This window comes from Triturus cristatus, chromosome 7, assembly GCF_964204655.1.
Source record: "Triturus cristatus chromosome 7, aTriCri1.1, whole genome shotgun sequence".
Lineage (NCBI taxonomy): Eukaryota > Metazoa > Chordata > Amphibia > Caudata > Salamandridae > Triturus > Triturus cristatus.
In genome coordinates, this window is record NC_140590.1 from 1,579,589,993 (window position 1) to 1,579,734,171 (window position 144,179).

Here is a 144,179-nt window from a genome sequence, read left to right on the forward strand (position 1 = left end):
CAGTCTTGTCGTCATAGACCTCGATGTTTCCCCTACATAGGTTTTGTTACAGGGACACATTACTGCATAGATAATGTTGGTTGTCTTGCAATTAGTCAAGCTTTGTAGGTCACCATTGACCCCATTGATGGAGTATTGTTTCACTTCCAAGGCATATTTACAGGCAATGCATGACATGCATTTGTAATTGCCCTTTAAAACAGGCAATCCATGTAGGGTGGTTTGTGTCAAATTAGGTGGAGTTTGCAGCATACGCGAGTGTGTTATTAAATCCTTCAGATTCTTATTTTTGCGGTATGCAAACATCGGTTTTGATAGATGATTTGATACATCTCTTGTTGCATTTAAGATATGCCAATTGGAATTGACAATCTGACGTATGGTCTCGTTCATTGTCGAGTGACGCGTGATAAATACTAGGCGATCCTGTTGTTTGGCATTTTTCTCCCCAAGTAGATATTGACGGTCATAGTACCGTGCTCTCTTGTAAGAGTCACGGACCAGTCTTCTAGGGTAACCCCTAGCAATGAATTTAGCTTTCATGACACAGGATTGCCTGTCATAATCAGTCAGATTGGTACAGTTCCTACGGAGACGTAGGAACTGTCCAAATGGGATCGTAGTTTTTTGTGCCTTTGGGTGATAACTGGAAAAATGTAACAATGTGTTACGGGCAGTGGGCTTGGTGAATAAGTCAACTAAGAGTTTTTGTTTGTTGGCTTTGATGGTGACATCAAGTAATTCAACACTATGTTTGTCACGCATTGCTACAAACCGGATATTAGTATCACATAGGTTGAGCCAAGAGACAAAATCCGCAAGTTCGTCCTCCGTGCCATTCCAGATGTAAAAGACATCATCAATGAATCTGGACCAGTAGGTGACAGATTCACTGAATGGTGCGATGTCATTGTAGATGTATTTATGCTCATAGTGTGCCATAAAGATATTCGCCACTGTGGGGGCACATGAAGCCCCCATACTGACTCCCTTGGTCTGTTGGAATAGTGACCCATTGAATTCAAAGGTGTTTTCCTGCAACACAATGTTTAAGCAATCCAAAATGAATTGACAGGGACAATCTATATTGAAAGTTTCGATAAACCACCCCACAGCTTCTATCGCAGCTGCCTGGGGGATGTTGCTATACAAAGCCTCTATGTCCATAGTGACCAAGATTTGCGTTGCCTCATAAAAGTGTAGCTGTTCCACTTTATTTATGATGTCTGTGGTGTCCCTTATATAAGATTTTATTTTAGGGACATGTGGTCGTAACATGGAGTCCACGTATTTAGAAAGTGTTTCCGTAACTGACCCGATGGTTGTTACAATTGGCCTGTATGGTGGATTAGTAGTACTTTTGTGGATTTTCGGGATCCCATATATAGATGCCATTCTAGGTTTTACGACATTCAGATATTGCCATTCCTTCACACAGATGAAACCTTCATCCAAGGCTGAGTTGGTCATTTCCATTATCCTCTTAGATATCCTTTTCGTGGGATCTATAGATGTGGGGGTGTAGTGATCTGTATTTGAAGTTGATGGTAATTTGTGATTCCTTAATGCAAAGTCGCATTCTGTGAATGCTTCTTGCATTGCATTTAGGGAATTGCAAATTGTGATTCCTTAACTGCTTTCGCAAAATAGGTAATCGCAAATTTAGCGATTACCTATTTTGTGAATGGCTTTGGGCTTGATGCATCCCAATAGGCTATTTACCGGTCGCAAAGGGGCCGATTCTGTGAATCGGACCCTTTGCGACCGGTAATTAGCTTGATGCATGTGCCCCATAATCGCTTCCCTTTATGTGACCCATGACTAATTACCAACTTTTTTCAATGACATCCTTTCTATAATTCTTATGTTACCTTTTTTGCACTTGAAGATTAATTACAATCTAAAAAAAGAGTTTCCGAAGGATAACGCAAACACAAAACACCAATGACACTCTTTATCATACTTCTAACAAGGTGCACTTTAATGTACCACCTCCTACAAGTTTGTTGCATTTATTTCAGCACAATCGTTTTCCAAAAATGTAATCTTCCAGGCCTGCCTATCAGAAGCAGACAACTTGGCTAAATAATTCTTTTGGGTCTATTATAATGGCAACCATCCCATAACCCGATCCAAGGCAGCTCCAGCTCAATGATAATTCAATGTCCTAATGGTCTTTTTACAAGAAAAGCCCTATCTGTGCTAGGATCTTCATTATCACCAATGCAACCTTTCCTAGGTTCATTCATGTGAGGCCTTCTGCCCCATTTCTTTTCTCGACTACCTAATGATGCAAAGTCTACCTTATCTAAATACATTACCCCATTAAACCTCATTGCTTCACTGAGTGAAATCTGCAATGGCCCATATATTAAGTTCTGCCCACAAATCATCACTCACTTCATCCCACGTTTTATTAATTATTAATGTCTTTAAGAATAGTACTATTATGGTCTCACCTGTCAAAAGATGATAGTCGTTGTGATGCATAAATGAGTGAATGGATGATGATGATTTGTATAGTGAGACTGCTACCCATCTGCAGATTGTCCTGGTGCTTGTTTTGGCACAATGACCTATAGGGCCTAACTGTGTTGTAAGAAGATGTGAAATGACTTCAGAAAGACATGTTAGATAACAGTAAAGTAAAAGCCTGAAGAGTGATGAAGACTGCTCAGACTTGAGGAAATGTAAGGTTTAGCTGCGAGGTCCTCCACACCAAGTGAGCACGCTTGATATGAGCAACAGCGAGCAGGCTGCTTAAAGCAGATTGGATCTCCCAGCTTACCAGGTACCAGAAACGGCAGGGGCAAATAAAGACTGAAATGGAGTGATTGATGGCCCTAAGAAAAGTAGAAGCACTTCAAAAGAGATAATCTGCCAATAAGCAAACCTTGGAAAGATACCATATGATGTGACGTGACAGTTCCTAAATAGACCATGAAAAATGCCACTCTGCCTTATTCCATGATGTCTGGAGCTGAGTAAGCAGGTTTTAAAGTAATCCCAAATCGAAATCTTTACAATCATCAAAGTAGATAGAAGCCGTTGTCTGGATGACGGATTTGGGAGAAAATGATTTGAGAAGATGGAGTATTTTGTGAATGTGGAGAGGATAAAAAAGCAGGAGGAACTAGCCTTATTGATTGGATTGTATTGTATTATATTGGTATTTGTATAGCGCAAACTGTCACCCTACGGGTATCCTGGCGCTCTGACAAGACGGGTATCACCAGTGCTGAGGGAGAAGGCAGGTCGGGGGCCGTCACGCTGCTGGGAAGAGCCAAGTCTTAAGGCTCTTCCTGAATTCCATTAAGGAGTCCATCTGTCTAATCTGCAATGGGAGCTCGTTCCACATCCGAGCACCCACCACACTAATAGCCCTCCCACCCATCCTTGTCCGTTTGAATCTGGGTTGTGCCACCAAGTTAGCGTTGGAGGAACGCAGCTGTCTCGGGGGAAAATACTGTACAAATCTTTCCTGAAGAGGGACCGGGCCCATCCCGTGTATTGCTTTATAGACTAAACAGAGGGATTTAAAGAGAACCCTTTCTCTGACTGGCAGCCAGTGAAGCTCTCGCAGCACCTGAGTAGAAGAAGAGTTGCGCTTACGATTTGGCGCCAGCTTCGCTGCAGCTGACTGAACTCTCTGTAGCCCCTGCAGAATGTATTGGGGGCTCCTAAATACAAGGAGTTACAGTAATCCACTCTGCTTAGTACCGTGCTCCTTACGATCATACTACGTGTGTCTTCGGGCAAAAGCGGAAGGATTCGGCGTAAAGGCCGTAGTAGCCCAAAATATACGCTGGCTGTCTTATTTGCCTGCGAGTCCAGCTGGAGATTACTATCAAACAGAAAACCGAGGTTACGTATTGTATTAGCTGGGGCCAGTGGAACCTCATCCGGAGCAAGCCTGAGATTCACCGGCGGATGTTGCATCCGCCTGATCAGCGAGTAATACAATAGTTCAGTTTTTTTCTCCATTGAACTGCAGGCAGTTTCTCCGTAGCCAGTCTATAGTCAGACTCATGCAGTTTTGAAATTGTTCTAGGGGAACCGCCTGTTTTCCTTCTAGTGAGAACGCCAATTGCGTATCATCTGCGTAATGGACTAGCTCAACCCCAAACGCCTTGATGATCGAAAAAAGTGGCTGTAGGTATATGTTAAATAGAATGGGGCTGATGCTAGAGCCCTGCGGTACTCCAAAAGCTATGGGGTTTTTTTTCAGAGGAGAATGACCCCAGGGTCACCACTTGATATCTTCCCTCCAAATAGGAGCGGAGCCACTGCAGTGCCCGACCCTTCACCCCATTTTCCTCCAGACGTTCCAGCAAGATTGAATGATTAACTGTGTTGAATGCGGCTGACATATCCAGGAGCACCAAAATGACGGTGCTCCCGTTGTCAGCCCGCATTCGCATGTTGTCCATCATGGTAACCAGGGCTGATTCCGTCCTGTGACCGGGACGGAAGCCAAACTGGTCCCAGTCCAGCAGGTGATGTTCCTCTAAATAATCTGAAAGGGATCTACTCACGGCCTTTTCCAGGATTTTAATAGGAAAAGGAAGGAGAGAAATAGGCCGGAAACTAACCGGGTTAGTTGGATCCAGGGTGAGTCTTTTAATAAGGGGAGAGACCACCGCCTGTTTCCATCCCTCTGGGACTAAACCCTCTTCCAGAGATTGGTTGCAGATCTGACGCAGCCAAGGAAAGGTCAAGTGGCCGTAAGACTTCCACACCTTCTGAGGCAAGGGGTCAAGGGGTGAGCCAGAGGAGATACTATAAGCCATTGTATCAAAAGTCAGATCCGTGAAAATGGGAAAGGTATCTAGGGAACAATGCCGGCCCGACGACTCCCTGGTCGCCTCTTTATCAGAATACAGAGCAGCCACTTCGTTGCCCTTGAAAAGGTCCACGATCTTTGCCACTTTATCTATGAAATGAGCGGCAATCTCGTTACACAGCTTTTGTGAGGCTACTACTTCATTCTCCAGGCAATTCGGAGCCGAGATGGTTCTTACGATTTTAAAAAGTTCCTTAACCCCGTTTGATGCTTGCATAATGGATTTGGCATAAAAGTTAGCCTTACTTTCCAAGATAAGCAGCTTGTACCTGCTCTGTGCTGATTTTAGTGCAAGCTTGTCCCTGTCCAGATATCCCTTCCTCCATTTCCTTTCGGCCCTTCTACAATGTAGTCTTAGCTGTCTCAGGTCTTCATTGTACCAGGGCGCTGAGGTTTTATTCGTAATTTTTATCTTTGTAATCGGGATTAAGTAATCTAAAGCAACAGTGATAAACTCCTGATAGGCGTTGTAATTTGCCTCCACCATGCTAGAGGCCTGAAATAGGCTCACTGTGGGTGGAGTTAAAAGGGCGCCTGTCCTTGCTAGTTTAATCCAGTTTCTACCTTTCCGACACCGTACTGCCGTTTTAGCTTGGACATGAATATCGGCTAATTGTATTTTAAAATGGATAAGGTAGTGGTCTGTCCAGGTTTGGGGTAAAATATTTAAGAGTTCTACCTCAGACTCATTTGCAAAAAGGAGATCAAGTATGTGACCTCCCTGATGAGTCGAGGAGGTGACTAATTGTTGGAGACCGAAGTTTATACATGTATACTTCAGATCCCTTTAGATGATTCTTCGTACTGGCGTTCTCCCACCAGTTAAAATCACCCAGAATGACCATTTTAGAGTGTGATAAAGATAGGTTAGCAATAGTGTTCAGGAGAGGCTGCTGTGGAGTATTACTCCCTGGGGGGCGATAGCAAAGCAGTCCAGTAAAGAGATTACCTCTAGCTTCGTGGAGTGAAAATCCCATCAGTTCAATTCCCTCTAACTCATCCACCTGTAACATGGTGAACTTGAGTTCCTCCCTAAAGATCAGTCCTACCCCTCCTCCTATGCCCCCCTTCCTGGGTTTATGTATAATTTTAAATCCGTCGGGACAGGCAAGGCCAATCTCCACTGCTGATTCTGCTCTGATCCAGGTTTCTGTGAGAAACAGAGCATCGAGCTGCATATCTTCAATCAGTAGCGCAATTTCCGTGTGATGCTTTACTAATGATCTGCTATTTAACAACCCACAGTTAAGATAATTCAGCGTCTTTGTACACCTTTTACCTATGCCCAATCCAGGGTTGATAACATTATCAACCATCTCAGTACAAGCAGTGACAGCAGTATCTGTCCTACTACCAAACTCCAACAGCTGTTTTCTAGAATAAGAGTAACGTACCTTAGTGATATTAAAAGCGCCATGCATCATCCTGGACTCGTCCGGGACGCGGACGGGCGCAGGCGGGCTTGCCTCTGGCACGCCTCTGGCGCGCCAGCGGCGCGCGCGCTGTGCGCTTGCATTTAGCCTGTTTAAATAGTCTGTCGCCTTGTAGTGCTGGCGCCCACACCAATATGGCGCCTGACTATAATCCCAAGACTGTCCCAAAATGGCGCTAGTAAAGCGCGATTGAGGAGGGGATCCCGCTCTAGACAGCAGGTGAGCAAGACTGTTTTTAGAGTGCGAGTATTGATGGGATTTTTGAATAATATATATGAGTTAATTAGGACTTTCAGATTATGCACTGTTTCAGCCGGGTAAGGGTGTTACCCATATCTCTTGCCCACCAGTCTTCAGGCCAAACAGTGGCAGGCCCTCCAGAAATGATAACTGTTGCTTTATCAGAGGTTAGCCTTAGAGGGTTTGGGAAAATTCGGGTTGCCAATGACTGTAAACCATTTTTCTAAACTCCTCTTAGAGCTGTGTGTGTCCCAAACTCATGCAAATTAGGAGCTGAGTATAATGCACCTAAGAAATGAAAATGAGGCCAAAATAGTATATAAGTGAAGCCATAGATGTTGCATGTATACTCATTGAAGATCTGGAATTATTGCAGAGCCCTGACAGACTCCACACAATAAGGACTTAAAGGGATATCTGCAAGGGACAAGGAGTTTACATAAGCGCAAAAAGGTAGACATTATCTTATCCAGTCTATGGCCCAGTGGCTCACTCCAATCCCATACAGTGACAGTTAGGATGAAGTGGCTGACCATGTCAAAGACTACTGAAATGTAAGAAATTATCACAGAAGTCATATCCTTCTTTCCCAGAGAGAGATAGCCAGTACAGAGACCTCCTCCGCCTCGGTGCAGTCATCATCTCAAATGCTGAGTTGGCTTTTGTCCAAGGAGTGAGCATTTCTGATCAAATTAGAGAGTTAGTCATTGGAAAGATATTCTGTTACCTCAGTCAGAAAAGAAAGGGCAGCTATATGATGGAAATTCATGTGAATCATAGACTATACAATAGGTGTTTTCAGAAAGGGGACAACTAAGGTCTTGTAATAATTGGAGAAGTCCCTACATTCAGCAAGAGATTAATCACAGAGTTTTGTGAGCACAGGAGTTAGAGGGTGAAGTCTGTGTATCTATTTGGCCTCAGCACTCCAGACAGGTTAATGGCACAGTACGAATACAATAGCTAGTAGGTCGTGCAGCCTTAGTGGAACAAAGTGGTAAGGGCAATTGAGAGCCAACAAAATCAGGTGCCAAGGAGGAATGATCACAAATTTTTGTTACTTACATTTTATTTAGTAAAATATATAAAAGAAGTAAGATCATACATTAACTTTAAGACCTCTAAGCAGCCCACACAATATATATTGGTAATCCCTAGAAAGGAATTGATATATTGCATCTAATAAATCATCAAGAATAATTAAAAAGTATATTTGATCCCTAAATGTCTTGTAATAGGTAGCCTACCATATAAATTATCAGGGCCCATTCTGGCCACCATCAACCTTTCTCTCCATTCATTATTCCTCTCTCTAAGACTTAGACACCATGTCCAGGTAGTTCTTCAGGAGCCCTGGATCAAACTGTAAAAACCCTTATGAGAGGAAGGAAGAAAGGGAGAACAGGGAGATAAGAGAACAGCAAAGTCATAAAGGGAGTAGGTGATAAGAGGGTGGGAGCATGAGGAGACAAATGCCCCGATTCTGAACACTGTCACGCAATGCAGCACAGCCTCCTAAGAGGCAGCCCTGCATTGTGTGACAGGGAGAAAGCAGGAGAGTTCCATATTCACAGAGAATTGGCAATCTCCTCCCCTCTCCCTAGCACCGGTGCTGATTTCAGCAGCCATGCGCCAGGCACATTCCATAGCGCCATTGGTTTTGTACAGGAAGGATACCCTTCCTGTACAAAATACTATGCCTAGACATGTTCAAAAGCATTTCCTACTTTTTATGTGTGCTGCACAGTGTAGCAAGCATGCAAAGTCTGGAAAGCACTGATAAATGTAAATATTTATCAGTTTAACACCTGTTTTTAACTGAGTTAATTTATGGCTCTAAACACTTTCCACTAATGTTAGTAAATGGGTTTTAAAATCAAAAAGCATGGGTGGTTGGATGGGAACGCCATGTAGCACCCATGTAACACTCTCCTAACACAAAGTAATGCAAAGCAGTGTTTTGCGCTGCTTTGAGTTACTTTACCATACAAGCTGATTCAAATATTTATTTGTGTTCGTTTGTGAATCCCAAAACTAGTTTAGCTTTGTGCTAGCATAAAAATGTAACACTAACCCGATGCTAAACCTTCGAGAATCTGGGCCAAAGAATTCTAAAAAGGGATCTTGCTTAGGTACCAGGGTGGAGGAGGTGCTGGATAGACCAGGTTCTGGTGAGCCAATTTTTATAAAGAATGACACCATGCTTGACCAGTGCTTTCACAGTCCCTGCAAAGCATCAAATGCCACTTTTAAGTGGTGTTTTTTTTTAATTCTTCACAGCACTTCCATTATACCACACTGAGGTGGTCAAATGTTCAAGTGTCTCTAAATTTGATCAATCCCCATCATCATCTATTTCTTTCTATTGACGAGTGATACTGTTAGGGGCAAAGAAAACTGCCTTCCCAAATTGTTTCTGCCAAGCCCTGACTCAGATAAGCATCATTTATCGACCCCACCATATGTCTTTGTCGGGCTAGGCCCTTTTTCTAGGGTCACCCCCAAACTTTCTGCCTTCACACTCCTGTTTTCTAAGCCCATTTGTGTTGGCGGTTAGGATTTTGCCCACTTTACCATTTCTAACAAGTATTAAAGTCTTTGTACTCTCTCTTTTAAACATGGTGAAATTGGCTTATACACAATTGCACATTTAATTTACTTGTAAGTCCCTATTAAAGTGGTACTACATGTACCCAAGGCTTGTAAATTAAATGCTACTAGTGGGCCTGCAGCACTGGTTGTGCAACCCTTCTAAGTAGCCCTTTTCAAAATGTCCCAGGCCTGCCTCTGCTCTACTTAACCCCCCACTGTATCCATGCCATGTTTCCAACTGGTATTCCCTCGGTGCCTGGCTACTGATTTTTTTTACCACATAGTTTGGTCTTGCTCACTTTTGCTCCCTTGCTGGACTATGGACAATTGGAGGGGGCCACAGACAGAGACCGACTTGTGAGCTGCACAATGTGCTTGCAGGGCCTTCATGAACATTTAGCAGCCAGGAAGGTTACAGAAAGGTTTCTGGATTTAACCTTAATTCTTGACTACCGGCAATTGACCGTGAGTTGGAAGTCTCCTTGGAGTCCTGATGCTTATCTTTGGGGGCTTGAGCTGATGAGATGGGCAGATTGTGAGAGGGAGGCATTCCGCATAGAGGAAGCTAGGGGGGTTATAAGGCTGCCAATACTGCCTGCTTGGGATGCGATTTTGTTGGCCTGCCTGCATGCGGACTGTGGGGCAAGATGGTCTGGACTGTGACTGCTTCTGACGTTTTCTTCTCGGACTCAAAGGGTGTCACATCCACTATCACACCAGCTGGATCTGGGTAGTAACTCTCTGCTTTACCTGATCCCCCGGGTCCACCCCCTGTGAGGGATGATTGTTGAGTTGTGGGACTGATGTGTGCCTGATGGGTCTTGACAGTCCCGACTGCGATCGTTGTATGTAGGTGCTTCTATTCCGGGCTATCTTGCCTCCTCTGTCGAGGGTGTAACTTCTTACTGCTAGGAAAGTAACCATTCATGTACCTACTCACTGTGTCATTACTATCATCTAATATGTATTCTGTAACTAACAGAGCTGACCTTCCACTTAGCCTGCCAGTGATAGTTGCTGTATGTTTTAGAGTTGCTGTGTTTTGCTTTAAAACTTAAAATAAAAACTTTTTTTTTAGCTTCTGATTGGGAACAAGTCAGCATTTCATGTTTGGTGTCTGAGAAATTGTATTAAAAATCCTCTTTACTGGTAAAGTGGGTTTTTAATTTACAATTTTGAAAATTACTTTTAGAAAGTTGGTATGTTCCTCCACTATTTGGTGCCTGCACCCTTTTCCTGGTTAACATGACTGGGTGCAGTTGGTCTTTGTGTATTCCTCCCAGACAGACACACAATAGAGGGATTAGGTGTGCCTGGATGAGCCATCAACTGGCAGGATGGGGCGGAGCTGAGCACAGCCCCACATGCAGCTAAATAGGCTGCATCCTGTCTTCACACAAAGGACTTGTCATCACTGCATTTTTCATGCAGCCAGCTTGGGGCCAGGGAAGGGGAGGCAGGGAACTTCAATGATCTCAAAGGGAATTCTCTAAAAATGTCCCCTACTTTAAAGTGGGCACCAGGTATAAATATTGGACCCTTAGACCCTACTCTTCAGTGCACTCCTGGACCTGTGGATACATACTACAGAAGAAGGACTGCTGTGCTGCTCTGTAGCCAGAAGGCTGACTAAACTGCTGCCATGCTATTCTGCTACCCAGCTGCCTGCTGCCCTGCTTGCTGAGAAGGAAGGCTGATCTGCTGCCTGGACCTGCAACTGGACCTGCCTGAGCCATGTTGGCCTCTGCTGGTGTGGGTTACTGACTCCTCCAAGAGGTGCCTCTCAAACCCTGGATGCTTGGTGTGACATCAGTTGAGCTCTATTCCAAAGAAAGGAAGAAATCCTGACATTTTGGGCTCTTCTCGACAATGAATGGATCCATTTGCACCAAGATCTTAACACCCGTGCCACCCACCAATGTGGAGCTCTGAAGAACCCGACTCGTCATGCCACAGTGACCACCAGCGATGCCCAGCAATGTGAGATCTGCTCTTGGTTCTATAGAATAGACAGCTTGTGGAGACCGCCAATGCGAAGCTCCACCAACAGCAGTTTGCGATACCCGAGAGGATCTTTGCGCTACAGCAGCGACCATCGGTCTTGCCCAGCCTTCTCTTTGAGCTGTATCGACAGCCATTAGTGATGCTTTCTCTGCTCTTTGTGGCCCCTTCCACCACAAACAGAACTCTTTGTGCTGGACTTCGAAGGTATCTCTTTCAGCGGGACTAAACTGGTCCCTGTATTGAAGAACCAAGACCTTAGGGGCCTGGCGGCGCAGGGTACCCCTTAATCTCCTGAGTTCACCTGCTTTGTCGAACAGACACGGGACACTCCGTTAGGCGTAGAAGGTAAGGTTTATTAGCTGCAGCTAAGTACAGTTGTCCCAGAAGTACACTCGGTATGTTCTTAGGAGACTGCCACTTTACTTCGTGGCGCACAATCTTTTATAACATACATATTCACAAAGAACACTCCCAATGCATACAGGGTCAACCAATGAGAAGAATGTGAAAACAAGATATTAAGTAACTCAAATAAGCCCCTCTCCCAACAGTGTTTGTCACCCTTCCCCACAAGTTAATCAGTGGTAGTGTTTATATCGACTTGCAGGTGGCAGGACACATTTGCATGGCCTAGAGGTCAGTTGTGAAATGAGAGAATATGAGTAAAGAATAGCGAAGGTAAGAGGATAAGATAAAGTCAGGAAAGAATGGTGCGAACCAACAGATAGTTGAAACAGGGTTCAGTCAGACCAGACGAGGATTAGTGGAGTCGGCCGGACCCTAACACCAGCTATAAACAAAGGCAGGAGGTTATTTGACATGTTGCAGTAGGATGAGGAAAAACAACTCTTCGTTCACCGTGCCGCCTGAGTGAGGGCAACACAAAATGGCAGAAAGACACAAAATGGTGGCTAAATACGAACGAGATCGGAAACTGAATTACCTCAGTATGCGGCCCATGCTCCATTGTGGTCGGCCTCAACTTGTGACTTTCACCTGGTCTTGCACAATCAGATAACAGCGAGTGGCACTATGTGCTTTTAAGCGCTTTACTTACCTGACATCTTTCAAATTGCATATCTCCGATTTTACTGATTGGATTTTTTTTGTTTTTGTGTGAAGTAATTACTTACATTTTACTCTATATTTCTAAATTGGTGTGAGATTTTTCTTGTGTTGTGTTTTCACTTTATTACTGTTTGAACTTCTAAAACACTTTACACATTGCCTCTAAGTTAAGCCTGACTGCTTTGTGCTAAGCTACCAGAGAGTTGAGCACATTTTAAATTTGGTGTTTGCTTGTGACTTCACCCTGACAGAAATTGTGGCTGCTGCTTTAGTAGGTTCACCCCCCTCAACCAGTGACTCAATTTCCACTAACCTTCATACCCATTCAACAACCCATTAAAGAATTCAGATGTGGTGCATGATGCCTATGCCTCTCATCATTAAGGCCCAAGCAGATTACACCCATCCAGCAAATGCCCTTCAGATTTGACCTCTCTCAGGGGCTACAGCCATAAGTGTTGGTCCTGGTGTCCTCTCCAGTCTGTGCTTGATCCTGAAACCCCTGTATCTGCAGAGGTCACACCTCGCCAGTCCTAGGACACAAGTCATAGTCACTCCTCCACTCAGAGCAGCAGATGCTGAGGTCTCAAGGGCACACTCTGTCCACCCCATGCCACCAGTGACCTGTCAGCTGTACTCTCAGCTGTCACTCAATTCACTCCACACTAACTCGCCCAGGGACTGGAGTGAAATGCAGCAAGACAGTAGATAAAAGGGGCCATGCATTGATAGTCCAAAGACTTGAAGTTGGTGAGTCCTCATCTTGACTATAATCCCAGAATCATCATATATGAGCCACGCTGCAGAGGGCAGCACAGCATGCATTAACTATCACATGCACGTGGAAGTTGTACTCATTCAGTCCATATCTTCAACACAAGTCTGTCCAGAATTCTACTTGGCTCTTCTCTTCTTCTCGCCAGGTTGGGGATGTTATGCAGAGTGAAGATTCTCTCATAACACCATGAAGAGTTTGGGAGAGCTAGAATCTCCAAATGTGGCAATCTTGGGTTGGACTGTGCAATGGAAACAGATCTCAATCATGGCAGACGTTTGCATTTCACTGTTTTTTATTGTGGCACAGAGAGGAGCTGAGCCTGGAATTGTGTTCTCAGATAAGGTAGGCTCTCTCCACTCCGGGTCATCCTCCTTCTGGTAACAGCAGCATCAGCTATTTTCCTCAGTTCCGGTATATAGTCTCTACTTCTTCAGCAGACACAGCCCAGTGTCCCACCCTTTATTTGAGCTGATGTGTAGAACATTTTCAAATAGAGAGTAGAACTGACTCAAAGACCTAACATATACATAAACAGTGGCAGTCAGTTGGGCATTCAAAGTTATTCTCGATTATTTATGGTAACCAATCATTACAAGGTGCTTAGCTCTAGGGAAACCAATTGCCAAAAGGCCCATGTCACCTTGGCTTCCTTGAGGATGGTGGGCATCCTTTCTTGTCCACTTGGAAGTGTATTGTATTCAAATAGCTTCAAACCAATCAGGTGTTTTTGGCAGCTTCTGCTTCATCAGCCGACTAGGACAGATTATGTACGGAATGGGCAGACATTTTATCTTATTTGTGAAGTTGTGTTGCAGTGGTTATGCCCCCCCCAACAGATTGTTTTCAGCTGTCCCATCTATCAAGTCACAGGCTGTCCTTCTGTGTCGGACTTGATCCAAGGATGATGGACACAAAGAAACCTTCCTGTTCCATTAGCCATGATAGGGGTTTAGAAAAAGAAGAGCCCAGACTACAACTAAACATAGTAGTCCCCTACAACCACAGTGCAACAGAGATACACTGGGAGGGGTCCTAGAACTAGATAACTGAGTGGACCCACTTATTAAACTTTAAACAGATTTAAAGAGGGGCAACAGGTCGCCATTTGCTTCACTCTATGGGACCCTATGACTATAGATCTGTTGCCACCAACCATTAGCTGTGCCATTTGCTGGTCTTGGGACCGTAGACAATCTAGAACACAGTTGGTGAGCAACATTTAGTCCACTTCTCATGGTACATGAAAGACACGTCCTCTCCAGAGGAAGCAGACAGGTTGACAATAATGATTAAATGAAGAGCAGGTTGGCACACGGGTATCGCAACTGGAACTATATACCCTGCAGGGTGCATTGCAAAATACAGGAACAATATATAGATTTTGGGCTTGGGGCCTTCTTTTAGCTGTAGAGTGAACACAGAAAGTGGCCCCATCTCTCTAAAATAGGAAAACTCCTGCCTTGCTGTGTAATTCAACGCTATTTAATAATTTGTTTCACAAACAAACTAAGGGGGTTGTTTACTAAGGTTGTTCGTGCTTGGTCATTTGACACAACGCATGGCATCAGTTTAGTTACCACTATAACAGCCTGCTTGTGCAGTGTAAAATTCCTCAGTGATGCAGAAGCATTCCTTGCAAGTTTCAGTAAATCGAGACCTTAGTCACAAAGAAGAAAACATAAATAACTGCAGCTCTCAATTGGTAAAGCTGTTATTATCAGGCAAGTGTGAATGCTCATGCAGATTGAAACAATGTTTCCAGCTGAATTTGAAATGATGAGTAATGCGGGGATACCGCATCCTCACAGCTCTCCCAATCCTGACATTTCACCAGTTTAAAGCTGCTGACATCTCTATGTGAGAAGGAGTGGGGAAAATGGGGAATTATCACAGGATCCTGGTGTGATAGCCCCAATCTGCACTGTAGCTCTCCATACCCCCAAGGGATGCAACTTGCAATCCTGCACCGTTGCCATATCCTGATATCCCCAATACTAAAAGTATTGGTAATTTCAAGAGTGGAAATAAATGTTGTGGTATTTCCGCATAACTATTGAGGAAGAGATAAGTATGCTAACTAACACTGGGCGTAATTCGCGAAGTAGCGCTACGCGTAGCTACGCAAAATGCACTTCGCACTATGCGAGCTACGCGTAGCACTTCGCAAACTGCGTAGTACCCTGTTCGAACTGTGCAAGATGCCATTTTCAATGATTGCACAGTGCGGACAAGCATCCGGCACTGTGGAATCATTGAAAACGGCATCTTGCACAGTGCGAGCTGTAGTTTTCAGCCGCTCGAGTAGATTTTTACTCGAGCGGCAGCTTTCTCAACGCAGACTGGTAGTTTCTCATCGCGAGCGGTCACGAGCATACGCGACCACTTGCAATGAGAAACCTGACCTCCCCACGTTGAGAATCTCGCCGGGAGGTTTATTTTCCACGCTCGCGATCGGCAACTTGATGTTGCTGATCGCGAACGAGGAAAAACTCTCGCCGGGATGTCATTTTGCTTGCTCGCGTTCGCCAACTTGACGTTGAGGACCGCGAGCAAGCAAAAAATGACCGCTGCACTACACTACGCTACGCTACGCGTGTTTGCACTGTGCTACGTGCAATTCACGTAGTGCGAAGTAGAGCAAACTACGCGAGCGTAGCGTAGTGCTTTGCCCATGGTTAATGCTAACCCTTCACATGAAATTGTGATAGCATAAAATAGGCCTTTTTTAAAACCCAAATATAAAGAAGCTTACCAAACAAAAACTGCATGGTCCATTAGAGGACCTTACTCAGGATTTAAATTAGTCTTTTTCAATAAGTGAAAGAGACATGCAAGGATACTAGTATACAACTTTCCTTTATTTTGAACAAAGGTTCTATTTGTTTGGCTAGTTCTTACTTGAAAGTTTATACCTCAATCAATAGAGGCACGCATTTTGACCTCAAGGAACACAAGACCAATACCTTTGAAATACAGAACACGGTAATTAGAAAATCAAAAATTGAATTTTGCATCCTGTCTTAGGCAAGGGGGGGGGCAGTGAGTGACACTGATTGACAATTGCGTTGGTTGTGTTTTTCACAGGAAAAAAGGATCACGATAGATAGATAACACATTTGTATTTTCCTTGTATGTGCCATGTCTCCTGGGAGACATATACTCCATAATGATGCCCTCTCATGAAAGTGATGTCAGGTAAGAGTGTGCAGTGGGAGATACAGTTATTGAGTGTTTACCTTCAAATAATTGTGCCTTTTTCTTGTCATCGGCCTGTGGACTCGTGTTGACTAGTTAACCAAATCACCTAGGTATTTTTGGTTTGCACTGAAATCTTTTTCATCCAAGGTTTTACTGCTTTTTCCTGTTTTGTTGTATACATGCAATCATTTGTGCATTAGCATGCAAAGTAGCCTATGTGTGTGAGTGTTTGCACGAGGGGTGATGGAAAAATCTATTAAACCAATTAAATAGCACAACGTGCTGCAAAATAGAGAGTTCGAAGGCTCAATCCTGTGAGAAAATGTAATCTATTTTAAGCAGGGTTAATTATTGAGAGATCACGTCACACAGAAGTGATTCGATCCCTTTATTCACGTTTGACAGTACATTTATTTATTTTTTCACATGTTGCCCGAGGGTGGATCTCTGTCAAACTGTAATATTAAAAAAGGTAAAGAAAATTAAAGAATGAGGAAATCAAAAGCATTGCTCACTCCTCTTCGTTCAATTTGTAAAGGAGTTTTTCACCTCTTACCCTCTTTTTCCTCTTTGACCGTGTACTCTGTCTCCCTAAATGTTACTTCACAATTATTTAATGTGCTATTCCACATGCCATACATTAGCCTCCCTTTTTATTTAGACACAGCTTATAGCGATAGCATCTGAACCCTTTATCATCTTAACAATGTTCTGTATTGCAATTATTTTTCAGTTTTTTTGCACTATTATTTCCTATAAAAATTGTAATTTAGGATATGATTCTAAATATCTCAATTTCTTCGTTTTTCTTCCTTTAATTTTATTGTCTTTTTTTTTATTAAATCCCAGTCCCACAGGGGTTGCAGAATTCGCACCCTCTTCTTCATGAAGCATGTTTTATTAAAAATTCCCATCAAGCATTAAAATGCACTATGGCATCTATTGGACTGATCTATGGAATCATACGCGGAGACCAATGCTACCAGGTTTCAGAAAATGACTATCAAAAACACTAATCAAAAATCGCTTTTCTCATCTTGGATTTAATGTCCAGATCTTACCTTAAGCGTATGTTTCCAGTTCAAGACTGCGACACAAAATCTTTCCAAACGTAATTTTGTTCACAAACAAAAGCCATAATCACATTTTAGAGCGCTTTCTAACAACATTTCAATACTGATTTTTAAATAGCAATGTAACCAGCAATATTGTTTTCATAAACAGGGCTGATCGACATAGACAAGCAGACTATTAACACACATTGTTTTAACAGGATAGTACTTTATTTGTGTCGTGAAATGCAGGGTTACAAGCACTCCTTTAATAAATATTGTTTAGTTACTATTTCCAACTTCAGCCAGTGAGCTTTACCTTTTACTTTCTGATCACTTTTCACACATACATTACATTGTAGATAGTGTTATGCTTCTGTCTAAGGGATGAGGGGATGAATCAATCAACTAGCAGTGAGTAGTCATTATTACTATTAGTCTGCCAATGACAAGCAAAAGTCACTTTATTGCTGGTACCCCAAAAATAAAGGTCTGTGCCTCCAATAGTAATATTATGATGTTTTGATGCCACCCTGGACCAACTTCATTGGTTACTACTTCCAGTGCAGTCTCTTTGGAATATAGGTATTTGTCCCACAGTCATTTTTCCCGCATGGAATCACAACGCGGTGGTTACAACAACAGCGTTGTGATTCCGCATACCATTACTCTACAAGTCGGAACAACGACTTGCGGAGGGGGATGGGGTGCTGGATATTGGAATAGTATAATTTTCTATTTCAACTCCAGTCTGTGCGGACACTAGGGAAGGTGTTGGATTTTAAATCCAACACCTCCCCCCTCCTCCGCAAGTCGTTGTTCCGACTTGCGGAGTAATGGTATGCGGAATCACAACACGGTCATTGTAACGACCGCGTTGTGATTCCATGCGGGAAAAAAGTTTTGTCATAAACGTTGTTTACCGTTTCTTTGCCATACCCTTGATAATGTTCTAGGAAGACAATGGTGTATAAGGTAAAAAATAATACTAACTTATGCTACCTTTTTTAAACAAACATTATGCGAGGAAAGGTATAACTGGCATACTTCCAATTACTGATGAACCCAAAATCAAATGAAAATGTTTTAATGTAAGTAAGGTGGGTGCTTCTGGGCAGAACTACTGCAAATTATTTTAAAAGCAGAAACATGATGCAACCAGAGATGGTGCAAAATTATGAACTAACATCATCAGTATATAAAAGTGCACAAAGCAAGACTCCACACATTGGCCAACAGCAATGAAGATTATTATCCTGCAACACACAGTCTGCAACTACATCAACATGCTGAAAGAAGACAGTGACTGAACCAGATCTTCAGGCAGAAGTCGCACTTCTTTATCAGAGAGATGAAGACATTATACAGACCTAACAGAGGCATGATCAAGGCTCTTTTGTACGAAATTGGACCCACTTTTGGAGCCCAACACTGCTCATTCACTTGCCATACCACCTCATGGGAAACTCTTGATTATACTACGTCTACATGGCTCTGGGCCATTTCAGACAGGAAACAGCTTCTACAGTGCAGGCATTGCCATGCAATGTGTTACCACACATATTTCCCATGCATTGACTTTACAACACAATGCCTGTACCACTCAAGCCTTTACCATGCATATACCTTTACCATGCATGCCTTTACAATGCAATATAAGTGTATTAAAGGCAAGTGTGTGTGTGTGTGTGTGTGTGTGTGTGTATATATATATATTTTTTTTTTCCACTGAAAAACCAAAGGTTACAGGGATGTTATAATGAGGCTCAGATTTCACTCGTTCAAAACCAGTGAAATTCGGCAGTTATAGTTACCTGAGCTAACTATAACTTACACCCCGGCAATGCACTGCTTATGACCTCACATAATACATCGCTCATGACATGGTCAGTGACATCACAGATGACATCTCAAATTACATCACTGATGACACCATCCAGTGAGTAGGGGTGGGTGGAGTTTGCAGAGTTGCACTACATGGAATTCTGCGGAGCTGCATAAAAACTCAGCAGAATTCTGCAGAGTTCTGCATCACAGTAGGCCGGATGACTGAGGTGAACTGGCCTCTCTCTCAGCACTATATAGCGCTGGGACGTCATCTGTCTCCTCGCCCTCCTTTCTACCCCAGGGCTTCCCTTTAGCAGCTGCCTGGTAATACACTCCCAAGGCCTCTTTTAAATTTAAATTGCCTGCCCCCTATTGACACAGAGCTCCTGTAACAAGAGGCCTGACTGACACCTCAGGTGCAAGGAGACACACTGTCCAGTCAGCAGGTGGCCTACATTCAGCCGTCCTTTGTTCATGAGCTCAAGACAGTGGAAGCGTGTGGCCCTTCTGTTATTAAAGACAACTCACAAGGCCCCAAGCACCTCTGTGTTCATGCCTTTGCCTCCCAGGGCTCTAAGCGTCCCCGGTGGCCCCAGCTCCCTTGCGACCCCCATGGCTTCAGGGCCCCAGGCACCCCTAGCCTAATCGACCCCTGCTCTCCCCAGGGCTCCAGGCACCCCTAGTGTCTCTGTGCCCCAACCCAATGGACCTTACTCTCACCAGTCCCACTAAAGCCCCAGCGCCCCCTCACCCACATCATGCTGCCAGGGCTCAGCACTGGTCACTTACCTGCTTGTGTGGCCCTGTGGCCAGAAGAAGGACCATCGCCCAGAGAGCAGCTTCCATGGTGCAGGTAGCAGGTTCAGGAGCCCCCTCCAGCAATGGCACCTCAGGGGCTTGGTGCAGGGTTGTAGGGGAGATAGTGAGGGAGGGGAGGTCTGAATGTGAGTAGAGGAGGTATGAGGGTGTGTAGAAGGTGTCTGAGTGTGAAAGAGGAGGTATGAGTGAGGGCAGAGGATCTCCGAGTGAAGGCAGAGAAGATCCGAGTGAAGGCAGAGGAGGTCTGTGTCAGGGCAGAGGAGGGCCGGGTGAGGGCAGCGGAGCTCCGAGTGAGGGAGAGGTTTCAGCAGCAGAGGGCTGGGTGAGGGCAGAGGAGCTTTGACTGAGGACTGAAGCACTCAGAGTGAGGGCAGGGGTGGGCCGGGTGGGGGAGAGGTCTCAGCAACAGAAGATCTCAGAGGGTGGCCCCGCCCAGCTCCGGTTCTCTGGCGCAGCAGCTGTATGTCTTGCCGAGTCGGTGGTGTTGACAGCACTGAGCTCCTCAGGCAGAGCCCCAGCAGCACTTACCTCCTCATGCACAACCCCAGAGGCGAAGAATGCAGGAAGTGACTGAGGAGCTAGTTTGTAAACCAATAAAGTTTCCTTCTGTGCTGCACAGTAAGTGCTGCACTTGCTTTGCCTGTAGTGAAACTCAAGGGTTCCCAAAGCCTGGCTTATGAAGTTAGCCTAGCAGGTTTGTCAGCAAGCAGGTCCCAGGCATGTGGGCCTGATTTAAGGTTACAGGGAAAAAACGCACTCCAAAAAACATTAAGTGGGGAGAAAAGGCCCTGGGCTACAAAAGGCCTCTGAAGGCACCACCCTCGGCTGAATGTCACCTCGGGGCTACTGTAGATGGGTTCTTCTCTCTTTAATGACAGGAACAAGAAAGAGGTGAGCGCCATTTCCAGGCACGTGTTTCTCTTCTTCTGACTTAGCAGGCTGTCCTCCTCCCCCACCCAGGATCCATTGAAAGATACAATAAGTGTGTAAACTGAAGGCCAGCTGTGCTGTTTGCAGCAGCTATTTCTGTACAAGGGCGTCGGAACTCTGCTCCCTATATTTTCACTGTAAAAAGGAAAGCAATGTGCAATGCTAAATCGGCTTTTTTCGTTTTTTTTAAAGGCATGTATATGCACACATACAAACATGCATGAATGGGCCTTATCTACAGCACTGTCTACCAGACTGCCAATTCTGTCACAGTGCTTTCTCTTAATTTACGTTGTTCACCTGTACGTGTAGAGAGTATTTGCCAGGCTGACAATCTCTCAGCTCTGAGGCATGTGAGGTCATCAGCTCGCCAAAGACCTAGCATCAAGGGCCTGTGTCCACCCCCTGATGACGTTGAGGTAAAGTTAGCCCTGGGCGTTAGAGACACAAGCCCAGTAGTGCTAAGCTTCCACTTCAATCAGGTAGAGGAAAGAGCATTCTCACTCCACCTTTCCCAACTCATCACACAACCCACCCTGTGATGAGTTGGGAAATGGTGTGGTAAAGGCTGTAGGTGGGACTTTAAGATACTGCACATATCCGACTTGAGGAGTCTGCTTCCGGCCGCCTGAGTTAATCCTGGATGTCATTTTCACTCCGGGCCCAGCATGTGTCTGTTCAGAGACACTCATGAATTACTGCCAGGGCCAGGTCACTGAGGCCAGCTAGACTCGTGCTGGTGGTGACGGTCAGTGGGGGAGCAAAGGACGAGGTGTTGCTTGTGCACTGCATGCCAGGTTTGTGTCGTGTGCATGAAGGAAACCTTGCAGATGTGCTGTTCGTAGTATGAGGTAAGGTGCTAGCACTTGCCGATCTAAGAAGCCTGTTCAGGGAAGTGCTCGATGGTGCAACTTGGGATCCTGTCAGAGTTTTATTGCTGTTCGATAAAAAAGAGCTTGTGTTTGTAGTAGACCCCGTGGGTGTTTGTCATGGGCGGAGGGACAAAAGGAACAGAGGACTTGGGTGAGGTGTTCAATTACCCTGGTTCCTTTGGTGTTTTATTCCCTGTTGTTAACACTGATCTGGTCTTTTCACAACACAACACCACACAGGATCTCAGAGCTGAATAAAGAAAAATTGACAAGGCCACCCTTAATTTTTAGTGTTGTCATGTACGTTTATGAGCAGAAACCTAACTTCGATTTACAGAGAGGGTTGTACAAAGAGAGAGGTCCGTGCCACAAACAATGCCGTAGTATGAAAGGGCGAAGTTTAGATAAAGCAAAGACATTTCAATGCATAGACCATATCTGGGATCTGGGCCTGTGAATGATGGTTTATTTACTTAAAAAAACAGAGGCTTCGGAGTCACCTCACCTGGCTTGAAGGCAACTTCCCTCCAGTTCAGCAGCCAGATGAGGTAAAAAAAAATGCCAGCTGTGCCTTGCCCATTTAATTAGTTCATTGCAGTTTGTGCCGTTAGGAATCCCAACCATTAATCTTGTTTCATTGCTTTGTTTGATTGTAATGGTTTGGAAAAGGGAAGTCCAATAAATATTTTCTATAGCGTGTACCTTTGGTCTCCTGACAGGACAAGAATTCTGATCTCTGTCATTGCATTTCTACTTGTAAACTCAAGGGATACAGACAGAGTGAATAAATCAGACTGGGCCTGAAAAGACCACATCAGAGGGAAGCAGTTTACCAGAGAGCGTGCTGTATTGTTCCTCGCCTGCGTTGCAACTTCTATACAAAACTGCTGCTTTCGTGCCAAACAGGAATGATTCTTAGATAGATCAAAACGAAGAAAGAAATTGATCTGTTTTTGCAGTCCTGGTTTCCATTCTAACTACAAAGCCTCTGAGTTTGGCATTGGAAAAATAATTAATTTCCATACAAAGCTACCAAATAAAATACATCCTACTTAACTGACAGAAGCAGTGCAGAGACAAATGTGGTGTTCAATATTCAATTGTCTGTCACAAAATTGATTCCTGAGTGGAAACAGGCACTACAGCAAAAGACAGAAAAGTCATTTCTAACTTTTGCGTTTTCCTGACTCTCCGAGAGGGCGTTATTAATTCCCCTGGGGGAGGGAGGCACTCTGTACATCTTGAAAAGACAGGTCACTGAGTGCGCTGTGGTCTACCAAATCTGAGGACTGGGTGAGCCTGCTTCATCAAGTGGTTGAGGTGAGCCATTCTCATCAAGCGGGATTATGGAGCATTGGAGCCAACTGCCCTGAGAGGGCTCCCCTTGTGTGGAAATGCAACTTTAAAATACTGTGTTTCTAGGGCTGCACACTGACTGCTCCTATGGCCTGCAGCTAGTGTCTGACTGTTTCGATCATACTATACCTGACAGCAAGTTAAACACTTGCTGCTGACATTTGTGTGTACCCTGATGCTAGTCACTAAGGCTCGAAAGCAGTCAGGACTATCCATGTATGACACAAGAACTTTCAGCGTGACTCATTAAAAAGCATTTTGCTTTCTGGAGGGGCTCTCATATGCTGGAAAATATACACCTTCCAGGCCTTTCGTACTAGTTTGGTACCACCACTAAGTGGCATCATGAGATTTTACCTTGCCATAAGGAAACGTTAGGTTGTGGGACCAACATAACGTGCCTCCTGCTCCACCCCTGAACAAACCAAGCCTCACCACTCACAAACACTACCAGCCGCCACAGGCTGTCTGAACCCGTAACAACTGTGTAAGAACAAACTCGTTGTACTATGGGTCTATTCCGGTGGATAGCTCTTCTGCCTGAACCTTCATTAACTGCAAATGAGGAGGAGTAGCTTTTCTTTATTGATCCTATAAAACGCTTGTACTCTGACAAATATCTGGACCTTGTTAGCACAGGGTTAGCTCTGCTCTCTGAGGGTTTACACTGCGGGATAGCTCTGGTGTGCCCTATAAGAGCCGCGTAAGCTGAGGGATTGATACGCTGCGTGAGCAGTGCACTGCAGACAGGGGAATAGCCCTGCTGTGTGTGCATGTAAGAGCACAGAATAGTTATAAACTGATTGTAACTCTGCAGCGTTCGCATGTAAGCACTGTGCAGGCTTCAGGCTAGACTGGCTATTATGCCATGCTTCCCTTTCCCCCATTCTCTCTTCTGCTCAGATAACACTATTTTCCCAGCACTTCCTCATGACCTGTGCACCGTTCAGTGCAGGTAAACACGATTAGGGGTGGGCGGTGGGGGGCATACTCCGCCATGCATCAGAATCAGAGTTTTATACTGAACTCTGTGCTACCAGCGGAGCACGGAGTTGGCAAAACTTCGCAAACTTCACTGGTGGAGTAGAGTTCACTTCCCACCTCTACCACTGAGTGTAAGTATTGTGTAATAGTTTATGATTGTTAAACATATATACTAAGGTACTACAAAAGTTAAAGTAGTACACTAGGTGTACTGCTAATGAGTGATACTACTTTAATATATATCATGTGAGTGGCTATGTGACTGTATGTGTCCATGTGTGTATGGGTGTATGAGTGGCTGTATGGGTGTATAAGTGGGTTTGTAAGTAGCTGTGTGGGTGAGAGACCATATTGGTGAGTGAGTGTGTGTGTCAGTGGGTGTATGGTTGGGTGAGTGGCAGTAGGAGTTGATCTATGGGTGGGTAAGTGGGTATTTAGTGACTCCATGGGTCAGTGAGTTGGTGTCTGAATGGCTGTATGGGTTGGTGACTGGGTGAGTAAGTGGCTGTATGAGTGAGTGAGTGGCTGTTTGAGTGGGTGTTTCATTAAGTGAGTTGGTGTGTGAGTGGCTATATTGGAGAGTGAGTATCTTGGCAAAAGGTTTTATGGTTGAGTACGGTGATGTATGAGTGCTTGTATGGATCTGTGAATGGGTGTATATAAGTGGTTGTGTGAGTGAGTGTGTGAGGGCTTGCATGTGTGAGTGAGTGACTGTGTGAGTAGCTGTATGGGTGAGTGTGTGGGTATCTGACTCTATGTATGGGTCAGTAACTATTTGTATGAGTGGCTGTATGGGTGAGGGAATGGTTATGTGAGTGGCTGTAAGAGTGAATACGGGTATAGCTCTCTGAATGTGTATGTCAGTTGTGTGGGTGAGTGAGTAGACACACTAGAGGTTGTGAGTAGGTTTGTGAGTGGTTCTGTGGATGATATCATCAGTGATATAATCAGTGATGCCACTGACCATGTCATGAGTGATCTAATAAGTGAGGTCATAAGTAGTGCATTGCAGGCATAAGTTAGAGTTAACTCAGGTAACTATAACTGCTGAATTTCACTGATTTTGTGTTAGTGAAATCTGAGACCAACTATAATGTCCCTGTAACCTTTGTTTTTTTCTGTGAATTTGTAAGGTATATTAATGTTCTATTTCCTAACTATAACGCCCCTTTGATTTTCTTTTTTCTGTGAATCTCTAAGGTTTTTTTTACTTCTATTTCCCAACTATACGGTCTCTGTAACCTTTATTTTTTCAGTGAATTTCTAAGGTTTTTTTAAAATTCTATTTCCTAACTATACGGTCTCTAACCTTTATTTTTTCAGTGAATTTCTAAGGTTTTTTTAAAATTCTATTTCCTAATCGTAACCTGTAACCTTTGAGTCTGGGTGTGTGAGTGGCAATATAGATCTGTGAGTGGGTGTGTGAGTGGTTTTGTGGGTGTGAGTGGCTGTACAGATCTGTGAGTGTGTGTGTGAGTGACTGTATGGGTCTGTGAATGGATGTATGAGTGGCTGAATGGGTTAGTGATTGGCTGTGTAAGTGCTGTATGCATGTGTGAGTTGGCTTGTGAGTGGTGTTGTGGTTGTGTGAGTGGGTATGTGAGTAGCTGTATGGGTGTATGACTTACAGATTATTAAGGTGGATGGGGCAGGGCCAAATGGCTGATACCTCCAGGTAATTCTGCACTTTTGCATATTTGTAGTAATTTGAAGGGAGAACAATATACTCTGATCTCACCAGGAGAGGCCAAGAAAACGAATTCGACAAAGTCATTACAGATTACACTCTGATAGATCAACGATGCATTTGCCTTTGCCAAGGATTTGAGATTGTTTTTCAATGTGGAATTGCTGAGAAAACACATTGCTTTGCCTTCGCCAAGCACAGAAAGTTAGGATCTTTGTCCTTGACAGAAGTGGAGTTTCAACTGACACACCTGCTATATTTATATTTGTAAGAGCTTCCCGTTGATGTATAATTTCTATGAAAGGAGTATCAGGGCTAGAAAGATATGTCAGCTGCCCGTTTATCCAACAAGAGTCCACAGTTTTGCACAAAATATCTACCCAGCAGGAGTAGTTTATACAGGCTAATTTGTAAGTGCTGTCTTATTTAGTAACTGACAGGAGTGCATTCTATACTATAACTGCAAAATAGATCACAAGGAAATGTCTCCAGCGTCCTTCTGTGTATTTTCTCAATGTGATTTTTTTCACTTGTGTCTTTACCCAGAAATCTGTGATAACATGAATCTCCTATAGAGGAGACAACAACACTACAAAGAGGTAAATCTAGACCAAACCAGGGTACTTCCTCTTAACTATATAAAGCAATGGTTTCTTTGTTTGGTGGAGATGTCCTTATTTTCTTGGGTATCAAGGACGCAGCATCTTTTTCTTCTGCATCAAGAAACAGATGTATCCAGAATTTTCTTTTTTTTATATTCGCAAATTAGTTGCAAGAGTGGCTGTCTGAGTTAGTACTGATATAGGTCTCTGAATGGGTCTGTCAGTTGTTGTGTGGGTGTGTGAGTAGGCACACTAGAGGTTGTGAGTAGGTTTGTGAGTGGTTCTGTGGATGATATCATCAGTGATATAATCAGTGATGCCACTGACCATGTCATGAGTGATCTAATAAGTGAGGTCATAAGCAGTGCATTGCAGGCATAAGTTAGAGTTAACTCAGGTAACTATAACTGCTGAATTTCACTGATTTTGTGTTAGTGAAATCTGAGACCAACTATAATGTCCCTGTAACCTTTGTTTTTTTCTGTGAATTTGTAAGGTATTTTAATGTTCTATTTCCTAACTATAACGTCCCTTTGATTTTCTTTTTTCTGTGAATCTCTAAGGTTTTTTTACTTCTATTTCCCAACTATACGGTCTCTGTAACCTTTGTTTTTTCAGTGAATTTCTAAGGTTTTTTTAAAATTCTATTTCCTAACTATACGGTCTCTGTAACCTTTATTTTTTCAGTGAATTTCTAAGGTTTTTAAAAAATTCTATTTCCTAATCGTAACCTGTAACCTTTGAGTCTGGGTGTGTGAGTGGCTATATAGATCTGTGAGTGGGCGTGTGAGTGGTTTTGTGGGTGTGAGCGGTTATACAGGTCTGTGAGTGTGTGTGTGAGTGACTGTATGGGTCTGTGAATGGATGTATGAGTGGCTGCATGGGTTGGTGATTGGCTGTGTAAGTGCTGTATGCATGTGTGAGTTGGCTTGTGAGTGGTGTTGTGGTTGTGTGAGTGGGTATGTGAGTAGCTGTATGGGTGTATGACTTGCAGACTATTAAGGTGGATGGGGCAGGGCCAAATGGGTGATACCTCCAGGTAATCCTGCACTTTTGCATATTTGTAGTAATTTAAAGGGAGAACAATAGACTCTGATCACACCAGGAGAGGCCAAGAAAACCAATTCGACAAAGTCACTACAGATTACACTCTGATAGATCAACGATGCATTTGCCTTTGCCAAGGATTTGAGATTGTTTTTCAATGTGGAATTGCTGAGAAAACACATTGCTTTGCCTTCGCCAAGCACAGAAAGTTAGGATCATTTGTCCTTGACAGAAGTGGAGTTTCAACTGGCACACCTGCTATATTTATATTTGTAAGAGCTTCCCGTTGAGGTATAATTTCTATGAAATGAGTATCAGGGCTAGAAAGATATGTCAGCTGCCCGTTTATCCAACAAGAGTCCCCATTTGGCAGAAAATGTCTACCCAGCAGGAGTAGTTTATACTGGCTAATTAGTGAGTGCTGTCTTCTTTAGTAATTGACAGGAGCACATTCTATACTATAACTGCAAAATAGATCACAACGAAATGTCTCCAGCGTCCTTCTGTGTATTTATCGCATTGTGATTTTTTTCTCTTGTGTCTTCACCCAGAAATCTGTGATAACATGAATCTCCTATAGAGAAGACAACAACTCTACAAAGAGGTAAATCTAGACCAAACCAGGGTACTTCCTCTTAACTATATAAAGCAATGGTTTATTTGTTTGGTGGAGATGTCCTTATTTTCTTGGGTATCAAGAACGCAGCATCATTTTCTTCTGCATCCAAAATTTTCATTTTTTATATTCGCAAATTAGTTACGAGAGCGGCTGTAAGAGTGACTACTGGTATAGGTCTCTGAATGGGTATGTCAGTTGTTGTGCGGGTGTGTGAGTAGTTGTACAAGAGGTTCTGAGTAGGTTTGTGAGTGGTTCTCTGGATGATATCATCAGTGATATAATCAGTGATGCCACTGACCATGTCATGAGTGATCTAATAAGTGAGGTCATAAGCAGTGCTTTTTTCGGGAATAAGTTATAGTTAGCTCACATAACTATAACTGCTGAATTTCACTGATTTTGTACGAGTGAAATCTGAGACTAACTATAATGTCCATGTAACCTTTGTTTTTTTCAGTATATTTGTAAGGTATATTAATGTTCTATTTCCTAACAATAACGTCCCCGTGATCTTTTTTTGAGTGAATTTCTAAGGTTTTTTTTAATTCTATTTCCTAATTGTAACCTGTATCCTTTGAGACTGGGTGTGTGAGTGGCTATATAGATCTGTGAGTGGGTGTGTGAGTGGTTTTGTGGGTGTGAGTGGCTGTACAGGTCTGTGAGTGTGTGTGAGTGACCGTATTGGTCTGTGAATGGGTGTATGAGTGGCTGAATGGGTTGGTGATTGGCTGTGTAAGTGCTGTATGAATGTTTGAGTGGGCGTGTGAGTGGTGTTGTGGTTGTGTGAGTGAGTATGTGAGTAGCTGTATGGGTGTATGACTTGCAGACTATTAAGGTGAATGGGGCAGGGCCAAAGGGTAATACCTTCAGGTAATTCTGCACTTTTGTGCCACTAGCTGTATTGGTGACTGGATGGCTGGGTAAGTAGCTATATTGGTGACTAACTGGGTGTATGAGTGACTGTTTGGGTGAGTGACTGGATGTGTCAGTGATTGCATCGGAGACTTGGTGTGTTAGTGATTATATGGATGATGGATGACTGAGTGGGTATATGAGTGGTTGTATGGGGGAGTGAATTCATGTGTTAGTAGCTGTATGAGCAAGTGAGTGGGTGTGTGAGTATCTGTATGGGTGAGTCAGTAAAAGTGGTAGAACCTGTATTGGTAAGTGAATCAGTGTGTCACTGACTGTGGGTGAGTTAGTGGGTATGTGAGTGGCTGTGTGGGTGAGTGACTAGGTATATGAGTGGCTGTATGACAGTCTCTCTTGGTGTATAGTTTCACTCCAATAGATGGTGTGGTTCATCTGTTTCAAAACAAGAAGAAGATAGATATAAGTATTTCTTCCTACAAAAATCTACAATAATCTTTAAGTTTCTGCAATTTCAAAACTTCATAGTATAAACAAGCAAGTCAACTTATTTTGTGCTGTAGTAGTATTTCACACAATATAAAACAATTTCCCTTTTTTACAATTCTCAGCTTTCGTACTTGTACACCCTAATCAATGTTCTGTATAAAGATTTATCCTTGAACAGTGGGTAAAAAGCAATCATAAAGGTTGTAAAAAAAATCCTTCTTGTCAATTCAGCACCTGCTCCTTTGTTGTTCTAAATTCAATTTTGGTGCTTTTTTACTTCATTTCCAAATAAAATGGCATCTAGTGGCAGAGAGGATCAGTTGCCACACCCTATTGAACAACGTTATTTAGAGGAGGAAAGCGGCAATCAATTGATGGGAGTATTTTACCATCCCCTCCAGGAAAAAGAAAGTGGTTGCAAAGCATGTCAAGTGCTCTCTATGTGTCAAGACCATCTCCAGGGGTGCATCAAAGGAATATTCATGTGACACTACAAGTAATTTGACACATCTAAAGACATATAACTCTAACCACTGTTGAAAAACAAAAAGAACATACATATAATTTAGAATTATATTCACAAAATATCAGAAACAAAAACTGTACACATTTCTTATGCTGTAACAGTATATCACATTATAATGAAACATTTCATTTACCTTTTTTTTTTACTGTTTTCAGCTTTCATACTTGTACATCATAATGTACTATATAAAGATTAATCCTTGAACAGTGGGGAAAAAAACATTACATGGATTGTAGAGAAAACCTCAAACTGCACAGTATATCACTACTAATTAGTGACACCATGCATTGCACTCACTACAATTATTTCATTAATTGGTTTACCTACAGTTACTGAACTAATCTAAACAAAACATATGTGAAAAATAACTATTTTATTATTATAACTGGCACAATACTACTAATAGTTATAAAAATAAAGTGGAATTTTGGAGATTCTTTTGAAAACATCACCACTGGTAGGCCGAAACACTGATGATCCACATAGCAGAAATACCGTACATCACTTTTTAAAATCGCTAGTCATTCTTAGAACTTTGGTTGAAGAAACAAGATGTAAGAAGTTGCAAGTTTGAAAGGCAGTTTTTGTTTGAATTTAAGAATGCTGTCATTACATTTTGTCCACCCAGTTTCACTCTTTAAAATACGGTATAGTGTACAGATGTTACATTAAGTCCTTCATGAAAGATGACAGCCATAGTAGAATAAGTTCTTCCAGAAATTAATATTTGTGCTGCTTTGAAGTTAGTAATTTCAGTTTCCAATTTAGCTCCATCTGCTCTGCATCGTTGTAGCAATAATATAAGGTATTTCCCACTTCTCTCTATATGCAATGTAGACATAACATCTGATCTACAATTTCGGCAGGTCATATTTGGTTAGCTGTTTTGATCAGTCTGTCAAAAGACTGAGGGGCATATTTACAAGCCCCTATTGCCACCATAACGTCACTTTTTTTGATGTTGTGGTGGTGATACAGGCTATGTCTTATTTACAAGGCACCTTTAAGCTACTTAACGTGGCTTAACGCTGCCTTGTAAATAAGGCACCCTTTCAGGCTTTACTTAGCGTGAAAGGGGTGGGCAATGGCTGTTGCGGTGGGCCTTCTGCCACAACACCCATTGATTTTGATGCTGCCCCATATTTACAAGCGTGGCAAAAATATAGGGCAGCGCCAAAATTAAGAATAGAGAAAACCTGCACTTAACAGGGCGCAATGAGTAGAAATGCTTTATTTCTCCTTGTTTTTGCTTTTGTTATGCGTTTTGGGCAGCAGTTAATTGCAACTACTTTGAGAAAATCAATAGCCCTCACATTGACACTATGATTCGCCCGAGCTTTGGGTATCTTCTTGTGCAAAGCTCTATGAGGGTCCTGCCATGGTGCCTTCAGACCTTTCTATTAGCGATCTAGCTGGGCCACCCATAGGCTCCCCTGCACATTCTCTGTCTCTGGTGCCACCCTCAGCTTCCCCTGAGAGAGAACTGAGTGAGGTTCTCCTGGAAATAGCTAGTTGCCCAGCCAGACATGCACCATGCCCAGATCAGATAACTTTCAGACATGTTTGAAGCTAACACCTTTGACCAATGTCCTTAATGTAGCCTTAGTGGCTGGCCCGCCCAAAGGAGGTCCCATGCTATCATTGTTCCAATATTTAAAAAGGGCTTAGAAGGTGACTCGCAATACTATCACCCCATATCTTTTTTAAAATAGATATGTTTATTGAGCAGTTTGTAGGAGCAGTAAACATACATACTCCACCAACAAGGTGGACAGAACAATTCTACTGAGCCAATATATCGTATACAAGCCATTTATTTTCCCATGTAAAAAAACAAACCATCCTTTATAAACAACCCCTCATCCCCCCAACCTCCCCCCCACCTCGGCACTAGTAGATACAGTTGTGGCTTCTGTCATTAGTATAGTATGGCGTCTCATAGTCCCATGGAACAGTCCCACTCTTCCCGACCCTTATACAGCGTTCACACTTACAGGAGACTATATCAAATCTGAATTTGCAAGGAGATACACAAAGAGGGGAGCCCAAAAGTCCTTCGGACGGGATGCTTCAGGCATCTCTTCTGCGTATATTTCCAATTGGACCCGACAATAAAGTAAATCATGGATCCATCTCTTGACCGTTGGTACAGCCTTTGCCCCCCAGCATTGTGCCCCCACTCTCCTAGCAAACAGGGTGGCTTTTACTACTAGGCGCCTATTACAGGGTTTAATCTTCTGCACCCAGCCCAACAGACATACTTCAGGTACACATCCCATAGGTTCCGCAGTGATCTCAGTTAATACTCGCGTACCACGTACCCAGAATTTAGAGATGCCAGCACAAGACCAAGCTAAATGCACAAAATCCACATCCGCCTGGCCACAACGCACACAGCACGTACTTTCACGCAAGCCAAACTTAAATAGTTGAGTCGGTGTGTAGTAGAGCTGGTGTAAATATTTGAAATGGACGATGCAGAGGTTGCAGTTTGCTGTCAGGCGACCCATTAATGCACAGCAAGACCTCCATGCTTCCAATGTCAGCTCAGAGGACAGGAGGCCATTCCATTTATTATATTATTATTATTATTATTAGATTTGTAATGTGCATGGCTGCCACAGCAACGAGGCGTCCTAGCGCAGCAGCAAAGAACCCGAAACGAGAGCCAGGACAAGTCATCGTGGTTAAATGGTAGAAAGGGGGAAAAGCCACGTCTTCAGGGCTTTGCGAAAAGCCAGATGGCTAGGAATAGTTCTAACTGAAGTCGGGAGAGAATTCCACAATTTTGCTGGCAGGTGACGAAATGAGCGCCCCCCCCCTGCTTTGGCCCTCCACACTCGAGGGACACAGACCAGGGCCTATTCAGCGGATCGCAGAGAGCGCTCTGGTACATATGCCTCCAATAGATCCAGGAGGCCCGGCGGGGCCTGCTTTGCTAGAATTTTGTGTGAGATACACAATACTTTAAATTGGATCCGCTTACAGACTGGCAACCAGTGAAGTTTAGGAAGCACCTGGGCGACCGAGCAATACTTAGGTAGTGACACCAGGACTCGTGCTGCTGCATTCTGGACCCTCTGGAGGCGGTTTACACTGGCCCTTGTAGCTCCCAAATAGAGGCAATTCCCATAGTCTAATCTAGCAAGAACAGACGCTTGGATAATGGTCTGCCGCACCGAGGGGGGGAAAAACCCAAGCAGTGGCTTAAGACTCCGCAGGAGACCAAAACAGACCCCAGCAAAGGCCTTGGTCTGTATTTCAAAGGTCAGACCTCGGTCAAACCAAATACCAAGGTTTTTTACAGAGTCCGTGGGGACTAGGGCAGGCTTCAGACGTTCCGGCCAATGAAGATCCGTCCATAGCTCCCTATCTTTTCCAAATAGCAGAATTTCGGATTTCCCGGAGTTCAGCTGAAGACAGTTTGCTGCCTTCCAGTCGGAGATAGCCAACAAATCAGCCCTGAAGTTGTTTAGGTCTGTGGTGCTTTTCTTAGAGAAGCTAATCATTAATTGAGTGTCATCGGCGTATGATACCAATGACAACCCCCTTCTCTTGGCCAGCACCGCCAACGGGCTGACATAAAGATTAAATAGTAATGGGCTTAGTATAGAGCCCTGTGGTACTCCCTGGTGTAGTGCACACTTTTGTGAGGAGAAGGGAGGTGCCCGGACCTGGAAGGATCTCTCGGAAAAAAATTATGTAATCCAGGCCAAGGCCATGTCCCTAACCCCAATGTCCTGCAGGCGTCTCAAAAGTATTTTGTGAGATACTGTGTCAAATGCGGCACTTAGATCCAATAGGATCAAGGCCGCAGAGTCGCCCGCGTCTAGATGACTTTTAATAGTTTCTGACACCACCAGAAGCGCAGATTCTGTGCTGTGTCGAGGTCGAAAACCGTGTTGAGTGGGGTCGCATAGAGTGTGTTGCTCAACAAAGCCTGCCAGGATGGAGTTCACATGCGCCTCCGTCACTTTGGCCAGAAAAGGCAATTGCGAAATAGGACGGAAATTACCTGGATCAGACGCGGCTAGGAAGGGTTTTTTTCAACAGGGGGACGACTTTGGCATGTTTCCAGGCTTGAGGGACTGATGCCGTAAACAGTGACCGATTAACCACGTCAAGGCATAGTTCAGAGATAGAGGAATACAGTTGACGGAAACGAGTGGGGGTCACTGGGTCCGCTGGAGAGCCCGATTTAATTTTTGAGCATAGAGACACGACCTCCAGGGACGTGATGAGAGGAAATACCCCCAGACTACAGTCATTCATGGTCTCGCCCTCAGGTGGGTCCACCTCTACAGACAGGGGGGATGCTTGTGGGAGTCCCTGATAAATCAGTTCCACTTTATTGACAAAATATGTGGCTAGCGCACTACAAAGGTTTTTAGAGGTGATAGGAGAGACCCCATTTCCACCGGAATTCTTCATATTACCCAATAAGGAGAAAATAGTCTTAGTTGGGTTGGAGCTCCCCAAAATTCTGCGAGCCACAAAGTTGGCCCGTGCTCTACAGATCTCTTTATGGTATGACTTAAGGGCTAATTGATATTCCAATTTGGCAGTCACATCATATGTGCGCCTCCAAGCACGCTCCAATCTTTTACAACCCTTTTTGGCTAAGGGAAGGGCATCGTTAAACCATGGGTTGGATGGCCTGCGTCCTTTCCTTCCCCATTTCGCAGGGATATAGGTGTCCAGGCCCGCCGTCAGCCGGTCCTGGTAGCACTGATTCGCTGCATCAGCGCATGCAGGTAGCTGTGGTTGATCTTGCTAGCAAGACGGCCCACTTTATTTAGTAGGTCATTCTTAAAGCTAGTTGCTTGTCCGGGGGGCCTATAGATCAGGAGACCAGCCAGTGAAAGGTTGGGTGTTAGCCCGATTTTAAACGAAGCGCATTCCCAACCCGCTATGGGTTCACTCTCCAAATTGACTCTATACGCTTCTTTGACTATCATTGCCACCCCACCCCCTCTTCCCACCTCCCTGTTCACAGATTTCAGTATATAGCCTGGCGGGAGGGCCAGCCAGGGTATTGCTACGGCATCCTGATTGAGCCAAGTTCCTGTAAGAAAGAGAGCATCTGGGGACTCATCAGTTAAAAGGTCAAAGATCTCAACGTGATGTTTTGTCAAAGAGCGGCAGTTCAGGCTTAGGAATTTGAATTGCTTAAACCTGGAAGGGCACGGAGGCCACTGTACCGGAGACAGTTCAAACGGGCATAGTAACACCCACAGAACCTGCGCCCTGCAACGGCCCGGCGCGGACTGGCGCAGACGGGCTTGCCTTTGGCTGCGCGGTCGCAGCAATGCGTTCATTTATATGCGAGTGGGAGTGTCCAGCCGGGCAACTGTACCGCCAACTTCCCCCCTATCCAAGATGGCAGAGCCAGTCCGACCGTCTCGGGGAAGTCAGCACAGGAGCCCGGTCTCTCCCATCGCCCAAGGAACAACCAAGCTGATGCAGGTAGGTTAAAAACTAAAGGGGTTTACTAAAAACCCTGCGCCTCAGTTAAAAAAATATGAGGGAGATGCAGTTATTTCTTGTTCCCGGAGAGACGCATTATACAATTTGGTGATCAGACCACTTCGGTTCCCCCCCCCACAGCACCGCCCGTGAGGCTTGTAGTGTTTGCAGTTCATTAGGGAACTCAGGGTAAATGTCCCGAATCACCTGCCGCCCACGCACATAGGTAAACCCTTGCATGAATCCAGTGTCTTGACCCGCCTGCAGGTCAGACAAAGTCCGGAGTCGACCCTGTTTATATAAGTCGCCAATATAAGAAATCCCCACCGCACTCAGTGTCTGCAGGGCCATCGGTTCCCTAGCAGCCGATATACCAGGGTGAGCAGCAAGCGGTCATTTTGGGGCATACAAATAATCCAGCTGTGCTCTGCTCGCAAGGGTTTTCCTCACCCAGGCCGTACAGTGAACTGGGCTAATTTCAGAACGCGGGCCTCCTCCCCCACCCATCAACGCAGCAGCTTTCAGGGGCATCGGCAGTAAAAAGCGCTTTGTTCAGGCGGATAGGAATGTTAACAAATAAATAAAGGAGTTTAGGCAAAAAAGATATTTTAATGACTGCAATGCGGTCCGCAAGTGAAAGAGGAAGTTTAGCCCAACGCGCAGCTTGATCTGTAATCTTATCACCACCTCAGGGTCCCTGTGTAACCAAATACCAAGATATTTCACTGGGTCAATCGACCACGTCAAGGGATATTCTAAATCAATCTTCGTAGTGCCTGCCGTTAACGGTAACACGGTGGACTTAGCCCAGTTAATGATCAATCCCAAGGATCTTTCAAATTTGACATATTCACGTAGGATCGCAGATAAGTATGTGGCGGATTCTCGGAGATATAGCAGCATGTCGTCTGCATATAACGACACCGCCAAGAGTCTCTGTCGAAAACCACAGCGCCGCCTGAGCATGCAGTTGACGCAGCTTGCATGCCAGAGGCTCTAGTGCCAGTGCAAAGAACATGGGTGACAGGGGACAACCCTGCCGCGTGCCCCGTTTGATAGAAAAGGGTTTAGAGACCCACCCGTTCACTCGAATCCGAGCAACTGGTGCAGGGTACAGGAGGTGTATCCATTTTAAGAAGAATGGTGGCAGGCCCATCCGCAGTAGGATGGTAAACATGAACTCTCACTGAAGAGAATCAAAGGCTTTAGCCGCATCCAGGAGCATGGCCACCGCTTGGAAGTCCTGCTCAAAATAATGGGTGGGTAGATAAAAGTGTGCGGAGATTGTGCATTGTAGATCTTGAGGGCACAAATACAGACTGGTCCGGTAGGAGCAGTTTGGGGACTAGTGGCTGGCGTATGGTCGCAATCATCTTGGCTAATATCTTGGCATCAATGTTTATAATAGAGAGGGGTTGGTAGGAGTCGCAGACATTTGCCACCTTATCCGGTTTCAGAAGCATTACCAGTATAGCCTCCTTAAGCGAGGGAGGTAGATCTCCCGAGTCATACGCCTTAACACCTCTAGCAGGTGTGGCGTGAGAACATCGGCGTAAGCCTTATAAAATTCACTAGGGAGCCCGTCCAGCCCCGCTGCCTTGCAGGTCGGGAGAGACATGATGGCCCGCTTAACATCTTCCTCATCGAAGGGTTGTGTGAGGTATTCCCAGAAGTGCTGTAGTGGTTAGTCTATGCCGCGCTGCCCCTACTTCTGACCTATCAGTGTTAACATCCAAACAAGTGTTAAAGTCTCCCCCCCAGATAATCTCAGCAGTGGGAAAAGCAGAAATACGGCACCACACATCCGCAAAAAATGGGTGATCATCCATATTTGGACCGTATGGTCAGTCAGTCAGTCAGTCAAAATTCCTTTATTCGATAAATTAATATCATAAAAGACACATACAATCCTAACAAACACAATTAAAAAACTTTGAATAAAACACACAATTCATACCATGAATCCCGGTCATAATATGACCTATTTCATATTCAAATATAAATAATGTAAAAACTACAGTTATAAAATTTGTACGTAAAATGTTAAAAATGATCTAATTTAAAACCTGCAATGGGAAAACAATTTTTTTTCGAATGCGCATAGCAGCGACCAAGAAGCTTGCGACGTGAAACATAATTCGTGGAGTACTTAGTTGCAATAAATATACAAGTGCTGGCCTGACCTGTCTAAAACCCAGCTCCCTCAATATCGGCAGCAAAAACTTCCTCCTGCAATCCTTATATAGACTACAGAACATTAAAAAATGTAGAGTGTCCTGTCTCGAACTATTATCACATTTGCAGGGTTCTGCACGATCCACAGTGCACCAGGTTTTAAAAAAGCCCAGAGAGAAGTGCACCAAGTTAAACCTAAATCTGATTAGGAGGAACCGATGGTATGAGGCGTTCACAACAATCAGATATGGTTCAGGACCAGGGGAACTGATCAGGGCATAATTGGCTCTAACTGTTGGCTTTGTCATTTCTAGCTCCTCACGTTCTAAGGAAAATAAGGTCTCAAGGGCAGTTTTGGTCATTGCAAGATCCTTCTTCGTGATAGTTTCTGGCGATCGGAAGAGGGCCTCGCGACCTATGTTTTGGAACCCAGATTTTATGTATGCTAACCATGATATTTTATTTACATTATCCAGTTTTAAACAATTATTTAATATTGCATGGTTTAAAGTAATTTCTTTGTTCAGCCAAATCTTGAGCCAGTAAAGGAGAGGAGCCATTCTAATCAGATCTGTCACAAAACCAATCCCCACTTCCGTGTGTGTAGAGAAAGTCGGAGTGGACTGTGGGACAGAAAGGGTGTCTCGTAAGAACTTATTTTCAATAAGCTGTATTTTATTATGGTTGGTGTAGCCCCATATCTGGCAACCATACGTTGCGACAGCTAAACATTTTGCCTCATAAACTTTTAGTAGGGCTACAACTGGTCTGGCCCCTAGTCTTTTAACGAAGCCTCTAACTCCCGAAACTGTCCTAGCAAATGCCACACTCCTGCTATTAATTTGAGGGTTCCATGTGCCCTTTTCATCAAAAACAACCCCTAAATAGGGGAATGTTGAGACCCTGTTTACCACATCTCCACAACAAAAGAAAGTTTTAACCCTGGATTTCTGCCTTCCCTTCCCCGCAATCAGGACTTGAGATTTTTTCGCATTTATTTTAAGGTCCAGTTTTTGCATAAAATCTCCGAAGGCATCCAGCAACTTTTGCAGCCCTACTCCAGTGCGGGCCAGAAGCACTGCGTCATCCGCATATAGGAGAACCGGGACAACCTGGTCTCCTATACGCGGGATGTCTAAAGATACCTCTCCCAATTGAGAATCGAGAGCGTTTATATATAGGGTGAACAGCAAGGGTGCCAGGATACATCCCTGTCTGACACCTCTATCTGACCTAAAGAGCCTCGTGCATTGCCCATTTGAGTTGACTCTAATTTTGGCTGATAAATCCGAGTGAAGATCGGCCAAAAAATATACAAGGGAAGGTTGGAGGCCCATGGTCAATAGGATATTCCAAAGTTTGGATCTATTGACAAGATCGAATGCAGATTAAAGGTCCATAAAGCCCATGTATAAAAACCCCTCCTTGGCCACAGTGTATTTATTTATTAAAAGGTGCAAGTTTAAGCACTGGTCAATGGTGCTCCGTTTGGGTCTAAAACCATATTGTGCATCCGACAGGATCCCACTCCCCTTCAGCCATTCACTTAATCTGTTCAAGACCACTCTACCCAGTATTTTGACAGATGAATCTATCAAGGAGATTGGTCTGTAACAGGAGGGGTCCTGTCGGTCTCCTTTTTTAAAAATTGGAATAATGATTGAGGTTGCCCAGGTAGCGGGAAAACTATTATTATTATTTAGCCCAGTCCTGTTGAATACATTGGTTAAAATATTTGCCCAGATATGTGGATCAGCTCTAAACAAATCCGCAGGGACCCCATCAGGTCCCGGGGCCTTGTTTTGCGACATTTCTTCTATGGCCCTTTCTACTTCAGGAACCTGAAAATCCAGGGAAAAAGAATTGCTTTGTGGCAAGCTTGATGAGGCATGTTTACCATCTACAGACAAGCTGTATATTTTTTCGAAATGGGTTAGCCATGCCTCGTCAGGAATATTACAATCAGATTCGTGACTTTTATCATCATTAGAGAACAAGGGCTGATTTATGGTTGCCCAAAATTTCCCACTATCTTTCAGGGTGTCAGTAGACAGAAGATTTGTCCAAGCTTCCTCCCTTAGTTCCTGTTTTCTTTGGGCTAAGGCCTGTTTGTATACTAGCCTTTTAGAAACTACGAGATCCCTATCTCTAGGGATTTTTTTCAAGGCTTTGAGAAGGTCAGCATGGGATTGAGAACAATTTTTATTAAACCATCTTTTTTCCAGCTGAGGTTTTTGCTTCCCTTTAAACAATAGATTCTGATTTATTTGTTTACAAATGATGTTAAAGGCATTTATAACCTCTGGGCCTTGAGACTGAGGATCTAGGCAAATATTAAACTCCGTTTCGGTTTGAGACCGAACTTCGGACAAAAAAGTAGTTGGAACCACTTTAGTCCACCGGAGTTTCCTACCCTGATCAGTTAGGATAACTTCTTTCACCAAGTTTTGTGACGGATGCCTAAACGCTAATGTTCGGCCACCTGGGATTATCTCCAAAATCACCGGGTTGTGATCGCTAAAAATAGAAACCTCTGTAAAATAACGTACAACTTGGACTAACATTAAAGAACTCAAGAAAATATAATCGATGATTGTGCCTTTGTCTTTCCCTTTAAAGGTTGGGATCCTATTTTCTCCCTCCCCACAAGCTGATTCATAAAGGTTCCATTCTGCGAGGAGATATTCTAATCTTTCCCCCTGTTTAGAATGTTCAAAATGTGAGGCGGCCGAGAATTGCGGATCCTCATGATCATCACCTCGACACAATTTATCGCAAGGGTGGATATTTAGATCCCCCATCAGAAAGATCTCAAAGGAATTCGACCTTGAACTATAAGATAAAAGAAACTGCTCTAAAAGGTCCAGATTATTGTCGGCATCCATTGAGTTATATAGATTGATAAATAAAACTTTATTTACACCGGGAGCCGAAAGTTCCACAATTAAACAGTTTGGACAACCTGCATCAAGCTGCCTAAGTGAGCCCTTTATCTCAAGGGAGAACAGCGTGATCAAGCCACCCTTTGCTCTCCCTGCTACACTTTGTTTGGCTGGAATGTGGAAATGGCAATAGCCATCCAACGAAAAACTATTTTGTGTGTCCCAAGTCTCTTGTAGGGATATTATATGGAATGAGCATAGGAATTCCTGCCAATTAGAGTCATTCATTTTAGCCCTAATACCCGCCACGTTCCAACTCATAATCTTACAAGGAGGGACTAAAGGGCTTTCCGGGTATTTTATCTCCCTGATGTCATGTTCCAAGGATGTGAAAGTCTCCTGAGCTGATGCCACCAAGATGGCAGGAGGGGCAGGCACTGGGTTAGGTGAAAGAGAAGGGTCAGAATGATCCTGTGAGTATACAAGAGGAACGGCAAAACTTACACCAGTATTACAATCCTCTATCAAAGATGGGGCAACCAATGTAGGACAATCACCTCCAAACTCTATTGGACCACCCGGCAGTTGGACATCGGGATTTATTCTCTTTGTAGCGGCTCTATCCTGATCTATTATATCAGTAAGATCAAGAACTGTATTGTTAAGGTTCAGTCAATCCACACCTTCCGTATCATTGAGGGGACCAAAACGGTTATGCAATGGGAGGTTAAAATCTGGAATAGGTGGTCTAGGGTTACCCCTGTTTACCCTTACCCATTGTGCTGACCGAGTAAAGTAGATAGACGGATAAAAATACCGTAAATCAAGGGTGAGGATGCCTACAGGATTTTGGGTATTAGGATGGTAACAAATGTGCCTAACTACTATAGGATCTCTAAAGTTTACAATAATGCAATCACCCTCTACATCCTTAATTTTAGAGCCCACCCAGCTCACCCTTCGCACAAACAAAATTTCGGCTTGCAGGTTGGATGGAAGAGCCCTATTTCCATTAAGCCAATGTATAACCTTGTTTTTTAAATCTCTAAATGATTCTGTCTTGTCGTGTGAAATCTTAGGGACGCCCGCCAGAATAACCGTATAAGGAAGTGACTCTTGAGGTAGATTTATACATGGTAATATAGAGATCGGGCCAGTATTCAACGGGGCGGGGGTAGCACTAGCAAGCTGGTCTTTATTTGAGTCTACGTTCACTAGCTTGGTTTTACTTATTCTATTTACAGTATTGGAACGTTCTTTGTCAGGCACATCTGCAGAACCAGTTTCCGTCGCCATGGGTGCAGAATCTGAACTACAATGCGGTTTTTTAGTATGCGAAATTGACACGCTAATAATATCTGAGGTGTCCTTATGTGGTAACACGTTCTTAACCGGGAATAAACACCCATGGCCTGGCTGCAGTTCTAAAACTTTTTCCATCACGGCCGTATTTGTCGACAATAAATTTTCAGGGTTCTCTACTTTGGCGCTCAATGGTTTTACTCTCTCTAAGATGGGAGCCAACAATGATCTTAATAATTGCTCAAATGTGTCCATATTACCAGTAGAAGATGGGTTCGCACGTGGCTTGCCAGATGTAATTTTAGTGGCTGTAGAACCAGAAATATCTAAAAGTGAATTACAGTCTGATTGAATATTAGTATTGGTTGTAGATAACTGTTTTTTTGCCACTTTAGCTCGTTTACCCTTGCTCACCCCGCCTGGACATTTCCTTTTACAAGATTTGGGCAAACTCATGTGCCCTTTGCCCTTGACTTTATCAGCTTCTGATGGTATCTCTGGGTTAGGGAATAAAGGAATAGTATTATACACTCCCAAACAAGAACTGTTTTCCAAAATAGAAATGCTGTCTGTGCTGCGGCTGCTGTTTGGACTTATGTTCGTTTCATCTGAACCAGGAGCCTCAATACTGGGTGCCACATTTTGGACTGTGTCAGTAGCCACGTGAACAGGGGACTGTGCCAACCTTATGTTCCCCAGAGAGGATCTCTTAGCTGCTAGCTCTACGGACAGTCTCTTCTCTGTGAGAAAAATCTCATGTTCGAGAACACGAGTAGCTCTGGAAATAAAGCCATCCAAGGAGCCTGATATTGATCCCCCTGGACAGTCTTGGCCGTGTTTCCGACCAGATCTTAGAGAGGTTGCCATAATTTTAGGTATGTAGTAAACGATCCAGGAGCAAACAGGAACAGTACTTTCTGCCTTGAGACAAAGGGGAGCCAATAGATCAAACTATTACTATACTCGGCGTAAATCGTTGCAGGGATAGCAGCCAGTACCTGAGACGAGTGACAAAGAGATATGGCCCAGCCCGGCCTCCGTCGACCCCGGTCGGCCACAGACGGCCCGCCCTCTGCCCGGGCTCAGCCCGGCGCCTCCCGCGCGCGTCCCGCGACGCGGAGGGAGCCTGCCCTTTTGAAGCGCCTCCGGGCGCGCTGGTGGGCGGAAGTGGTCAGGTGACGCTGAGCCTCACGGGAGCTGTAGTCTCCCCCGACTGCGGTGATGCTGTAATGTGGCGGCAGGGGAGACTAACAGCGTTGCCAGCCCGTTTCAGATGCGCTGTGGTGGTCCTTGGAGCTGTTCGTAGCGTCTAGCCCCTTCCAAAGCACTGGCGGTGAGTAGCGAAAGAAATATCCCCCGCTCCACCGAGGGAGCCTGCCCTTTTGAAGCGCCTCCGGGCGCGCTGGTGGGCGGAAGTAGTCAGGTGACGCTGAGCCTCACGGGAGCTGTAGTCTCCCCCGACTGCGGCCGATGCTGTAATGTGGCGGCAGGGGAGACTAACAGCGTTGCCAGCCCGTTTCAGATGTGCTGTGGTGGTCCTTGGAGCTGTTCGTAGCGTCTAGCCCCTTCCAAAGCACTGGCGGTGAGTAGCGAAAGAAATATCCCCCGTATACATTCACTAAGAGCACACTCGCACCTCCAAGCATTCCATGCACAATGGCCAGTCGGCCCTGATCATCTATCTCTGAACCATGAACCTGAAATGGGACTGCCTTCCTAACAAGTATCATCACCCCCTGGGAATGCGAAGAGTAGGATGATAAAATCAAAACCCCCGCCCACCGGGATCCCACAGTCCGTTCTGAGAGAGTAGTGGGATGGGTCGCCTGTAGCATGGCCATGTGAATGTTTAGCCTGTCAAGGCTCGCTATCACAGTGCGTATCTTTTTAGGTATGTTAAGGCCACGTACATGCCATGTTAAAAATATAAAGGTATCACTTACATGTCAAGAGTGAGCCATAGAAGCATACATATGCCTAACACATTGTTGGGAGCATTATACCAGGGGTCAACAGAGCATTTTGTCGCAGGATTGTGAGGGCCACACGCTTTCCAGGATTGAAATATAAATGTTCCACACTTGAGTCTTGATAGTTTAGAGATGCACAGATAAACACAAGCATTATTCAAAACTTTGTGCCAGAAGCCAGGCATAAGTCAATCAGAAAGTACCAACTGCTCCCAACCCGCCTCCCCCCAAAGACCCCCCCACCCACTTTAGCCTCCCCAATTTGCCAAAGCCATCCCACTGTTGAGAAAGCAACTCCTACCAAAAACCATCGTCCCAACTCAATTCTAACCAGTCCAACCAACAAAAAAAAAACACCAGGCACAGATGGGGCACTCCCATGTGGGGGGGGTCGGATCGCATCTAACTTCCCAACTGGTAGGAGGTGGCTGAGCCATTATGGTAGCTATGCCTTTCACACAATCGCACAGTGTCCCCCAACCCCCGGTCGGAGATAAGCATTTAGTGGTGTGTTTCTGTCCCAAATATAACAACCTGAGGTGAAGAGAAATGGTTAAAGGCAACAATGCTATATCATACAGAGACTGTCGACCAGTCGGAGCATACATGACAGGTCGTTGGCTCCCTACTGTTCTTCAGTATCAGAGGGCACCTGGGACTCCCACCATGCCCATTTCAAATGCTTACCGTATTCGAGGGCAGCTTTAGGATTAGTGAAGATTTTGAATTCTCCCTCAGGACCAATGCACAGGAGGGCAGGATATAACATTGCATAAGCGACCCCTTCCGAGTGCAGAAACTTTTTAACAGCCCCAAACTCCCTCTTGGCTGCCTGCACCACCACTGTAAAATCAGGAAAAAGGGAGAGAGAGTTGCCCTGGTGTACAATATTCCCCTTGTCGCGGGCCATCCACAAAATCAATTCCCGATCCCTGTAATTTAACAGTCGAGCTATAATTGGGCAGAGTGGAGCACCCGGAACAAGTCGTGTCACGAGGGATCTATGTGCCCATTCGACTACAAACACGGGGTACAGCTGATTGGTGCCAAAGATTTCTTTTACCAAGTTCTCGATAAACAGTTCCATCTTTCCTACATTTGTTGATTCTGGGAGGCCCGTTATGCGGATGTTATTGTGTCGGGAACATGCCTCCAAATCCTCGTTCTTAGCCTGGATTAGGGGGAGAGCACATTCTCCATGTTCAATGCCCTCCTGGTGACATCAGTTCGTCCGTCTTCCGTCAGCGACACATGCTGCTCCACTTCACCCATGCGAGTACTGAATTTTTCAAGTTGCGCCGACATATGGTCCAAGCGATGGTTCACCGCATCCATTGTTCCCTCTATAGACTGTAAACTGCGCTGCATGGCCTGCAGTGTCGATTCAAGGGTGGGGGGGTCAGCAGCAGGAGCGTCCACCTCTGAGTCTGAGGCTGCCCTCTGAGAAACCTTCAAAGTTTTGCGTGCCTCAAAGGTGAGGCGAGGTTGTGTTTTATCTGTACACCCCATAGCAAAGTGCAGTACTGGCCCACCAGTCCAGTGAGATCTATTATAGCAGTGCACACATACAGGGGACCCAGGGATAGGTCGGCCACAGCAAGTGCACTCCCTGTGCCACAAACAAAATGCACAATGTGAACCACTACTGCGATGGGGAGACCACAAGTCTGCTGGGGCACAGCAGGCGTGAGATGTGGAGAGTCCCTCACTGTGGATCTACTCGCCCCCTTGGAGATAGCAGCGCGGTGCAGACCTCGGTTGAAGCCCAGGGGCGGAGAGGCGCACAGTCATCATAGTAGCAGTCACAAGCCAGTCAACGAGGAGTCAGGGGAAGGCCTCCACCTCACGCATGTGCCGCCATCACATATAGCGCCCAGTAATCACCCACGGTGCCTCAGCAGAACTTTAGCGTTATCACACCCCGGGCATCTGCCCCAGCTCGAGACCAAGGCAATGTGGGCACTATGCTCAGTCACAGTCTTCCAATTTTCACCGCAATCCGCCGCGTTTCTATCAGCACAATCCACCTCACCCCCGCAGCCCGAGCGCCCGCCCCCACCTCACAGGCCGCATCTCAGCCCCCCACTGGCGCTGCCTCCACAGCCTCCGGCAGAGGGTAGGCTGCTCCCCACTCACCACAGCCGGCGCCGGGCACACCAGGAGCCACAGCGTCTCCTCACAGCTACAGGCGGCAAAGGCAAGGTTCGCGGGCCACAGGGATTCAGCTCCACTCGCACCACCGGCGTCAGCGGCAAGTTCACAGCTCAGGACAGCGGTACAATTTGCCAGACGTCAGGAAGCGCTATGTGCGCACAGACCTCAGGGCCAGTTTCAAAGGCAGCTACAGGGATCCACCATAGGTGACGGGAGCTGCAGGGTAACTCGCAGCTCGCCAACCTCAGGGCCGGCATTTTAGATGTTGATCGCCGAGAACAGCGTCTCTTCATCAGTGAGTACAGCGGTGATTCTTAGCGGCGATTCCAGCTCCAACCTGGGCAGGACACTCCAGTGAGTAGAAGCGCTCTTGTTTCTGCGCTAAAATGCAGTATGGAAGGTGGATGTTAGACGGATTGCAGGCTCAGCCGGGCAGAGCCTCTCTAGTGAGCGGCCATCTTGCTGCGCGCTCAAGCCACACCCCTATCACCCCATATCTTTGATGGGACGTATTTTACTGGATCGCCTTCAAACTTGGGCCGATGATCATAATATGATTTCAGAGTTCCAATTCAGCTTCCACCCAGGTCTAAGCACTGTGGAGCAGTCTCTCAATTTATACCTGTTTGTAAGTAAGTACACGGTGGCTAAGAAGGATAAGTTGTACCTGGCCTTTATGGACCTGAGTATTGCTTTTGACTCTGTTACAAGGTCCATGCTCTGGAGCATGTTGACTAATATGGGGGTCAACCAGTACATAGTCAATTTCCTCAGAAAGCCTCACAATGAGATTACTGCTAGCATGAGGTTTGGCCCGGCTTGTGAGACTACTTCAGCTGTTCTTCTGGCAAAAGGTGTATGTCAGGCTTGTGTGTTGGCCCGTTCCTATTCTGACGACTGTATATAAATGACCTGGAGGAGAATCTGCTCTGGAACTTATGGCCAAATGCCCCGCAGAGGTGACCACAGTGTTCCCACAATAATTTATGCCGATGCTACTGTCCTAATGGCTGGGACAGCAATCGGCTTGCAAAAGTTCCTGGTCCATTTTTGTAAGTTTATGACCAGTCTAGATCTGAGGGCCAATCAGGTTAGGATGCATGTTAAGATCTTTGGTGCAAAGAAAAAGGATAGCACTGCCTTTGTAGTCAATAGTTCCAAGGTTAGCACTGTGCCTTCATTCTCAAACCTAAGTATTCCTTTTAACACGCGTTTGACCCCCTGTAGACCAGTAGAGCCACTGCTTTCTCTAAAAATGTTGAGGCTCTTCTTAACTTTGCCTGCAGATTAGGCCATAAGCCAATCAAGGAACTGATGGCCAATTACAAAGCCAAATGTTGTGCCGTTACCTCCTATGGGGCCAGGCTATCGGGCTTTAATGATCAGCGGAGACTAGAAGCAATTGAAAATGGTTTTACTAAAATTATTATCTGTCCCCAGAAGCACCATCTTTGTTATCTGCCACTCTGAGGTTGGGATTGGGTATATAAATGATTTTAGAAGGTTGTAACCACTCCTCCTGTGGCTCTAAATATGGTCCAGGAGCCAGATCTCCTTTAACAGAGCTGTGCTTACTGATTGACTGAACCTGAAATGAGGCCTGACCATCCCCGGGATAAGCTATAGTCGTAACACTTGCCTTAGTCTGGGACTCAAAAACATGTTCACTTCTCCTAGCAGTGGGGCAGGTGTCTCCCACACTTCTCTTAAGAACACTTTTTGAGCTACGCAAATGGATGAGAGAATTCGGAGTGTGGTTGATATGCCTACTGTCCAGGCATATATGCAAATCTGCGTAAACTAGTGTTGAACCTTACCTCACATGGGTGTATAATAAGTACCACAAATGTTTGTTAGTCAGATTCAGGCTGTGCACCTTGCACTTTCTGTCTGCCTTTGCTTGCCAGGGCTCTTATTTCTGTTGCCTACCTACAATCTCTGTGACGATCACTCAGCAGAAAGCACAATTCCCTTTAGGTTTTTGGAAATTGTATTCATTGCTGAGAAAGAGCTGTTTGATACCTTTTTTTCAAATAAGCAAACATTTGATACTGTTAAGCAGCTTGTAATTACTTACAGACTCTTACTTCTGTGAAAAATTGTTTTTAAACAGCCACTTTTATTCAATGTGCGATAAAGCAGAGGGTGAAACTGATTTTGTAGTAATTGATGTATTTTCTTTTATTTGTTTGTGCCTGTTTGGGCATCTTATATCTTATGATCATTTGTTGTTAATGGTCTTTCATTGTAATTTAATTGTAATCCGCCTGCTTTGTGACTTTATTGCGGTCTGAATTTATTCATATGGATTTATTGTTTTTATACTTTTATGGTCTAGCTAGACCGAACAAAGTTGCGTATGAGTCTGAGTGTAAATTTACTACGAACTATATGCTTATATGTCTCCACGTTCTAAAACCAGGCTAACGTGTGAGTGTGAAGTTAATACTGATAACTTTTCACAGGTAGAAGGGGATCTCCACCACTGGGGTGGAGAGCTCCCTATGGTAAAATATGGTGAAAAGTTTAAATGTTGATTAAAATTTCTTAAAATATGTATGACCATATTTAATAACATTATTAACTAAATCCTGAATTAATAGTTTAATAATGTTGATTATATTCAAATAAATGAAAATTTTGTTTTCATAAGCTACACACAAAAAGTCCCCATAAAGTATAAAATGTACATTTATTTATCATATAGTAAAAATTAATTAAAGTTGTAAATTAATTTTAAATAATTTAAATATTTTTAACAAAAAATAGTTACCATGAAATTTAAATTGCATATTTCGGAATGAACTTATTTGTATGTGTTATTTATATAGAATTTCCTAACCTCTAATTACATGTATTTATATTTTAAAAGGTAAAATAATTTAATTTAATTTAACATTAGTTCCTATAGGATTTTCTTTTAAGTACCTCCCTCTATTACTTTCTACGAGAGGGAGTTGCAATACCAGTGGTTGTCCATGTGTCGTGCTGGACTTACTCCAGGTCGTAGGTGAAGTACATTTACTACTGTGCTGGGGCATTTTTGGCCGTAGTAACTACAAAAGTCCAGTTGTCAATAGCAATGGGCTTACTCTTTTGTGGGCAGTTGCATGCCCCTACCTAAACTCCACCCACCTTAACCCTCCCCAATTCCTGTTTTACTGCTCCTATATACCCTCCCATTTAGTAGTAAGCATTCCCCATTTTCAGCCACTCCCACGCGTCCTGCCCATAAATACTACTAACTTATAGCTAAGTGTGCAGAGATATCCCAAGTCAGAGCAGAGATCTTTGCACATAAAAGATAGGTGAGGTGGAGTGAATTCCACATGTAGGTTCACAAGTAGAATTTTGAGGTAGTTAAAGGACTATTGTTGTACTACTGAACATACTGTACAATGTACGTTGTAAATAGCACCTTATATGTTGAATCAACATATCTTGCATTTTAAATAAAAAATAGTAAACAACTGTGATTTTTATGATTTGGGTTGAGTTAATTTTATTTTTGAGGTGTAATTATATATGCTGTTTTACATACAAACAATTGCATTTCTTGTTTTCTCAAATATTTAATTTAAAACATCTGATCATAAAATAAGACTCAATAGTATATTTTATGACAATAAAAGTAAACATAAACAATGATTTTGTCAGAAATAGACACTGTAATTTTGGAAGATTTTATATACCAATTACTATTTTCTAGATCTTTAGCAATTTCCTTTAAAAATGTATTGTCCATTCTATCTTACTCAATACAAAATTGTTAAAAAGTTAGCTACTAAGTTTATACACATAAAAAGAAAAATCCCAAAAACGTATAAGTATTATCACACTTTGGTTAATGAAGTAATTCAGTGGATGATCTTTTTATTTTCACACATTTGGTGAACGGTCATATAGGAAATATTGAATTTCTGGCAACATACACCAAAAATTCAAGTTCAACATAATTTGCCTCATTTAATGTTATAACATAATACTGAACAAATTTCTCCTGATCAAATAGTGTTGAGTATCACTTAAATGTTTACGTTTTTAAGAATTTACATTTTATGCTGTTTCTACTTCAATGTGTGTTTGATATTTAATTAAACTAAACAAACTAAATAAAAGGCCAAAGGATGTCAAACATGAGGCCTAGGCTTGTGTACCCATTCTTCAGAAATAGCAGCGGACCATCTGCATATGGTGCAAAAACATAAAAGGAATCCAACTTTCAAATCCCCATATTTACTTCCACATGACTAATTACGCTGTTAAATTATTCCATTACTGTAGAAAACAATATTGGTGCAGCAGGTATCCCTTGCTCTTCCTAAAGGACACCTCCACTGTGGCAGTCACTATCCTGCCCGTTTTCGCTTTGCCAGGTTATTAGGTGTAAGAAAGAGACATCCATAGGAGCATCTCTACTCCAAAATACAAATGCCTAAGTAAAAGTTAGGTTAAATATTAACTCTCTCAATCTGGGGTGTATATATCGCCACACATGTGTTCAGATGTGGCGCCACGGCCAGGGCGACTGATTCCGGAATCTGGGGATCACGGTTTGATCCCCGGCACCAGCGGCAAATTAGCCCAGCACCATGTGACTCTGGGCAATAACTTGCTTAATCTTCCCGACGGCCCCCAGCGCCTAGAGACCCTTACGGGTGATTGTTCGCGCTTTACAAATATGGATTATTTATTTATTTATAAACCCCAGTTTGTTAATCAAGAAAATAGGCTTTCAATGTGCCCTCTCTACTGGTGTCCCAGATACAGGTGAGTACGAAAGAGATAAGCCAATGTTCTATATGCAACAGTAGTCTTCTCCCATCACCAGGGTTATTCCTGGGCAACATACCATGCATTCTGACATGGCTTCTTAAACTGCTACCTCAAAAGCATTGGTGTGAAAACATTGTTATCCAGAATGGTGTCTGCCCTGACCAGTTTTTAAAGGTCAATATGGGACTAGATTATCCCACCTTCAATTTCTCTGAAGATGGTTGTAATCAGTATAATAATCAGCTTGCATGAAGATATCTTTTCCACCATGTAATGTAGGCATGTTTTCCATTTGAGCAGTAAAGGCAGGAAGTGCAATTGAAACACATACTATACCTTTCAATATTGTTCTACTTCCAATGCAGCTGCATGTATGTGTCTGCAGTGGGAACAGATAGTTTGCTGTGATACGATACATTGTCATGCCGTATGACTGTGACACATACTTAATTGTGTGTTGGCGTACCCACTGTTGCAGTGTCTTTTACACATAATTTGCTCCTTCAGGGTCATGTAGGAATTAGACAACTATAGCTGAAATACACCTCCCTAGATAACCAAAATGTGTAGTGTTTAAATAGGAAATCATAATATTTTGGGGGGAATATATTTAATGATATATTTTTTTTTAAGTTGAAAACAGTTTTTGAAGAAAGTTATTATAACTATCAATAGAAGTAGAAAATGTAGCTGATTTATCTGAAATAAAATTTTGCTTGTCCACCATAAAAACAAAAGAATGATGTGTTGTACTATGGCGGGCGTGGCCGACTGCCGAGGAAGATGGCCATACACTAACGCGCCTCCGGCACACCACACCCAGCATCGTATAAAATCCGTACACTGATCTGGGAAAAAGAGCTGAATTCAATGTCCACAGCCTCAGGCAAGTACCTCAACTGCACACCGCAGAGACCGGGTGCCCAGGAACAGAGTTACGAACCAACTCGTCTGCAAGGTGAGGCCTAGGAGTAACACTTGCTGCATCCGGGGAGGAGTGGCCCTGACTGAGGGGCAGCAACGACTACAGCTGTTGTCTGCCACAGAGAAGTGATAGCGTGTTTCCTGTCGAGTGGCGAGTCTCCCTGAAGTGAGTGGCCGATCAGAAGAGGCGGACACGATTTGGCCCTATTAGGCGACGGGCAGCTCGTGTGACTGCTGGAGGACCCGGCGCACCTCATACGGGATCAATTCTGGCTGAAACTCTGTCTTCATAATTTGAGGGGCAACAGGCCTCTCCGCACTGACGGTGGAGAGACTGGAGATAGTGAGACGAGCGTGAGAACCACACACCAGGTACGGCAGTGAGGGGGACCGCAGCGAATCAGGTATATTGTTCAAGGCCTCAGAGGTGGTGGGCTACGGGCCGCAGGACAGTGTCTAAACTAAATCTGTGTAGCTCACATGGCAGTGCTGAACAGTGTTAGTTAAGAGCAGGGCGAGTGGGCTTGGTCCACCTCGGCCCTGAAACAGCAGCAGTGGGGTTCAGGATTACGGTGACAGAGGGAGAAGAGCAACTGAGCTCCCTGTGCTGGGGGCAGACCGGGACGGAGAACCTGGAGGAAACCCCGATTGTACACCAATAGAAGGGGAGCACACCATATCCTCAATAGCGGAAAGGAGGTACATGGCGTAAGAGACCAAGCCAAATAGAGACTTGGCTGGTGAAACTTGACAGGCTGGACAGGGCCCTCAGCCGCAGGGCAGGCGGTGGAGAGTAGCCAGCTGCTTCTGACTACTCATATTATCACGTACACACCCTCTGAGGTACGTGGAGAGCAGCAATGATGGGAGGGAAAAGTGGACGAACCTCACTGTCGGTGAAACTAGATAAATATGCGTGGCAAAGGGGGACTGACCCACAAAAATAAGGGACAGACAATGCATCTGGATTCTAGTGAGGTGCAATAGGCTGAAGGACCATCAGACCTGACCCTACAGGACATAATATCAACCATCACTACTGTGCGCACCTCACTAGAATCTAGGATGGACTCTGTCCCTACTGTAGACTCCCTGATCAGTACAGAAATCCACAACAGGAATGCCAGTATCAAAGAAGTAGAGACCACTACCAACTCACTGGTCATGGATACTTCACTTCTCCAAAAACTGAACAAAAATCCTCAAGTCTGTTATGAGAGGATAGAAAACCAATTGGATGACTACGACGGGAGGGTGCTGCGAAATAATGTCCGAATTTTAGGTGCGCCAGAGCGAGCCGAGAGTCGAGCGGCAGACCTTTTCATAGAAGATCTCGTTGTGAAATACCTACAACCCTGAGGTTTTTCCAACTATTTCTCGATCAAAAGAGTGCACAGAGTGCCGGGGGGAGAGACAAAAGCCTGGAGTACCTCCTAGGCCCATACTGACATGGGTATTCCATTTTTGAGAAAGAAATGTAATACTACAAACAGCCTGCACTGGACTACCTCTCAGTTTTGAAAGTAGAAAGATACAAATTTTACCAGCCTTCACACTCAATGTGCAAAGACAGCGCCACAGCTTCTTAGAAGTTAAAAGGGCCCTACAAGAAAAAGCTTAAGTACACCATGTTATTCCCTGCCAAACTGAGAGTAGAGTCAGAAGGAAAGGTGTGCTTCCTCAATAGCCCAGAGGAAACATGGGACTGGCTTGATGGATGGTGCACAGTTGGGAAACGCACTTAGATGGACAAACGAGAGTGAGACACTCGGACCCGACAAGAGCACGATGCAGAGAATATGGCGAACACTAACCCAACAACAGAGTCATTGAACTTGGACAAGAACGAATAACAGAGTAGCAGTAACTGTTCCACTGGGGGCAGAAATGAGAATAACACAAGCTGAACACCCGTAAATTTGAGCAAGACATAACTCTAATTTATTATGACCTGCTGGTAACAAATAGCACACAATATTAGTGGAAGATCTGTTGAGCAGGACAGCTGATGTACAATGACAGGATGGGAAATTAGTTCCCCTCTAGATAAAAAGTATGCTCTGAAATGGTTGTTTTTTGTATGCCGGGGTTGGGATCGGACCTCACACCACATACATTCTAGGGGTTGGCGATAGGCACTCTGCAAAGTTGGAAAGGCGGGGGTTCCTTTCCCTGTCATGCAGGGAGGCAGGGTGGAGGATAGTAATGTTCAAACTGAAGGGGAAGTTAAGTTATGTTGTAGCTCAGTCTTTGTGGCAGGGAGGGAGGAGATCTAACTCCCATGTGTTCACAAGTGGAATACGGCAGATAGCTCATTGTCCCGGGTCCAATATAGAGTAGAGAACATGCAAGCAGCTCATTACACTGGCGATCGCTTAATCCACATAGACCATGACAGACAATAGAAAGAGGTACCTCTCTGATTCCTCACTTGGAATGTTAACGAGCTTGGACATAAACTAAAATGAGGGATTATGCTTCAACACCTAAAAAAACAGGTGCCTGATATAGCCCTACTGCAGGAGACACACTTGGTTGGCAACACCTGCAAAGCACTTGACAGATGGGAATATAGATTGGAAGACCATGCAAGGTTCAACTCCGGCTCTACAGGAACCGGTATTCTTATTCATAAAAGCTGCCCATACATAATACACAAAACATGAGTGGGCACACTGGGCAGATTCGCCGCCGTGGCCGGAATGTGGGAGGGGAAACCAGTTAACATACTATCTGTATATATCCCCCCAGCTATGTAAAAGACGACACTAGCGGAGCTCAGCAAATTCATGCTGGACCTCTCTGCCCGGACTTTATTGATGACAGGTCACGCATGACAGATCGCAACTGGCAGACTTCCTCTCTGCCTTTGGCCTCGTAGACATATGGAGACATTTCAATCTACAAACGCGCCAATACACATTCCACTCAGGAACCCATGACAGTCAATCTCGTATAGACTATCTAGTGACACACGTAGAAGATGTCCATAACTTTACAGAGGCAAGGTGTTTGGTGAGGGATATCTCCGATCACTCACCAGTACTCACCCAAATTGTAGTGGACTCCCCGACTAGACGTATAACCCACACCATCAATCCGTGGTATCTGAAAATCCCACATGTAAAAACAGAACTAATGAAAGACACAGACCTGTACTTTAGCAAAAACGTTGGTACAGTAAATTCGTCACAAACCCTGTGGGGAGCATTTGGGCTATGATTAAAGGCACAAACTTGCGCTAATGGTACGACACAAGAAAGAACTGAGGGCATGCATAGAAACGTTGGAAAAGGAAATCTTGGTCGAGGAAGCAAAGGTAGCACACAGATGATGACTCAGCCAGACATGACCTCAATACGAAATGGCTAGACTATATGCAGCTTTTAATGGAGGCAACCAGATCCACACAAAAGGCTGCACAACACAAAGTATATGAACTTGGTTACAGGGCAGGCAAAGTGTTGGCCTAGTTGGAAAGGTGATATCAAGCCCATAGCTTGGTGTCCCTCCTAAAGGGGGCCCAAGGGGAGGATTTGAGGACCCACAGGAGATCACAGAGGCATTTGCTGCCTACTTTGCCCAAATATATACATCCTCTACCGCAACTACAGTCCTTGATTCCGGAGACTTATTTGGTAACATCTCAGTTGCCTCCCTGACCCCCGAGGAGCGGGAACCCCTGTAGGGAGACTTCACAGAAGCAGAATTACTAGAAGCAATACAAGGCATACAGTCTGGGAAGGCCATGAGACCCAAAGGGCTCCCAATAGAATTTTTTAAGCTGACGGCCTCCAAAATAACACCCTTCCTCTGCAACATATATCTAGAAAGCTGTCAGAAAGGTTCCCTCTCAAGGGATCTAAGATTAGCATCGATTGTCGTGATACAAAAGCGAGGTAAGCCGGTGAAGGAATACAGTTCCTACCGTCCCATTTCGCTGCTCAATGCAGAAGCTAAAATTCTGGCCATAGCACTGGCCAACCGGCTGGTTCCCATCATCAACAAAATAGTACATCTGGATCAGTCAGGCTTAATGCCTGGGCAAAGCACAGCCCTCATTCTCCGTCGTCTACAAGGGGTGTTGGGTAGGACAGGCACAGTCCATGAAGACGCGGCCCTATTGTCACTCAAAGTAAGAATGGCATTCTACACAATTGAGTGGCCCTACTTATTCACTGTTCTAGAATGTATGGGCTTCGGCCCTACCTACATGAAGTGGATCAAACTTTTCTAAGCTGACTCGAAAGCACAAATAGTTGTCAACTGCCACACATCCCGGCAATTCCTACTGGGAAGGGGAACCCGGCAGGGCTGCACCCTCTTGCCTCTAATATTCACTTTGATGCTTGAACCATTAGCGATGTGGATGAGGAGGGACCCCCGATCAGGAGGTTAAAATGGACAGAACACCAGAAAGACAAAATTTCCCTGTATGCGGGTGCCATATTGCTATACGTTGCAGCCTCGACAGCTTCGATCCATAGGATCCTCCACATATTCTCAATCTTCGGTAAACACTCAGGCTACACTATAAATTGGTCTAAATCCACATTATATATGATCCACGGCCCAAAGCCAAGAATACCGACCAATTGTGAAGTAACTATAGTGACAGGGGGATTCCGTTACTTGGGAATCTACATAATGCCTGACCCACTTCTCTTTTATAACACCAATCTCCAGGGCGTGCTGACACATCTGCACAACGATGTGCGACTTATTCAAAATATTTGCATTGCCCTGCTTCCTATATGTGTTACAGAACACCCTTTTCAGGGTCCCAGACACATACTTAATCAATATAGAGAGGCCGGTGAGAAACCTATTGTCGGATGGAAAGACCCCTCACATTGAATGCATAAATTGATGAAAGGATGGTACTACAGGGAGATGTCCCTGCCCGACCTTAAACAATACTACTGGGCATCCTAACCAGGGTTAATTCATCAATGGGTCCACGGCCAACAAGCCGAGCTGGGCTACAAAATGGATAAATGGCTCATGAGCCGGGTGGATACCAAAGAGCTCTTTGCACAAACCCTAAGCACCAACATCTCTCCGGCCCCTCTGCCCATACCACAGCAATTTGGCACAGAGTAACCAAGAAACTGGGCTGGCACAAGAAAATAACACTACCAATGCTGCTGTGGGAATCAGAACAATTAGGCAGACTTTGTAACTGCCCGGGTTTCAATAGGTGGGACACAATCGGCATCTCATCAGTGGGCGATCTTTGGAAAAGGGATGGGATGATCCCATTCACTAAGCTACAGGCGGAGTACCAACTGCCAAACTCTGAAGCTTTTAAGTACTTACAAATAAGCCATGCCCTAAAGTCAGTTGCCCCCAGTAGGGAGGCTCTCCCTGAGGCACCCCCCCGGAGGACAGACTGGGGATAGAACCCATGACCCATAAAGCAATATCCTTGACTTATCGGAAACTGTTGAATACCCTACCGGACCCACTCATACATCTTAGATAATGATGGGAGGCAGACGTTGAGAACTTAGAGGATGAGGATTGGCAGGATGCCCTGGCTTCCCCATGTGAAGTGACTGTTCCAATACGACTGAGGCTGATCCAACTCAAAATCCTGCATAGATCATATCTCTCAGCGGGGACCGTGTTCAAAATGGGGAAGAGAATAGAAGCAAAATGCCCCAGGTACTGTATAACCCTTGGTGTAGTTCGCGTAGTCACGCTACGCTACGCGAAGTGCACTTTGCACTAAGGCACGCTACGCGTAGCTACGCAAATAGCGTAGTGCGGGAGGGATATGCTGTTCGCAATGATTGCACAGTGCCGGATGCTTGTCCGCACTGTGCAATCATTGCGAATGGCATCATGCACAGTGCAAGCGGTCATTTTCTGCCACTCGAGTAGATTTGTACTCCAGCGGCAGCTTTCTCAGCGCAGACTGGTAGTTTCTCATCGCGAGCAGTCGGGAGCATACGCGACCACTCGCAATGAGAAACCTGACATCCCCACGTTGAGAATTTCCCCGGGAGGTTTATTTTCCAAGTTCGCGATCGGCAACTTGATGTTGCCGATCGCGAACGAGGAAAAAGTCTCGCCGGAATGTTGATTTTGCTCGCTCGCGGTCACCAACTTGACGTTGAGGATCGCGAGCGAGCAAAAAATTCCCACTATGCTACGTGTTTTTGCACTGTGCTACGTGCGATTCGCGTAGTGCATAGTTGCGCTCGCTACACACACTCCGCAAGCATAGCGTCGTTTTCTGCCCAGGGTTAGTACTGTACCCAAGAGGTGTTGTTCTTCCACACGCTCTGGGAGTGCCCCAAAATCCAATCCTACTGGGAGGGAATCACATCCAAGTTGAAAGATATCTGTGGGAAAGGGATTACCAACTCCAGATAGCTCTGCTTATTCAATATATGGGAGGCTTCTGACTTAACTCACACTGAACAATCCTGGGTCTCCTTGGGGGTCGGTCCTTGCCAAAAGGAACATTGCCCAAAAAAGAGATATACCATCTTTGGGGGGATGGGAGAAAGACATGGATAGATCCATGATTGCAGAGAAAGAGGTATTTAAGAACAGAGGATGCCCGAAGAAATGGGATCGAAATTGGGCTAAATGGAATACGTATAGGGATGGAATCTGTACATCTCCCACAGACGAACTGCAAAGGGGGAGGGACAGGGTCACCCAACCGCAGTTGTGATGTGTGATGTGCTCATGTGATGAGTTGTAACCCAGGACCTAATGATACAAAATGTAATGTGCATTACCGATTGAACTTGAGATCTACCTTGCAGTCTGTTGTAACAATAAGCTTTCTTTCAAATAAAAAAGAGTTTTCCCCCCAAAAAAATTGTACTATGACACATTCTAAAAATACTAATGGGTGTAAATTATATGTCCAGAAAAACATCCAGCCACTTACAATTTTTATAATGAATAATTGTGTTTAAAAAATGTTAGCAGAATATTATTGCTTAAAAAAAAAGATGTTATAAATAAATAAATATATATTGTAAAGTACTAATTATACTTACATTTGCAAATATCAAAGACAGTAGGAAATGTTGCTGATTTATTCGAAGTAAATGTTGCTTGTCCACAATAAAAACAAGAAAACAAAAATGTGTTAACTATGAGCACATACTAACAATATGAATGAGTGTAAATTATATTTTCAGAGAAACATCCAGTCACTTACAATGTTTAAAATCAATAATTGTTTTTTAAATATGTTAGCAGTACATTACTTTTTTTAAAAAGATTTTTTAAATAAATATATATTGTAAAGTCCCCATTATACTTAGTATTTTTTAAATTTAAAATAAGCATAATAACACAAAATTGCATAGATCAACATATTTAATTGATTCACTGTTGTCTTGATGTATAAGCTTCATTGCTGTTCTTTATCAACCTCCCCTTCCTGATCTACAATGGTATTGGTGGAGTTAGGGACAGGAAAGGAGACTGTGTTGATGACAGGCTTGAAGATAAAGGACTAGCTTATGTGCCCTGAAAAACATCAGATAAACAAACTTTGGGAAGGCAATGTTGGGACAGTATGGTCTGTGTCATGTTGTCATTGATGGAATTATCTGCATGTTATGTAGAGTTCTTTATTACATTTTCTATTCTCTTCATCCTTTCAAGGGCATCTGGATGGCCAGCAATGTTCCCAAGAGAGTCTTCCGTACCAAGGGGCTAAAGTGCATTTTATTTGGACTTGTTGATTGTTTAGTTAGAGTAATTGCCTTATTACGAGTTTGCCTGTCTTCGTCTGGGACTGCTGCTGTGGTGGTCCCAGGAAGACCGACAAGTCTGTGGCGAACCCGCCATCCGGATTCCAGCTGAACCCAGGGTGGGCGGGCGGGCGGCGACGGTGTCATGGTGGCAGGTATGTTAGGCTCATAGGAGAGTGTTGGACTTGGCCCTTTTTTCAGGGTCATCCCTAAACTTTTTACCTTCCTCCTGTATTTTTTCTGACCTGCTGTTGGCTGTTTTATGACTCTGGGCACTTTACCACTGCTGATCAGTGCTAAAGTGCATATTCTCTCCCTATGGTAAAATGATGTATGGATTAGTGACTCCATGATTGGCTGGTTTGGTTTATTTGTCAGACCCTAGTACAGTGCACTGGGTGTGCCCAGAGCTTGTGTAAATCAAATGCTGCTGGTGGGCTTGCAGCACTGGTTGTACCACCCACAGAAGCAGTCTGTAAAAGTGTGTCTCAGGTCTGCCATTGCAGAGCCTGTGTGCAGTCTGGTACTGCCATGTTGACTGGGCAAGTGCACCCACTTGCCAGTCCCTAAAACTTCCCTTTTCTTCATATCAGACACCCCTATGATAGGCCCATGGGCAGGGTGCATTGGAATTATAAGGTAGGACATGCCCTGGTGTGTGTGGCATGTCCTAATAGTGAATTACAGCCATTTTTGTTTTTCACTATTGCAAGGCTATCTGTTCCCCATAGGCCAGAATGGCCAGTTTGATTATTACATCCTATAATCCTAACTGACTCAGAGAACATGGTAGAAATTCAAGTTTAGTTTGCCTGAACTCAGAATGATTAAATACATCTTTTAGTGAAGTTGGTTTTAACATTCTGTGTTTGAAAATACCACTTTTAGAAAGTAGGTATTTTCTTGTCTAACCATCCAAACCTGTCTCTGCTAGGTTGTGTATTCCTTGTCTGGAGTTTGAGTGGCAGGGTCTGGGGAATTCCAGGAGACAGGGTGAGTCAGCACAGGGCTGAATAGAGAGATCTGCATCTAGATGGGTGGCAGGAGTTGCACATGGGACCTGAATAGGGCTGTGCCTTCCCTCCACAATGCTGGCTCTAACTCCTGTGGTGCGTCTGATGTCTCTGCCCTGCACTCTGAAAGGAAAGAAGGAGTCTTGTCAACAAAGTGCTCCAGGACTGATCAGAACTGGTTTGGACTAGGCAAAGGCCACTCTGCCTTCAGAGAACAAAGATAAACTGTGTATAAAAAGGGGGACCCAGACCCCAGAACTTTAGATCACTTTGGGAAACAAGAAGAAACTTTTGCGGAGGAGTGGAACCAGAGAGACTGAGGAGAGACTATCTCTAAGCTTGAGGGATTGGCCTGCAGTGGTTGCCTGACTGCCAAAGAGAGGAGAGAAGGAACTTTGTGTACTTTATTCAACTTGTGAAGGATCTCCAAGGGCTTGAAAAAAGAGCTTGCCTCCTGCTGAATTCTCAGGGACGACAGACTTCACCCACCAGCTCCCCAAGAGTTCTTTGGAAGTGCCTGCTGTTTTGAGAGGCTTTCCTAGGGATTGCGTTTCGCAAGGAGCAGGAAGCGCGACAAACGATCAAGAAGCATGTCACCGCACTGCCGCTGTCGCTTCACAACGAGAAAGTGCCTCGCATCGCCCGAGAAGAGGATCGACGTCGCATCAGATGCCCCTGCATCACTGGGAAGCCTGTCGCAGGGCCTGTTTCCTTGCACTGGATCTGCATCGCATCACGGCGTTGCATGCCGCATTGCCACGGAAGCGCAGTAAGAAATCGACGCATCACCTCCCCTCGCAGAGAAGAACAGACGCATCCCCTACGCAGCAGTAGAGACCCGACACATCACCGTTCTTGCGTGTAAGGAACCGACGCATCACCTTCCCTGCAACACTTTTGTTGTATTGCGTTACGCATCTTAAGGTACATTGAACTCAAAGTGTCGCAGTTTAACATCTAAAGAGAACTAAGCTAATTCTACCATTTTAAGTACAGTATTGTGGATTTTTGTCGTTTGTGGTCTTGTGATAAGTCTATATAAAGAATACTTATTTGTGATGTAAAACTTGTGTGGTGTCCATCTGTAGTGTTGTCACTTGATTACTGTATGTGTTCACAAATGCTTTACACACTGCCTCTGAGATAAGCCTGTCTGCTCGTGCCAAGCTACCAGGGGGGTGAACAGGGGTTATTTTAGGAGTGTACCCCCTTACCCTGACTAGACGCAAGGGTCTCTATTTGTCAAAGGTACTTACCTCTGCCAACTAGAGACCCCTAACTCTAACAGAGAGACTAAACAACCTACCGCAGCCATGACAGTACCTACAGCACATTTCTGCAAGGTGTGGAATGCACCATATCGTGCATGCCTCACCATGCACAAATAAAGGTGTGATTCCTCGTCGCACAAGATTTGGCCCCGTCAAGCACGCACCCCATGGCCAGATTTGTTTAGGGGTCCCAACGTCCCTGTTAGGGCCCCTTACCTGTATTTCCGCCACCCTTTTCATGGCGTGGATCCAGTCATGAAATAGGCAGTGGAAATGCAACTCGTAATATGCTCTGTGGAGCTGGCATCGGCACCACCAGTATATTCAGCCCCTTTGCAGACCACTGTTGCATCGGGTTCCTGGATCCCGGTACACAGCGATCTTTTGGCAGTCCCACCTCCACCATCGCGAAACGGCAGTTGGACCGCCACCATGAATACAGCAGTCCCAGGATCACCGTATGAGTAATAAGGCCCTTATAGGCACATGCATCAATGTAGGCTTTTGGGATTCCTTAATTGCGATTATTAAGGAATCGCAATTAAGGTATTTGCAAAAGCCTATGCATGTAGGAATTGCTATAAAATTAGCGATTCCCAAACATTCCTTAATTGTGACTCACAAATTGTGAGTCGCAATTAAGGAATGCCTTCCCATTTATTCCTATGGGCCTACAGGCCTATAGGAATGAATGGGAGATTGCATGCGCAATTTGCGAGTACCAATAGGTACTCGCATATTGCGCATGCAATTTCAAGGGTGCAAGGGTGTCAAAAGGACACCCTATGGCACCCCTGAAATTGAATTGTGCACACATGTTGTGCAAACACATGCCCCAAGGGCATGTGTGTGTGTAACCTACAACTTTGAAAAATGCACTTTAGTGCATTTTTCAAAGTTTTAGCAAATTACCATCAAGTTCAAATTTATGGTAATTTGCGCACCCTATTAGCAAAATCGCTATTTGCGATTTCATCATGCATTTCATTTAAGGAATCGCAATTTGTGATTCCTTAAATGCAATTGCAATTTAAGAAATCGCAATAAATTGCGATTTCTTAAATTATGAGAACCGTACAATTTCATGCATTGCAGAGGCCCTTTTTGCGGGTGGAAATGGACGATTTTTGCAAATCGCACCGTTTGCGCTCGCAAAAAAGGTTGATGCATGTGCCTGTTTGTAATCTCTACATTCCATATACTCTCTCAGATAGTGTGTTCATGGATTTGTAAAGTTCTTCTCATATGCTTACTGTGTCCTGTGAATGCGAGATTCACACATTTCAGTCTGTACTTCAGTATTCTGAAGAAGACTAAATCGCCTTTGAACCCTAGAAGAGTGAGGTTGTGCATTGTCTGAGGAGTGTCTCAATGTACAGGCACTGTCTATATTTCCAAACGCGCCTTCTAAATTTTCCCTTAACCTGGAACATTATTTCATCATCCTTGGATTTTAACGATGACTCTACGGAGTTTAATGTGACATCTGGGCTGCATACTGTTTGCCTATGCTGGACAGACATAATATAAAAAAAGGACATTTTTCAATAATAACATTTTGATAAAAGGGATTTAATGAAGTAAGATTCAAATCTAGAACTTATTAAATATAATGCATGAAAGAATTTTTTTGCTTGGCAATATATTTATTATGTTCCATTTTCACAGGACTGGGGCTGCGTTAAGAATTAGAAGTGGTAATAGGTGTACACCTTATTTGCTTTATTTCTACCCAGCACACTCAAAAATCCTGCATGGCTACTCATTCAGAAAATATAAGTTAGGCTCAGGGCTTTTCGAAGAATGCGCCACATATACCTTCTACCTCACACATGGGCCACATACATTAAGCTATGACAGCAGCATACAATTTTTCTAATTATTAGAGGTAAGCAAGCCATTTTAATATTAAGTTCAGTGTGGTATCTATTGGGTCTACTTGAGTACAATTATCTAGATTATTTAGAGGTAAACTATATATGTGAATGTATATTTTAAGAATTGTGTTGGTTGAAGGACTCTATGGGCCTCATTTACAATATTTTGCCATAGGGCAGTGCAGCAAGCCTTTCTGCTGCTCTGCGGCAAAAGATAAGGGCAGGAAGGAAGTGTATCTATCAAATGCAGCATATTCTTGTCCCCTTACCCTGTGTTGGCACTCAATTGGCTGCCATGCCCCAACGTAGGCACCCGTGCACCATAGTGCAAAGGTTTTTGAGCTGTGGTAAGGATTGTTTTTGTGCAGGAAGGTGCCCCTTTCTGCACAAAAACAATCAATGGAGGCGATTTCCTCCTTCTGTGAGTACTGCTGAATGCAGCATACATAGAAAGAGGAATAGACAAGGAGAAATAAAGCTATTTCTCCTAGTTGTGCCTCCCCTAAGCCTCCCCTGGGGAGGAGCAGGCTTTTGACGCATTCCCAGGTTTACAGATTGTTGTAAATCTGGGAATTTTCAAATGCCATGGGTGTTACGTGGGGACACCCACTGTAACGCCTTTCCATCACAGTGTGAGGCAATGCAGAGACTTGTGCTGCGTTGCCTCACACCATATCTACAAGGCCATGAAAAGCTATGCAGGGTGGCTTTACTTGGCCTTGTAGATATGGCACTGCAATAGGCGCTTCCAGAGTATCATTAAAAGTGACATTCCAAGGTGCAGGGGCCTTGTAAATGAGGCCCTATGACTGCAATGCAAGATGAAATTTATAAAGCGTAAAAGTACATTTTGATTTTCATCAGCTAAAACTATTTAAAACTTTATTGTTGAGATCTGGCTCGGTGTACTTAAAAGTGTATTGCATGCGTTCCTGAGCTTGTGGGAGAAGTGCTGAAGCATGGAAATATGGCTGATTTAGAAAATAAACAGTGAACCTTTGTAAATGGAGTGACAGAATGTCACTGCCAGAATCAATACCATTTGTGAGGGAAAGTACAGTGCTTAATTTGAGGTGAAGTTTGTAAGTGGGGCCCACTGCCACTCATTTTTGGGGACTGGCACTTATTTTTTCTCATTGCTCTTTGACTCGAGAGAGAAAAAGAAAACAGGCAGACAGAAGGAGGGAGAAACAAATGAAAGAAAGAAAGCAAGGGTGAAAAAGAATTGGAAAGAGGGTGATAAAAGGACCAAGAGTGTCTGGTGATGGGTGAAAATGACATGAGGTGGTTCAAGATGGTGCAGCCATGGTATTCAGCATTCCTGACATTTGATAGTGGCGTCCACGGGCTTTTGAGCAAAACTTTGGGCACCGACACTTATTGTTTCACAAATTAAGCAATAGGATAGGGGATAGGTCTGCAGAATAAGTAGAATCGCTTTTGTAACACTTCAGGCAGGACAAGGCCATTTTGTCTATCACAGATGTGCAACTGTAAAAAGATTGTGTTAGCTAGGTGCAAAGTAACTTTTTTGTCAGTGCTGCGAGTCTTGGTTTCTTTACTTAAAGGCAACCCTCTTCGCTACCTGTTTTGAGGAGCAATTACCATGATTAATACTTTGGGCCTATTTCTGATGTTACAGAATCGGGACCAACCGACCGCTGATCGGCAGTTCCAACGGCAGTGTTAGGATGCAACCTCACATGGTGTGGTCGCACACTCCAATTTCTCTATGAGAGTTTTGTGCTGTGGTCAGAAACCAGCCGCAATGTTAAATATAGCAGATGAGACCGCCGTGGTGGCGCTCGCATCGTGATTGCATGTGTGGGACCGCTGCCTTATAGGTGGGCGGTCCCATCCCCGAGACGATAGTGTAAGGACAGAAGTCCGTCCGCCATTGTAATGACCCCCATAGTGCCTATTGTATGCAAATACATTACAGAGCCACAAACATCCCACACTACCTCATTGAAATCTCTTTGACTGATCACCCTTACTACCCTGAAAGTCAAATGTAGATACGGTGACCATTATCAAATTCCAAATTAGGTCAAACCATGGAGCTGCAGTGGCAAAAGGCCTGAACAACCAAGATTATTTACAAGTAACCTCTACATGCCCCTGGCCAAACCTTTTCTATGACATTGTGCAATTCTCATTCTGAAATGTTTTTTCATGTTGCTGTTGTGTACAGGAGCCATTGATAGGTAGATAAGTAGTCTGCATGCACTTTGTGCCTCTACCATGTCATATACATTAGTTGCATTTTAAAGTACATACTACTTATAAATTCATAGTTTAATGCTATTAATTGGCATTATGATATCTTGATTTCTACTGAATACTCTGCACTTCAGATCACAGCCTTGAGTTTACTTATAATGCCCTACTAGTTTTACAGTAAATGCATTCCTGTTATTACGGAAATCAGTACATAGCTTATTATCATCCATTTAAAAATATATAGCAAATAACAAAGACAGAATAAATGACATTTTTGGGACTAAACATGGATAGAATAAAATAAATCTTCTGGGTTCTCAAGTCTCACATGCATCTCTTTACACACAAGCTGGACGGTGTACATTTAGGGTCCGATTCACAAAGGTAAACTTACACTTTTGTGGAAGTTTACTACTATTCGGTATTCAAAAAGGTAAACTCAGACCAAAAGTCTAACTTTACTCCTTTTCTGAATTCGCAAAGGTAAACTTAGACCCAAAGTCTAACTTTACTACTTTTTGATAGTCACAAACGTAAGTTACTACTAGTAAAGTTGTACTTTTGGATTAAGTTTACCTTTGTGAATACTGGGAAGTAGTAAAGTTAGACTTTTGGTCTAAATTTACCTTTTTGAGTAACGAAAAGTAGTAAAGTGAGACTTTTGGTTAAAGTTTACCTTAGTGAATACCAAAAAGTAGTAAACTTACACAAAAGTGCGTTTACCTTTGCAAATCGGGTCCATAGTGCTTGATGACATGGCACAAGCGTTAGCTTTCAATAAATAAAATGTTAGAAAAATTAGTTAACATTTAGCTAACTACTTACTTGGAGGAGCATATCTTACTGAATCACACTTAGGGGCCGATTATGAACGATGTTGGTCGGTAAGCCTCTGCCAGCTAGTCAGAAGTTTTCTGACTGCAGTCGGAGGCTTTGCAATCGACAGGGTCGGTTTGCAATCCGAGCTCCAAATTACACTGTGGCAGTCGGATCGTAAACAGTCTGGTCATTCTGACGCAGTTCCGATTGGCTCTCAGAGTCTTTTTGCCAGTGGGACCCACACCATAATCCCCTATGGAAGGCGTTTCCGCTGTCGGGATTTCGATGTCTGTTTCCCACAGCCTTCCCAGGCTGGCCTTTCTGACAAAGAAAGACAGTCGGAAAGCAACTTTGGGGGCACCTATCCGGGCTCCCTTGCCTCCGCAGCTTATCGTTGGTGGCCGAGGGGTCATCTAGGGTGCCCCTCTGTAGACACCTGCACAATGTAACAGGCACCATGGGGTGCCTGCCACAGGGTGCAGAGTTTTACACAACCCCATTTCTCTATGGGATCCTGAATTTTGGCCGGTTTACGGACATAACACAAGCTTCCGTAGAGAAATGGGAGTATGCGGCCGAACAGTGTTCGGTCACACCGTAATCAGGTTGTCGAACTACCGACCGGTGCTCAGTCAGTCCCGACACCGCAACGGTGTGGGTCGGAGGCAACTCCGACCCACATCGTAATAAGCCCCTTAGTCTGGCTTTTGCCCACAGCAAAGTAGCAATATAGTTTTAATTGAGGTGAGGGAAGTAGTTAAGTGGAGCCTCCACATGGGTAAAAATGTTGTATTGTTTGTGTTGGACTTGTTAGCAGCTTTTGACACCGTCTCCCAAACCATCTTCCCCAGCATTTGTCTGAACTGAACCAATCATTGAAGGCCAGATCCTGTCTGTTCAGGATTATGTTTTTCTTCACACCTTGAAAACGTTCCTGGATTTCCTTCCTGGGATTGCTTGTTAGACAGTCGTTCATGCCTTGATAACAACATCATTATGCCAACATTATCTAACTCGGCCTCCAGAAGAGATGAATTAAGACACTTTAATGGTTCAGAACACTGCTGCCTTTTAATTTTTAGCATTCCCATGAGTGTGGTATGTCACTTCTATTATGAGAAAAATTGATCAGAATAGAATGTTAAATGTCCTACATAGAATGGTGTTCTTTGAAGGTGGGTTAGGAGTTGTATAGAACAGCTTTGTGGTTAGGGTACAAAATGTTGATAGAAGAGGGATTGGGACTTGGAGAGAGCAGCTCTATGGGTGAGGTGTTTATAATAAATAGCTCCTGCCTCAAACATTTGAAGCTGTTCTTATTCTTACATGACAGGAGGCTGTATCTCAACATCTGCACACTCTCCATTGGCTTCCTATCAAAAAGTGATCTATTTTTAACGTTTTTAAGATTATGCTGAGAGCTTTTTAGGAGAGGGTCCTGAAATACTTTGGGTCTGACTTTGATCTCGGCGGATGGGCTACTCCGTCACGATACCAGTGACGGATATCTCGTCTGCCGAAATATAAATCCCACAGGATATAAAGGAATTTATATTTTGCCATACGGGATATCTCTCACTATTGTGATGGAGTAACCCAGCTGCCGAGATCTAAATCAGACCCTTAAACAATAGAACCGCGCAATATTTTCCATCTATCTCTTCGATATTTATTGGGCTTGGAGGTTAAGGTTCCACCTTTTAGATTAGGTTAGGACAGGAGGGAGCTCCTTTTGCATTTTGTCAAGTAAAGAGTGGAATTTTTACCTCTCTGGCCATTGCACTGAAATCCGCTTTTAGGAAAGCTCTTAAAACCTATCTCTTTGCTTCCCGTTAGGAGGAGATCCACTGCAGACTTAGCTCCGGGAAACTCTGTGGAGTAGTTGTGTGCTCTATAAACTGTTCCTTCATGCATTCATAAACGTGATTTGTTGTACACAAATCATGTAATTGCAATGCAGCTGCAGTGAGCACTTCATTCAAGGACATTATGGACACTATTTCTAGTACTGAAATTTTGTGTCATGGTCAAATGCATTATGAGTGCTGTAATCTTGCTTTACCGCAATTTAACTAATTCAAATAATAAAACGGAAAGAAAATATTTAAATTTTATGATTATTTTTTGTTTGCAATAATTCTTTATTGAACATTTTGGTCATTGCTTTACCATTTCACAGTGATCTCTCCAAAACAAGATGTTAAAGAAAATAAATCATACAGAAGGAACAAAACCAAAAACAATTGCAACAGGTTTTGTAAAGTATCTAATGTTTAAGGTAATAATCCGTAAAGGTAGTCCTTGGTACCGATAATATAGTACTCCATGAGTCCATATTATATATAGCATACAACATAATTAAAGCAGACGGATACATTTAAGACATGAGAAACATGGAAATCATAACGTTGATCACCTCTCCCTACATGCCCCTTGGCAGAGATCTCTTGTGTTGATTTTGTTCTCCCTCTATTCATCACCTTGCCCACCCAGTTCTGTTTTAGTTTCAGGCCACAGATCCCCACAACCCCACTTGCTGAGTATTCTCATAAGTCTCACATCTCCTGCAATTCCAATATATCCCATGAACTACTCATATCCAGATAGGTTTCAAACATGTGTTTCATTGTGAGTAGCCCTGGCATGACCCCTAGCAAGATACTATCCCATGGTAATCTACTAAACAGTGGTAATGGTATAACATATTGTTGTGGTAGAAATTAATTGTATCTCATTGATTATATCTTCCATTTTATGCATCATTCTCTCTTGGGAGGTGAGCCGCTTCTGCTGTCATGTATCTTTTCTCTGTTCAAAATCCAAAAATGGACTCTATAATGTACCAAGTTGTTCATTGGCTGTATATACAATCCTCTCACATGAGGATATCCTGCACATTTCTGTAATCTATTCCTCTAGTTTCAGTATAGAAGCAACCCACCTGTGTCATATGAGACATATCCTAGCTGTTTCAAGTGCTGTCGCATGCCACCTAATATTATGGTTGTTCAGGCCTATGATATCCATTAAGCCATGTAAGACTGATAGAAGTATTGATGGTAGAATATGTAAGTTTAATGTGGTGTCTAACTAGCACCAGAAATCTGTCCAGTAAGCCTGTATGGTAATACAGTGTCAAAATATGTGTAGATTATTGCATCCCTGTTGTTTGCATCTGCAAGATTCACTGTGTGTTAATAGTCCTGCCCTGTGAAAAGTTTGGGGAGACCAATGCCAGTAATTGAAAATTTTGAAGTATAAAAAGATTAACCTAACTTCTTTGACAAACTTGTCATGAGTAGTCAATAAATCTAACCAGTCTACTGTAGAGTATTGTTTTCCCAGTGAGTTTTGCCAGCCATTATGTGTTTTTTTAATGTGGAAGAGGAAAAGACATGGATAGTTAGTAGGCCTTATGGGCCAGATATCCCGCCTTTAAAATTCCCCCATGCTATAAGATATATTCTGATGGGCAAAGTCTGTAATTTAACTGGGCTTAGTGGAATGATTCATGCCCTCCGGGGAACTGGAAGAATTTGGTGGCTCCACATTACTTTTGTAACGTGGAGTGCTGGCCAAATTCCGTCAATCGTCCAGTGGCAGTATTTTTTACCTTTGAGGCTCCAGAAATGTGAGCTCCTATTCTTTTTTTTCAATGGATTGGTTATCCACCCATGTAATATTGGCGGTGTCAAGAGCTAAGCATTTTTATGTAGTCTAGGATCAATGCCCAAATGCATGGATCCAATTTACAAGTGTGCCAGTGGTAACAGGGTCAAGTAATTTAGGTGGCAGGCGAGCGGTGTGGCGGGGTCTTGCTGCGGTGTGTCTTTGAAAGGCAGCAGTGCCTTTGACAGATGCACTGCAATGGGAATGCCACACAGTGTTCCTGCATGGCATCGACTTGGAAGTCAATGCTGTGCAGGAACCTGGGTGCGAGCAAACAGGGGGGCACATGTTGTGCTTCCTTGCATGCATCACTAGGCTGAGGGGGCACAAGGGGCCCTGTAGGGCTCCCTTTGATACAGCCCCTCCAACCTTTTCCTGGAGGAAAGACTTCCATAAAACCACTGGTGATCCTTAAACTTGTAAAATGCATGGCGATGCCACAGCAGCATCACCTGCATATTACATAGCCCCTGACTGAAGAAGCCACCACCAGGGAACGGCGATTCCCTGGTGGAATGGCAGTCCAATTATGGTCTGACCGCCCAAGTCATTATAGGGCGGTCGGACCAACGGTGCGGTGATGTCGGGACCACCACCGATGAGCCACCATAGGTCTGGTGGTCCGAGGACCACCAGACGTGTAATTAGACCCTAAATGTCTCTTTAACACAAATCAAACCAACATGCATATCAGACAGGGTAACATTCCAAACACATATTTATATCGTGGGGGCCATAGTCATTTTAGTCAGCTGTTTCAAAACCCCAGAGAGATAAATTAAGGTGTCTCCAGCATGTCTTCTCACTTTTTGTAAAGAGTATCAGGGGGTCCAAATTGCTGCTTATCATATTTTCTAGTCCTCAATTAAGTATGGTACCTAGATAATTTATTCCATTTGACATCCACCTCAGTGCATTACCACATAAGCCGCCCCTGGTTATATAAAGCCAGTAACTCACACTTGTACTAGTTGATCTTATACCAAGAGAGCAGGGAAATCATCTGTATTAGTGACATCAGTGTTGGAAGAGACATGCTTGTACTAATAAATGTCAACAGAATGTCGCCAGCAAATAACATGGTCTTTCCATGCCCTATTTGTGTGTATGTGTTACCACTGGTCGCCTAGATGTTCATATCACCACTGACTGAGAATCTAGCACTAGCAAGAAAAGGAAGGGAGAAATTGGACATCCTTGCCCTTTCCTGTCTGAATTGCAAACTCTCTGAAAAAGGAGGTTGCCACAGTTTATATAGTCTAGAGGCTGTTTGTAAAGCCATTTCATTTTAAGTTTAAAGTCTTCCTCAAGGCCTGCTATATGTAGAGTTCTAAACATGTACCACCCCTCAATGCGGTCAAACACTTAATTTGCATCTAGCGATACTGCTATGGCATCTTTGGGGGAGTCTCGTGAAAACCTTAGTAGGTGGATTAGGATTAATGTTTGCATGTGATTCCGTGAGGATCAACAAGAAGCAAAGCCCACATGTGTGTTGTGTGTCATGGAAGGGATTTTTCACAGCCTAGTAGCCAATATTTAAACTACATTTTAAATGTCAAGATTAATTAGGGATATCAACTGGCAGCTGCCACAGTCTCATAGGACTTTTCCTTCCTTAGGAATTAAAGAAATGATCGCTTTATTGGTGGCACATCCCAATTAACCTGTTACTTCAACTTCTTTGCAGACAGCATATAATGTTTATAATGTTGGGGTTAACAATGGTGAGCCCCCTGTCTAAAATTCAGCCAGGAATTCATCTTATCACAGTGATTCACAAGTAGGACTTCTGAATTTCTTCTAAAATTATTTCTCCCGCAAGGAGGAATCTTCCCTCCAGTGAGAGTTACTCCATTTTCAGAGAGCTTAAAAAATTGTCCTCTGCAGTTTCTGTATCTTTCACCTTTGGGCTGTACACTTTCTCATAAAGAGAATCAAACGCCTTCACTATCACTATCGAAAAAGCTTAGAGTAAAGCCAGTAGAATTGTATATGGTCGGTATGGCCATCGGTGATTCTCTCTGTGTTAATTGATATGTGAGCTATTGCTCAACCTCCTCTCCCCTTTCAAAGTTTGTACCATGTCATTTTCACCACTGCCAATTATGCTTTAGCCCTAAAAGAGTTGTTCACTTCTGTTCTTCCCCTTCCAACTGTTTCCTCAGTTCAAGGGATGATCTAGCACTGAGTATTGCACTGAGAGTTGTTTCTATCAATGGCTCCACTTGACATTGTTCATTTCTGACTTCTCTTGTTGCTGTGGCTAGGTATTCCATGAATAATTCTCTTTGTCTTTACTTTTCTTCCACCCCCACTGTTTGTGCTGCTATATCAGGGGAATCATTTTCTACTTTATGTACTCTCATCAGGATCACAGCTTTTCTTTCTCTGCTAGGCTTTTATATTTAGATGACTGTCATTATTATTCTTGGGGTCAATTGGACCTGTCTTGTCTAGCAATAGATCTATCACCATGTTCCAGTCTCCTTATAAAATTCCTCTAGGTGATTTAAATTCAGTCAATAGTCTTGTTATTTTGGTACAGAAGTCTTGTTTATCAGAGTCTTGGTATATATTGAACCTATTATTAAATTCATACCCATAACTTTGATTTTGATTAACACGTGTTGATTTACTCTTCAGTGCCCAGAGGTGGTAATATGTGATTATCTGTGGCATTGATAAAACTAGCCAGTGTGTGGCCTGTGGTAGTGGTAAACAGAGAGGAGAGTGTGTGAACATTTTACAAGGCAATAATTTGCAATTATTAGTCAATTGTTAGAACCGGCGGTCTCTAGTTGGCAGAGGTATACACTTCTGACAAATAGGGACCTACCAACTCTAGTCAGGGAAAGGGGATTACACACTCAGATAACCCCTGCTACCCCCGTGGTAGCTTGGCAGAGCAGACAGGCTTATCTCAGAGGCAGTGTGTTAAGCATTTATGACCACATACAGTAATAAAGTGAATACACTACAGATGGACACGACACAGAAGTTATTATAAAAATAGTATTTTTTATATAAGGCTTAGCACAAGACCAAATAACGACAAAATATACCACAGACTTAATAAATACTCTTTGGAAGGAAAAATAATAGTTCAAGTAAGGTTTCTTCTTGGCAAATAGTTCTTTAGCAAAGTATTCTTCTGAGCACAGTTCTTTGGCAACAATGTAACCCCCACAGGAGTCACACGACGTCGAGTCTACAAGATTCCCAAGGTTCGGCGTCGACCGCGAGGAGCGCTACGTCAAGCCTGGAGTCGCAACAGACCCCACAAGTACAGTACCTTGAGAAACGAAGAAAACGATGATCCACGGCGTCGAGATGTCGGCGTCGAGGTCGGCGTCGATCGTGCCTCGGAGTCGGGTCAATCCGCAGCGGCGTCGAGGGATGTCGGGCCGGAGCAGCGCTCACGGCGTCGAGAAGGCGTCGAGTCGATGCGATCAGCAGCGGCGTCGGGACGGGATCGCTTGGAGGTAGAGCCGATACTCACTCCTCACTGGCGTCGATACCGGCGTCGAGACGGGGTCACTTGGAGCCGGGGCCGATACCCACTGCTCACTGGCGTTGCTGCTGGCGTCGAGACTGCAGATTTTCCCTTGTGTACTGGAAACAACACTTTCCAGCAATTCAGCAATTCAGTAGATGGTGAAGTCCTTTGGCCCTGTGACTTCAACAGGAGACTGGCACTCTTCCAGTCCTTGGAGATTTTCTAGCAAGTGTTTAGAGAGTACACACCAAGTTCCTCTCTCCTTGTTCCTTGGCAAAAATAAAGAAGCAGCTTTCAGGTTCCTCCACAGCAAAGCAGCACTCTGGCAGAAAGGGGAGGCAAGTCCTTAGATCAGCAGGCTTCTTGTCCTTGGTACAGGTTTCCTTGTCAGAAGTGATCTGAGTTCTTGGTTCAGGGGTCCTTCTCTTATACCCCTTTTTCCCTTTGTTCCCTTTGTCCAAGCAGGGAGATTCCCACCATCTCAGGTTTGTTGTGGGTGTTGCCAGGCAGAGGCACCTGGCCTATTCACGGGGCAGGGCAGAGTCCTCAGCCGCCCAGCAGGAGGCGGAGCCAGTATTGTCACTGGTAGGAGCAGGGCTATCAGTCGCCCAGCAGGAGGCGGGGCCAGTATTGTGTCAGGCAGGGCAGGCTACTCTTCCCTCACTCTACGTGTAAACGCCCCATTCACCCCACACTGACTCACTCAGACCTCTGGAGCCACCCAGCCCCTGACACACACACCAAACCAGCAGAGACCGGTAGATAGTTGGACAAGAAAATAGCCACTTTCTAAAAGTGCTATTTTCAAACATAGAATTTAAAAACCATCCATCCTAAAGGGTGTGTTATTAAATTCTGAGTTCAGGGATACTAAACTCGACTTGCTACCATGCTCCCTGAGTCAGATAGATTATAATGGAGTTAATAATCAGTCTGCCCAGTCTGGCCTATTGGAGGCAGGTAGCCCTTCAATAGTGAAAAACGAAAATGGCTGTAATTCACTATTAGGTCATGCCACACACATCAGGGCATGACCTACCTTTTACCAACAATGCACCCTGCCCTAGGGCCTACCATAGAGGTGTCTGAAATGTGGCAAAGGGAAGGTTTAGAGACTGGTAAGTAGGTTTCCTTACCAATTCGACGTGGCAGTCAGGGACTGCACGCAGGCGCCGCGGTGGCAGGCCTGAGACACATTTTGCACGCTGCTTCTGTGGGTGGCACAACCAGTGCTGCAAGCCCACCCGCAGCAGTTAACTTACACGCCCTTGGCACGCGCAGTGCACTAGACTAGGGTCTGAACAGTAAGTCAACCAAGCCAATCATGGTAACACCAATCAACGTAACAATTTAGCATAGGGAGCACTTGCACTGCGGCACTGATCAGCAGTGGCACAGTGCCCAAAGCAATAATCCAGCAAAAACATCGTAAACAGAGGAGGCAACAGAAAAAAATGGAGGAGAGACTCATGCCAATGATGCCAGGTCTAACACGTGTCCCCTCCAGCTGAAATGTGGGGAGAACTACCCTTCACCCAGGGAGTCCTCATCACTAAGGCGGAAAAATCTGGACAGACCATCAGCATTGGCGTGATCTGTACCAGGGCGGTGTTCCACCGTAAAGTCCATCCCCTGTAGGGAAATGGACCACCTCAACAGCTTTGGGTTCTCACCCCTCATCTGCATTAACCATCTGAGGGGCCTGTGGTCCGTCTGAACCCGGAAGTGAGACCCAAACAAGTAGGGTCTTAGCTTCTTCAGCGCCCAGACCACAGCAAATGCCTCACGCTCTATCGCACTCCACCTTTGTTCCCTGGGAAGTAACCTCCGGCTGATGAAGGCTACAGGTAAGTCTCGGCCCTCCTCATTCATCTGTGCTAGAACAGCCCCCACACCATGCTCTGAAGCGTCCGTCTGGACAATGAATTCTTTTGAAAAGTCGGGTGCCTGGAGGACCGGTGCTGTACACATTGCAGTTTTCAGGGTGTCAAAGGCTTTCTGACAGGCGTCAGTCCAGATCACAAGTCTCGGCTGCTTCCGGGAAGTCAGCGAGGTCAAGGGGTGCACGATGTTGCCATACCCCTTGACAAACCTCCTGTAGTAACCCGTGAGACCCAAGAAGGCTCTCACCTGAGTCTGGGTTTTGGGCGGTTCCCAAGCCAGGATGGTATCTATCTTGGGTTGCAGGGGGGCCACCTTGCCACTCCCTACTTGGTGCCCCAAGTACACCACTGAACCCTGCCCAATCTGGCACTTACTAGCCTTGATTGTGAGGCCTGCTCTGCGCAGGGCCAACAACACTTCCTGGAGGTGGCGCAAGTGTTCCTCCCAGCTGGCGCTGAACACTGCTATATCGTCCAGGTAGGCGGCGCTGAAATCTTCCAGCCCGGCCAATACCTGGTTAACCAACCTCTGGAATGTGGCAGGGGCATTCTTCATCCCAAAGGGCATCACCCGGAACTGGTAGTGCCCATCTGGTGTGGAGAATGCAGACCTCTCTTTTGCCCCATCAGTCAAGGCGATCTGCCAGTACCCAGACGTTAGATCAAACGTACTAAGGTACCGGGCAGCCCCCAACCGATCGATGAGCTCATCAGCTCTGGGGATGGGGTGCGCGTCAGTCTTGGTGACCGAATTGAGTCCTCGGTAATCCACACAGAACCGAAGTTCTGGTGAAGCACCAGGCGCTGCAGCCTTTGGGACCAAGACCACTGGGCTGGCCCAAGGACTGCTAGAGGACTCAACCACCCCTAAGGCAAACATCTTGGAGACCTCCTCCTTGATGTATGCTCTGACCTTGTCAGTCACCCTGTAGGCCTTGTGCCTCACAGGAGGGCTGTCCCCAGTGTCCACATCATGGACACACCACTGAGTGACACCAGGGATCAAGGAGAACAGATCAGGGAATTGTACCAACAGATGGCGACAATCTTGCTGCTGCTCAGGGGTCAGTGTGTCAGAGAGGACAACACCATCCACTGACCCATCTTTTTCTTTCGCACACAGGAGGTCAGGAAGAGGCTCACTCTCCTCCTCCATCCCAGCATCTGTGGCAAGGAGCATGCCCACTTCGGACCTGTCTAAGTGGGGCTTTAACCGGTTGACATGCAGGACCCTTAAGGGGTTCCTGGGAGACTTCAAGTCCACCAAGTAGGTGACATCGCTCTTCTTCTCCACAACCTCAAACGGTCCAGTCCACCTGTCCTTGAGCGCACAAGGTTCCACAGGGGCCATGACCCAAACTTTCTGACCAGGTTGAAGCTCAACCAGAGTGGCATTCTGATCGTACCACCGCTTCATCTCTTCCTGGCTGGCCTCCAGATTTGCCTGAGCAAGATCTCTGAAGCGCCGAGTCTGGTTCCTAAAGGCCAGCATGTAACTATATACATCCTGGGGAGGTTTCCTGGGAGATTGCTCCCAGCCTTCTTTGACCAGACTCAAAGGTCCTCTTACCGGGTGACCATACAAAAGCTCAAAGGGGCTGAACCCTAGAGACTTCTGTGGCACCTCACGGTAAGCAAACAGCAGGCATGGCAAGAGGACGTCCCATTTACGCCTCATTGGTTCTTCAAGACCCATGATCATGCCTTTTAGGGTCCGGTTGAATCTCTCAACCAGCCCATTACCTTGAGGGTGGTAAGGAGTGGTAAACTTGTAGGTTACCCCACACTCCTTCCACAGAGACTTCATATAATTCGAAATGAAGTTGGTGCCCCGGTCTGACACCACCTCTCTGGGGAACCCCATGCGGGAGAAAACACCCATCAGTGCCCGTCCCACCACGGGGGCCGTCACTGTTCGGAGAGGGATGGCTTCCGGGTACCGGGTGGCATGGTCCACCAAGACCAGGATAAACCTGTTGCCCATGGCTGTCTTGGGGTCCAGTGGCCCCACAATGTCAATTCCCACTCGCTCAAAGGGGGTACTGACGACGGGAAAAGGTTGGAGGGGAGCCTTCTGCTTCCGCCCACTTTTCCCACTTGCCTGGCAAGTTTGACATGTCCTACAATGGATATCTGAATCCCTTCTCATCTGGGGCCAATAAAAATGGGTGACAAGCCTGTCATAGGTCTTGTCCTGCCCCAGATGTCCAGCTAACGGAACGTCATGAGCCAACCCCAGTAGGAAGGCTCTGAAGCGCTGGGGTACCACCAGCACACGGGCTGACCCAGGTTCAGCAGCCTTAGGCTCGCTATACAGGAGGTCGTTCTCCCAGTAGACCCAATGTGATCCTGACTGATCACCTGCCGTTTGGGCTGAGGCCTGCTGCCTCATACCCACAAGAGAAGGGCACACTTTCTGTTCAGCACAAAATTCCTCCCTGGAGGGACCACCATCCTGCTGCCAATGGGTCAGCTCGGGCAGGTCTCCCAGTTCGGCCACTTGTTCTCCTGTCGGTTCCAGGGCATCCCCCTCAGGGTCTGCTCCCTCCTGGACCGCGGGAACGATGGGGGACGGTTTCCCGCGCCCCCTGCCTCTTCTCTTCACGGTTGGGACCTGGGCCATACTTCCAGGCTCCGGGCCCCCATCAACACCCTTACTGACTGACATGGACCGGGTGGTCGCACACACCCACTCAGGCAGACCCAACATTTCCAGATGCGCTTTTCTCTCCACCTTAGCCCAAGGGGAGTCCTCCAGATCATTGCCCAAGAGACAATCAACAGGCATGGCGGGCCTCACAGCAACCTGAAGAGTACCTGAGACCCCCCCCACTCAAAAGGAACTTGAGCTACCTCACACTGACTCTGTGAGTTGTCAGCAGCTACAACGGGGTAGAATGCATGCGGGACCACCTGCTCTCTGGACACCAAGTGACACTTGACAGCTGTCACACTCGCTCCGGTGTCTCTGAGAGCTTCCACCCTATGGCCATTAATGGTCACCCACTGCCTATATTTCTTAGTGTTACTAGGCAGAGGGGTTGGAGGGACCATTTCCACGTCTCCTAAAGAGACCAGGGACATTTCTGCGGGACCCCACCCACCGGGGGCACCCATCTCCTCCCCTCCCAGGGCTACACTCGCTACCTGACGAGGGGGTGCACGCGGCGGTGCATTCGAATCCTTCATGGGACACTGGGGATCATAATAACGGTGTCCCACCTGCTTACAGGCATAGCAGGTCATGGGGCCCCTGTGAACAGGTTTACCTGTCGGGGCCTCTGGCTTCTTTACAGGGGGAGGCTGGGAACCCTTCCCTTGGTTCCCTTGGGGACTACTTTGGGGCCCTTTCTGAAACTCCCTCTGTTTACCCCTGTCCCCCCCACTCTTCTGCTGGGGACCCTGCCCACCCTTGGCTGAGTCTCCCACTGGACCCTTGTGGACCCTGGTACTGACCCAGCGGTCCGCCTCCTCAGCAAGTTTTCTAGGGTTAGATAGCTTGCTGTCAACAAGGTGCTGGCGTAGCTCTGGAAAACAGTTATTAGACAAGTGCTCCCAAGCAAACAAATCATAAAGAGCATCATAACTATCAACCTTGCTACCCTTTATCCAACCATCCATGGTTCTGCAGAAAAAAGACACATATTCAACCCACGTAGTACCAGGCAACTTCTTACATTCTCTAAAGGTTTGTCTGTACTTTTCTGGAGTTAAGCCATATCTCAGCATTAAAGCATCTTTCATATGAGTATAAGACATCCTATCCTCAGCAGGAAGGCTCAACAAGGTATCTCTCCCCTCGTTTGTAAAGCGGCTCCACAACCCCGTTCCCCAATCCTTCTCAGGGACCCGGTGGGCCAACAATGCTAACTCATACGCTTTAAACCATTGGCTAATATCTTCATTCTTACTGTAATCTTTGATCACATCCTTAGGAAAATAAAACCTACTTTCTGCAGGCACGGATGGAGTGCTGCCACCAGAGGGATTCAACTCTAAACTCTTAGTTTTAAGCTCCATCTCCCTCACCATCTTCTCACGTTCAAACGCTAATTTTTCTCTCTCAAAATCTAATCTTTTGCTCTCCATTTCAGCTTCTCTCTTGCTTCTCGCATTCTCTAATTCCAACTGCCCTCCTAATTTAAGTTTTGCCATTTCTAACTTGTACCCCCTCTCCTTCTCCCTGTCTTCTAATTCTTCGGGGGAAAGGCTCCTAGAGGACGCACTACTGCCTGGAGATGACACTGGCCCACCTGTGGGCTCTTCCTCTTCCTCTTCTTCTTCCTCTTCCGGTACCACCACCGGATCAGAGGGATTTCTGGCCTCTAACCAGGCCTTCAGCGCTTTGAGGAAGCCCTCTTTCTTTGAGACACCTGCGGTAGGAACTTTAAACTGCTTGCAAAATCCTTTCAGATCTTTTAGCGTGTAGGAATCTATCTTCTCCTTATCGAATTCCCCCACAACATTCTCCACAGGTGTAGCAGCTCCGGCATTCTCCATGGTAAAAACTGGCAGTGTTTAAGAAAATAAGCTCCAGGAAAGCGGAGAACAAAAATAGAATATCCTACCAAACAGACTGTGGCTGCGTTATGGTCTGCTTTCACTATGTAGCGTACACTAATCACTGCACATGAGTCATAAATGCAAAGTTCAATCCTCACCGCTGACCACCAATGTTAGAACCGGCGGTCTCTAGTTGGCAGAGGTATACACTTCTGACAAATAGGGACCTACCAACTCTAGTCAGGGAAAGGGGATTACACACTCAGATAACCCCTGCTACCCCCGTGGTAGCTTGGCAGAGCAGACAGGCTTATCTCAGAGGCAGTGTGTTAAGCATTTATGACCACATACAGTAATAAAGTGAATACACTACAGATGGACACGACACAGAAGTTATTATAAAAATAGTATTTTTTATATAAGGCTTAGCACAAGACCAAATAACGACAAAATATACCACAGACTTAATAAATACTCTTTGGAAGGAAAAATAATAGTTCAAGTAAGGTTTCTTCTTGGCAAATAGTTCTTTAGCAAAGTATTCTTCTGAGCACAGTTCTTTGGCAACAATGTAACCCCCACAGGAGTCACACGACGTCGAGTCTACAAGATTCCCAAGGTTCGGCGTCGACCGCGAGGAGCGCTACGTCAAGCCTGGAGTCGCAACAGACCCCACAAGTACAGTACCTTGAGAAACGAAGAAAACGATGATCCACGGCGTCGAGATGTCGGCGTCGAGGTCGGCGTCGATCGTGCCTCGGAGTCGGGTCAATCCGCAGCGGCGTCGAGGGATGTCGGGCCGGAGCAGCGCTCACGGCGTCGAGAAGGCGTCGAGTCGATGCGATCAGCAGCGGCGTCGGGACGGGATCGCTTGGAGGTAGAGCCGATACTCACTCCTCACTGGCGTCGATACCGGCGTCGAGACGGGGTCACTTGGAGCCGGGGCCGATACCCACTGCTCACTGGCGTTGCTGCTGGCGTCGAGACTGCAGATTTTCCCTTGTGTACTGGAAACAACACTTTCCAGCAATTCAGCAATTCAGTAGATGGTGAAGTCCTTTGGCCCTGTGACTTCAACAGGAGACTGGCACTCTTCCAGTCCTTGGAGATTTTCTAGCAAGTGTTTAGAGAGTACACACCAAGTTCCTCTCTCCTTGTTCCTTGGCAAAAATAAAGAAGCAGCTTTCAGGTTCCTCCACAGCAAAGCAGCACTCTGGCAGAAAGGGGAGGCAAGTCCTTAGATCAGCAGGCTTCTTGTCCTTGGTACAGGTTTCCTTGTCAGAAGTGATCTGAGTTCTTGGTTCAGGGGTCCTTCTCTTATACCCCTTTTTCCCTTTGTTCCCTTTGTCCAAGCAGGGAGATTCCCACCATCTCAGGTTTGTTGTGGGTGTTGCCAGGCAGAGGCACCTGGCCTATTCACGGGGCAGGGCAGAGTCCTCAGCCGCCCAGCAGGAGGCGGAGCCAGTATTGTCACTGGTAGGAGCAGGGCTATCAGTCGCCCAGCAGGAGGCGGGGCCAGTATTGTGTCAGGCAGGGCAGGCTACTCTTCCCTCACTCTACGTGTAAACGCCCCATTCACCCCACACTGACTCACTCAGACCTCTGGAGCCACCCAGCCCCTGACACACACACCAAACCAGCAGAGACCGGTAGATAGTTGGACAAGAAAATAGCCACTTTCTAAAAGTGCTATTTTCAAACATAGAATTTAAAAACCATCCATCCTAAAGGGTGTGTTATTAAATTCTGAGTTCAGGGATACTAAACTCGACTTGCTACCATGCTCCCTGAGTCAGATAGATTATAATGGAGTTAATAATCAGTCTGCCCAGTCCGGCCTATTGGAGGCAGGTAGCCCTTCAATAGTGAAAAACGAAAATGGCTGTAATTCACTATTAGGTCATGCCACACACATCAGGGCATGACCTACCTTTTACCAACAATGCACCCTGCCCTAGGGCCTACCATAGAGGTGTCTGAAATGTGGCAAAGGGAAGGTTTAGAGACTGGTAAGTAGGTTTCCTTACCAATTCGACGTGGCAGTCAGGGACTGCACGCAGGCGCCGCGGTGGCAGGCCTGAGACACATTTTGCACGCTGCTTCTGTGGGTGGCACAACCAGTGCTGCAAGCCCACCCGCAGCAGTTAACTTACACGCCCTTGGCACGCGCAGTGCACTAGACTAGGGTCTGAACAGTAAGTCAACCAAGCCAATCATGGTAACACCAATCAACGTAACAATTTAGCATAGGGAGCACTTGCACTGCGGCACTGATCAGCAGTGGCACAGTGCCCAAAGCAATAATCCAGCAAAAACATCGTAAACAGAGGAGGCAACAGAAAAAAATGGAGGAGAGACTCATGCCAATGATGCCAGGTCTAACATCAATGAATTACATTTTTTATCATGTTTACATGGAACATGTTAGCTACATTTGAAAAAAAGTATATTGAAAATGTAGTGCTATCTGAACTTTAAAAACAACAACCCTTACAACATATTCCAAATGAACACTCACCAGGAGCGTAGCATGGTTTAGGTCACCACATCAAGGAAAAAATAAGAATGAAGGATCAGACAGTGAAAAGATGGAGCTAGATTATTGAAGACAACCTCAGTCAGTGTGTGTGTGTGTGTGTGTTTGCGCGCACATGTGGGTGTGGCACCAGTCTTGTTATAACAACTGTCATGAGACATGAGTGATTAGCAGTGATGTTGTTGTTTGCAGTTGTACTTACCCTAACATCTGGTGTTGTTCACAATATTGACAGTGTCAGTGCCATCGATTCTACCTAACATTTTAAGGCCAATCACTGTTGAAACCTGTTGGGTTTCTGGCTCACCAGCTGTTGCCAAAGCAGCCCACAGATTCGGTGCTCCGTCTCCTTAGTGCTCCGCTTGTAATCAAGCAACCTGTTATTAAATTTCTCCAGAGTCCTGCAAGTGGGTGCAATTAAACTGAATTTGTCAAGGGCTCCTCTTCACGAGGCAGCTGTCCTTGTCCGTGGGAGCTTTGATGTGACACGTTCATCTTCCCCCTGTTCTGGGATCTCAATGATCAAAATTTCCTCCTCCTCTTCCTGGATGAACTTCAGCTTTTTCTTTCTGTTACTCCCCACAATACGCCATCCTCGCTTGTGCAGATATTAATTATGGGCTCTTTGCTTGCCATATTACAATGTTACCAGGATACATTTTGAAATTCCTGTGCAATGTTTATATAATTCATTTACGTGTTTCTTCTATTCACTGCAACACTCTCCTTGTGATGCACTAACAAAGCATAGTAAATATGACACAGTATTTAAAAACATATTTGCAGACATAGTGCTAAAAATGTTTAATGCAAAGAAATGCAGCATCAACTCTTGTAAATCTGGGTATAGATCTTACCTTCACTACATAAAAGAATAAAGTATACAACTCATATTTGAGCAAGCCATAGACAGAAATATAAAGATATATAAACTGAATGTAGACATGACCATGTATCCAGAAATGCAAAACGATAAATATGATTTCTTGCAAACATACATGGTAATATTTTGTGTACTCTCCTTGACATGTCAAGAACTATGCATGACACTAAAGCACCCTCTCTGATGGATCTGCTCCTTCCTATATGGAAGGATATAGTCAGTCAGCCTGACTTCATTCACCTCGGATGCCTGCAACCTCATTTGTGGTGTTTCGCAAGGAACCTTCCTGGGCCAGGTCCTTTTCAGCTCATACATGGTCCCCCTTAGCCAGCATTATCCGCTCCTATGACATCAACATCCTCTCCGTTGCTGATGACCGACAACTAATTCTCTGCCTCACGGACAAGACTCCCTGTAACCGGCACAAGTTAAATGCCTACATGACTGAAATCGATCACTGTATGAAGACCAGCTGTCTAAAGTTGAACACCAACAAGACCCAAATCGTGATCTTCAGGACGATCACTTTAACATGGAACTGCAACAAAGCTAGGACTGACACCCACCCCAACCACCCCAGCCAAGATCAACATCAATAGCAAACTAGACATGACCACCAAAGCCAATGCCAATACTGCCTCATGCTTCCATACCCTGAAGATGCTAAGGAAGATTTTCAAATGGCTCCCAATCACCACCCAGGAAACCATCATGCAGGCCCTCAACACAAGCAAGCTGTACCACAAGAACACTCTAAGCAGTAATCAACATAAAAACTCACCAAAAGGCTGCAGATGATTCAGACGTTAGTGGCCAGAATCACTCTCAACCTCCTACCCCGCACTCACATCACACCACACCATACCTGAAAGAGCTCCACTGGTTCACTATTCACAAACAAGCACAATTTAAACTCCTCACGCACACTTTCAAGGCACTACATAACACTGGCCTAACAAACCTCAATAATTGCACGTGTTATAACAAACTTTCTAGACGCCTTCACTCTTCCATACATTTACTTGAACAAATCCCACATATACAGAAACCAGATCCACAGCTGAGCCTTCTCATACAGCGTTCCTAAAGCATGGAACAAACGGCCACTACTTAGTGCTCAGTGCGAGGTTACTCTCCTGGATGATAGTGCGCTCTACAAATCTGCATAACATAATGTAACATAACATAAAATAACATAACATCCTCCACGTAAGCCTCACTGAGCACTATTCACAAATCTCTTTACAAAAGTATGTTTCTCCAGTTTATATGAAGTTTTATGGTTGATAATGAGAACTAGCAATTCTATGTGAAGCGGAACTGGTGTAATTTGTGACTAAGCAATGAGATTGAGGGCATCTGACATCACAGCAATTAGAGAACCACCAACAGCATTATTTTGTAATTTACCAGGCATAATGTAAACTGGCAAGCCTAAACAGACTCAATGGATATCCATGATTAGTTGTGCACTAAGTGCAATTGGTAGGCTAGCTATCTGCATATGTTATATACTTGTCCAGAAGAACATATGTTCTAGAGAGGTATCACGCAACAGTTCACTAAATATTAAATGGACAATTTGAGAAGAATTCAGAACTAGTAATCCTTGTCCAAAGCCAAGGAAAAATACTTAAAGTTCAGTGCTGCTTACGTTGACCACTAAATAAATGCTAGATAATAAAAACGAACTGAACCAATCCAAAATCAATAGAAATAGAAGTTACAAACTGTTTTTAATGCTAAACAATGTCTCAGCTCTGTGGAGTGCAATAAATGTGTGATATGGAGCAGGTTTGGAGACCACTATTTGTTTCTATCATAAATCACATTTTATATTTTCCAGATACACTGCATGGTATGCTGGACCATGCACCCTTCTCCTGCCTTTAAATTCATTACTATGTAGACTGTGATGTGTTCAATACCCAGCTTCACATTAATGTAACTGTGATATTTTGCAATGTAATTCCAGATGTGTGGCACTTTTTTCCTGTATTTGTCTTCCTTTTTCCATAGACTTGAATTGATTTCCACTGGTGATCTAAACACAAACTTTTACATTATATTTTAATATTATATTTGCTCTCCAAACCCATGCACTACTGTCAAAAATCGTTTCAACCTGGTGAAACAAACAAATAATCATGAACTGAAGGAGAACGGCATTAGCTCCAGGATCGAGCGTTGTTTACTTACAGCACTGGAAACCAAGCTTGGTTTCTCATTGCTGTGCCATAGTTGCAAAGAGTAACATCATTTTGAAGAGGCAGTTCATGATAGTGAATGGGGGTGGGGCCATATAAAACACCCTTTTGTTTACTGTTCATTAAGAAATCATGAAAAGCTGCTGAAGCTGGATTGGTCAAATTCTCTGCATGCCTACATCAAACACCACCATGCAAGCCGTGACCTGGAACCCTCAGGGGAAAGGAAAAAAGGAAGGCCAAGAAACACCTGGGGGCATATTTACAATAGTTTGGCATAGGACAGCGCCGCAAGTCTTCTAGCTGCGCTGCCCTACATCAAAACAAAAGGGCAGGAATGCTTGTATCTACAAGATGCGGTACATTCCTGTCCTTTCTGCCAGCACCTTTGCATAAAGTGCAGCCGAGCGCCAATGCAGGTACCCATGCACCAAGGTGTAAGGGTGTCTGTGTTACTGGCATGATTGTTTTTGTGCAGGAAGGGTGACCTTCCTGAACAAAAAAAATCAAAGGAGGCATTTTCCTCATTCTATGTCTGCTGTAGAATGTAGCACATGTGGAAAGAGGAAGAAACAAGGAGAATCCTCGTTACGCCTGTTTTGGGAAGGCATTTGTTTTGACAGTGCCCAGAGTTGCATGGGAACACCCACAACAACACCCATTGAATGCCCCTTTCACAAAGAGTGAGGCATTGCCTTACTCCATATTTACAAGGTCATGAAAAGCCATGCAGGGTGGTTTTGCGTGGCCTAGTAAATATCGGCCAGCATACTGCATCTCCAGAACGTCACAAAAGTAACACGCCTTGGTGTTGAGCTGCTGCAGGGGCATTGTAAATATGCCCCCTTGTTCCGCGGGCTTGAGGCTGACTGCAAGGAGATGGGTTACACCTGTAGTCAGATTGAAAGAAAAGCCCAGGACGGAGGTGGCTGGAGTGTCCTGGCTGACAGCCTATACCCCAGGACGGGTAGTAGACACAAGCAAGTAGTAGTAGTAGAGTTTATTCGATCATTCTATGACCATTTATATAAAAAGCAAAGCAGCTCAGTTATACCATGAAAACCTAAAAAATAAAAGAAAATATTAGTAAAAACACATCATAAAAACAACATAATTACAAGCTTCGTTACTAAGATGAAACATGGAATATCTAAGAAGTTAAAATTCAGTAAATTCCAAAATCGGAAAGGATTCATATGGATTTCATCATGGGGACACACCAGTTGTATGGGGTCCAATACAGTGCTTTTTACAAATGTTGATAGAGGGTCACTCCTCACAGCGGTCATTGCACATGCTGATTCCTAGATGATAGATAAGAGTCTAATCCTAATACATCAAGCATAAAGCAGATATCTAGTTATCGTGAACATAAGCCATTTAGCTGTGTCAGATCTAAACACACATAAGGCATCTGCAGGTCGTTTGAAGGACAGGAGGCGAAATACGGGGGATATCCACCTTTTTCTGATGTGTGCATAGTAGGACCAAAGAAACATAAAATGTTCAATTGATTCAGAGCTTAAGCTACACAGGGGACACATAAGCAAGTAAGTATGTTTATTTACAATTATCTATGTGCAATATTATGCTAATTATTACCCTTCGCACCCACTTCTCCTGCTCAGAAGAGCAGTGCACGAGTAGGGTAGTCATGGGTGAGCCATGCATAACATGCTGTCTGGCCTGCCAACCCTCTAACCTTGGCCTCTGGTTTCCTGCGACCCACCCCCAGTGCCCTTGACATGACTTACCACTCTCCAGCACAATATAAAAAAATACCTGGGGCCTGATTTATCAAAATGTCATGCAAAGGCACGGGGCCAAGACTGATTTGCATATGGCCAGGTCTAAACTATGGTGGTATGGCGAGCAAAAGAATGATGGATTCAACCCAGATCTCTTGATTGGGGGTGAATGTTTTGATTTGTTCTGCATTCCATCCATCATTTGTGTGTCTCTTGCTTTCTTGCCCTAAGTGCGCCGGGTATGCCCAGACGTGGGTCCCGGGCTCAATGTGCCACTGGAATCAAGCTATCCTGGCTGAAGAGGGGTGAAACCCCAAAACCGGTCCTAGGATGCTTGTTTCCGGTCTAGGGAGGACCTGGCTTGGCAATTCAGGCTGGGCTGTTCCCATAAGGCACAGGGTCAAGCTGGATTTGCATATGGCCAGGTCTAAACTGGGGTGGCATGGTGAGCAAAAGAATGATGGATTCATCTCAGATCTCTTGACTGGGGGTGAATGTTTTGATTTGTTCTGCATTCCGTCCATCAACAGTGTGTCTTTTGGTTTCGCGCTCTAAGTGCGCCGGGTTTGCCCAGATGTGGGTCCCAGGCTCACTGTGCCACTGGAATCAAGGTATCCTGGCTAAAGAGGGGTGAAACCCCGAAACCGGTCCTAGGATGCTTGTTTCTGATCCAGGGAGGACGTGGCTTGGCAGTTCGGGCTGGACTGTTCCCATGAGGCACAGGGTCAAGACTGATTTGCATATGGCCAGGTCTAAACTGGGGTGGCATGGTGAGCAAAAGAATGATGGATTCAACCCAGATCTATTGACTGGGGGTGAATGTTTTGATTTGTTCTGCATTCCATCCATCATTTGTGTGTCTTTTGCTTTCTCGCCCTAAGTGCGCCGGGTATGCCCAGACGTGGGTCCCGGGCTCAATGTGCCACTGGAATCAAGCTATCCTGGCTGAAGAGGGGTGAATCTCCGAAACCGGTCCTAAGATGCTTGTTTCCGATCCAGGGAGGACCTGGCTTGGCAGTTCGGGCTGGACTGTTCCCATGGGCCACAGGGTCAGGACTGATTTCCATATGGCCAGGGCTAAACTGGGGTGGTATGGCGAGCAAAAGAATGATGGATTCAACCCAGATCTCTTGATTGGGGGTGAATGTTTTGATTTGTTCTGCATTCCATCCATCATTTGTGTGTCTCTTGCTTTCTTGCCCTAAGTGAGCCGGGTATGCCCAGACGTGGGTCCCGGGCTCGATGTGCCACTGGAATCAAGCTATCCTGGCTGAAGAGGGGTGAAACCCCAAAACCGGTCCTAGGATGCTTGTTTCCGGTCTAGGGAGGACCTGGCTTGGCAGTTCAGGCTGGACTGTTCCCATAAGGCACAGGGTCAAGCTGGATTTGCATATGGCCAGGTCTAAACTGGGGTGGCATGGTGAGCAAAAGAATGATGGATTCAACTCAGATCTCTTGACTGGGGGTGAATGTTTTGATTTGTTCTGCATTCCATCCATCAGTAGTGTGTCTTTTGCTTTCATGCTCTAAGTGCGCCGGGTATGCCCAGACGTGAGTCCCGGGCTCACTGTGCCACTGGAATCAAGGTATCCTGGCTGAAGAGGGGTAAAACCCCGAAACCGGTCCAAGGATGCTTGTTTCTGGTCCAGGGAGGTCCTTGCTTGGCAGTTCGGGCTGGACTGTTCCCATGAGGCACAGGGTCAAGACGGATTTGCATATGGCCAGGTCTAAACTGGGGTGGCATGGTGAGCAAAAGAATGATAGATTCAACCCAGATCTCTTTACTGGGGGTGAATGTTTTGATTTGTTCTGCATTCCGTCCATCAATTATGTGTCTTTTGCTTTCTCACCCTAAGTGTGCCGGGTATGCCCAGATGTGGGTGCCGGGCTCACTGTGCCACTGGAATCAAGCTATCCTGGCTGAAGAGGGGTGAATCTCCGAAACCGGTCCTAAGATGCTTGTTTCCGATCCAGGGAGGACCTGGCTTGGCAGTTCGGGCTGGACTGTTCCCATGGGCCACAGGGTCAGGACTGATTTCCATATGGCCAGGGCTAAACTGGGGTGGTATGGCGAGCAAAAGAATGATGGATTCAACCCAGATCTCTTGATTGGGGGTGAATGTTTTGATTTGTTCTGCATTCCATCCATCATTTGTGTGTCTCTTGCTTTCTTGCCCTAAGTGAGCCGGGTATGCCCAGACGTGGGTCCCGGGCTCGATGTGCCACTGGAATCAAGCTATCCTGGCTGAAGAGGGGTGAAACCCCAAAACCGGTCCTAGGATGCTTGTTTCCGGTCTAGGGAGGACCTGGCTTGGCAGTTCAGGCTGGACTGTTCCCATAAGGCACAGGGTCAAGCTGGATTTGCATATGGCCAGGTCTAAACTGGGGTGGCATGGTGAGCAAAAGAATGATGGATTCAACTCAGATCTCTTGACTGGGGGTGAATGTTTTGATTTGTTCTGCATTCCATCCATCAGTAGTGTGTCTTTTGCTTTCATGCTCTAAGTGCGCCGGGTATGCCCAGACGTGAGTCCCGGGCTCACTGTGCCACTGGAATCAAGGTATCCTGGCTGAAGAGGGGTAAAACCCCGAAACCGGTCCAAGGATGCTTGTTTCTGGTCCAGGGAGGTCCTTGCTTGGCAGTTCGGGCTGGACTGTTCCCATGAGGCACAGGGTCAAGACGGATTTGCATATGGCCAGGTCTAAACTGGGGTGGCATGGTGAGCAAAAGAATGATAGATTCAACCCAGATCTCTTTACTGGGGGTGAATGTTTTGATTTGTTCTGCATTCCGTCCATCAATTATGTGTCTTTTGCTTTCTCACCCTAAGTGTGCCGGGTATGCCCAGATGTGGGTGCCGGGCTCACTGTGCCACTGGAATCAAGCTATCCTGGCTGAAGAGGGGTGAAATCCCGAAACCGGTCCTAGGATGCTTGTTTCCGGTCCAGGAAGGACCTGGCTTGGCAGTTCGGGCTGGACTGTTCCCATGAGGCACAGGGTCAAGACTGATTTGCATATGGCCAGGTCTAAAGTGGGGTGGCATGGTGAGCAAAAGAATGATGGATTCAACGCTGATCTTTTGACTGGGGGTGAATGTTTTGATTTGTTCTGCATTCCATCCATCAATTGTGTGTCTTATGCAATGCAACGCAGCAAGACAATTACATTGTGCTATGTAACATGGTGAGAGTAGGAATGCAATATATATAGTAAGATAGGATGCATTCCTGCTCTCTTCCTGCACAACACAGGCTCCCTTGGGCCATGGTGCAAGGGTGCCTGACAGGTGCATGCGCTACTGGCAGGATTGTCCCTTCCTGCACAAAAGCAATCCTTAGAGGCATTTTCCCCTTTATATGTGTGCTGCAGAAATAATGAGAAATTAAGAGATTTCTCCTTGTTCAGCCTCTGTTGGTAAGGCATACCATTTTGAGGCAATTCTAGGTTTACTATCCTTAGTAAATCCAGGATTGCATCAGAATCCATGAGTGGATATATGGTAACGCTCATTCTTCACCCATGGAACACAGTCTTAACCCTGAGTAAAGGCCGCGATTTGCACTACTTTGCAAATCTGAATTTCCCAAGCCACGCTAGGAGGCTTTGCCTGATTTAGTAAATAGCATTTTAGCCCTTGCATTGCCTTATGTTGTCTTTAGTGACGCAAGCTCCTGGTGTCCTTCCAAGCTTTCCATCCAATCTTTGTAATACCCTCCCTCACTCTTGTTCTCCATACAGGACACAAGTGGCAAGTGTCCTGCTCTGACTTCCTGAGATCTCCAGAGACCAGAGGCAAGTGGCAGATTTCCTTCAACGAGAACAGAGGCTTTGACATTAGTGACCTGAAAAATCAAAACTCTTTTTTCACTGCTGTGATGTGAGAGCAGAAGGTAATGGGTTTTAAGCCTGTGTTCTCTATAATGGCTTCCTATAGAAGTCTTACATAACATACAGATTTACAGATGAGTAACAGTGATTTAGAGGGATGTTTTTTATCTGGGGTGTTAGACTACGAGAGTGAAGCTCTAATTGTCTATGGTGTCTATCAGAACCTTGTTCAGGAAAAACATCCCCAATATTCAATTTTTTATATCTGTAACTTTATGTTCTTAATGGTCCTCACAAACATGTGCCTTTGCATTTTGCTGCTATGTAGATGCAGAGGAGTAGTGGGAGAGCTACACGTAAAATGACCTTTCCTTCCTGTTCCATATGACAAAAGAAAAATACCTGGCAACCTGCCAGCCATCCCAGCCAACCTCTGTGCACTTCCAACTCCTACCCTTTCAAATGTGTTCTAGAACCAGCACTTCACTGTCAGGCTCCTTGTGAACCCTATCAGAACTTCCTGGAATTCCTTTATGATATAATAACAGTGGGAAATAAGTTTTGTTTCTCACTGCATTAAATAACCAGGTTTAAAATGTTGTATTCAGATAGAACTATACATTATATATAGAATTTTAGATGGGTAACAATGTTTTACAAAGATGTTTTTCGGATATGTGATGTTACAACGCATGCCATTACATCGCATGCCGTTGCAACGCAAAACTTTACCCCGACTTTCTGTTGGGGTGCGCTGGAAGTTGGAATAGTTTGATTTACTATTCCAACTCCAGTGTGTGCAACAGTAGGGAAGGTGTTGGAGTTAAATCCAACACCTTCTACCCCCTCCTACACCCCTTTTGCGTTTCAACGGCATGCAGGGTAAAGGCATGCGTTGTACCGCTTGCCCTGTAACTGCTGTTTCCCGTGTTTTTCATCGAGTCATTTTAAGTGACATCAAATAGACATGGAGAGCAAAGTTTGTGTTATATATGATGTCACTCACAACCCGAAGGTAAAAAACATCCCAATAATTCACTTTTTACCTATCTATAATTTTATGTGTTTTTAATGGTTCTCAAAACCATCAACCCCTGCTTTTAACTGCTACTCATGGTCAGAGGAGTAATAGGTGAGCCATACATAACATGGCATCTATTCCGTGTCCAAAATGAAAAAAAAAATACCAGGCCTCTAGCCACCCATACCCTCCACTCTCTCTGCAGTCTCCATCAGCAGCTGTGCTCCGTTCACCACCCAATATACCTTGCTTGCTTCCATCCACCCTCTGCAAAACCCTCCCACACCCACCTAAGCTGAAAGAAATTGCCTGACCTCCTGACACCCACCCCTGACATCCTCTGTGCCAATCTGCACCTTCTCAACTCAAGCAGGTTGACCGTAGAGTGCCATCACCACCTGAGAGCGACTCTGTGTTTGTCAACAGAGCTTCATTTCTCTCTTGAACAAGTTTTTGCAGAGACAGGCACCTCATCCTAGTCTTTGAAGACCCAGGAGTGGCGAGAGCAGTAGCGGCTGCCTAGGAACAAGGGTGGTAAGCCGGGGTGGGGGGGAGGCATGAAAAAAAAAACGGAAAATAAACGTACCTTCTTCTTCACTGCCGCACGTCTCTTCTCTGTCCTCACCAGCAAGTGAAGCACCCAGGCTCCTGGACTCTTCCAGCCGATCACGACGCTGCAGGAGCAGCGTCGTGATTGATCTGAGCAGCCTGTTTTGCCAATCAGGCAGTACCTGGGAGGCTGGGCACGTTCTTCACATGGGATGTGCAACACAGCTTGGTGGAGAATATGCCAGATGCGCATGCCTGTTTGGCCGGCCCCAGAGGGCCGGCCAAGCCATAATGCGCACTGAGGAAAGGATTGCAAACAACTCCTGCTCCCTCTGATGGCGGGGAGCCCAGCCACGCCCGCCCTGGCTGGAGTCCTGCAAAGAAAAAGAAAATGATAATAACATATTATTATTATGTAATTTTTATTTTCCACCACTCAATGAGCAGTGGGGCGGCGCTCCTCTGCCTTAGCTAAGGAGCCGCCACTGGGCGAGACAAAGGGGCAGATCTATATCGGAGATGCGCCACTTTTACGCAACGTGGCGCAGGGTTTACACCGCCGCTGCGTCACTTTTGTGACGCAGCGACGGTGTAAACCCTGCGCCACGTTGTGCCATATTTACATCGTGACGCATCTATGGAGATGCGTCACGATGTAAAGCCCTGCGCCACGTAAAACCTGCGTCAGGTTTCACGTGGGCGTGTCGACAGAGGGGGGGGCGTTCCGTCGCAGGAACGCCCCTGAAAAGTGACTCAGTCAAATCTATAAGATTTGACTGAGTCACTTTCCCAACACTGATGCGCCAAAACCCTGCGCCTGCTTGAAGCAGGCGTAAGGCTTGACGCACCATGTTAGGGATAGGGTAGGTTGGAACAGTACTGGAGTTGCGTCGCGCTTGCGACGCAACTGAAGCACTGCGCCAACCTTACGCCATCGGATGCGTCACACATCTGTTTATTCCTGCGCCATGATGCGCCGCATTGTAAATGCGGCGCATCATGTGTGGCGCAAGGGTAAACTTGCGTGACGCATCATTCCTGGCGCATCCTTGCTGATTTGCAGGGATGCGCCAGGAAACATAAATCTGCCCCAAAGTGTATGAGAGCCACTAACCGCGAATCCACCACTGAGCTCGAGTCTCTGAATACCTGGGTAAGTGTATATCAAATGGGAATTGATCACCTCCCTTGGGTGACATCACAGCAGCAGTTATCTATATTGGAGTACCACTGTTGAACAACCAGATTTACATCTGGTTGTACAAAATAAAGGCTTCCTTGCGCAACAACCATATACGTCAAAGGGATTCTCGTTTTCCGCTCATCCTACGTACAAATTTGAATATGTACGGCAGAAAATTCGAATGGGTGATTTCGATTAACGTTATTCATTTTGTTTTCTAAAATGTATAAAAGCAGTAACACATTTATCGTTTTTGTAATTTCCTCATTGCGAAAATATCTATTTAGTGCCTCAACCACGCTTTAAAACCCAATATGTAAGATGGAGTGAGGCCGAGATTTATTTTTAAAAAGATTACGTAAAACAATCTCCATGCCAGCTTTAAAAGACTGCATTTGGAAAGCATTAAAACTAACTCCTTCCTGAATTCCTTCCAGACATTCTTTCTTGTTGCGCTCTGAAAGGATTTACCCTGGAAGGCAATGCCAAATGAAGGCTGTTTGCGTGACTACATTTCAAGTATGCCTCTGGGATTCTCGCACCTATAAAAAAAATGTGGGTCTTTGAGGTATAGGCGGATCATAGTAGGACAGGGCTGCCGTCATCAGCTCTGTAATCCTCCAACTCTTTGTGAGAAAGATCCCCTGCCAGGGAGTGACTGATGTGACGCTATGTTGTTTACTGCCCTGCAGACAAAAACAAAAACAAAAAAACGCGTGGGTACAACAGTTTGCACTGCGCTTATAATGGAAGTAACAATGGGTTAATATTATGCAGTCCACTAACTGGGATGGAAAAGTGTGGGGGAGGGGGTTCTCGAAAGGGGTGTGACAATGCAACAGGACTAGGACTTCTTTAAAGGGGCGTGTCCTCTGTAACATAGGGGGTGGCCTAATACAGTGTGCCAGAATCATGTGCTGCACAAATTCATAAATAATAATCACAAAATCATAAGCAACAATATATTTAAATTCATCCAAAAACATTTTTCAGTGTCATTAGGAATAATAAGTCTGAAAAGGATTTTTGTTTGAGGAAATTTGTCATTTTTGAACAACAGACACATTTTATGAGCTAGTTCCTACAGTTTGCCTATTTCCATACTCTGCTTAGGCTAGTTTTATTTATTGGTGAATGGAGCAGAAATTTTGATTTCGATTTGAAGTCAGTATGTAGAGATATTATACCTAATACCTTTCTTACATATTTTATTTATTTTTGAAAGTCTTGCAGCCATGAAAAAGTGAGAACATAATTGTAGTTAATGAAGGGCTACAAAACTCTATGAGTGACAAGCAGCAATGACACTGAGCCGCCAGGAGGAACTCAGGCAGAGACAAAGAACCTGCTTACAAGTTTGGCGGTCCATGGGACCGCCAAACCCATGGTGGCAGTCCCTGGATTGTCAGACTGACGGTCCACCCGCTGTTTTACAAATACGGCGGTGGGACTGCCACAAGCCTGCCACAACCGCCGGGGATCATGGATCCTGTGGCAGTGGCACAGCTGTGATATACCCTGATATGCAGGCGGTGCAACTGTGGCACCGCAGAGCATATTACGAGTTTCCTCACTGCCTGTTTTTATGGCTGTGTGACCGCCATGAAAACTATGGCAGTGAGGAAACATAGGGGGCCCTCCAGACCAGGAGATGCATGGAGGGGGCACATGTTGTGCCCTCATGTCTGCATGCAGCCCCAATTCCTGCACAGCATGGACTTCAAAGTGCATGCATGCAGGAACTAGCTTTGGCGGTCCCATTGTGATGCCTTTTTATGGCTCAGCACCTGGGACCGCCAAAGCACTGTCCGCCAGACCAAGAGAAAACTCCAAATCTTGCAGGAGTATGGTGGGTGGGTTTGGCAGTGTGGGAGCGGAGCACTGGCATTGCGCTCCACTCCCAAACCGCCAACCACATAATCACGCCCTAAGAGCCTAATTACGGGTTTGACGGTCCATTGGTGTGCTGGCATCAGGGTACCGCCGCACCGGTGGTCCAACCACCATATTACAACAGTCGGACCGCAATAGGACTGCTGCAACCATCAGGGATCTACGATCCCTGGCGGTGGCACGGTGGTCGGAGGCTCAAATATGGTTGGCGGTGCTGCTGCAGCACTGCCAAGAATATTTGGATTTTCCTCACAGCCACAGTGAGGCTTCCATAAAAATTGTGGTGGTGAGGAAACAAATGGGGGGCCGAGGGCCTCCTGTTGCTTAAGGGCCTGGGATGCATGGAGAGGGGCACATGTTGTGCCCTCATGTCTGCATGCACCCCCTTTCATGCACTACAACAAACAAATGATGGACGGAATGCTGACAATGCAGACATCCTCCCCCAGTCAAGAGATCTGGGTTAAATCCATCGTTCTTTTGCCCACTACGCCACCCCAGTTCAGACATGGCCATATGCAAATCAGTCTTGACCCTGTGCCTCATGGGAACAGTCCAGCCCGAACTGCCAAGCCATGTCTTCCCTGGACCGGAATCAAGCATCCTAGGACCGGTTTCTGGCTATCAGCCGTCATCAGCCAGGATAGCTTGACTCCAGTGGCGTAGTGAGCACGGGACCCACGTCTGGGCATACCCATCCCACTTAGGGCGAAAAGCGTTACAACAAACAAATGATGGACGGAATGCTGACAATGCAGACATCCTCCCCCAGTCAAGAGATCTGGGTTAAATCCATCGTTCTTTTGCCCACTACGCCACCCCAGTTCAGACATGGCCATATGCAAATCAGTCTTGACCCTGTGCCTCATGGGAACAGTCCAGCCCGAACTGCCAAGCCATGTCTTCCCTGGACCGGAATCAAGCATCCTAGGACCGGTTTCTGGCTATCAGCCGTCATCAGCCAGGATAGCTTGACTCCAGTGGCGTAGTGAGCACGGGACCCACGTCTGGGCATACCCATCCCACTTAGGGCGAAAAGCGTTACAACAAACAAATGATGGACGGAATGCTGACAATGCAGACATCCTCCCCCAGTCAAGAGATCTGGGTTAAATCCATCGTTCTTTTGCCCACTACGCCACCCCAGTTCAGACATGGCCATATGCAAATCAGTCTTGACCCTGTGCCTCATGGGAACAGTCCAGCCCGAACTGCCAAGCCATGTCTTCCCTGGACCGGAATCAAGCATCCTAGGACCGGTTTCTGGCTATCAGCCGTCATCAGCCAGGATAGCTTGACTCCAGTGGCGTAGTGAGCACGGGACCCACGTCTGGGCATACCCATCCCACTTAGGGCGAAAAGCGTTACAACAAACAAATGATGGACGGAATGCTGACAATGCAGACATCCTCCCCCAGTCAAGAGATCTGGGTTAAATCCATCGTTCTTTTGCCCACTACGCCACCCCAGTTCAGACATGGCCATATGCAAATCAGTCTTGACCCTGTGCCTCATGGGAACAGTCCAGCCCGAACTGCCAAGCCATGTCTTCCCTGGACCGGAATCAAGCATCCTAGGACCGGTTTCTGGCTATCAGCCGTCATCAGCCAGGATAGCTTGACTCCAGTGGCGTAGTGAGCACGGGACCCACGTCTGGGCATACCCATCCCACTTAGGGCGAAAAGCGTTACAACAAACAAATGATGGACGGAATGCTGACAATGCAGACATCCTCCCCCAGTCAAGAGATCTGGGTTAAATCCATCGTTCTTTTGCCCACTACGCCACCCCAGTTCAGACATGGCCATATGCAAATCAGTCTTGACCCTGTGCCTCATGGGAACAGTCCAGCCCGAACTGCCAAGCCATGTCTTCCCTGGACCGGAATCAAGCATCCTAGGACCGGTTTCTGGCTATCAGCCGTCATCAGCCAGGATAGCTTGACTCCAGTGGCGTAGTGAGCACGGGACCCACGTCTGGGCATACCCATCCCACTTAGGGCGAAAAGCGTTACAACAAACAAATGATGGACGGAATGCTGACAATGCAGACATCCTCCCCCAGTCAAGAGATCTGGGTTAAATCCATCGTTCTTTTGCCCACTACGCCACCCCAGTTCAGACATGGCCATATGCAAATCAGTCTTGACCCTGTGCCTCATGGGAACAGTCCAGCCCGAACTGCCAAGCCATGTCTTCCCTGGACCGGAATCAAGCATCCTAGGACCGGTTTCTGGCTATCAGCCGTCATCAGCCAGGATAGCTTGACTCCAGTGGCGTAGTGAGCACGGGACCCACGTCTGGGCATACCCATCCCACTTAGGGCGAAAAGCGTTACAACAAACAAATGATGGACGGAATGCTGACAATGCAGACATCCTCCCCCAGTCAAGAGATCTGGGTTAAATCCATCGTTCTTTTGCCCACTACGCCACCCCAGTTCAGACATGGCCATATGCAAATCAGTCTTGACCCTGTGCCTCATGGGAACAGTCCAGCCCGAACTGCCAAGCCATGTCTTCCCTGGACCGGAATCAAGCATCCTAGGACCGGTTTCTGGCTATCAGCCGTCATCAGCCAGGATAGCTTGACTCCAGTGGCGTAGTGAGCACGGGACCCACGTCTGGGCATACCCATCCCACTTAGGGCGAAAAGCGTTACAACAAACAAATGATGGACGGAATGCTGACAATGCAGACATCCTCCCCCAGTCAAGAGATCTGGGTTAAATCCATCGTTCTTTTGCCCACTACGCCACCCCAGTTCAGACATGGCCATATGCAAATCAGTCTTGACCCTGTGCCTCATGGGAACAGTCCAGCCCGAACTGCCAAGCCATGTCTTCCCTGGACCGGAATCAAGCATCCTAGGACCGGTTTCTGGCTATCAGCCGTCATCAGCCAGGATAGCTTGACTCCAGTGGCGTAGTGAGCACGGGACCCACGTCTGGGCATACCCATCCCACTTAGGGCGAAAAGCGTTACAACAAACAAATGATGGACGGAATGCTGACAATGCAGACATCCTCCCCCAGTCAAGAGATCTGGGTTAAATCCATCGTTCTTTTGCCCACTACGCCACCCCAGTTCAGACATGGCCATATGCAAATCAGTCTTGACCCTGTGCCTCATGGGAACAGTCCAGCCCGAACTGCCAAGCCATGTCTTCCCTGGACCGGAATCAAGCATCCTAGGACCGGTTTCTGGCTATCAGCCGTCATCAGCCAGGATAGCTTGACTCCAGTGGCGTAGTGAGCACGGGACCCACGTCTGGGCATACCCATCCCACTTAGGGCGAAAAGCGTTACAACAAACAAATGATGGACGGAATGCTGACAATGCAGACATCCTCCCCCAGTCAAGAGATCTGGGTTAAATCCATCGTTCTTTTGCCCACTACGCCACCCCAGTTCAGACATGGCCATATGCAAATCAGTCTTGACCCTGTGCCTCATGGGAACAGTCCAGCCCGAACTGCCAAGCCATGTCTTCCCTGGACCGGAATCAAGCATCCTAGGACCGGTTTCTGGCTATCAGCCGTCATCAGCCAGGATAGCTTGACTCCAGTGGCGTAGTGAGCACGGGACCCACGTCTGGGCATACCCATCCCACTTAGGGCGAAAAGCGTTACAACAAACAAATGATGGACGGAATGCTGACAATGCAGACATCCTCCCCCAGTCAAGAGATCTGGGTTAAATCCATCGTTCTTTTGCCCACTACGCCACCCCAGTTCAGACATGGCCATATGCAAATCAGTCTTGACCCTGTGCCTCATGGGAACAGTCCAGCCCGAACTGCCAAGCCATGTCTTCCCTGGACCGGAATCAAGCATCCAAGGACCGGTTTCTGGCTATCAGCCGTCATCAGCCAGGATAGCTTGACTCCAGTGGCGTAGTGAGCACGGGACCCACGTCTGGGCATACCCATCCCACTTAGGGCGAAAAGCGTTACAACAAACAAATGATGGACGGAATGCTGACAATGCAGACATCCTCCCCCAGTCAAGAGATCTGGGTTAAATCCATCGTTCTTTTGCCCACTACGCCACCCCAGTTCAGACATGGCCATATGCAAATCAGTCTTGACCCTGTGCCTCATGGGAACAGTCCAGCCCGAACTGCCAAGCCATGTCTTCCCTGGACCGGAATCAAGCATCCTAGGACCGGTTTCTGGCTATCAGCCGTCATCAGCCAGGATAGCTTGACTCCAGTGGCGTAGTGAGCACGGGACCCACGTCTGGGCATACCCATCCCACTTAGGGCGAAAAGCGTTACAACAAACAAATGATGGACGGAATGCTGACAATGCAGACATCCTCCCCCAGTCAAGAGATCTGGGTTAAATCCATCGTTCTTTTGCCCACTACGCCACCCCAGTTCAGACATGGCCATATGCAAATCAGTCTTGACCCTGTGCCTCATGGGAACAGTCCAGCCCGAACTGCCAAGCCATGTCTTCCCTGGACCGGAATCAAGCATCCTAGGACCGGTTTCTGGCTATCAGCCGTCATCAGCCAGGATAGCTTGACTCCAGTGCCTTTCATGCACAGCGTGGACTGCACAGTCCATACTGTGCAGCAACGGGCTTTGGCACTCCCATTGCGGTATCTTTTTAATAGTCACCACCGTGGGAATGCCAAAGGACCGCCCACCAGACCATATGGTAGCTCCTAATTCTGTGGGCGGATTGCGGTGAGGTTTGTCAGGAAGGGGCGAGTAATTAGTTAGGTATAAAGAAGTCAGGAAGGATGGGCCCAGCCTCTTTCTGATTCCTAGGCAACCACCGAGAGGGCGTACACAAAAGAAAGACCACCCTCCCACACCAAATTTTCTTTGGAGTAGTGTGGTTCTCACTCTACATTGCGTTTTCCAAGATAGGACAGGTTGCAGGGCGTAGGCTGTATTTTGGGGGAATAGCCATATGCGGGCGTATCCACTCCTCTGGGGGGATGAAGGGAGCACAGGCAAAAGAAGATGGTGTGCAGAATACACCAATGAGGTCAAATAGTTTCATTGGAGGGGTGTCCGCAGCATGTCTGAAGCCGACAACCAGGCAGTGAGGGCTGCCCTGCACACTCTTGGTGCTGCAGGTAGAGCCAACCTACTCTGGCCTGGTGTTCTCGACCAGGCCTAGGTCAAAATATGGCACCTGATGCACTCTACATCAGGCTGTGTGGCTGCTACCGTGGTGGCATGTTCTCCACCACGGGGGGGTGCTGTAAACAGGAAGGCTGGGGCACGGGAGGATCATGCAGTGATCGGCTGCCAATTAAAAGAAGATGGGGTGGCGACGCAGCCTTTCCGCTACACTTGATCAGCTGGCTGAGATGCTGGCAGGCTTGGGGCATTATGAGGAGATGGGGTCTAGCTGGAACACCGGCGCACATACATGCGATGAGCCAGATTGTGGCCGGCAGGCCCCAGAGGCCCCAGGGAGTGAGGGGCCTCTGGGCCTGTCGGCCAGGCCGTCCCCGGAGGGTTGTGAAACAGTGGTGGCTGGGGGAAGGGGCCAGCCATCAAGCAATCTATGAAGGCAGATAGGGCAGGCACTGGCCCTAGCAGGGGTGGGGGTTTGTTTTACCCAGAGCCACAGGGATGAGCCCACAGTGGGACAGAGGCTGGGGTGCCTGGGCCTGCCCTTGTGTCAAAGTGGCAAGGTGTAGACATTGAAGCACATATCCAGGAGCAGAGCTTGTTGATCCAGGAGACTGCAGAGAGGTGGGATAGCATGTGCAGGGCCAGGGAGGCTGCACTCTGCCAGGGCCCTGCAGGGGTCGCATATCTGGTTTCAGGTGCAGCAGTGCTGGGGCATAGGACTGATGCCCAAGGGGCGGGAGGGCATTTGCTTTGGGTACCAGTACCAGAAGGGCAAGAGATAGATACAATGACACTGAGGCTCGAGGGCCGGTGGTGCGAGGAAGGCTCCAGGTTGGTGCAGCCTGCTGGTGGACAGTGCGTGAAAGACAGTAGGTGAGACTGACAGACAGGTGGTGATGCCAACAGGGCACATGATGGACCCTGGATGTTGGCTGGAAGAGGTGGGAGGGTCCATGGCAGCCCTACTTAAGCTGAGGGCTCGGGCACCCGATGCACAACAGGAGTGGCATACTATGCCGAACTCAGATGTGCCTGCAAAGAAGAGTGGTGGAGTGGTGTGTAGGGCAGTGCGTGAAGTATGTGTGGGGGGGATGAACTGACTTTAGATTATGATGAGGGCAGCGATGAGTGGGAGCAATGTGAGGTGTTTGATGACAAGGATGTTGCGATGCCAGAGACAATGATGAAAGGGAGAGTGGAGGCAACAGAAAGTACAGTTGGTGTCTTGCATAAGTCAAGTGTGGACAAGGAAAGCACCATTTGCAGGTCCACAAGGAAAATTGGCGGGCGTCATAAATAGAGGGGGGACATAGGTACTGTGCTGTCAGGTAAAGGAGATTGATGTACAGTGTGGGATGCAGTGGAGGCAAGAACTAGGGGAAAGGCTTGCAAGTCAGAGGGTGTTTGGTATGGAGTCATTGATGACGTGGGGACAAAGGCTAGGAATGCCGTAAAGGTAAGGTCGGCGCCAAAGGGGCACATGTGCACGTAGGTTTATTCAAACTATTACACAGGGACATACAGACTATAGAGGGGTGTAAGGCGGAACAGTGGGAGCTGAAAAGGTAGCCTAGGGTGCCCACTAGAAAATTGGACTTTGCCATTTTTTATATATGTCAGTATTTATTGTGAGAAACACGCAGACAAGGTGATTGCTTTGCTTAAATACATGGATATTATCAAGGAGGTGCAGATGCAATTTGGGGGCTATGCATGTCTTAGCTACAATGAGGAGTTCCGGGCATGGGTAAGCCTTAACCCTGATAAGCCTTGGGGGGGGGGGGATTCCGAGCTGTGGATCCAGTCAATGTCTTCTACATAATCCATGGCATCTAAGCACATGTGAGCGACATTCCTATCGTATACCGGCCTTTTCAGCCCCATCTCCCTCCACAGGGAGAGGGATATGTGCCAAAGCCAACAGGACTCAAGTTTGGGGCATGTTGGAACTTCAACACAGCGTTTTGCACTAGACATCCATGCAAGTTCAAACATGAATGATCCAAATGTGGGGGAGGCACCCATCACAGTGTTTCATGCAGACCAGCCCTGATGAACAATGTAAAGCCTCCAGAGGACGGGGCCAGCCTGAGCCAAAGGGTTCCTATGCACATTAGGGTGGAGGCCATGATACTTTGGCTTGCTGCCTACCCAGACAGGGTGGCAGTTTTGGGGCTGGAATGGAACTGCAAAGAAGGTTTTTGGGTTGGTTACCAGGGACCTAGGGGTCGCTGGTGGAAATACTATATGAGGTCAGCAAAAGAAATCCCTCAAGTGGTGGCAGAGGGAAGGATCACAGGCCTGTTTTTCAGTTGGCCCCTTAAAGATTGGATCATCTTCCCCCTGAGAGTGGTATCTAAGAAGGGCTTGGGGGAATTCAGACTGATTCACCACTTATCCTGGCTGGAGGGAGCTTTGGTAAATGATTTCATTGCTGCAGCAGACACTAGAGTGTTGTATCCATCAGTGGATGATGCCATTCATTTGGTGAGACATTGTGGACAGGGAGCTGAGCTAGCAAAATGTGACATCAAGTCTGCCTTCCGGCTTCTGACGATACACAATAATGATTTCTCTTTGTTGGGCAAGCAATTTGGATATGCCATTTACATAGGCAGGGTATTGCCTTTGGGTTCTGCCATTTCATGTGCATTGTGTATGACCTTTAGTACTTGCAATGGGTGTCCACTAAGATGATTGGGCATCAGGAGCTGTCTCACTATTTGGAGGATGTTCTGCGTGGGTGCAGAAAGGACTCTGGAAACTGCTTCAGGCTGCTTTTGCACTTTAAGTCTATTGCCAAGGACATGGGGGTGCCATTTGCTCGAGAAAAGACGGAAGGCCCTAGTGAGGTTTTGACATTCATGGGCATTGAACTGGACACAGTGCAGTTCGTGGCAAGGTTGCCTCAGGCGAAGGTGCAGGAGATACAAGGATTCTTGATGGAAGTGATCGGTGAATGGAGAATTGAGTTGACGGCAGTGCAGAAGTTGCTTGTATTTTTGAATTTCGCTTGCAGTGTGCCGAGGGTGGGCAGATGTTTGGGCAAGGCTATGTCAGGGGCAGTGTTGCCACATCATAGGGTATGAAATTCTTTGGCAGTGAGGGCTGAACTTTGCATCTGGGATACCTTCTTGGAGGTTTCCAATGGAGTATCTGTGCTGTTTTTGGAGGAGAACCTAGTTGGCAGGTCCAGATTTGTTCGGATTCAGCAGGGGTCCATGGTATCGAACTGTTTTGGGATGGGAAGTGATGTGCAGAACAATGTTGTCACATCGGTTGAGTCAAGGATGAAGCATTGTCTTTCTTGAGTTCTTCCCATTGTTGGTGGCTTTGACAGTGTGTAGCAGAGTACTTACAAACAGGACAGTGATGTTCAATGTAGACAACATGATGGTGTTGGACCTGGTGAATAGGGGGAGAGATTGGAGAGTATTGCAATTGTTGAGAAGATTCATCCTGGGTTGTTTGCATTTGAACATTGCTTTCAGGGCAAATCATGTACCAGGTGTGAACAATGACATAGCAGACTCATTATCTCATTCGTAGTGGCATTGTTTTTGCAGACTGGCTCCAGGAGCAGACAATGACAAGACACTATTTTCGGCAGACCTTTAGGCCTGAGGACAGTGAGAGTGGTTGGTCTGGTCGAGAGATCTTTGTCCACCAAAAAGAAGCTATCGTTTGACATGGAACAAGTTTGGGGAGTTCAAATGATGTTCGCTAGATGTGATGATGCAGGACCAGAAGGAAATTGAAGGGAGAGAATTGTGTTTTGTTATGTTTCGTATTGACAAAGGTTTATCACCCACAACATTTGTGGGCAAGTTAGTGGGTATTTCTTTCTATGGTAAATTGTACTGGGGTTTTGACCCGGCTAGTGATGAGATCCTGGGCCGAATTTTGAAAGGGTGGGGCAAGGAGAGGAGTGTCCCTGGTTCTGTTTTACAGCAAGCAATTACATTTGAGTTGTTGCATGATCTTCTTGCACTGTTGCCTGTTTGTTGTCTCAATAGGTTTGAAGTGGCTGTTTCCAGGTTATGCATGCTTTGGATGCTTTTTGGTGCCTTTCAAGTGTCTGAGTTATTGAGCTTAGCCCGGGATGTAGTTGTGCTGCATGAGGAGATATGTTGGGACCAAGGGCAAATGGGGATTTGACTACGATGATTCAAGATGGATAGGGATGGGCAAGTGGGTATGGTTGGCCAAAGGAGGCAGTCTTGAGGCTTGTCCGGTGCCGAATGGCATGGGTTTCGAGAGAGGCCCGGGAAACAGCAGCAGGCTGTGTTTTGCCATGAAGGAGGAAGCAAGGTTATGGCGTTCTGTTTGTTGGCAGTGTTTCTCATGGCATTGCGCAGGCTTGGGAACGATCCGGCTGGTCTTGGGACACATTCATTTAGGATCAAGGCAGCAATGGCAGGGGCACACTTTGGGTGAGATTGTGGTCAGATCTGATAGATTGAGAGGTGGTGTTCCAGGTTCTGTGATTGCTATGGACGCAAAGGATTGGGGTTTGCGTGAAGGGTCGAGCTGGGTAGCGTGGCCAGTGCTAATTACTTTTTTTTCTACTGCAGGGTGCGTGAACGGTCCTGGGAACAAGATGATGACTTGGATTGTTGGACATTCTTTTGTACACTGGAGTGTGAACTATCAGAACCAGCAGGTTTATTGATGAAACGTTAGACTGCCCAGCAGCGGGCATGAGGTGCTATGGTGGGTTAAAGGGGGTATGCATTTGGGCAATTTGTTGCCATGGATGACGAAGCTGGTTCCACAGAGGGGCTGCCCAGACACACTCCTGGTTCATTTGGGGGAGAACGATTTGGTTCAATTGTCGGGTTTGATGCTGCTGCAACATATGCAGGAGGACTTAGTGGCGATCAAGAAGAATTTTTCAGGGACATGTCTGGTTTGGACTGAGTTTGTGCGGTGCAGACATTGAAGGGGGCGATGTAACATACAGCAATTGACAAGGCTCGGAGGAAACTCAACAGGGCCATGAGGGTATTTTGCATTGCTAAGTACATTAAAGTGATAACACACAGGGGCATGAAGGAGAAAGAGCACTGTCTTTTCCGGGATGATGTGGTTCACCTTCCTCAGATAGGGAAGGAGTACCACATGATGGAGATGAGGGATGTAGTAAGTTGTGGAATGAAAACATCTGGTGCAGGAGATCATATAGTTGACTTTTGGGAAACATGCCAAGGGGGGCAGTAAAACGCCCTATGAGGTTTTCTAGGATTGCGGTATTCTGATGTGGGCAATCATATGTGGGGGAGGATCGATCAGGTCAGAGTTTCATTGGAGGGTGGTGGGGCAAGTGAAGGAGAGGTTGTGTAACTGGAAGGAGGTCAGTGAGTGAAAGGGGGAAGAATGAAGCAAGGCATGGGGCTTTGGGCAGAAAGTTGGTGTGAGCCGTGAAAGGTTCGGGGAGGAACGGGAATGTTGTTTTTATGATGTTTGACATTATGTTAAATGCTTTTGTTGAATAACTGTTTGCAACCCTGTCCTAATAAATGGCCTGTTTTGCAAAATGGTTGAGCTGTCGTGTGTTTATTGCACGATGTGCCGATATTCAGCGTGCCCTCTCTTCCTCTTCTTGTAGGACAGCACTGCTATTCTTGCCTTGAGCATTTGGTAGATGGCTGTAATGCTCCATTAAATCAAACCTTTGGAAAATATCAACTTTGTATCTCTTGTAATTTGAAAATAGTCTAAAATCTGCTAACAACTGGACGCAGCAGCTTTGTCAGCTAATTGCTGCATACATGTTCTGTTTAAAGACTGTGCTCGTCCCCACCACCCCTCTTGTCCCCCCTTTCAGATCACTATCAGGTGATCAAAGCTCCTGTTCATAGCTGCATACATGACAAAGCAGACTCCTCAATGTTCCATCAAAGGGAAGGGTGGTGCCTCGCTGAGTTCATACATTTTTTCACACTGAGGATGAGGGCAAAAATGGAGAGCGGGAGCCTGATACGGACCCGTCTCAGCACCTGGTTTTAAGAACTGCTGGTGCGCAGCATTGGCAGGACCCTGCCCAGTTAAAGCCCTGACATGATGCGTACAAAAGATGCCACTGATGCACACACTTGAATGTGCGGGGAAAGCACTGAGAATGTTATGGATGCCACCTTCCAGCCTTGCTTGTGAATGGAGGGTACAATGTCCCGGTTGTTTGCATGTATCCTATTGTTTTATTTCCACTAAGGGAATTTCGAGTCTTGTGGGAATCGAGATTCAGTGCACAGTCCTGATTCAAGATGTGTGACAATCACCACACGTCACAGGCTTTCCTCCTTTGCAATGTTCCTCGGGTAAATCCTGGTGCAGGCTGCAAAGTTAAAACCACAGTATTACGGATTTTGCATGGTTGAGCAGGAGAAAAAATGCTGTGTTACCACCTTATCCTCTATCTCGACGTGTGTTGCTAGGAATTATGTTGTAATACCACAGAGGTAACTACTATATGCAAATGCATCAGTAGTATTTAATGGGTGCGTTATTGCCACTGTGGGCAACTCGCATAGCGCCTCTAACAGTAGTAGGTACTTTCACATCTTCCTACATGTTTCCAGATGATTTTGGCCTTATTTTATTACAGAAATGCCTCACTCTGACACCAATCTGCAATACTCCATTTTTGAACAATTCATCATGACTGTCCATGGAAGGCCAGGTCAAGCCAAGGGCAGGGCATGGCCTTGTATATATTGACTCCAGAGTCATCCACTGTGCTTTCTTATCCAGGGCATGACACAGCAATCTCTCTTGTGAATTCTTTCATCTATTGTCCAGCAAAATGTGAGCCCTCGTTCATGAGTGGGTATACATCCGCAAAGGCCGTTTTATTGCTGATTTGTTTCTTGTGGAATATTACCCAACTCTGACAACAAGGATAACCTCAGTGGAAAAACGCAATATAGAATGCACACAAAAGGAAATTTAATCAGAACTTGAACGTTAAGAATGTGACAAAGGCATGAGAGTTTTGCTTCAGATAAAGCATCCGCTCTGAGAAATATCAAGCACAAATGTGTATGAAATTAATTTTTTAACCATAAACACAGGGATAAACAAAGAACGCAAGTGATCATGGTAAACAATGACTATACCTGAAAGGTAGTTTTTCTGCACATTAGGGGGCAGATTTACAAGTCCCTTGCGCCACTTTTGCGTCACTTTTCCCATGTTAAAAGTGACGCAAGAGTGGCGCAAGGGGCTTGTAAGTCTGCCCTTAGATATTTTTCACATCAATAAAGCTATTTTCTCAGACAAAGTTCGGGGCCAGTTTGAACCTGAAATAAATCTGCCATTCAAATAAGCATTTTTTTTCACAAAGTCAGTATGTGTCTGTGAGTAATGTGCTTGGCAGTCTGTGGGGATGGGGGGTGTTCATTTAACCTGAGGTTAGACTTTCACATTGTGTTTTTTATTTTACATTTTTATTGCTATAACAAGAAAGTACCAAGGTTACAATTAGCATGAGGTGATACAATAGCATAATAAAAATACATTATTAAAGAATGTTACAGTAATAGTGTTAACAGAATAATTGTTGAGGAAACGGTGTTCAATGCGGGCCCTATCCACTCTCGAATGTTTATCTTTTATTATGTTTACAAAGATTTACAAGTAGGAATAGCCTGAATGTATATAGAGGGAGGATGCTTAACAAACATGGAGGTTGGTGAAATTAGACAAGCAGACTAAATGTGTCCCAGTACTATATAGATATATTGAACCACAGCTAGCTGAATCTCTGTAAATTCAATTCCACTTTGGCACATTGCCTCTAGCCTCTTCCATCCAATCTAGAGTATTGCTCACAATTCTCTCTGAATATTGTAATTGCTGTTGTGGGACTCAACAATCTCGAAATGGTCTAATTATACGCCCCCTTTGACTGCTCTTTTGATGCATATATTACACAGTGACAGTCTCCACTGTGTAGTTACGGATAGGTCGGAGCGTTTTTTTGTTTAGCTAATAACTGTGATGCTGTTTGACCAATCAGTACAAACATTTCTACAACAAAGTTCACCTACCTTACCGGTTCTATATGTTCAGTATAGTCCTCAGTTTGATATCTTTCATTAAATCAACAATGCACCATAAACAGTGATTCTAACACGGTTAAATGATCTGCACTAGCATAACATAATTGATGGTGTAGACTAAATTCCCTAAGAAAAAGCACATATATTTCTTATTGTCAGAATCCTGATATTTATTTAGGGCAACATTTCTTTGTTTAGTGTTCCAGGAGTTATGTTTGTCAATTTGATAAATGCAACTAAATACTGGGCAAATTTGTTTACATTTTTTTAATATGTTCACATTTTTCATTATAACTTAAGCCTTGTATGGAGCAGAGTTTGCACTTACACAGACCTTAATGTGATGGAAAAGGTACATATAGTTTATACAAATGCAAAAAGAGACCAAAGAGGAAGCTGTGTTTGAATAACTAAATGCCTATCTCATGTTAGTAAAAAGCTCCAGCCCAAATAACCTGGCAGTAAAAGGATTAAAAAGGTGGGTTTTTAGAATTGCAAAATGTTTTTGGAAACTGAGTAATGGCACTGCCCATAAGAGTAACCCTGCCAGTGAAGAGAAATTTCTTGGTATGTCTGTGATATTGTCAGGCAAGTGTCAGAAGATTTCAATTTGTGGACCTTGATTAGAAGGTAAGGTGCTAATAATTTTGTAATCCAATGAGCAGCTATGAAAACCTTTGTGGATGATAAGGAGAATTTTTGTTTCAAATAAAATGTACTGCTGCATGCAGTAGCAAATTGAAAGACGCAATCTGCTCCAAATTATTAGAGTTCACATAGTCCTTTCTGAATGGGACTAGCATTTGAAAACAAGCTTGGATTCAGGTTCAGACATGATGAGATTATTGTTTTTCAGCATTTTCAGATTTTACTGAGTTTATTTAACTTTGCTGTTCATGTGGAGGTCTGGATACACTTTATCATCTACAAGAAAATAGTTGATGTGGTGCCTTTCACTATGGCAGCACAATTTCCTAATGTGGCAAGTGGTGCTAGTCACTGCTGAACAGACAATATGTGGAGCAGATAATGCACAACTTGTAACGTTGTTATGTTTTTCCCTTCAGCTGCATGTGAAGTCCGATTGATATTTACCCAGGAAACTACATTCCATCTGGGACACTACCAGTTAAGTGGTTGTTTAATTCTCCACAATCTTACCTAGGAATGGAAAGGAATATTTAGTCAGTAACACTAAGTCGTTGATTGGTAGAATTGGCAAGTGAGGCGGGTGTCTCCTTGGGTGAAGTGGGATGGGTTTCAGAAGGAGGTAGGCAAAATTTAAGGTGAGATTGAGGGTCTTTCTTTAGAGTTTGGCAGGTGCAGGAAATCTGACAAAAAGTGGGATAACCCATATTACATACTTAGAATATATAGGGCCTCTCTTCACTCTAAATAAGGGGGGGTGGGACTTCTGCAAATGTATGGCTCTAATTAGGACCCTGATTTAGAGTTAAGCAATAGACAGTCCTCCATCAGGTTGGTGGAGGACTTTACTGCCACCATTCTGAGGGACCCCTGCCCACTAAATTTAAAGCTGTCCACCAGCTCTGTGGACACCATGGTACATTGACAGGAACAGCTCTGTCAATATATGAAAAGTTTGATTGACAGTGTCGTCAGTCATTATGGCCCGCAATCAAACCTTTCTTGTTTTTCAAAAATAAACTCCCTTAGTGGAATTTTATTTTTGAAAAACAAAAAAACTAAGGACCTCACACCCTGGGAGTTTTCTCCCAGAGTGTGGGGTCATTATTGCTTCTTCTGGTCCTTTGCTGTCATGTTTTCCTGGGGGTTGATGGGCGGGGAAAAAGCCTTTACAACGTCCACCCTTAAAACTGTGGACAGTGTAAAGTCCATCCCCTAAAGGTCCTTACTCTTCCATCTCGAGGGACGTCTACCCACCAGATTTAGAGTTGGCTACCACTTCAGCAGACAACTCTGCACACTGAAAGGCTCCTGTGAGAAATTGGGTTGTTGGCTGAGTGAGGTATTAGACCTGCTCAGGCAACAGCCACAATCTCTGCCAGGGTGAACCACAAATGTCACTAAATTAACCTGTGCTTAACTCTCAAATAGCTTAGTACACAAGCAGTCCGGCTTAAAATAGAGGCAATGTGTAAAGCATTAATGTGCATAGGAACAGTAATAAAGGGAAAACACCACACAAGAAAAATCCCACACCAATTTACAAAAATAAACATAAAAACTAGTGTCTAAAAGATTAAAGTGCCAACCATGGACATCTAGTCAAGTGAACCCAAGTCAAAGTCAAAAAATGTGGCCGACCGCCATGAAGTGAGAGTCAAATACATAAAGTGGGTTGGGCCAGGTCAGCGCTTACCTTTGGACTTTGAAGAGATTTCAACAAAATGCCTCTGAGAAGGTAGATGTTCAGCGAGGCCAAGCTACAGGCGGTGTCTAAGGAGGATGTTTCGTCATTGGGGAGCTGCTAGAAGACCTTGAGGTGAGATTTCTTCGTTCCAACTTAGGGCCTGATTTAGATCTTGGCGTATGGGTTTTTCTATCATAACGGTGAGAGATATCCAGTCCCCCGGAATGTAAATTCCATGGGATGTAATGGGATTTATATTTCGACTGACTGGATATCCATCACTGTTGTGACGAATTAACCCGTCTACCAAGATCTAAATCAGGCCGTTATCTTCCTTTTTGAAGGTCGAAAATCTTCAGTGAGATAAGGCTAGAGGCTGTAGCCAATGAGAGTTCCATGAGGCTTGATATGAGAGTTGCCACAAAGTCAAGACGACCAGAGATGAACCTTGGATGGATAGACAAGCAGGTTGGTCTCAGTCTCTTCTTAGTTCTCAGGCCATTTTTTACCCAAAAAGTTTCTCACTCCAACGTTTGGGATTTTAGATATCTGGGTACCTTTAGCACCACCACCAAGAGTCAGGACTAGAAGGGCACCACTTGAGGGATTAGGACTCACACGGGCTGGGTCGAGGTGTGGGTTCAAGTGGGTTGGAGCCTTTTCAGTTCCTGTGGCTCTCATCAGTAGGCCAGCCACTTAGCTTTTGGAGTCACTCTCGTTGTCCCTGGTTCAAACAGTGGAAAAGGGCTGAAGCAGCAGGGCAGGCCTCTAAGGGTTCAAGGCAGCTCTTGGCAGTAAAGCAGCCCTTCCAGGCACAGCATACCAGTCTTGTAGAGTACACAACAGACCACGGCATCAGGCAGTCTTCTGAGAGTCCTTCCACAGGTCTAGAAAGTGAACTGAAGAGTAGGTCTAAGAGCTCTGTTTTTATACCCAGTGCCTTCTTTCAAGTATGAGAAGTTTTTTGAGAATACCCATTGAAGTGTTTGAGGTTTCCTGTTACCCCTGCCCTGGCTCTAAGTTCGCTGGATGAACAATGCAGGCGCAACAAATCCTTTGTGTGGATGCAGAGCACAGCCTAATCAGTTGCAAGTTAGATTGTGCCCATCTTCACCTAGCCCATCATGCCAGTGATAGGCCCAACCAGGCACACCTAATCCCTTTACTATGTGGCTGTCTAACAGGAATAATAAGACCAACTGCCAGCATCACCCAGCCATGTTACCCAGGGCCAGGCTGCAGGCACCAAATGGTTAGCGCATGAAAATAGCAAATTTCTAAAAGCAGCATTTTTCAAAATTGCAACTTAAACTGTGACTTTACCATTGAAAAGGATTCTAAATGAACGTTTCTCAGACACCAAACATGAAATGTTCACATGTTCCCAATCAAAAGTTAGCACTTATGAAATGTAATAAGGCAACCCAATTCTATCCTATGGGAGAGGTAGGCTTCACAGTGGTGAAAAATGAATTTGGAAGTTTTTCACTACCAGGACATGTAAAACTTAAACATACATGTCCAACCTTTTAATTACAATGTACCTTGCCCTACGAGCTACCTAGGGCCTATATTAGTGATGAGATATGCAATAAAAGGGGAATTTAAGGATTGGCGAGGGGGTTATACTTTGACTTTGACCTGGTGCTGGCGTTACCGCAGGGATATCTTATACAACACTTGGATCGAGTGAAGGGAAAGGGAGGAGGGATAGCCATTATCCATAAGGAACATCTTTCATGCAGATTCCGGGACAGCCCTTTACTGAACTGTGAAAACGTTCATTTTAGCATTCAACTGTCCCCCTGTAAATCACTCTCAGGAGCCCTTATTTACCGCCTCCAGGAGCCTTGGGCCAATTTTGTAGCTCCCTTGTGGAATTCTCCACAGCCATGACAAGCACTTTGTCTAACTTACTTGTCCTAGGGGATTTTAATATCCACTTCGATAATGGGGAGGACAACACCGCATCAGAGCTGCTCTTAGACCTTGCCACACATCATCTTCAGCTACAGAACGACCAATCCACGCACAGTCATGGGCATTTACTTGACCCTATTTTCTGTAACATTAATACCCTGAAAACCAACGCCCCGATTCCTCTGCCCTGGTCAGACCACAGGCTCATTCCTTTCAGTTGGGAGATTCCGACCAACGTTCCTCCCACTCTATCTCCCGGTAGACCAGTACGTCCCTGGGCTAAACTAGACCCCAAAGAATGGGAATACATCCTGGACCTCTCCAGGCCCAGCTTTGCCATCGACCCCGTAACAGCGGATGCGGAGTTCTCATCTTGGATAGAAAATTCCCTTAATACCATCCTCCCTTACAAACCATATCGGACAACCCGCAAAAAAACTTCCTCCCCATGGTTTACCCAGGAAACCCGCCTTCTGAAGAAGCAATGCAAAAGGGCTGAAAGAACTTGGCGGAAAGACTTCGACCCCAATAGCAAGAAGGAATACAGGCTGGCCATCCTTAATTATAAAAAAGCCTTGAAAAATGCTCAAACTTCGTTTTTTCAAGAGAAAATTAACGACGCATCTTGCTTGTCGAGGGAGACTTTTCGCATTGTAAAACTACTCCTGAAAACCCCGGAGTCCACTTGTCCGTCTGTCCTCGCAGAGAAAACCACTGTGATAAGTTGGCCATGTATTTCGATCAAAAAATTCAAAATATCCTGCAGCAACTTCCGCCCATCCCCCTGGATCTACCACCTATCTCCCTAATACAAGCCCAGAACCTCAACTCTAGACTTGAGATGTTCATTCCCATAAATAAGGAAACCTTGGCCCCCACCCTCCAATCTCTTAAAAGTGGCTCACCTTCTGACCCTGCACCAGTTAAAATCCTAAAGCAAGTAACACCTACCATCCTCGGACCTATGGTACACCTGATTAATGCCTCATTGGCACTCGGAGTGGTTCCCCCCAGCTGGAAAAAGGCGAAGGTTAGAGCACTACTAAAAAAACCTAATCTAGACCCCCTCAACCTAGGCAACTTCAGGCCCATTTCGCTCCTCCCATGCATCAGTAAAATGACAGAAAAACTCATAAATGTCTAGCTTTCCCACTACCTGGAATCGAATGAATTACTTAAACCATCTCAGATGGGTTTTCGCCCCGGCCAGGGCACGGAAACAGCAATGGTGACGGTGGTCGAGGAGGCCAGGAAGATCATGGATTCAGGAGGATCAGTGGCAGTGATCCTCCTGGATCTGAGCGCGGCCTTCGACACTGTCAACCACCAAATCCTGGTCCAGCGACTCAGTGATCTTGGGATTACAGGTGTCGCCCTGACCTGGATAAAATCCTTTCTTCATGACCGTTCATTCCAGGTGATTGAGGGTGGCTATACATCCAGGGAGACCCCTGTACGTTGCAGAGTACCACAGGGCTCCTCGTTGAGCCCCACACTCTTCAACGTATATATGTCCCCTTTGGAAAAAATGGTCACCCCCCACGGGATTAAACTCCTAACATACGCTGATGACACCCAGCTGGTAGTCTCTCTTTCTCAGCAGGAAAACCCTACCACCAACCTTTATTCCTGTCTGAAAGACATAGTCAGCTGGATGGACAGCTCGCACTTGAAGCTCAACAGCGACAAGACGGAGATACTGGTAATGGGGAATCAGGCTCACTTCCGGCCAGAATCTCTATGGCCCCCATGCATGGGCAAGCCTCCTACCCCTAAAACCGAGATTAAAAGCCTCGGACTATGGCTTGACCAAAATCTCACCATGCATGCTCAAGCTAGGAAAACTGCTGGGGTCTGCTATGGGCTTCTGCGATCTGCCTGAAAAATTCTGCCATTACTCCCTTTTCCATCAAGGAAACTCCTTATCCAAGGCCTCATCCTGTCACGCCTGGATTATGGCAACGCACTGTTTCTGGGTGCCCCGCGGAAAGTCACTACCAAATTGCAGGTGGTGCAGAACGCGGCCGCACGGATCCTCACCAACACCAAGAGCCGGTGCTCGTCCAAGCCAGCTATCAAAGCACTCCACTGGCTATCCGTGGTAGAAAGAGTGCAATTTAAGGCGCTCTGTCTTACGCACAAAATCCTCAACGGCAAGGCCCCTCCCATCTTTAAAGACCTGGTGACTCCTTACACCACTTCTAGACCTCTTCGATCCTCTAATGCTCATTTAACTCTGCCACCCAAGATCAAGAGAGCACGATCAGGAGGTCGGCGTTTCTCCTACAACGCTTCCAAATTATGGAACTCCCTCCCTCCTGACATTCGTGAACAGCCTAATCTGTTGGCCTTCCGAAAATCTCTGAAAACCTGGCTGTTCCCGTGAAACCCCCTTACGACTCCACCTGTACTCATTCAGCGCTGGGACGCTCACGGGCAGCCATGCGCTTTAGAAATCCAGTATCATCATCATCATTAGAAATCCAGTATCATCATATTACCAAGTCAAATTGGCAGTTTAAAACTACATCCAGGCCTCAATGGCAGACCTGAGACATGTTTAAAGTGTCTATTTAAGTGGATGGCACAGTAAGTGCTGCAGGCCCACTGGTAGCATTTAATTTACAGGCTCTGGGTATATGGTATGCCACTCTATAAGAACTTATATATACATGAAATATGCCAATTAGGTGTAAGACAATGTTGCCATGTTTAAAGGAGAGAGCGCAAGCACTTTAGCACTGATTAGCAGTTGTGAAGTGTACAGAGTCCTAGAGCCAACAAAAATTAATTTCTGCAAAAATAGGAGGGTAAAAGGCAAATGGTTTGGGGAAGATCACCCTAAGACTGACTGGTCTAACAGCGCTGCTGTGCCAATGCATGAACATTTTTATGGACTGTATCACTAAAACAACGGTACAGGGGTTTCGAAAAACCTACAAAACCTGAAGGGTGGGGAGATCATTTAAAAAAGGACAGAGGGATACATCCTGCCTATGCAAATGTTCTACTAACACTGGGGTATCCCTCTAAAGCAAGATACACATGCAAGGAAATGTTAAGTGCCACACCTATACGCTACTCCTAAGTAAGTGGGAAAAGGAGAAAAATATATATATTTTTTTTATAACCCTCACCCACTTTAATAGTGGCATGCATAATCATCGGGTTCAGCCTGACTTCTAAATGTCAGGGTGGGCTTAACTATGTTCCAGGCCGCTCTTTGAAGAATGATAGCTTGGGGAAATAACTTTCAATTAAATATTCCTCATCCACTCCAGAGGTTTCCCTTTATTGGTGCGGTGTATGGGAAAGATTAAAACTAAAGTACGATCGTGGTTTTAGGATACAATGGTCCTATGACCCCAAGTTCACCAATTTCACTAACATGTTTCAGTCCTACACTATGGCCTGTATAGGTCCTGGGCTTATGTCAGAGTGGGTCCGTATTTAGCACTCCCCCAGTGATGTATTTTTACATGATTTTGTGTGGCATGCAAACTCACTCAAAGAATGCACAGGCAGTGTAATACTTGTAACACTGGGTTATACCTGTAAATACAAATAACATGGCATAGGATATTGTGCCACCATGTGGCTCCACAAACGTGAGTCATGTGATGTTGTGGAGGTGGCTTAGAACATTTGTGGTCTTTCAGTTGTCCACGATTGGAAGGTAGGTAAGTTGTGGTGATGATTGACTATCATTTCTGGCAGCCAGAAGTTGCATTTATGAAGGAAATCAAGTTGTCCAATTTGGTTAACTTTTATGAGAACATTTTTAGAAGGGAAGTGTGTTTCAAAGTAGTGGTGACCTATAATGGGGCCCAATTTATCTTCAGAGGGGGGAAACTTTTCAGAGGTTTGAAGGAATCTGTCACTATGAAACGGTGCTATATCATCCATATGAGAATGCTCTGGTTGTACATTTTAATAGAGGGCTTGGCTAAAGGGCCTATTACTGGTGGTCTGGCATGGACTGTGAAATTAACAGATATGTTTGGGTTCTATGTCTTGCATGTGCTGTGACAAGTTGTATGTAGTTGTCAATGCAGTGTGGTGTGGACTGGAGACAGTAAAACATATTGTGGAGTTATAGGACAACTGCACATTTTGTGAGGGTAGAAACTCCTTTAGGTTATTGAAAGTAAGAGTACCATGCACTTCTGTTACACCAGCATGGATGGGAAGAAGGGATACCAGTAGGGTGAACAAGGTACAAATAATGAAGAAGGCTAAAAATAAGCAGGATCAGTGTGTTTGATGACCCAATGACAAGATGAGGTTGAAACCTTGTTAAGTTCAATATTGGTGATTATGTGAGAATGTGCTGGGGAACAAGTCTGAGAAAAAGATTGTCCACAGGATCTGGCCTTAAGGAAGTAAGTAGTTAGTGAGAAGGGTGGTTGTGTTGTGTTTGAAATTGGGAAAAGATGGAACATGAGAAGAGTCATAAAATGTGGAGAGTTGGAATGCCAATCATGGCTTGAAGGTCTAAACCATATTTCATATGAAGTAGAAAGAATACCACGAAAGCTGGGTGATTGGATGAAATGCAAACCCAATAAACTGCAAGATTACATTTGAGTCTCCTAAACAGAATTCTTAGAATGATGGCTGTAGAGATGTACAATTCTTGTTCACTAGGTTATAGGTTTAAAATGTTGATTTTTTTTATTGCTGGGGTCCACTTGCTAAGAAACTTGTATTAGTTACTTGAAGTCACTTAGGGCCTCAAGTCAAGGGCAGGAATTCACTGTATTTAAGACGAAAGAGTGCATTCCTGTCCTTTCCCTTGTGCTGGTGACCTTTTGGCAACCTAGCACCATCTCAGGCATCCTTGCACCATTGGTGCAAGGGTGCATGTGTTGCATGCAGGATTGTTTTGTGCAGGAAAGGCTACCTTCCTGCACAATAACAAGCCTGGGAGTCATATTCCACTTCTATGTGTGCTGCAGAATGCTCTACACATAGAAAGAGGAAGAAATGAGGAGAAATAGAGGATATTTCTACTCGTTACACCTCCACTGGGAAGGTGTCCATTTTTGGCACATCGCCAGGTTTACAAATTCTTGTAAATCTGAGGATGCATCTAAATCCATGGGCGTTGCGTGGAACACCCGCACAACGCCCATGGAACGCCTACCCAGGGCAAAGCAACACAACTCAGAGAGTTGCGCTGCATTTGGCAAGTGGCTTTGCGTGGCCTCAAAAATTTGACTTAAATGTTTGGGTCATGCATGTACCACGTTGCATGGTGCAAACGTGATGCAACCCTCTCATACATTTGGGCCTTATTATCCATTGCTTAACAGATTTGTGTTATAAATGGAAAAACAAAATATTCCGCATTTCCATTTGTATCTAATAATCAACCATGTTGCCACTTTTTGGGTAAAAGTGAAGAAAGGGGATATTTTGTAATGTATCTATGTTGCACTTATCTGTGTCCTCCCTGTGCCTAGAGTTTCATTTAAGGGATCCCTGGTCAAGGGTTGGGATATGGAATGAGAGACACAGGAGAGCGGCTGCCAGGGGATGTTAGGACTCTGCTTCTTATCAAATAAAAGAAGAAAATACGGGGTCTATTACGATGTCGGCTGGACGAGTGTCTGACCAATACCGCAGCAGGATGGAATCCGTCTGACTATTAGTCGGTGGTTCCACCCACCAAATTAGGATGCACAAACATCAATTTTTCCTTTGCAGCTTGTGCGGCAGCCGGAAAAGGGCCACAGCACAAGCTACAATAGAAAAATGTATGTTTTAAAACATCCATGCACCTTGTACCAAGCACCATGCGGTGCCTGTCACATAATTCAGGAATGTTTGGGTAGGCAACACAGGTGCCCCCAAGTCCCCATAGCAGAGGACAAGGGGCAAAAGTCACTTTACACCTTCCTTTTCATGGCAGGCGGACCGCCATGAAAGGGCAGGCAGAAAGCGAAATCGTAATCTCGGCGGTAGAGCCGAGGCTGGCTCCGTTGCCATTTGTGGATTACTTTTACGACCACTGCCCTGACGGGTTCCGTGAGTCTGTTGTAAGCAGAGCCGAATCTCCCCGCAGGTTTCCCTCCAACTGTTAGTATCATAATACGGCAGTCAGACGGAAATCTCTGATGTTGGGCAGAAAGCCTCCAACTAGCTGTCAACATCATAATGAGGCCCCTCATTTTTATTAAAAAAAAGAATAAAATATGCATCCTAATTCTGTTCTCCAGTTACAACAATATGTACAAAGCAAAGATGGATCGTTTATGGAATAACAATTTCAGTTGACAAAATATGATATAATTTTCTGCTTCTTATTGAACGATTTGAATGATCAAATTTCTCTAATATACACAGATACTTTACATCTGAACACTCAGACAACAGAGTAACCATTATATTTCGCTACTACTAGCTAACATGATATTTCAGAACATGGCACTAGAAACAGCCTAACTGAAAGGGTTAATGCATTTCTAAAAATTAAGAAACGACATTTTCCCCCTGAACAGTCCACTGAATTCAATTCAGTAGAACTACAAATGCGCTTTAGTTTTGCAATCTAACTATCAATATTTTGACACATTTATAGTGCACAGATGCAGAATATATTTAACTTGAACTGATGCAGTGTACCCATGGGGTGTGCAATTAAATATTTATTCATCTCTAAAGTGCCCATTTATAAGCATTACCACCAGTGGCAGCATGTGAGCGAGTTTTCCGCTGTGATCATGGAGCATGCTGTGCATTTTCCAAGTAACAAATCTGTGACATTCACATAAAAACCCCATTTTGCTGTGTGGATAGGGCAGTCGTCCTATAAAACAAGTCTGTAATAGAAAAGGCACTGTGTGCGCATGGGATAGAAGAAAATACACACTTTATTGAAGTTTGTGCTTGCCAGAAAAGGCAAAATATGCAAAACAAAAACTGCTTCAGCAGAGCTCTTCTAAATGCAATCTATATGCAGAGTCATGCCTGGTTTGTGCACAGAAATGATAATGAAGTTGAATGTGACAGTGCACTGTACTGCTGGATTAAAATAGCACTTACAATACCAAAAGGCGGCATTTGCTTCTTAAATTTGTAGAATAAATGAATGCCTCGTGGAGCCATGACTTAAAGATAATGAGACGTAGGGCAGTTTAGCATGCCATTATATGCTATGAATATTATTACCATAAAATGCTGCTTATGTTTCTCTTTCTCTGCTGATTCCTATGTTGTTGCAATTGACCAACATCAAGTCTCAGTTTTTTTGAGATACAAAAGTCCGAAGAAATAGGGTTCCCCAAGGCTTTCAGTCTTTTTTAAAAGGGAGAGGGAATGCTACACAAAATCATCTGTCTCTGCCTCGCGTGTCTAGGTGGGTGGTGAAATGAGCCCTCATAGAACTGGAAGATCACATTTCCCTCACCACAACACAATACCTTATGAAGGGGCATATTATCAAGAAACGGCGTTAAAATTATCGCCGCTTTAGCGGCAGAAAACTGCTGCAAAAGGGGCGATAATGAGCTTGATAATAAGCCCATGAGAATTCCCATAGAAGCCCATGTTCTGGTGTCAACATGCGCTCTATTGGAATTCTCTGCGGCATATTATCAAGACCATTATCGCCGCTAAAGCGGCGATAATATTAACGCCGTGCTTGATAATATGCCCCTAAAAGAGTCAGTCAGTCAGAAACCTTTATTCGATTCCAGATGAATCATAAAAGTTCACAAGGAAAACATACAATCATAAAATAAGACAATATTTACAAAAGAGCATAAAAAATATCTTCGAAGGCAATTAAGCGAGTCATACAGTACACTGTGATCAAATCCAAACCTGTTCTAGCATTAGATATTCAGTATTATGTTTTTAATACTGAGGCTTTTACCACCAGTTAAAAGATGAATGCGTTTTTAACAAGTGTATATTGCTAGTTCCATTATTATCAGATGCTGAGACACTGGTTCTGTTATCACTTCAATTTGGTTGACATGATATGGTAACACGTCATAGTGAAGTAAATTATTCCAGGTGCAAAAAGGCTGCAGCAGGGCCTGAAAGAGCGGCAATATGTTATTAAAATGTTTTAATTTTCTTTTAAAATACCATTTTGCCATTATTGTTTGCAATATATATTGATCCCCTCATACGTAGACAGGAGATTAACATTACAGTCCGTCTGATGCAGTTTCAGCAGTCGGATTCTAAGACTTTGGCATACGCTGACGATATTGCACTTGTGACCCCTGACCCGATAGCTGCGCTTAAAGCGGTAGAGGATTTGGGAATATTTCAGGATATTCATTGAATAAAGATAAGACATTAATTGTTATTAACGATAAGTTCTTGCTGTCAGATAATCGTTTTGTAAAGAATGCGGTGTATCTAGGAGTAAGTATTTTACCAGACAAAGATGAAATAGTGAAGGGAAATCTTGATCCCTTTGTTGGTAAGGCTAAAAAAGACCTGAGTAGGCTGAATGATTTGCACCTATCTTTAGTAGGCAGATGCAATCTAGTAAAAAAAAATAATCCCCTAGATTGTTTATTATTTTAGGGCCATACCATTGGAGATTGAGAATTAGTGGCTTCAGAAACTAGAGGCTATAAATTCTCGGTTTCTTTGGGCCTATGCTAAACCTAGAAGAGCTTTTACATTTCTCATGCTGCCACGGGAGAGAAGGGGGTGGGCCCTTCCTAACCTCAAAGTGTATTATTGGGCCAACACTTTACCATATAGCCTTATCCTGCTGCAAGAGAGGACTGGTGGGGACGCAGGGGATAGTAGATAGGTGCCTGGGGATGCCTTTGGCGGCAGCTCGAGTTTAGACACTATAAAAGAGTCCGTTTTAAGACTCTTCAAAGAGCCATTAGGCTCAGGTCAGCTACACCCAGGATGATGGGGATGGGTGGATTACATTTTTATACGCCCATTTGGAAGTATAGGAATCTGGCTGATATTTTTGGGGATCGATCTATTTCTGATTGGAAAGGTGTTGGGCTAAACAGACTGGGCACTTCTTTTCCTTTACTGGGATTATATCTTTTGAAGAACTTAGAAATGACTTTAACATTGGTGAAAGAATCTTCTTTAAGTATCTTCAAGTACGGGATTGTTTGAGGGGGATGGGGGGGCAGTGGGCTTTTAGAGAGTTGACCTGTTGGATCAGCTTATTAGTAAACAAGAACGTCCTTTTGGGGTAATTTACAATTTTTTAAATCTTTTTATGAAAGATGATTCAAATAGACATTCTCGGAGGTGGCAGGAAAAATTGGCTGTACCTGAGGTGATTTTTTTTAAATCTCTCTCACTTGCGCAATCAGCCCTACTGTCGGCAAGGCGACAAGCAGTCGCGGCTCGCATGACTCGCGGGTGGGGGACAGGTATGGGGGTCGTGCGATCGTTCGCTTGGCAGGGGGGATTAAAAAAATAAAAATGTATCTTACCAGGTCCCGTGCCACCTCTGCTCCTGGACGGGCCCAGCACCCGCATTTTCCTGCTGCTTATCTGCTCAGGAACAGGAAGCAGGCATCTTCTCTTCCCTCCCCTAAGCCAATCACAACGCTGCAATGGCAGCGTTGTGATTGGTGCGGACGGCGCCCAGCCGGGCACCTGTAGGGAGGCCGTTTTCTCTATGTAGGCTGCATGCAGACTACATAGAGAAAATCCAGAGTGCGCATGACTGGTTTGGTCGGCCCCAGAGGGCTGACCAGTCAGGGACCATAACATTTAGCCTCCTATGCGCTGACAGTGCGTGTGATATCTATCTCCTTTTGCCTCCGTAGGCTTCGACGCATTCATTACTCTCCTCTACATTCTCCTATCTCGCTCAACTGACGGGGAGGCTGTTGTGTTCCGATTTTCTTCCTGACGAGAGAAACCCTCACTCGCCTTAACCTATTGGTGACGAATCATTCTCCGCCCCCGTTTGAATAAGGATTGATCCTCAGACGACTGACGGATATATAAACTATCCAGGCCTTCATCCTTTCCCAGAAGCCAGTCCTCCAGTTGAGAACTACCATATTTGCCGATTTGCGGAGAATCCTCTGACCGCTAGGTGTGCCTGTTCCACCCCACCTGCCCTCCTTTGCCCTGATGAAGGTGCAGCCCCTGTTGGGGCTTGTACACCGAAACGCGCGTTGGCGTTCTTAAGCCTATTTGGCTACTTAAACTGTGCTCATTGGCGCTTTTTAGCCCACTGGGCTGTTGAAACTTTATTCATTGAATTTGAACTGTGGAATTGCTATTCAATTACGTATATGTTTTTATTTCTGTGTACTGATGTGATGTGGTGCATGATGTCGCTGTTGAATGAGTGCTAGTATGATCGTGTTGTTTTGAAGGAGCTATATGGGACTGTTAGCAACTTTATGTATAGGAATTTTGTAATGTTTTGATATCCACTTTTGGTTTTTTGATGTTGACCAATACACGCAAAAAATCACTGTATATATATATATATAAAAAATGATATAATAAAAAATAATTAAAAGATCTATAAATCTATCTGCATCATTACTTAGTTGTTCATTGTCCTGGTTTGCCTATTGGCCGTGGGTATTAATTGCTTGGACCCTGTTTAGGGCCTTGTTCTTTTATCAATCTGTGGCAGGTATTCTCCTTTCTTTTTCATAACATTGGGGAAGCCAATCCTCCCCGACCTGACCGCCAATTCGCCCGTCCCCCAACCAGGCATAACATTCTGCTTTCTCGCAGCGCGAGAAGCAGAAACATAAAATGGTATTGAAAATACCATTTTATGTTTCTGCTTCTCACACTGCGAGAAAGCAGTGGGGCAACGCTCCTTCACCCTAATGGAGGAGCCGCCCCTGGCTACAAGTGCAATATTACAAAACCTATGTTAACCTATAGTATACACCTAGTAGGATTATAAAATAGGGTGATGGTAAAGGGTTTCGCTGTCCTAGGTGTCAGATGTATGGCGCTGATATTGTTCATATGTTTGCTACCTGCAGAATGTTGTCGAATGTGAAAGAGGAGATATTGAGATTTTTTAAATATAATCTGAAGCTAAAGGCATCCTAAACCCCAGCGCCAATTTTATTATGGGTACAAGAAGGGGTGGGGAGTGAGATGGGAAGACCCCTTCTATTTATCTCAATGACCATCTTCCAACTATGTATCGCCTCTGCCTGGTTGGATCCGAATCCACCTGTATTTCCACAATGGTTAGCCAAGCTGCTGGGGTACATAACCTGGAAAAAAGCGGTATATTCGAGAGGTGTACTGTCCCTTAAAAAATAATTTAGAATCTGTGCTCCTCTGACCAATTGGGTTGAGTCGCCGGTAGGTGAGAGGGATTCCCTTAACCAGGAAAGAATGAACCTGATGTCTTAGTATTGAGTTTGATTATGCACTATGCACTTTAGACAGCACTGGCCTTTTTCATCTTTCATGAAATATTTATTGCCTTATAATGAATATCCTAGTTTTATAACTTTTACCTTTATTGACTCACTTGATGCAATGTTTATTGTTGTTATGATATATGATGAAATTATTTGGGAGTGTCACCTAATGTGTAGAGTGGAAGGGTGGTAGTGCGTGGTGTGGATGGCATTGTTGTTTTTATATAATATGGAAATTGCGATAAAAATAATTTTTAAAAAATGCCATTTGCACATCATCCTTACCCCCAACACCCCAGCAAAACTTTCCCACTATTAAACCTCCAACCATATGCCCAACATACTCTAACCAAACATTCCCATCATCCCATCATTCACTTCTGTGCCTTACCAAAAATAATCCCAGAAAACACCCTAACCCCTCTTGAAGACCAGAATATTCCTGTAAAACATTTTCCTAACCACCTTAATCCCATGAGAACCTAGGAAAACATCTCTGTCGTTCTAACCATGCTCTGACACCAAAATTGTAGACCTTTGGTCACAGACACTTGTGGTCCTTAGATTTTTTCGAAATGTGGATATCCTTTAAAGGAGTGATTGGGATGATTGACATTCTAGGCGGTCTCAGACAGATAGATGGATTTGTTGTTTCTGATTAATATGTTACTGTCCACAATTTGGAGTTGTAGTGCTAGATTAGTGCCTGCCAAGGTGACAACAGCATTAAGCACATTTTCAGCAAGCTGTCAGAAGTGCTGTCACTCCACAGCCTGGCCCACATATTTTAGTCTACTCTTCTCCACATGTGGGTGGACAACATTGACACTATGTGCTTGATTACGAGTTTGATGGTCCACGGAGCACCAAACTTAAGGGGCGCGGTGGTGGCGGTCTCCTGGCCGCCCTATTACAATTAGGGTGGTCGGACCACCATTGCCCCACTGCAGCGGCTAGAGAACCGCCATTCTGTGGTGGTGGTCTGGCACTGTAGAGGCAGTAATATGCTTGGCAGGACCACCACGGTCCCTCCAAGCATATTACAAGTTTCCTGTCTGCCACAGTTTTCTTGGCAGTTCCTCCACCATGAAATCCATGTTGGAGAGGAAACAAAGGGGATCTACAGGGCCCCATTCTGCCTCTGTGCCCTGGGGCGCACACAGGGGGGCAGAACATGTGCCCCCATATGTGCATGCACACCAGTTCCTGTACAGCATGGACTTTACAGTACAGGAACTGTTTTTGGCATTCCCATTGTGGTGCCCATTTTTAGGGCACAACCATGGGAACATAAAAAAAAATCCAGTGAGACACAAGAAATACTCATAATCTGGCACGTGGCCTGACCACAGGTTTGGCAGGGCAGTGGTCGGGCGGGCCAGGCACTGCACTGCCAAACTCAAAATCAGGCCCTATATATACTGTTCAGTTACGTTTGAACTGTTCTTGTCAGTTATGATAAGCCTATCCACACATATGAGGTATTGCTTTCTTTGATAAACGTGTGGGAAAATACTGCAGTTCCTCACAATATGGAAACTTCTGTCACATAAATGGAAAAAAATGATTTTTAACCAAAGTTTGACCTGTACCGGAAGCTCTTGGTAAGCTAATGTGGTGGCATCCTCACAAGTCATATCATGCAGGACACTTTGTAAAGTGCATAGGCACTTTTTATTGCCTTTGCACTTTACACAGGAAGTGTCCTGGGTGATAAGACTTGTGAGGATGCCACCACATTTGCTCTGCTCAGACAGATGACCCCAGGCCCAGATGTGTTTTTCTGTGCCCCAGCAAAAATCTGGATGGGAATAGGGATTTTATATAAAGTTAAGAAAGAAGTCCAGACTGCACCCAGACCCCTTTTTGGGGTGCAGGTATGTGCTTTTGTGCTTTATCAATGACGTGGATGCTGTATCGATGTTTTTCTGAGGCTAAGAAAAAATTCTAACCACCTCTAGCTCCTTACTGGAGTGCAGTGTGTCTGGGCACCAGCAAGGAGCCAGGCAATGAGAGGACTTTTCTTAGGATAAGAGAAGATCCAAAAAGCATCCGGCTTCTCGCTGGAGTCAGATGTGTGTTTCTGCATCTCAGCAAGATGTCAGACACTGTTTGGATGTTTTTCCGAAGCTAAGAAAAGATCCAAGCAGAATTTGGATCTGTGCCTGTGCCCTAGGGAAGACCCAGACACTAAATGGAATTTTTCTTAGAATAACTTAAAATTCAAACAAAATGCATCTCCTCTCTGGGGCACAAATGTAAATGCCTGTGCCATAGATAGGAAAGCCAGACAAAGTGTGGAAGTTTTCATTCAATGAAAGGAATCCAAGCAGCATGCTGGCTCCATGCTGAATCAGGAAGGTGGAATTGAAAGGGGTGGAGCTAGGAAAAATCTTAGTCTAATGCTCTCCTAGCAAAAAATTGGCCTAGGTTGGGATTGCCAAGTTTTATACAGTTTCATGCAGGGAAAAAGGTAATGAGAGATCAGAAAAGCTATATTTCCCATTCAAGTTTTCATAAGAAGCAATAGCAAAAAGTGTGGTTGGAGTCATGGATGGTCGAATGCAGACCCTGACTGGAGGCCAGTGTGCAGTGGGGGCTGGATGCACAAGTTGTTGGCTGCAGTGCCTAGCTACAGGCCAGCACTTGTATCCAACTGCCACCATGTAAACAACAAGGGCTGAACAGTTTGTTGGCAGCACTTCATCCTGGCACAAATTTCTGTTTAAAAACAACTGAAAGTTTCTGACACATTTAAAAAAGCTTTTGCTCATTTAGTTTAAACAATGAAAAACAACCACATTTAAAGTGGCATTATGGTTCAACAATAAAAACTCAAATTTGAAGGTGATGGTAGGATGGATGCTGCTGATATAAGCTGCAAATTGTTTCAATAGTCTGCTTCCTACAGTCCATATTGTAAATATGTCATCAATGTATCTTAGCCATACCAGTGGTTTAATGCTAGAAGCAGCAAGTATATAGTCCTCTAGTTTGCCCAAGGAGATATTTGCATAGGATGGAGCCATCCGAGTGCCCATGGAATTCCCTTGAATCTAAAGATAGTGTTGACCATTGAAGGTAAAATAGTGGGATAACTCTTGCAGAGTTGGTAAGCACATTTGTTAATAGTTTTTCCACAATTCTTTAAGAGCTTCCAATAACACTATACGCCCATCCTCATGTGGTATAATGGTGTATAATGATGTAACATCAAATGCAGCCAGAAGAGTGTGAATATAAAATGTGTAGGGTTGGTTTCATTTTTCAATAATCTGAGGGAATTGATTGATATCCTTTACAAATGATGGAAGTTCTTGTACAATGGGCTAAAGGTGCAGATCGACAAATAAAGATAGTTTCTCAGTGGCTGTATTATTGCCAGAGATGATGGGATGGCCACGATTGTTCATTTTGGGAATTTCGGAAAGCATGTAAAATCTCCCAGGACTTGGTTTGGGATGAACAAGTATATCTGCTGTTGTTGCATCAATGAGGTTTAAGCACCTGTACTTTACAACCATGTTCTTAATTTCTTTGTTCAAATCTTCTGTGGGATCAGTTTCTAAAGGTTTGTAAGTGTTGGTATCTATCAGATGTCTCAATCCCTCCTCAATATAAACACTTACTTTCATGGCCACTACTGCACCACTTTTGTCTGCCGGTTTTAAAATGACATCCATTTTCTGTTTAAGGTGGTGGAAAGCTTTTCTTTTTTCTAGGGTAATGTTATCAAAAATCCTTTTAGGTGCTGATTCCTTGATTAGTTTGTTGATGGATAAAATGTATGTATCAAGATCTCTTCCACATTGAGGAGTCCGTGATTTGGGATGGTGGAACTTCCTAAATGGATCTGGAAGGAATCTTGGCACATCAACATTAGAATTATTGTTCAGTATTCTGCAAGTCTGCATCTTCTCTTGAAGGTTTTTAGATCTCTCATCATGTTGGCCGTAATATGGGCCTTTGGTACAGAACAGAAATAGAGGCCTTTGCTCAAGAGTTTCAATTCACCTGGTGATAGAAGCCCTCCAGTTAAGTCAATAACTGTGTCTGATGTCTGGAAGGGTTGTAGCTGGCTGATACAGAATATACACACACACACATGCACACGCACACACACACACACACACACACACATGCAGAATCATGTCACATCTGCCATTAGATGCAGATGTCATCTGACCTTATTTTTCCAAAAACTGTGAAAGGGTCAAGACATCCAATCAATGATGTACATACAACACTTGGTGCAACATTGGTCTGGGTCAAATGTCTACTTTTCATGGTGTCAAGGTTAAATAAGAAACACATACAGACATATAACCAAAATAGAGTAATCTAAATTGATGTCTTTTTTCCTTACATGTTCATAAGGAAACTTCTGGAATGCACACCTTGATGCCCATAATCTATGTCAAACATTCCTAAACGTATGTCAGAAATACCAATTTCTGATAAGATTTAGTATATAAGGACTACCACTTGACCACTTGTCAGGAGAGGTCCTTTGCCCAGATCATCGCCCGATATTCTGCCAGAGATGGTCTCACCTACTGCTAGCACACTTCTAACTTCATAGATGCTACATCTCACCTGAAGCTGATAAAGCCAAGTTCCAGAGGAAGTATGCAATAGGATGTTAGGCTTTATATGACATTTTAAAACATGCTAGACATTTTCATTTAGTTCTTGTTAAGTTCTTGTTATTTATGACATGCTTTCTTGCTGTTTTATATTATTTTGTGTAGTTGTTTTAGATGTACTGAGAAACAGAATTTTCCTGCAGTAATAAATACTTTTAAATTAAAAGTGTTCATTCTTCTTCGTACAGTGTGTGTCATACTGTGACTAATGAAATAAGGGTTGTTGCTTTTTCCATGGTGCCCAAAATCCCTCCATGGGATTGTTTGAAACCCAAAAGCAATGCTTCTATCTCAATTATACATTGAATAGTGTTATGCAGGACTACAATAACCTGTCTTTAACATTCATCGCAGGTGCATTGAACCAAGTTCTCCTCTGTTACCCGTGGGTGGGAAAGCACACCTTGTGGAGTTCTGCCAAAGTCGCAACTTACACAAAATACAGTTGGTTTAAGTAGGACAAGGGAGATTAAGGGCCTGATAATGGGTGAAACCTTGTACCAGAAAACAACGCACATCAATTCAAAGGCATGGTCCTTGGGACAGGGTGTACTCCATGGTGGCTGTGCTCAGCAAGTTTCAGTGGGATGGGATCTTAGATGCTGCCCAGTAGAATAAAAATGGGGTTATAGCAGACTGAACACATACCACGGTCTGATTCTGAGGTGTGAGACAGGAAATAGGCCCTGACACTACGTCCGACCTTTTGCATGGTGACCCAGCAGAGTAGAAGAATAGGAAAGAAGAAACACCGGAATGGCCTTGTGGAGCTCTCAGGAACATAACCCACATTCTGGAGTTCTTGAACTACTATGGCAAGACACAGTGTGTCATTATTAATTTTATTCTCTGCAGATATTGAAAGTAAGATTATTATAGGTGTTATGCCAAATATCTGACAGTACACACAAATATAGGACGTCACCCACAGCTTGAGTAAACACTCCAGTATCACACACAGAGGAGAGAAGCAGATGGTAGAAGCAGGGTTCCAGGAACAGATTCAAACTGGTAGTATATGAATAGCAGAGGTGCAGAAGTTAAGCAGGATCTCAACAACAGGACATGAAAGGAGCAATAAAACAAGAAAGGAGACAGTAAAAGAAATGCCGGGTGCTTACTGGTTCAAAAGCAAAGCATACCCAACAGAATGTACAGCTGCCAGACAAGGTGTTCTCATTTGCACTAAATTAAATATTGTTTCTTCCCCACTTGAACTGAAAGTACTCCTCCACCATCTTGAATTGGAAAATCATTGTACTTTCAAATGGAACAGGTATCCTGAGGACATGGAGAGGACACTAACACTACTGTTTTTTTTAGCATCCGTTATTGGTCTCCACAGTGTTCATGTCTTTTTCGTATGTCTGCAAGTCTGGTCCCAAACAGGGGTGGAATCTCCTTTCGAACCTTGCATAGACACTGCTAGGGTTAAGTACCTAGCAGTAGCCTGCCAGTGAGCTGTAAGCCATGCACAGATGGGTTGGGTAGGTTTGGAGCTGTCTCTGGATCTAGCAGTAGGACGGGTCTTGAGTACAAAGATCACTGCACGCAGCCAAAGGCCATGAACAGCTACTTTGATGGGACAGGGCCAGGGCACAAGTTCAGGATACGTGCCAGGTCCGGTGTCCAGAGCATACAAGTCACACCCTAAGGCTGTGTGCAGCTTGTTTGCATGGGGCAGCAGATGGGGACATGGCCTGTGCATAAGTCACACCTAAGGCTAAACCTGCTATACAGGGCAAAAGGTGGAAGGAGGGTGTGGATTAGCGCAGTGGATAGCCTTAGAGAGGCAGGCGCTAATAATTTTTTGAGTAGGTCTAAAGGCCTTGCACAGATAATTTGCCTGAGATGTACCTGGTTGCAGATGTATCATAAAAAGAAAACAAAAATTCAATGAAAAAACTGTCACAAATAAGTTATAAATAACTTTCCTACAAAACATCTGACGCTCCATGAAAAAAATACAAATAAAGAGACCTCATCAGAGATATCATCAAAATCCTTAGAGATGTCATTAGCAATGTGATTGATATAATCTGAAATGTAATCAGTGATGTTATGTGTGAGGTAATTATGAGCAATACATTGCAGTGGCCTGGGTGATAGTATGAACAACTTAAAATAATTGCAGAATTTCATCATTTTAGTATATTAGTTTTGCATTGTATGTATAAAATGATTGGAGCTGTAGTTTTCCCTGAAATATTTGAGGTTTTAATAAACAAATGCCAATTTATTTTTACCAAATGAAAGTTAACTTTCTTTTAACACATATAAACAATGTCACAGGCCATATTACTTATAGCATTCATAATAACACTACCTTTGAGACAGTAATGAATATACTGGTATTTATGCTGTTGAGTAGGTTTTCATATGTAATTAATGTTGTGTTTTAGGCGTTGTTATTTATTGGTCTAATTTTTATGAGGTTTTGCGAGGTTATGAATGTAAGAGACTGGTATTAGTTGAGGAAGGTAAGTACCTACCTCAAATAATAACCCAAGCCCTTGTCACGGTGAACAATTAAAGTCATATAACCTGAGGTCAACCCACTGGTAGCTATGGCACAGAGCAATCAGGCTTAAAATACAGTACTGAAACAGTATTAAAGTAAAAACACAACACAGAAAAATTACCAAAACAATTTAAAATAAGAGTCAATTTGAATAATTAAATGAAAATAATACCAAAATGACAAAAATCCAATACGTAGAATTGGAGGTATGAATTTCTAAAATCTAAAATCTAAAATAGCATAAAAAAGCGTTCGGCGCCAACCGCTGTCATCTGGTTGAGTTTGACCTGTACCAAGGCACAAGTTAAGGCCGATCACAATGGAGCACGGGCTGGATACAGAAACCAGGTTCAACCCGGTCATAAGTTTTACCTTCAGACTTGGGGTCTGATTTATATCTTGGCGGTAAGGAGACTCTGTTGCAATGTCAACAGAGTATCTTCACTGCCAACATGATGGTCTGCGTTGACAATTTGAATGCGGGCAGAACATAATTTGGACACAGCGGAGACTACTCCAACTCTGAAATAGCTAAACCTCTTAGAGGTTTCCTTTCTTAAAATAAAACAAAATAAGTTTGATGGACCACCCTGTCATGTTGTCAGAGCCAAGCAGCAAACTTAAAAAAGCATTGACAGGAACTGCCGTGATGGTGGTTCATGCCAATGCTTTAAAAAAGACCACCAGCTTGCCAGTCAGTACTAGATTTGACAGGCGGGGACTCCGTCAGGGCAGCGGAGTAATATACTTTATTGCCCTGATAGAGTTAACTCGGTGTGACAATAAATAAATCAGCCCCTAAATCTCCAGGATAGAAGTCAAAAATACTCAGTGGGGCAAGGCAACAAGCTGTAACCGAAGAGGGCTCCACATCATTGAATAGCCTCTGGGCGAGGTCTCAGTTAAGCTGTTGTCTTACAGAAGGAACTCTCAGAGTGGGGCAGATTTAAATTTTGTATCCAGACAAGGTCCCTTGTCAGCCAGATACTATTCACACCTTTACCCAGTGAATATTTCTATCTTCGAATTAAGGAACCTTTTTTAAGCTCAGAGCTGTAGCAGGCAAGGGGTTCACTAGGCCAGAAATATTTTCCTCAATGTCCAGTTGAATCTGATTTGCTGCTGCAGAGAAGAACGTAGCGCGAGCAACCTGGATCTCTAGTCCAGTGACAGCACACCTTCATTGGATTGGCTTGCCAGGTTTATACCAGTACCCGACAGGGTTCCTAGTGCAAAATGTTGGCAAAAAGCCTCTAAGTCCCAAATTTCAGGAGCAAAACACTTTGACACCAGCCAAAGGTACAGGGCCTTGAGAACAGTACCCGGGGACAGGGGTGGGGAGATGGGGGGGGGGGGATCAAGACTCACCCCAGCATAGGTCAGCAGCTGGGTCAAGGACAGGACCATTTGGTACTTCTCAGCTGGAAATGTAGGAAAAAGTTCTCTTAAAACGGTTTATATCCCGGTAGCAAAAACAGAAGGGCAGCCTTATGACCTTTGGAGGCAACTTTTTTGTCCTTGATACAGGAGGGAGAACAGGTCCAGCTTTGGCTCTTCTAAGGTCACTGTCAGTAGGTCAAATCCCCTTCTGGTCTTTGACAGGTCTAGAGGGTGTTCTGAGGAGGGCACCAGGAAAGGCAAATTTATGCCTAAAGCCAGCCTGTTGGTGGGGGGAAACTCCTTGCTGCTGCCTAACCAGCGTTGTAAAGGTTGCCATGGGTGACTCTACCCAGTTTTGCTGTACTTCTGGTGTGTTTTCATTCAATCCCACATTGTCCCTTTCAGCCCAAAATCAACATGACAGAAGCTTTCTTCTCCTTCGTAGAGCTCCTGCACCTATCCTAGAGGTATGGCCATGGATATGAGCAACTCATTCCTTGTGATCAATCTAACCCAGTTCTGGGGGTAGCTCATTTCCCACTGGGCCTGGTGCCTGACTGGCTAGATGGAGAACGGAAGAGGGCAGGCCCAGATGTTGGCTACTGTTAGCCTGTAACAGAGTAGGCCCTTTAAAGTTTATTGAGATCCTAGCAACAGCCCAGATAGTCAGCCTACCAGAGAGACTGAAAACTTCCCTACACCTAAGGCCTATGCCTCAGCTGTCCAAACTAGCTCACACCTTGGCAAAGCTCCTGGGTTACAGTTGGAAGCTCATGCAAATTGACTTCTAGAGGCTTTAGGCAGGTAACTGCTCCAGAATATTGAGATTGTATTAGATGTTTTAGAAAGCCCATGAAATCATTTTGTGACTGTTTCCTAGGCAATAGTATATTTGATATAGAATTCCAATGCTTTCCTGTAGAATAACTAACCTTGCTACAGTAAAATTAGCCTTTTGGGCCTTTTCACTGTAAGTACATGTTTAACATTAAACATTTACATGTGCTACTGTTAAATACTATGCCCCATGCCTTAATTGGCATTAGGGCCTACTTAATGACTGTATTAATATTTAAAAGAAACGTTTGTTTATGCCTGTCAAAAGGAATTACTTGAAAGGTCGAATTTGCAATTAAAATCTGCACCACTGTGCCACATATGGCAGGCTAGCAATCTCTTTTATCCTGTCACTGAATTGGGCAGCACAATGTGTGCTGCAGGCCACTGATGACATTTAGCATACAGGCCCTGTGTACACTTTAAGTACCATATATAGGAACTTATATGTAAGTTAAAGATGACACTTAGGTGCATACACATTTCATCAAGTTGAAAGAGGCTCTGGCTGGCAGGGTTAAAGAGCACAGAGTTCCACAGCCAGCAAAAACTGCGAAGGCAAAAATCTGGGGCCATAACAAGCGAAAGAAGCTCATTTCCAACAATAAGCATTGTGTTTGGTGAGGGAGTAATAAACTGCATAGCTGTTGTATGAGATATGATTGTAGAGCTAACAATAACATGCATTTCACTGTTTTTTTAGGTTTTAATTCAACCATAACTTTACATTCACTGTGTTTTTTAAAATAGATTTCACTTGTTTTGTCATATTTTTAGGTATTATAACTAGAGCTAACCATAACTTCACTTTAACCATGTTTTTTTTCAGTCACTTTCTGTTTTTTATCATGTGCATCACTAAACTGCTGGCCACAGAGTCTTTCGTCCACCTAGCACAGAAACCCAACACATGCTGCTCTCTGCTTTCAGTCATTTGCAGCAGGAGTTGGCCAAAAGGCTGAGCCTTTGGCCAGACCCTGTGCGCAGCTCACAATGGACGGCCAACCCCTGCCACACATGATGCATGAAGGGTGCAGGACAAGATTTTTATTATTAAAAAAACAAATTCATTTCAGGGCTCCACAGACCCTTCCACAGGGTACATGAACAGCTGTAGACTCATGGACCCTTAATGGACATCCTTTGGGGTTCGAGAACTTTGGTCCTCTTCCATGAACCCTGTAGGACGTCCAATGTCTGCTGAGGATTGTAAACCTTTGACCAGGGTTCGCAGACCTAGGAGAACATGCTGAGGTTTCTGAAAAGAACTCTAGGATCTGCAAAGCAAACATCAAAATATTTGTTTTTATTGCTGAACCCAGAGAATTCTCTTTGGAGCCCCTCATCTGAGTAAGGAGATGAGAAGGTTGTGGAAGCTTCCCCAACCCTTTTATGGATCCTTTGCTGTTAATTTTCAGGACATTAGGACCAGGTCTACGAGTCCTGAAATGGCAATTTTGGCCAGCCAACCCGAGAGCTTCAGCATTGTGGACCCAACTTTGGGTCCATAAACCTGAAATGGACAAGGGGAGGGAAAGTTCCATCGCCCAATTAGAGTGGTTTATGATTTAAATTTGGGTCGAGTGAACGTCTGCGAAACTGGGTTTGCAAACCTCCATGGACTTACGATCCAGGGGCCATATGTATCAAGCCTTTTTCCCGTTTGCAAACGGGAAGATTCTCAGAATCTGCCCATTTGCAAATGGTAAAAAGCCTTTTGGGATGTATCATCCCAAAAGGCCATCGCAAAATAGAGAATCGCAAAATTTGCGAATCTCTATTTTGTGAATGCAATTAAGGAATTACAAATTGCGATTCCTTAAATGCAATTCTGGAAGCACTTGAAATTTGCCATTTGGCCTTAAGGAATTGCAAATTACCACCATTGACCATCTAACACATTTCCATAATGGGTTCTAGGAAGGAGCTGGTCAGACTCACGTTATTTTTTCCCCTAGCCTGCTGTAATTATGACCTTTTCAACCTCGCTACCAACAACAAGGGTTCAGTTTACCATGACCCTTTATAAACCACGAATTGAGCATCGTAGACCTTGTCTTTTCGTGTAACCATACTTGTGTCTGATTCCCGCTACTAACCAGAGAGGGAAACACAATCACCATGTTGCTCTACTAATTTGGTATTAAAACATCATTAATCCCTACCACTTGTATGATCCTATGCCATAAATTAAGCGACACTTTCCCAACGAGATCACAATAGCAAACCTCTTGGTGCTTTTATCCGTTATTGTACAATACCCCTTTAGCCACGGAGGTAATTTCTCGTATAAGAGGCCATGGTAGCAGTCTAGCTTTCGCGTGCGCGTCTAACGCACCATGTGACATGCTTGATGATGCTACGCCTTTGGCCACGGAGACATTCCTCGTTTGAGAAGCCTCTGTAACAGTCTAGTTTTTGCTCCTGCGTCTAACGCACTACGTGACATGCGTGATGACGCTACGTTGTTCGCCGGCAAAGTACTTCCTATATCTACACCACTCCCGGGCCGGAGGATAACATCCGAGTCCGTAGGAGGGCTAAGTAGGTTTTCCTGTGGGCTGGTGACTTTGGCGTAGTAAGTAGAGGCTCTGGCTTACCTAATCCCGCTGTTTCACCTCTACCTCGTAAGTCATTTACTTTTACTATTCTTTGTTTAGAGTGTGACTATAAGTCCCGCCCCCCACCCGGACCCATGCAGTGAAGTTGAATTCAACATCACGTAAGCACCTACTACCAAACTTATTGTTCCGTTTGGGTGTTTACGAGTCAGTCTGATAACGCCTCGCACCTCCACCTGTTTTACCAAACTTACTGTTCCGTTTGGGTGTTTACGAATCAGTCTGATAATGCCTCGCACCTCCATCTGTAAATCCAAGCGTTTTACTTCGCCTCCGACAGTCAGTCAGAGTATGCCGCTGATTGATAGTCTGATGGCCATTGATCTGTTTGCTTAGAGTGCACGCCACGTGAAATTTCATGTCTGTCGTAATCACTACCTACTATGGTGCAGCACTCATGGCACAACCCGTTAGTATTACTAAGGATCACTGCAGTTACACCACGATAAACTCACTATACCGGCATGGGCAGATACGAGTGTTTATTCCCATTGGTCCAGGTATTATGGAAATCCACCTTTTGTGATCATGAAGTCCATTCACAAACTGGTTTTTCTCCATGCTTTGTTTTCTGTGAATATACATGTATGTTGTGAATCACTGTTTGTTTTTGTTTTGTCCCTTCACATCTTTTTTGCTTCAACAGAACTGAAAGCTTTTCAGAAATCCTGAAGGGTTAGTTTACCATAACCGTAAGTGTTAGCGGTCTAAGACTCCACAGGTCAGGGTACACCTTAGCTAGTGTATACCGCCGTGGCTGTCTATCATTAGGTCCTGAAGAATGCTTCATGTAATATCGTCTAAAGCAGAAACATGTTGACCACATTGATCACATTGCACTTTGACTAGGACGTAGCTGGTCCAAATACCACCAGAGTTCACACGTCCACCTCACTATTTTTAACTGTGTCCAGTTTACCACCATTAAAATTGTCTATTGGTTAAAACTGCGACACCTTTTTAAACTAGCACTATCACGGATTGCACTGCCTTCACACAAAAAACCAGCTCCGCTGTAAATCAGGCGTCGCAGCACACCGGGGAGACATTCGGTCTCTCCGGTGGGAACCCAATGATGAAGCATGTCACCAACTAGGTTGGTGAGTGAGGGTTCTTTTAAAACACAGTGATTCACTTTTCTTAACCACTTTTGCACTTGTTCAACCTTGACGGACACACTCTTTCTTTGTTTACTTATACCAGCCCTGGGGGACTAAGAGTGGCTCCAAGTAATTTCCCTCTCTCTCTTGTTGTTAACTTATATTTTACAGCTTAGCACAGGCACATATATTTCTTGACTCAAAACCTGATCGATTAAGATAGCCAGACTGGACTATGTCTAAAAAATATAAAGCTTTTTTTAAGCAAGCTCTAACATGTAGTAATGCTTTAATGTTTCCAAACAATCCACACATTGTGATGCACAGCACAATAGAATGCGTGGATTGCTTCTTTATTGGATTTTATACTGGATGGTATGCTTCCACTACAAATTCTATGCTAGACAGCACGCACACACCTCTGTACCATGGTGTAAAGGTTGTGCATGGCACTATGCAGCCTGCTTGTGCACCATTGCAGGGGTAATGAGCAGTAGTGGGACATTTTAGCAGCTACAGATCTGGTTTGCAATAAAAAAGAAAGAAAAAATCTGCCCCTTAGTGTGCTTGGCTGTCCTACCCAGCCTTAACACTTGTACTTCCAGGCACTTGGTGGCAATTACATAAATAATCTTTCTGTGTGCTTCCTCTCTCCTTACTTCACCTCACCTCTTGAACCTTAACTCTTTCCTCTAACCTTATTCTCTCTCTCTCAATATAACCAATATAACTCTCTAAACTTTATCTCCCAATACCGCTCTTTAATGACCTTGCCCCCCTCCCTCTCTCTCTCTATGTGCCTACATCTACATATATCACTCTAGGTGCCCCTTTTCTCCCTTAACTCTTTCTGCCTCAACTCTCACCTCACTCTACCTCACTGCTTATTTTCCATCTGAACTCCCTGTATCCCTCCTCAATCTACTCACTTCTCACGCAACCTCAGCTTTATATTATTCAACCATCTACCTCTCTCTCAGCCCTTTTCTCTGCCTCACCACTTTTCCCCACCTCTTTATCTCATTTCTCTCTCTATCTCACATCCTTCTCACTACCTCACTTCTTTTTCCTCCATTGCTATCTCTCTCCCTACCTAACCTGTTCAACTATCTCACCATTAGTTCATTAACTCACCTTTCCTTCACTTCTCTAAATATTTTACTCCTTGCTGGATGCCTTTATTTCACTACCTCTACCATTTTACTCTATCACCAATCCTACCTCACTCTCCAAACGCAGATCTTTTACTTGAACATCCTTGTCAATTTCAGCACATTCCTTTCACCTACCTATTTCTCTCAATCTCTTTCTTATTAGATCTCAGGGGCCCAACAATATATATTGCCCAGCTCCCTACAAATCTTTCAAATGTCACTGAATTAACATATATTCCTCATCCTTAGCTGCAAAACCTGGAATAATGCACTATTTCCTTACACAAGTTCCATCTGGTTACACCTTTGAAAATGTATACAGGGAAAATGTGTGAAATTTGTTTGCTAATTTTAATTCCAGTTCAGGCATGAGTATCCATTTCCATATCAATTTGGAGGACAGTAGGAGTCAAAATAAGACACCTGCAAATAAACACTCTTCCGTATTTACACTAATCAGGCATGGATCTTTCAGGCACATGCATCAATGGAGGGTTTTGGCATTCCTTAATTGCGATTATTAAGGAATCACAATTAAGGAGTTTCAAAAGCCTATCAGGCACATGCATCAACCATTTTTGCGCGCGCAAACGGTGGGATTCGCAAAAATCGTCCGTTTGCACCCGCAAGAAGGGCTTCTGCGATGTATCAACCTCTCAGCCTCTCGCAATTTAAGAAATCGCAAATTATTGAGAATTCTTAAATTGTGATTGCATTTAAGGAATTACAAATTGCGATTCCTTAAATGCAATGCATGATGGAATCGCAAATTGCGATTTTGCTAATAGGGGGCGCAAATTACCATCAATTTGTTCTTGATGGTAATTTTCAAAAACTTTGAAAAATGAATTAAAGTGCATTTTTCAAAGTTGTAGGTTACACACACATGCTCTTGGGGCATGTGTGTGTGCAACATGTGTGTACAGATCAATTTCAGGGGTGCAAAAGGGTGTCCTTTTGACACCCTTGCACCCTTGAAATTGCATGCGCAATTTGCGAGTACCTATTGGTACTCGCAAATTGCGCATGCAATCGCCCATTCATTCCTATGGGCCTGTAGGCCCATAGGAATGAATGGGAAGGCATTCCTTAATTGCGACTCGCAATTTGTGAGTCGCAATTAAGGAATGTTTGGGAATTGCTAATTTTATAGCGATTCCTACATGCATAGGCTTTTGCAATTCCTTAATTGAGATTCCTTAATAATCGCAATTAGGAATCGCAAAAGCCTACATTGATGCATGTGTCTGTATGCATGTAGGAATAGCTATAAAATTAGCGATTCCCAACCATTCCTTAATTGTGACTCGCAAATTGCGAGTCGCAATTAAGGAATGCCTACCCATTCATTCCTGTGGGCCTACAGGCCCATAGGAATGAATGGGAGATTGCTTGCGCAATTTGCGAGTAACAATGGGTACTCGCAAATTGCACATGCAATTTCAAGGGTGCAAGGGTGTTCAAACGACACCCTGTTGCAACCCTGAAATTGATCTGTGCACACATTTTGTGCACACACATGCCCCAAGGGCATGTGTGTGTGTAACCTACAACTTTGAAAAATGCACTTTAATGCATTTTTCAAAGTTTTTGCAAATTGCCATCAATTACAAATTTATGGTAATTTGCGCCCCCTATTAGCAAAATCGCATTTTGCAATTCTAACATGCATTGCATTTAAGGAATCGCAATTTGCAGCTCCTTAAATGCAATCGCAATTTAAGAAATCTCAATAATTTGCGATTTCTTAAATTGCGAGAGGCTGACAGGTTGATGCATTGCAGAAGCCCTTTTTGCGGGCGCAAACGCTCAATTTTTGCAAATCGTACCATTTGCGCTCGCAAAAATGGTTGATGCATGTGCCTGATAGGGTTTTCAGGGGAGTTGTCTGCGCTGCCGCTCCCTTGAAGGCACTGATCCTTAATGAGCAGGTGTTTTTTTTTGGGAAAATAAACTCCCAAAGCAGATGATTCTTTTCAGAAGGCAAAAAAAACCAATGTCCTTGACATACAGAAGAGTTTCTCCTTATGATGGAGGACCATTATGTGTTTTCCCTAACTTGGACTGCCACTTGGATAAGTACAAAGGATGACAGATACCCTGGCCTCTTTAGGATGAGTAAGCAACACTTTGACCTAGAGTCCCATGCTAGACTGGTGACCATGTCAAGGCGGTATGCCAGTCAGTCAGTCAGTCAGAAAACTTTATTTCGCCAACACAATGTAGGCATAAAAAGTATACTACATATAAAAACTATTCACATCACAACACACATAAAAAGGTCAATACTTTAAAAATACAGATATAAATTCATGTTCATTTCCACAATAGTAAAAGGCGGGATGCAAATGGAGTCAGCTGAGGCTCCACCGATATACATGTAGCAGCACTTCCTCCAACTCTAAATAAAGTAGAGGAAGGGCAAGTTTGGCAAAGTGGGAGCACTGCAGATTTGCTATGGTCTTCCTGTAATACCAACTCTAAGTGACCCCAGGAGTGTTTCAAGTGTATCTTTTTAATCAATGTAGTAGATGTTTATCAAAAAGATGTGAAAGGGATTCATATAGTGTAAGGAAAATTATTCATGCACATTGTTATAGGATATTACATCTCTGTGTAACTGGTTCAGAGTTTAACTCATAGAGAATCTTACTGTATCACATTTGCTTCCAACATTTCATAGTTTTTCATGGCACATGATAAATAGAATTGCACTCTGTTATCTTACTCTTTGCTTCAGCTAAATTGCGTGTGTTACTGTCTAAATTAGCTATTTCAAGGGACCTTAGAATTTCATGCAATGTAATTCACCCAAAAAACATTTTGAATAAAAAAAGGTAGCGCTATAATTTTTTTTAAAGTGTTCAATGACAGCAATCGTAATTAGATTTCTACAGTAAAATGTTTTTACTATTACAAGAAAAGCAATACATAACAGTTGACTCCTTTAAAAACATTGTTATTAGTGTTTTACGACACTTTATGAATACTGTACCGTACACATGGAAATGTCCTCCTGTCGTTCAGAAATAGCAGCACATTTCACATCATTTTTTATGCAGGGGTGGAACAACCGTGAAGAGAAAACCATCGCCAAATGACTCTAAGTACATAGACCACACAGACTGGAGTGGAAAAATTCTACAGTTAGGTTTACATTAGTAAATAATGGGATATTCTTGATGAAGTAGTGCCTTCTAATTTGGTTCAGTACTAAATCTTCTTGACAGCGAATGATTGATAATGCCACTTTCTGTGGGATTACTGAAGTAAAAAATATCAACCTACAAGAATATCCACTGCAGAATGTCTGCTACCAATTTACCATCATGTTAAGTATATATAGATAAGTGTAGATTTACTATTCATTACTCCACATCTGCTTACATTGACCATGTATGTTGCATCACGGTAAAGGCACGTGTGTAGTTAAGAATAGTAAATGTATACTTACCTTGACGAGATATTGATGGTCAATATTCTGGAGTCAATTTCGTTGCAGCTCAATATTTAAAACTTAACATTGTAATGATGAATTTATTGCTATTAAGGCAACTGTTCTAATAGTACAGTGTAGATGCTTATTCTGAGGATTGCGGAAGCATTGATTCAGCCATTATCAGGGAATTAGTGGCTGATTCAGGCTTCCAACACGTGCAGTCAAAAAAACTATTGTGATACTGAACAGGTTTAGTCTTCAAAGGACAACCATTTCAAAATGCCTTATCAATTAACAAATCTCAGCCTATGTGGTCTACTTGCTAAGTCATCAAAGGGGCATGCCCCCACTCACATCCACCTCTGGTTTGGGGCTTTGTACACTGCTCTTTTCACCCATTGCTCAGGGTATTGCCACTCAGAATGTCATCCACTGCAGTGACAGGAGTTATGCCCCCCAGGATTGTGGCAGTCATATGTGTGCTGCCCAGTTGTTACCCCCATTACTGGCACAGTGTATCCTGTTCCCATGCAAGCATCCCACAAGCTGGGAGCATATGGCGCATCTGAGTGGCAGGCTAAAGCGTGATTCACCGATCTTCTCAAGGTCTCGAGGATCCTGGAAGTCAAGGATCTAATGAAAAATTTGAGGTTCCCAGGATTAGAGGATTTAATGTATGATTCAAGGAGCCCACACCCTAATGAAGACAAATCCAGGGAGTGGCTGGTGCTTGACGTGCCTCTGCATTTCAACTGTGTTCCTGGCTCTCCTTTTGTGATTATCTTCATACCGGACATTGAGAACATCTTCCCAGAGTTTTCTGTCTGAGGTGCTTCTTGACATTCCCTCTGCAACATCACATTATAGACTTTGTTTTCATCCTTGGAATTATTCAACATTTACCCATGCAGTCTTCAGAGTGCTTAGGTTAGTTGAAGCTAGGGAGAGTTAGATATTACTGGTTTGCATCGTGGGATTCCTGTTGGGCCACTAACCATATGTACTGGGATTCTGTCATGTCCCAAGGTTGCCCCATAACAACTGCCTCTTGGGCCTTCACAGTGTTATATGTAGATCCTGTGAGAACCGGGGGTTTCTGATCAGTGTGTCAAGCTGTGGAGCATTAACAATGAGAACAAGACCAATCTCATGTTGATTATTTTGGCTTTAACAAAAAAAGTTACTGTGCTATTGATATTTTGTATGTTTACTGTTAGACCTGACATCCTTGGCATGTTTTTCCCCCATTGTTTTGCCTTCCAGCCTTCTGTTTTGATGACTTCGTTTTTTGCTGGCTTTAGGACTCTGTGCACTTTGCCACTTCTGACCAGTGCTAAAGTGCTTGTGCTCTCCTCTTCAAACATGGTGCAGTTGTCTTATACCCAGTTGCCACAAATTAGGGTACTTGTGAGTCCCTAGTACAACGGTACTACATGTGCCAAGGGCCTGTACATTAAATGCTACTAGTGGGCCTGCAGCACTGATTGTGCCATCCACTTAAGAAGCCCTTTAAACACGTCTCTGGCCTGTCATGTGCAGTTTTAAACCTGTCATTTCGACCTGGCAAAATAAACCTTTTTCCAGGCTCAAACCTTCCTTTTAATACATATAAGTCACCACTAGGGTAGGACCTGAACAGCCCAGAGGGAAGGATGCAGTGTGTTTTAAAAAAGTTGGACAAGTACTTTTACGTTTTACTTGTCCTGGCAGTGAAAAACTCCTAAATTAGTTTTTCACGACTGTGAGGCTTACCTTTCTCATAGGATAGCATTGGGTTACCTTATTACTTTTAATAAGTGAGAACTTTCAATTGGGAGAAGGTAGAATATTGAGTTGGGTGTCTAAAGAAATGTAATTGAAAGCCCTCTCTAATCTTAAAGCCAGA